Source organism: Pelobates fuscus, chromosome 5 (assembly GCF_036172605.1).
Source record: "Pelobates fuscus isolate aPelFus1 chromosome 5, aPelFus1.pri, whole genome shotgun sequence".
NCBI lineage: Eukaryota > Metazoa > Chordata > Amphibia > Anura > Pelobatidae > Pelobates > Pelobates fuscus.
In genome coordinates this window covers 230464518-230608696 of record NC_086321.1, presented here as the reverse complement: position 1 = coordinate 230608696, position 144179 = coordinate 230464518, and the positions used below count along the sequence as shown (strand labels likewise).

At 42.2% G+C, this 144179-nt stretch overlaps 2 protein-coding genes across 2 annotated transcripts; one reads left to right on the top strand and one right to left on the bottom strand.

Annotated features, from left to right (window-relative positions):
• The first annotated feature begins 40677 nt into the window (after positions 1-40677).
• BRD10 (bromodomain containing 10) lies at positions 40678-109482 on the top strand. The gene is made up of 8 exons (XM_063455110.1): positions 40678-40759; positions 52112-52303; positions 57035-58428; positions 59536-59618; positions 66216-66305; positions 101385-101500; positions 103745-103911; positions 104879-109482. Exons 1-8 carry the CDS (start codon positions 40746-40748, stop codon positions 108226-108228), a joined length of 5406 nt encoding a protein of 1801 aa, XP_063311180.1. The 5' UTR covers positions 40678-40745; the 3' UTR covers positions 108229-109482.
• A 13223-nt stretch (positions 109483-122705) lies between these two features.
• Positions 122706-124793, bottom strand: MLANA (melan-A). The gene is made up of 4 exons (XM_063457218.1): positions 124680-124793; positions 123759-123855; positions 123112-123204; positions 122706-122952 (listed from the first exon to the last, which is right to left on the bottom strand). Exons 1-4 carry the CDS (start codon positions 124763-124765, stop codon positions 122884-122886), a joined length of 345 nt encoding a protein of 114 aa, XP_063313288.1. The 5' UTR covers positions 124766-124793; the 3' UTR covers positions 122706-122883.
• Positions 124794-144179: the final 19386 nt, after the last annotated feature.

Sequence of the window (144179 nt, the reverse complement as noted above, 5' to 3'; positions counted from 1 at the left end):
TTCCAATGGACGTTCTGCATGTTGAATGACATTTCACATTCGGCGTCGCAGAAGCGCCTCTAGTGGCTGTCAGGAAGACAGCCACTAGAGGCTGGATTAACCCTGCAATGTAAACATAGCAGTTTCTCTGAAACTGCTATGTTTACATCTGAAGGGGTAAAACCTGGGGGACCTGGCACCCAGACCCCTTCATTGAGCTGAAGTGGTCTGGGTGACTATAGCGGTCCTTTAATAATAGTCTCAAAAAATAACAGATGGATTCCTAACAGAGAAATCAAGTAAATAAAACTTTTAGAAAACAATGTCAAAATATTAGACAAATTGAGATCTAAGTTCTATAGTAAAGGTAGCCGAGCAGATAAGTTACTATCAAAAAAATTTAGATTTAAGGTCACCTCAAGTAAGATCACGAGGCTGGTGGATGAGAAAGGGGAACACCTTAACCCCAAACAGATAGGTTTCAATGTATATTATAGTGATTTATATAATTTCCTTACAAATAGTAATAACCTGATTGACTATCTCGAGAATAATAACTCTCCAACGATTTCAGACAGACAATCAATTAGCTTGAATTGTCCAATAGCCACCGAGGAGGTAGACAAAGCAATTTCTAATCTTAAGTCTAAGAAAACCCCGGGTCCAGATGATTTTTCAAATTTGTTTTACAAAGCTTTCGCAGACATAATTAGTACTCACTTGGCAGGTACTTTTAACTTTAATAGTTACAGAGAGCGGCTTTCCCAGAGAAATGCTTAGAGCTAACATTCTCCCAATTTTATAGCAGGATACAGAGGCGTATGGTAGACATAATAGACACCGCAGCTAAGAAAAAAGTTCCACTGCTGTTACTGGTAGTTGACGCGGAGAAGGCATTCGACAGGGTGGGTTGGGAGTTCCTGAGTAAGACGTTGGAGAAATTCGGTATTCTGAGTTGGATGTACAAACAATCCTGTCACTATACAGCAAGAACAGTGGGTCACAATATTTGTGCGGATTGGTTCACACTGCACATCGGACCTAGACTGGGTTGTCTCCAACCCTGTATATCATGACAATGGAAATACTAGTGGATAATATTAGAAATAACCCATTAATAAAAGGTTTCTCCACCAAACAGAAAGATCTCAAGCTGAATCTTTACGCAGACGACTTGATCATAACCCTAACCGACCCTGTTGAATCGCTAGAAGCCCTAATGAAGGAGGTGGAAGAGTATAGTTTAATTTCTAACTATAAAGTTAACATGCATAAATCAATAGTGATGACTATTAGCATGGATAGAAGTAGTAGGTCACATGTGAAAGATAGTTATAATTGCAAGTGAACTAATGACAGCTTACCATATTTGGGGATAATAATAAGTAAAGACATAGCGGACTTGATGCAGACAAAGTTTTTTTTTTTTTGTTTTTTTTAATTCTTTATTTTTGCAGTGCATTCGATAACAGTAATGCAATTTGGCCAAGCAAAGGTGTACATAAATAATTGTAAAGCATTAGGTTACAGGTGCTTGGCTTTTGCGATCAGCACACTTTTTTTTTTGGTAAAACAATCATAACAGACAGTTACATGTCAGTGGTGCGTGTTTGTGGGCATACATGTGAGGGTTGTAGGATTTGACATGTGGCTTGGAGTAATGTGCTTAGTGCAGCAGGAGGTTGGGGGGCCTGTGTGACCCGAATATGTCAGGAGGGTTTGTGTCGGTCATCCCGGTTTCTTTATGACACCGGTTATTGTGGGCGTCGTGCCCGTCTAACACAGGTGTCTAAGCTTGTGCCGGGGCTTAATTTGTGTGCTAGTTACGTGTGATATATACAGATAGTGGGTACCCCTAACCAAGGGGGCTGCGGGGGGAGGGGGGATGAGTGGACTTATGGCGTACCGTCACTCTGGCTTGCTGTTGTAGCTGTGTAAGAGCTGGTGTGCCATCTCCCAGGGGAGCTGCCTTCTGTTGGGCTTACCCATTAGTGTGCCGCAATGTCTATGGGCCTTTGTGCGCAGTGTTTAAAAATAGGAGGAGAAACTATAACGATAACTTATTGGGGAGGAAAATAAAACATTTGTTGCATAGGACGAACTTAGTGTGGGAACAGTATTAGGGAACGTAAGAGCCTCTGTCAGCTGTTACAGTTCAGGTCGCGTGAGAGTTCGAGGTGCCTGCTCTTGGGGCGAATGGTGTAACCATCGCCGGGTCCCAAGTTGTCATGCCGGTTGCGGCTGGTTGAGCTGGTGTCTGCGATGTGAGGCCCATGGTTGTCAATATTGCAGGGATTTCTTCTTGGGATTGTATTACATGGTTCGTTCCGTTCCTGGTTACCTGCAGGGTGCCCAGGGGTCCCCATCTATAGGGTATTCCGGCAGTTCGTAGTTGAGTTGTAAGGGGAGTCATGGTCTTGCGCCACTGCAGTGTAGCTTTAGATAAATCTTGGTAAAACGAGAGGTGGGAGTTCTCAAATTGTACCGGAGCTTTTCCCCGCAGGGTTGACAGAATGCGGTTTCAGTCTGCGTATGATATGCATTTCACGATGACATCCCGTGGCGTCACATTGGTACTTTGTGGGCTCCTGGCGATTCAGTAGACCCCATCTAGAGTCATCTTCTTGGCGGTCCCGGGTGGCAGTATGGTTGCCAATAGCCTCCGTATATAATGGGGCAATTCCTCCGCAGTTATCTCCGCGGGTACTCCGCGGACTTTAACGTGGTGCGGCAGTGGCGGTCCTCCAGTGCTGTCAGTTGCATAAGCATAGAGTGCTGAGTACTTTGGAGCTGGTGGACCGCGTCTCCAAGCGTAGTGACCGCTGCTTGTACCTCACGTATAGTGCCTTCTGTGGCCTGTACCCTGGTGGCGACTGACTGGATCTCCCTTTGTGCTAGGGCCCTATCAGCTGCAATCATGCTGTGCAGGTCTGTTAATAAAGCCTTTAGGTCGTCCTTTGTGGCTGGTTTTGATCCCCCTGTGAGCACCTGGGAAGGCTGTGTCATAGCCTCAGGTGTCTGGTTGGGCTCTGTTCCCTGGGCCTCCTGTGATTGCTGGAATGAGGCTGCGTCTGGATTTTCCCCTCTCTGGCCTGCTTTGCCTTGTTGGGGTTTTTGGAGCATAGTTCCGATGTCCCTACCTTCAGGCTTCTGGGAAAGTCGGCCCATGATGTATTCTGAAGGTGAAGGAGGTGAGTATTGAGTATTCTCGGGTGTTCTGTATGCTAGTGGGCTGCCCAGGAGCGTCTCCAGGGAGAAGCGTGGTGGCTGAAGGTAGGCCGCGGCCTTGCGTTTCGGCGTGGGTCACCCTGTGGGATACCGGAACGGCATCAATCGGTGCAGCGTTTCACCCTGGGTAGGATGGTGAGGTGCTCGTTATTGTGCGGCGTCGGTTTTGTACGGTATGTGACGTTTAAGTTATTAGATGTCGGGAGCTGACAGATATGGCGTCCATCTCGTCCCGCTAGCAAGCTCCGCCCCCCCAAACAAAGTTTTTAAGTGTTTTCAGATTTACTCACAATTCTCTGAAAAAAATGGAGAAATGTTGAGTTAACATGGTGGAGGAGAATTAACTTAATTAATGCAGGCGTGTTACCCTAATGGTCTTATATGTTTCGTCTGCTCCTTATAAGAATGACCCAACCTTGGTTGGATTTGGTCCAACGAGACTTTGTTAATTTTATTTGGAAAGGGAAACGACCCAGAATTAATAAAAAACAAAATTGACCCAGAAAACCAGAGATGGTGGGATTGATTTTCCCAATATAAAACAAACCTATCTTTTAGGTATTATTTTTCATTTATTTTGGACACAATTGTATAGTGCTAAGCAAGAGGGTTGGTACGAGTGGAGTAGAGTTCATAGTCATCTTGAACCAAAACCATCACCTATGACATGGCTACAAGAAACAAAGGGAATTTTTAGATGTGGGAAGAGTAAGGCATGTAGGTTTATTAAACCATCAAAATCAGTCTTATGTACCAATACGCAGAAAACACATCTGATTAATGATTTTGTCAATTGCAGTACTACAAAAGTAGTTTACATCATCACTTGTAGTTGTAAACTACAATATATAGGAAAAACCTTCCAAGAGCTGAGAAGGAGAATCCTACAACATGTGAATTCAGTCTCTAACTTAAACATTTCCACTCCTGTCTCTAACCATATAAGGAATTTCCATAACTCAGATGCTCCTCATCTTATGTTTCAGGCTTTAGAACGTATCCACCTGAATACTAGAAAGGGGAATTTTAATCTTACCCTATTAAGAAAAGAATCTAGATGGATACATGAATGCAAGACCCTATCCCCTAGTGGACTAAATGAAGAGTTCAACTTTACCCCCTTCATTCACAAATAAGTGTATAATTAGTCATTATAATAATTACCAATATTCTCCTCTGTCTCAAAAACTTTCATTAATGTTACACTTTAATGTTAATAATAGTTAATGTATAAATTTTGGAATCCATTAATATATCTGTACTAATCAGTAAATTGTGTAGCAGATAAATGTTGCTACATTCGTTCCACTAATTATGTTACCGTTGTTATTTACATATAAGTTATAATAATGACTTTATTGTCATCTTATAATCATTGTTACTTATATATTTATTTATTAATGTTTTTCCCTTACTTTTTTACATTTATTCAGCGACAAACCAGAAAATTCAGGAAAAACATAGGGTTAATTGACCAAATTTTTTTGTAAGGGTTGAGATTCCTTCCCCAAGCTACCATTGGTCAGAATCCTGAAAAGCTTCCAATCAAATAAGAGCTTATGATTTAAATACTCGTATACTTACCTGCATCTGGTTCCCTTCTGATAAACCTCACTGGCGAAACGCGCGCGCCAACTTCTTACACTGTATATCTGCACTCTGTGTATATACTTTATTTCTCTTTCTTTTACACTTTATGGGGGGAAATTGAATAGACCAGGCATTTGATTAAGGGGTGCCCTTGAAGGCACAAGACTCAGGAATTTTATTCTATACGCCTTCCTTTGTCACTTACTATATTATTATAGTTTTTCTATCACTCAGGCAGCCTGTTTGTAAACGGTCTATAAATCTTCTTGGATTTATCATCTTAATGCAGTTATCATTTAGACAACATTTGTGACTATCAACGGGTTAACTGCTGCTTGTCAGCAGCTCTGCATAGCTGAACTACAAATTTTATTAAAGACACGGAGGCTCCTATTATGCATAACTCTTTCTTTATTTCCTCAGCATCAAAGATAGAGGAATATGAATATTGTAAAAAATGACAGAAAAAAAACAGTATAGATACACAGGCAACCAATCACACAACAGAGGAAGTGAGTATATAAGGCCTGTGTTTCCCACAATCCCCCTCTTTCTTTGCTGCTTCCTCAGATCAGCTAAGTATTTTATCTTGCTCTACATGTTCTCAGCATTTATTGATTTTATTGAATTTTACTGCTGTTTACACTTTGCTCGTTTGATTGTGTATTTTATTTTTACTCTCCTGGTGTGCCTAGTGGGTTTCCCATCCCTCTATTACTATTTTTTCTCCGCGGAGGAGATTTTCCCCTTGCCTCCCCTGCGGCTTGTTCTTTCCCCGCTGGGTGCTCGCTCGCAATCTTTCCGTGGGCGGCTGTTTGCCGCGGTCTGTTTGTTCCGACCGCGGCTGCATGTCTCTCGCCCTCTCGGCATACGTGCCGCGGGGATAAGGTGCACGCGCCCCTTCCCCCAGTAGGTCCGGACCGCAGGAGCTATCCGCCGGCCTCCTCGTGCGGCGGCCATTTTGGAGGCGGAGCTTACTCGCGGCCGGTTCCACTGTCTTTCTGCGGCTCGCGGTCCGCCTGCTGTCCGCCTCTGCTGTTCCCTGGGTCCCCTGGCACACCTGACTGCATCTTTTTTCCCTGTTCTCGTGGGTTAATCAACCCTGTTGCTCTACATACCCTTTTCAACGTAATCTGTGAGTAATTGTCCCTTCCATTATGCAAGACAAGGATGAAGGGCAGGAAGGCCCTACTGGCACCTTTTCTCAGGATGCTCCAGAGGGTAATATAGCTTCTCAGGAATTCCATGCCCTCTTGGACGCCACTATGGCTTCATCCTTGCAGAAGGCCTTTGCCTCTGCCATGGGAGCGGTGTCCACATCGTTTTCCCAATCTCTGCAGAATATGCTTTTGCCCTCGTTGGCGGCTCCCTCCCCCCTGGGTGATGGGACCCCCCCGCCGGCCCCCGCCATGCCTGGGGCCCGTAAGGCAAGGGCTAAGGCAAAACACGTCAGCTCCCACTCCCCGATGCGGGCTATGCCTGCCATGATGGACTCGCTTGACGCGGTCACAGACAGCGCGCATCCCACGCGCAAAAGAGCCCCTGGCCGGGCTAAAAAGGCTAGATTATGGAAACGGGCTAGAGCCCTCAATGATGTGTCGGATTCCGACCGGAGTGTGGAGAATGAGTCTGACGCTATGGAGTATGACTCCTATGACGAGGATGGTTCGGACGAGGATTTGCCCCCTACGGGTGTAACCCCCTCGGGTTCCTCTGCCGTTACCAAGGGCCTCGTTCAGGACCCCGCTGGGGATAGTAAAGTGTTATTTGACCCTCAGGGTAACCCCCTGTTTGACCCTGACGACCTCCGCCATCCCCGGTCAGCTGAATGGGTTCCCCCAGAACACATAGCCCAATATGTGGCCAGACGCATGCGTACCCCCCTGTCCAAGGAAGGTCGCAATAAGCTGCGGGCGGAGTGCCCCAGGCCTTCCCTCCCGGGCTCGGCCTGCAAGACTCCTGATATTGACCCCCAAATTGCCCAGTTCCTGAATAAATCTGGCTGGAAGTCCAAAAAGGGCCTAGACTACTCCCTTAAGGGCTGTCAGGACAAGATCTTGGATACCCTGGGCCCACTTTCGAAGCTCTACGAGCTGCTTGACGCCACTAGAACTGGCGATTCGAATTTGGACATCGATGTAGCCATCGGTTGGGTACAAAGGGCTATATGCCTAGTGGGGAACGCAAATACCGCCATGTCTTCTGAGAGGCGCAAGGCAATTCTCCTCAAAATTGACCCAAAATTGGCTGCCATGACGGTAGCGGAGCCGGGCCCTTCCGAAGAAGGAGTCCTGTTCGGTAATTCTTTCGTTAAGGACCTGGGGTCTTACGTTAAAACCTTTACGGCCATAGACAAGGCTCAGGCGAACATGAAGCGCATGTTCGCGCCCAAGGTTTTTGGAGGGGCCGGGCATAGCAGGAACCGTCCACCCGGCCGTGGTTTCCGAGGCTCATTCCGTGCCTCCAGAGGTTCCTTTTTCCCGTCCCGGGGATTTCAGGACTCAAAGACGCCTCCTTTCTTCCCGGCCAGAGGGAGATCTTGGGGCTCCAGATACCCCCGCGGTGCCGCTTCGGGCAGACGCCCTTATGGTGAGTACCCCTTCTTCCCCTGTCGCTCACGGGCGGGTAGCGGGGAGGCTGGCTCTGTTCCACCAAGGGTGGGCATGTATTACTTCGGACGCTTGGGTCCTCCAATGTGTGAAAGGTTATCACCTAGATTTTGTCTCTCTGCCTGTCCAATCTTATGTCCCCAGAGAACTGTCTCTTCCCCCAGATCAGGACAGGATGATCTCCGCGGAGGTCGAGGAGATGTGGTCCAAAGGCGCCATAGAAGAATTGCCGTTCGCCGCTCCGGGCTTTACGAGCAATCTCTTCCTGGTACCGAAAAAAGGGGGCGGAGTCCGTCCAGTGATAAATCTCCGCCCTCTCAACGCGTTCCTCCGCTACCAACATTTTCAGATGGAAGGTATCCACTGCCTCAGGGACCTCCTTCGGCAGTCAGACTGGCTAGCCAAGTTGGACCTGAAAGACGCATATTTCACGGTCCCGATAGCGGTGGCCTACAGAGACTACTTACACTTCACCTGGCACGGAAGGCGTTGGCGCTTTACCTGCCTACCATTCGGCCTTTCCTCGGCTCCTTGGTGTTTCACCAAGATCATGAAACCTGTAATGGAGTTCCTCCGCACCCGTGGAGTGCGGTTGATCATTTACCTGGACGACATTCTAATCATGTCCCAGTCCAGAGACCACCTCCTAGTACATTTGAGGTGGACGATCGATCTGCTTCAGAACCTGGGTTTCATGGTCAACTGGGACAAATCGGTCCTGGAACCCGCTCAGTCGATGGAATTCTTGGGTTTCAAGGTGGACTCCGTCCGCCAGTTTCTATACCTACCGGACTCAAAGGTGAAGGCCATCAGGAAGGAATTGCGAAGGGCTCTTCGCGTATCAGACCTGTCCATCAGACAATTGGCACGAATTATTGGCCTCCTTGCGGCCTCCATACAAGCGATATTCCCGGGCCCGCTGCACTATCGTGCCCTCCAGAGGCTCAAAGGTTCACACCTCCGGTCGGGTCATTCATACGAATCCCGAGTACGACTGGACGAGGAATCCAGGGACGAGCTGGCGTGGTGGCTGGCACACATGGAAGCCTGGAACGGAAGGGCCATCTTTGGTTCTGTACCGGACGTGGTGATCGAATCCGATGCCAGCTTACACGGCTGGGGTGCTCGCTGTGGCGACGTTTCCACCGGAGGCAGATGGTCCAAGATCGAGAAGTCCCTACACATCAATTGCCTGGAACTCTTAGCTGGGGCATTCGCGATTCGCAGCCTCACCCCAAGACGAGCGAACTGCTGCGTTCTCCTCAAGATGGACAACGTTTCGGCGGTACGCTATATAAACCATCTCGGGGGCACCAAGTCCAGGTTGTTAGCCCTGTTAGCAAAGGATTTTTGGCAGTTCTGCCTTTCCAACAATGTCTCAGTGACGGCGGAACACATTCCGGGCCTAGACAATTCGGACGCGGATTGGAACTCCAGACATTTGAGAGACTCGGGAGACTGGCACTTGCACGTTTCGGTATTCAAAAGCCTAGACAGGCTATGGGGACGGTTCAGGATGGACTTGTTCGCGTCCCGTCTGAACACTCAACTACCGGAGTTTTACAGTTGGAGGCCGGACCCGGCGGCTGTGGCGACAGACGCATTTCTCCAGGAATGGCCATCAGGATGCCTGTATGCGTTTCCCCCATTCAACATGATCGCCCGAACGATCTCGAAGTTGGTTCGTCACGATTGTTGCCTGACGTTGGTCACTCCCCTGTGGAGATCCCGGCCTTGGTTCCCACGCCTGTTGGAGTTGTCAATAGACTACCCCCGATCGATCCCGAGCTTCCCGGACCTTCTTCTGGATCCGGACGGATACTCGCACGGTCTAGTGCTCCTGCAGCAACTGCCTCTGGTAGCGTGGCTCCTTTCAGGGGAACCTGGTCTGTCCCAGATGTTCCGAGGTCAACTCTCCTGCTCCTCGATAACGCCTGGGCTCCCGGTACAAGATCAGCCTACCGGGCCTCATGGAGATCTTGGTCTAATTGGTGCATGGAACGGGCAGTGGATCCCATATCTGCACCTCTCCATTTGATCCTGGAGTTCCTCACTTTGTTATTTGATGCGGGCAAGGCATACCGCACGATCAACCTTTTCCGCTCGGCGATTTCGGCCGGGCATAGTGGTCTGGATGGTTCACCAGTCGGCAGACCCCCTTTTGTATGTCGTCTTCTCAAGGGTAACCGTCTCGCTCGCCCTCCTAGATCCCGTTTCTCTGTCTTCTGGGACGTCAACATCATGTTACAGTTCCTATCTTCATGGTACCCTAATCATGAACTGAGTCTCAAGCAATTGTCCTCCAAACTGGTGATGCTTCTTTGTTTGGTTTCGTGTAAAAGAGTGTCTGATGTTAGGGCCCTTGATTGGGACGCTATTGCTTTTACCCCGGAGGGTGTCGCTTTCAACATATCCAGAAGGACAAAATCGGCATCCAAATCGTTTGTGTATCCTAGGTTCCCAGAATGTCCGGCTCTATGTCCGGTTGACTGCTTGAAGGCTTATCTGGACGCTACTCAATCTATCCGCTTCTTGGACCTACATCCTTTATTCGTGTCTTTTAAAGCGCCTCACCGCCCTGTGTCAACTCCGACTCTGGCGCGTTGGGTACGCTGGCTTTTGTCTTCAGCAGGTATTGACACTTCGGTTTTTACTCCTCACTCTGTTCGGGGCGCCATGGCTTCAAAAGCGTCCGCGGTCGGCTGTCGACTGGAGGACATCATGCGTGCAGCGGACTGGTCTAGGGAATCGACCTTCCGCGACTTCTATTTCAGACCTATTGAACATATCGCATCTCAGGTGATAGCGCAGCTTTAAACTTGCATAATAGGAGCCTCCGTGTCTTTAATAAAATTCCCAGATTTTACTATTAACATGACGTAAAGTCATGATTTTATTAAAGACACGGAGGCGAGTATTATTCCCTCCCACCCTCCCGAGGTGGATTTTTTTGGGATGAGATGCTATTGGATTCTTCGGGTAAGTTCAATTCGGTCTGTCTTTTGTTATGGTTTACGCATGTCATTTATATGTTATATTAATGATTTTCGTTATGTTTTTCAGATTCCAGTTTTTCTATGATTGGAGCTATCGACATTATGTTTTGATTACAGTTCTCTCATTGAATTGCCTACAGTTTGTTTTGGTAAGTTTACAGTTTGAAGTCTGGATATTACCATATTTCTCTCTCTCTTTTAGCTTGATGTTATCGGTTGGTTGCCGTTTACTGTTCTGGACAAGTTGGATTTCGTTCTTCTTACCTGATCTTCGGTTTTCGCAAGAAAGAGGGGGATTGTGGGAAACACAGGCCTTATATACTCACTTCCTCTGTTGTGTGATTGGTTGCCTGTGTATCTATACTGTTTTTTCTGTCATTTTTTACAATATTCATATTCCTCTATCTTTGCTGCTGAGGAAATAAAGAAAGAGTTATGCATAATACTCGCCTCCGTGTCTTTAATAAAATCATGACTTTACGTCATGTTAATAGTAAAATCTGGGAATTTTCTTCCCCTGTAGTCAATATAATATTATCTAGTACAGACAGCTGTTGCTATACTATCGGCAACCCCTTATCTCACAATTTACTGCCTGATAGCAACCTTTAATTTTATTTATCATCCATGAGCTGCTAAGTTCTAGGCAACTTTCGTTACATTTAACTAGCTAATTGCCGTCTGTCAGCAGCATATCTCAGCTGAACACTAATGACAGCATTGTTTTAGCAGTCTTTGATTCTCCCCCCTTTGCTACAGCTATTAGTGATACATTACAAAGTATCCCTTGTATAAGTTGTATGTTTTTTGCATTATAACTCTTACAGTTCATATTAGTAGCCACTGAGCTTTACTCGCTGGATTGTCTCCACTCACTCCAGTTGCTTTTATAATTCTTTTTTCGCATTTATTTTAGATTTATTTATTAAAAGTTACTTTTTGAAGCTTACAATTCTTTCAGCAAACTATACACGGGTAGAATGGCACTTTTTTTCTTTTTTCGTTTATTTCTTACGAGTGGAGTAGAGGACTTGAGTAGTTGTGTTGAATGGGAAAAAAAAATGCCCGGGTTAAATCAGCTAGAATCTCTAACTCCTGTTTGGGCTCAATAATAAGAGTGGAAAAAATTGAAACGGATGAGTGGTTTAGAAAATAAAGTGCCGAGAAGCCTCAAACGAACTAATATTTCAATATTTGTTAGGGATTTATAAGTCGAGGGATGGACTCTAAATGGTATAATGCAGATCAACCAATTATTACTAAATGATAATATCAAACCATTCTCTACAATCATTCAAGAGTTTCAAATATCACCTTGTCAGGCTTACCTTGCTGGGAGTCCAACATGCAGAGATAAATGCTCACCCTTGCAATTAGACACAGGCCGAGGTGGTCAAGGTAGAACTCACCTGGCCTGTGAATCTGTGCACGGGGGCTGTGCAGGTGAATGCTTGAAGTCGCAGTACCAAAAAGGGAATCCAGGAGAATAGTCGTAGGTAAGCCAATGGTCAGAGGGTGCCAGAAATCAGGAGATACGAGTAACAAGCCGAGGTCAGGGTCAGGGTACAAAACGAGTAGCAATCCAAGGTCAGGACAATACTGGAACGTGGAGTAGCAATTCTCTAACCAGAGTCATTGAACTGACACTGCCCTTAGGGAGGGGCAGTGTCTTATACCTTGTTGATTAGTGTATCAGATTCAGCTGGAGAGTGATTGACAGGTCTGAGCCAGGTGAAGTCCAGCCCCCTAGTGCTGTAGGCAATTCAGACATAACCGGGATTTATCCAAAGTCCTGAAATGGCTCAGAGGCAACAGAGCAGGTTCAGAACTGCCAAGGACACAGGTTCAAATCCCTCTTCGGGCAACAAAGGGGCGACCCCGTCTGGCAGTCTGGAGGTCACGGTGTTAATCCTGACACACCTGAAGAATGGTATTATTATTTTAGGATCAAAAACTTTATAAAACATAATATTCTTTTTAGCTCCGATGTTCTAAGTTCACTACTTTATAATGAGGTGGTACAAAAAGTAGTTTCTAAAGCCAGAAGAGGTTTGCTAGAAATAGAAGCCCCGACTACTAATCGGGCAACTCAAAAATGGGAGATCTTAAAATCCAAATTTCAAAAGAAAATGGTGTTGGCTGTTATCTCAAACAACTAAACATATTCACTATTTAAACATGATAGCAGTGGTATTTAAGATAATGAACAGTTGGTATATGGTACCATCTAAGATGGCTAAAACGTGTAATTCAAGCTCCCCAATGTGTTGGAGATGTAGCAAATATTTTGGCTCCTTTTTACATATATGGTGGGAGAGTGAGTTGGTGAAGGAGTTATGGTTAAAGGTTTTCTCTGAGATAGAAAGACTAATATGAAAACGAATTCCCAGAGCCCCAGAAAATGCTCTGCTACAACTTAATATTCATAATCTACAATCCAAATAAGTTTATATTTATGTACACTATATGGCGGCAGCAAAACTAATTGTGGCATGTAATTGGAAGAATCCTGTACATTTTAATTTGGATCATTGTTACCAATTAAGGACGGAAGCCTTAATAGGCAGGTCTCAGGATACGAATACAAACAAACATGATATATGCGAGCATTGGCTCAAATTAATGGAGAGAGATGGGATTTAAACCTGAATATAAACATACATTAATATCAAAAGGGTAGCAAGCGGTAAAGGAAGGAGGCCCTCCTAACAGTGGCGTACATACCGCGGTTGCAGCTGCGACCGGGCCCGTCACTCCAGGGGGCCTGGCCGCCCTGCGGACCCCTGTGACCGGGTACCATCTGCCACATTTTGCGGCCCCGGCCCGCACAGCAAACCACCTGGGCCGCATGTTAAGAGGTCCATCGGGTGGCCCATGCTGTCAGGGCCACCTGATGGACATTGATTGTCAGGGGGCTCGTTCAGCGCTGGGCGATTTAACAGCACGACCGGGCCCCCTGTGATGACATCACTGCTGGGAGGAAGTGACTCCCCGGTCGTATCCTCCCAGCATACAGAGAGCGGGAGGAAGCAGGAAGGAGGGAGTCAGAGTGGGAACTCTGACTCCCATCAGGCTGAGCCACCACTGGACCCCAGGGAAATTCACAAAAGGTAGGAAACATTTTGTGTATGTGTGTCTGTATGAGTGTATGTATGTGTCTGTGTCTCTGTATGTGTGTGACTGTGTCTCTACATGTGTGTGTGTATCTGTATGTGTGTGTCTGTGTCTCTGTATGTGTGTGTCTGTGTGTGTGTGTGTGTGTATCTGTATGTATGTGTGCATATCTGTATGTATGTGTGTGTCTGTGTCTCTGTGTGTGTATGTATGTGTGTGTCTTTGTCTCTATATGTGTGTGTGTGTATCTGTATGTATGTGTGTGTCTGTGTCTCTGCATGTGTGTGTATCTATATGTGTGTCTATATGTTTGTGTGTGTGTCTCTGTATGTGTGTATGTCTGTGTCTCTGTATGTGTGTGTGTCTGTGTCTCTGCATGTGTGTGTGTGTGTATCTGTATGTCTGTCTGTATGTTTGTGTGTGTGTGTCTGTATGTGTGTGTGTATTTATGTGTGTGTGTGTGTGTGTCTCTGTCTCTGTATGTGTGTGTCCGTGTCTCTGTATGTGTGTATGTATGTGTGTCTGTGTCTCTGTATGTGTGTGCGTCTGTATGTGTGTATGTATGTGTGTGTCTATGTGTGTATGTATATCTGTATGTATGATGTGTGTGTGTCTGTTTTGTATGTTTTTAATTGTCCCTATTTTATGACTAACTGTGCAGGGCCTGTGAAATGGCTATATGTTTTTTGTATGAAAAAAATAATAAAGAAGTTGAAAAAAAAAAATAATGTTTACTGTATGTGTATTCAGGCGAAAAATGCAATAACAGTAGTAGAAGATTACAATGCTAACATCAATATGTGAATATCTAATCAAGCTATATTCCACTCCTGTACACACCTTTGGCATTTCCTCTATTTACCAATACTGCATTTAACAATAATAAACCCTCTGAACAAATTCAAAATAAACTGTGAATTTTCTGAACTTCACCATATTTGTGGAGGAGGCAGATTTGGCAAGTATTTCCACTTTACTTTGTCTAACAATGGATGAAGATCTATGTTGTACGTTCATTTGCAAGAACCTGCTAAGACACGATTACATGACTAAGCTACAAGAATTGGGAAATCGTGTTCCGGATTTTGAGTTCAGAGGCAAAGTTCAACATCACTGTTAAATAGAAACATAGAATCTCTTATGTCTAAGTCACCCTGTGCTTATTAGAGGCACAGGGTGACCGAGAAGCCCAGTCTGGCCTGCCCAAACCAGACTTCCACAGACTGATCGGCTATGAGGGCTCTATGCTCCCGACCGGGACAAACTTACAAACTATGTGGAACTTTGTCGAGAAGTCTGCCAGGATGGATGGACTTTTTGGGACTTATTACCCGACTAACTCAGGCACAGACCGATTGGAGGTCTGGTACCTGGTTAGTCTACCTTTGGGGGGAAAGATATGTGACGGTAGTCGCCATTACTGGGGATGGAAGACAGACACTATGGGTGGGCTCCCAAATTCCTTTTGCGTTTTGTCACATTGTGCCCATTATTTGTGCAGGGTATGTTGAATGTATTGCTGGTCTGTGCATCTACCCTCCCCCTTTTTCCTGTCCTATTGTTTCCCCAGCAGGGTGTTGTCCCAGGGACACTGCCAGACCAGTTTAATCTAGTTGCTCTGTCCCTCCTCAATCTCCCATCAGCCCTTGTTATTGTCTAACCCCACCCTTCCTTGTACTATAGTAATCTATGTAACCTATTGTATGTAAATGAGGCTGTTGGGGGCTTTAATTATGTGTGCTGTATTCATAAAAGAGTTGCTGTTTAACCTTCACCATGTGTCGTCTGGTGTTTGGTCCAGGATGGAAAAGGCCCTAAGTGATCCCAGTCAAGCCTCGGCATCTGGGTATGAAGTGTTTCAGGGTCCCTGATAGCTACAAGGAAGCAGACTTGGCGGAGGTACTCGGTCGGAGTACTGGAGCTCCGTTACACTCACTCACTGACTGATGATCACTGGATCCTAAAATTTCACCTACAGTAATATCTGATACCAAATCTCTATTTGTTAACACTAAATCTAGTATGGCCTCTTTACGAGTTGGCTCCTCAACGACTTATTTTAGAGACAATCCCAGTAGGGAGTTTAGAATATGTGTGCTCCTGGCACAAGCAGCTATTTTGGATTTCCAGTTCACATCAGGAAGATTAAAGTCACCCATGATGATAACTTCCCCCTTTATTGTCATTTTAGCTATTTCCTCAAATAGTAGATTATCTAACTCTTCCATTTTTCCTGGGGGGCCTATAAATCACACCTACAAGAGTTACTGTGTTATTAGCCAAATTCAAACCATCTTTTTTTGTACAGTTTATTTCCATTCCAAACAGAGCTACCATGAGAAATGCTCCCGACACCATTCACCAAGCCACAAGTTGAATTCCCTAATACGCATCCGCCTTTCGTTCTGAGTGTTATGCACAGGCAGATCTTCAGAGAATGACATTGTGGAAGCAACCTGCCGTATATCATTGGCAAAAACACAAAGAACTTCCTTTACCTGTGAAACCTCTGAAACCTCATTGCAAGCCAAGATGGACATGTACATCCAATTCCCCTTCCTGCTTTGCTCACTTGACAATATTATAAATACGTCTCCTGTCTCTGTGAGCAGTAGCTCCGGGAAGACATCTCACAAGACCACTATTGTCCAGCTCCACACTTCTTATGATAGAATCCCCCAACAACACCTGCTTTCTATTAGGCCTTACCATAGCCTCCAAGCCTGTCTCCATAATACCACTACACTCGGTGCCTGAGCCTGTCTCCATAACACCACTACACTCAGTGCCTGAGCCTGTCTCCATAATACCACTACACTCAGTGCCTGAGCCTGTCTCCATAATACCATTACACTCAGTGCCTGAGCCTGTCTCCATAACACCACTACACTCAGTGCCTGAGCCTGTCTCCGTAACATCACTTCACTCAGTGCCTGAGCTTGTCTCCATAACACCACTACACTCGGTTCCTGAGCTTGTCTCCATAACACCACTACACTCAGTACCTGAGCCTGTCTCCTTAACACCACTACACTCAGTGCCTGAGCCTGTCTCCATAACACCACTAAACTTGGTGCATGAGCCTGTCTCCATAACACCATTACACTCTGAAAGGGCTGAAAATAAATTATGTATAGTAACAGACTGTGCAATATGCCTTTTATCCACAACTCTAAGTCTACCAGATCCTACAGTAATACATCTACCATTCCTAGTATATCTCTGCGGCCAGGGCCGTCTTTAACATTGATTGGACTCTGGGCAAGCATTTGTTTGGGGCCCCTGCATCCTGCCATCCCTCGCCCTCCCCCGAAACTTTCACTCTCTGGCATGCAATCACGCCCTCCACCCCAACACAGTGGCAGAACTAATGTAGACAGGGCCCTGGTGCAAGACATTGTTTTGAGCCACCCCTCTAGCGCAAGAGCAGAGAAAAGATAGATCCTCATCTGTTGTACAATTCCCACGATGCTATGCCAGCTGGGGATCTACCATTTGACCATTCTTGCAGGGCTGTATTTGTGAGCAGTGTTTGTGCATTTGAATGTGAGCATGTTGTTGTATACAGTATGTGTGTGCACGTAGGGTGTAGTATTGGTGTTTAAGTGTAGGGATGTGTTTCTATATACTTTTTGAGTTTGAATTCAGGGGTGTGTTTGTATGTAATGTTTGCAGGGGTGTGGTTGCATGTTGTGTTTGATTGCCTTGATGAATGATATACATTGACAGATATACATACACATCAGCACACTGATACATGCAAACATCTGGACACATGCACACACTGACAAAGACTGGCGTATAGACACACAGCCACATACATAAATACACGTGCACACACAGAGATAAAGACACTGGCACATCCACACACAGAGATACACACTTACACACCGACACAGATATATACACAAATACATGTGTATTTGTGTGCAGTGTTGGTGTAGGAATGCTGAGATGTATGCATTGTCACACAGATGCACTCTCACACAAACAGTGATACACACAGGAACACAGATACACATGCAGTGGTGTATTTGTGTGCATTGTTAATGTTGGAATGCAGGGTTGTATTTGTGTGCAATGTTAGATGGGATGTATGCATTGCCACACGCACAGATACACACTTACACACACAGCGTCAGATACACACACACACACAGTGTCAGATACACACTTACACACACAGTGTCAGATACACACTTACACACACAGTGTCAGATACACACTTACACACACAGTGTCAGATACACACACACACACACACAGTCAGATACAAACACTGGCACAAACACAGCCAGATACACACACACAGTGCGATACACACATACACACACACACAGTGAGATACACACTCAGATACACACACAGTCAGATACACACACACACATACAGTCAGATATACACACACAGATACACATACATACACACACACAATGAGATACACACACACACACACACAGTCAGATGTACACACACACACAGATACACATACAGTCAGATAAACATACATACACACACAGAGTCGGATACACACACAGCCAGCCAGATACACATACAGCCAGATACACATACACACACACAGTCATATGAATTCACATAGTTTAGTCACCCTCCTTACCTTTACAGAAGTGTGGCTTCCCTGTAGTCCAGTGGGAGCATGATGGCTGAGATTGATGGGAGTCTTCTTCTTGGTCTGTACCTCCTCCTTCTCTCCATGTATGTCTAATCCTCCCCAGCGGCACTCTGTTAAATGGGAGGAAGTGACCTCACAACACTTCCTCCCAGCAGGCCGGAAGACAGGGGCTCGGTCAGGAGCTCTCTTAAAGGGCCAGGGGCCCTGATTACATCACCTGCTGCAGCCCACTGGGATATTTCTCAGTATCCCGGTGGGCTGTTCAGACCTGGCTGCGGACAGGGGGCCCACAGGGCAGCTGCTTTGGGCCCCCCAGGAGCAACTGGGCCCTGGGCAGCTGCCCTGTTTGCCCCTTGTTAAAGACGGCCCTGTCTGCGGCAGTGGCTTTGCAGCAGTTCCAGCCTGAGTTTGTTTACCAGATAATTTACAAATCTCAGATTTCAAAAATTCTATCTCCTGCCGCAATATAGAGAACTGTCTACAGATTAGACAGCATCCTTATCTCCAAAAAGTGGAACGTGAAACAAATGCATAACAACTATTACACTGAACTAAGTCTGCCATTTTAATGAGGTGAATAATTTAAATCAAACAAATTTTTTTTTTTGCCCTCCTGTATACCTCAGATTACCTCCAGTTTATCTCCAATCACCCTTTGAAGCAGCACTTAGATTTATAAACCAAGCTATATTGATAAGCTACTGTTGATATGTTGAAGAGGATTTCATCATCACTGTTGAGATGCCATAGGTAAGTTTGAGTCATCATGTCATGTATTACATTTGAACAGTGGATAAAATATATTTTATTAGAATTAAGGAAAATGGCAGTCTTTTTGAGAATAAAGAAATTGAAAATTGAAGCAATATGTAAAAGTTTTAGTCATAAAATATTCTATGAAAAAATATAATTTGTAAAAAGACAGTTTTTGTGATCAATCTCTTTTGAAAAAAGTGTGAGTTTTGAGTAATCAACTCCAATAAAGATCAGCAATGTTAGTTAGTAGTTCTAGTAACTTGCTTCTTAAAGGTTCCAGTAAAAGGTTAACACGTTTAGAATCTACAAATAGTTACTATTGCAGCCTCACAGTGGGCAAGGGACATCAAAGAGTTAACACAAAAAACAAATCATTTGAGCTAAAATAATGGAACATTTAGGAAGTCACCTGGCCTACAACATCTAATTTTGTTTGAGAGCAGAACTGGTGTAGACAAAATTAAATTGGCAAAAGTTGTTTGAGAAAAGTTCGCAAAATCACAATAAAGGTTCCTTTTATAATTTGAGTACTTTTGGAGGAAAACGTGTTAAAAGGATTTTATTGTATTAGAAATACAAATCTGTATACCTAACACTATAGTTCCCTCTGGTCCCGCCTCCATCGCGACCCACCTCCGTCAGATAAAGAGTTAAAAAAAGCATTTATTTACTCACCAGATTCCAGCGCCGATGTCTCTTGGCAATGGGTCAGCACTCCACCTCCTCCAACGTCATCCAAAGGTGTGATGAAAGACATTCGCAAATTTTAGAGGATAAAATGTTAATTCATTATTCATAATTAGTTCATCCAAGTCATGTTCAGTATTATACTCAATCATTTAATCAGACCTTTTTATCACAGAGTTAGAACCAGAATTGGAATGGGGAGTTTCTCCTATATGGAGTATGGACAGTCTCTAATTCAAATTTTTGCCACAATTGGATCTAATATAAGTTCCATATTCTGTGATTGGGTCTCCTATAGAGCAATAAAGTTTGGTAGGAAAAATGAAGATTGTTTTTCTAAATGAATATTAATGTATTTTAAGGCATCTAGTTTTAGCAATAGTAAAATCTATGTGGACAAATGTATTTAAGGGGCTTTTCAAGAGTTATTAAATGAACGCTCCCCTAAAGTTTTTTCTATTGCTTAAGTGTTTTAGGTGAAGACCGTTACTTTTGTTTTAAAAAAGTGCAGATTTCAATACATATTAACACATTTATAAATTAACATTGTTACCCCCACCCCCCTCTGTCCAACAGATGACCAGTACTATTACTTCCTTAGCTAAACTCCAGAGTCATCAAAGGAAAAAAAAAATCATAATTAAATGCCAATATGTTTTCATTTGTGGTATATATACAAAATGGTAGAAAATTTGCATTTGGACAGTGGAGTGCCAGTTTTAGTCAGATAATGATCCTCATTTTGTAGGTAAGATCATGAGAGAATTTTGTAATAAGGTTAGGATATAACAGTGGTTTCATATTCTCTACCACGTTCGTCCAACAGGGATGATGCAGTGTATGAGCGAATGCTGAAAAAGCATTAGACTGCTCACCACCGCTGGGTTATATTATATGTAAAAATTGTTCTCTGATGCACAAACCCATGTGTTGTATTCTGAAATGATGATAGGAAGAGGTTTATTTATAAAATTTTAAGGGAACTATATCTCCCTTACTTTGTCAAGTTTGATGAAGAACATAAAGAGAATGTTCAGAACATTGCAAAAGAATGTATGCAAGCTATGTTAAAATGTATAGTTGAACAAATTTATGGTGAATGTAATACAAATCCTGCACACAAATTTCTGCCAGCAAAAGGGGACACAGAGTCTACAGCTTTATTTAAATGTGAATATTTTATGTTATTCAAATCAGAATGTAAAACATTATTTTGAAGTTAAAGTGTGTAAAGGGGAAATGAAAAAGAATGTTTGGAACCAAACTGATGCAAACTGATAAAAGGGAAATTAATAAATGAACATGATCACTTGCACCTGTTTCCCGTGTTTCAGATTTAGAATAATAGTGGCCTAAAGAGGACTTTGGACTATAAGTACTTTGGACTTTCAAAATTGGACTCAAATCCATCAAAACAAACTACAAATAATGAAGGAAGAATTGCCTAGAGCAAAGGGGCACTAAAAGATTTAAAGAACTATGGGTTTGGTTAACTGATTATTTTTTATGTGGTCTGTTCTTACCATTTGCCAAAGGGTAATAAATATTTGTATCTATAAAGTTGTCAATGGTGAAAAGTAGCAATGACATTATGTTTGCATAAGAATTAATGATACAGAAACCATGATTTGGTTTAAGAGGGGAGTTAAGAGTTAAAATGCAGTTTGATTCTTAGGGTCTAGAAAGTGATGGGTGTTGTCTGCATAGTTTAGGAAGTGATGAAGTTGTGGTTAAATTACAGTCCCTACTTATTGGAATGTATGGAATGGTATATACATAGTGAGGCTAGTTCATTTTAAACATGGAAACATAGATTGTGACGGCAGAAAAGAACCATTCGGCCCATCTAGTCTGCCCAGTTTTCTAAATACTTTCATTAGTCCCTGGCCTTATCTTATAGTTAGGATAGCCGTATGCCTATCCCACGCCTGCATAAACTCCTTTACTGTGTTAACCTCTACCACTTTCATGGTTAAAGAGATCCTACAGTGCCAGGAAAACAAATACGATTTCCTGGCACTATGGTTTTAAAAGGTGCCCCCTCCCCTTCAGCCACTTACCTGAATCCAGCGCCGATGTCCCACAACGCCGAGTCAGGCTCTGCCCACGCTCCTCTCCTGCCGCATTATTCAGTGCTTTCCTATGGGGAAAATCTGATGCTGTACGTCCTCATGCAGAGCGTGAGGATGTCCAGCGTCAGAAAACGGAGCAAAGGTCTGTTTTGATTCTGGTAGCGGCCCCAGTGGCTGTCTAGTAGACAGCCACTGAGGGCAGACTTAAAGCTGCAATGTAAACATTGCAGTTCTCTGGAACTGCCATGTATTACATTGCCTCAATAAAGGAAATAAGGACACAGCACCAAGACCAGTTCAATGAGCTGAAGTGGTCTGGATGCCTACATTAGTGTCCCTTTAATCACTTGATTATATATCCCAGCAACACTGTTGCCAGTTGTTGGTTAGAATAAGGTGACAGTGAGAAAAAGTGTACCACCCCACTCCGTTAAAATTTGCAAAGGTATATATATGCCAAGTTCCCCAATAAATCAAATAAAACTTATTTACTACATTTTGTTAAGGAGTGAGTAAGTATGAGTGAAACGTGAATATAAGAATAACTCTCTGTTTGCTAGTTTTAATAATGACAGTTGTAAAATGTTTTATGACACCTCTGGATTAATTAAGGTTTTGGGAACTGCACAATATTGAGTGTAAAATACTTCAATAACATGCCTACACCTTTACTCTCGATCTACTGGGATGGTTGGAGAGAAGTCCTAGTGACTATTGTGCCTGACTAGCGCTGCCCTCTAGTGCTTTTTCTTTGTAAGTGCATTATGTATATATATTTTTTTGTGTGTAAATCTTTCTTTTATTGAGGCACTTGTGAGGGGTACAGAATAGAAAAAAGGGGGAAATGCATGGGTAGTCATCAAAGTGGATTAGTACAGCAAAAACAGTGTGCATTACATTTCCAGTGTGGTATTGCCTCATTTTTTATGTTTTTATGAGTCGGTAAACGGGAACACAATTTAAACAGGTTTACAGTAAATGCTATAAGACAGGTGTGACCTTATCAACATGAGCAGTTATACAGGAACGTACAGGCTGAATGACATGAGCTAGGGCTGATCCGTTAGAGCTGCATAAAAACCCATCGGCACGAGGCCTAGTGCTGGTGCTGGTTGCTTGGCATGCAGATTAGGTTACCTTGCTGGTCTGCCTGGGCCCAACGATCTAAACATCTCAATGGTGCTTAATGTGTGACTGATAGGGTGGTGCGTTTTACAAGATACAGTTTAGTGCCTCCTGGTGCCAATCAAGTGTATTTCGAGTAATATCAGCATTTAATGAGAGGCAGACGTGTTAAACAGGACATAGCATAGCAAAGCTCTACCAGAGAGGGTATTCGCAAAATGTGAGTTAAGTTATCTGTGATTAAGTAAGGAGCTTGGTGTGTTACGATAGGCAAGTTTATCTCGCACCAGTGGAATGGTTTATGTTAGAACAGTAGTACGTGTTACGGCAAACGCTTAACTACAGGCATATAGCGGGTTCCATTAGTACTGTTATGACAGGCTAGACAAGCTAATCAAGCTAAACATTGAAGGCATGTTGGACTAAGGTGGATACAACCCTGCCGGGATATCAATCCTGCCATCTCAAGCAGGATCGGTGCCAGCAGTTTTATATCCACATATTAACATATTAAGAAAGCTAATTTGTGCTCAGGTACAATTAAAATTGCTAAGGCAGGCTGGTGGCATAGCTTATAACTATCTGTGAGGTTGCAGTCATAAAGTGTTAACTGTGAAAAGAAAAAGTTAAACATCACGGAGTATGTAAACAGAGTCCTCATGGGTATAACCCTCAGGGTAATACAAGGTGACTCTTTCGGTTGCTTGGATCAGTCCAAGGCCTCAAATGTAGCAAGTGTCCATGCTGTTGTTCAGCCCACCCCACTTGGAGGAGTTGTGTTGTATTTTGCGCAGTCTAGTCCACTCAGTTGTGGGGGGCTGCCTTCTTGATCCGTCGCTCCATTGAGGCCGGGATCAGCTTCTCCATAGTGGGCATTTTGACCTGCTTGGTGCTTGGCCCCCTGAGTCATGGTGCCCCCGGTGTTTCTCCTAGTGCGTTGCCGCTTAAGTGTCCCGTGTCTTCGGCCCGAGGCCTTAGCGGGGGCTCTTGCCACAGTTCCATTGACCCCATCTCCAGGGTCGTGGGCCCAAGGTTTTGCCGGAGTCCGGTTGTTCCCCTGGGTGAATGGGTGGCGAAGAGGAGTAATCCTCAGGTGGGCTCCCTGCTCGGAAGAAGAGTGGGGAAAACTCTTGGGTGCACGGGGGGTCCCATGTGTTCTGCTGTCGCGCTCCGATGTTTGTTTTCTCCTTATGAGTATGCCTGCGGGCAGAGGATCACTCCTCCTGCGGCGCCATCTTGGGGCTCCACGCCGCCTAGGAGTGAGGCGTCGGCGGATATGTTGCTGGAGTTGCCCTTGGTTCTGGTGAGTGCTCTGTTTGTGCAGCCACACCCGGCGCTCCAACTGTGCCCAAAATGCATCGAAGAGAGCGGTGAGTCTGGCTTTGTAGTTTGGTATTACTGTATGGCGTTCATGTATTTCGCTCGGTGCTTGATCTGTCGCCATTTTAGTTGCGCCTCGTGTTTGCCTATCCTGTTGTTGCTTTGCCCCATATTGTGGGCTCTGTTTGTTGCCGCTTTTCCAGTCGCTTGTTGCGGACCGAGATGACCCCCATCGGTCCAGAGGGGGGGGGTAGGAGGTGGTGCCCCCGAGGTATGTCCGACCAGGTCAGTCAGCGCGGGAAGCGGCCGTCTCCCCAGCGCTCGATCTCCGGTAGGCCTCAGGACTCTTTTATGGGTTCCCGGGGTGGTAGAGTCTTGCATTTGGTGTCTGTCGATTCCCCCGGGTGTCCCCAACATGTTTTCTCACCTCAGGTGGGCGACTGTGCCGTGTTTTTTGGGGTTTACCCCCTCGAAGTACAGTAGTTAGCAGGAGCTGAAGTGAAACACAGCCGTTCAGCCTGAGTGCCAGGCTCCGCCCCATGTATATATATTTTTTAAAGTACATTATTTATTATTATTATTATTTTATTATTTATATAGTGCCATCAGATTCCGTAGCGCTGTACAATGGGTGGACTGACAGACATTTAATTGTAACCAGACAACTGGACGTACAGGAACAGAGGGGGTGGAGGGCCCTGCTCAATGAGCTTACATTCAAGAGGGAGTGGGGTATAGTGACACAAAGGGTAAAAGTAGGGGTACGAAGTATGTTGTTAGAAAAGTTTTCACTGAGGGCTTAGTTGGTAATTTTTGACAGTTGCAGGAGAGGAGTCATGGGGGGTGGGGGATAAAAACCTGCTAACAGTTTAATTGATATGCTTTTTTTTGAAGAAGTGAGTTTTCAAAGATTTTTCTGGGTGATAGTCTTACGGAGAAGGGAAGGGATTTCCACAGAAGAGATGCAGCCCTGGAGAAATCTTGGAGGCGAGCATCAGAGGTGGGAGTACGGACAGAGGATAGACGTAGGTCTTTGGAAGCATGCAGGGGCCTCGACGGGACATACTTGTGTATTGTCAGGGGTGGCAGTCCGGTGACCGCGACCCAGTATGCCTGATCTTGATAGTAGGAGTCACTGAGTGGAAATGGACTATCAGGGCCTGGTGCTGTGTGACCCCACGGCCACCGGTGTTGAGCACCAGCATTTGTGCGGCCACAAACCAGGGCCCTGATGCAGCTTCTGCAGATGACAATATGCAGACCTCCCAGGATCTGGATAGGGAGGCTCTACAGCAGATATGTATCTAGTACTAGAAAAAAGGCAAGACTAGAACAGGCACCAAAGAAGATAGCAAGACAAGACTAGAAGAACCCAGAACCGGAGAAGGACAGAAAGCAGAACCCAGAACATGTACACAATACATAAGGAAGACATGGACAGGGCAGGACAGGACTGTACATGAACTGGGACTACAAGACAAAATAAAACAAGACAAGAAATACAAGGCAAAACAAGATGAGACATAACTAAGTACTAATATGTGCAATAAACATTGGAGATTTAGACATACATAAATGGTCAAGATGCATGGAGCCCACCACTGCGCCAAAGTACTCCAAGTACGGTGGGTCCTAACTGCCTAGATATGTATGACTAAATAAACAATAATAAAACACACACAGTACTTACCTGCAAAGAAATTGGCAGAGGACATGAAACCACTGCCTGCAGGAAACAACTGAAACAAAAGGATTAATGGCAAAGAAACAGATGTAGCAACAAAAAAACTAACATTTAAAGAAATCCAAGAGACTGGGAATTCAAGGAACATAATAAAGGAATGAACCCAGAAAACCCAGCATAAAGAAAACCAGACATACAATAGAAAACCAGAAAAAACTATAAAAACTAAACAACAATTGTAAAAAGAGTACTGGATACCAGAAGCCATTGCCTGAAATGATCCGCAGCCAGGAACAGGATGTGACATGTATTAGGGAGGATAGGTAGGTTGGAGCAGCATTATGTAGGTACTTTTAAGCAAGCACCAGAATTTTAAATTAAGCCCTATATCTAACTGGAAGGCAATGCAGAGAATGACACAGCAAGGAGGCGTGTGAGGTGCGAGCGGACAGGAAAATGAGCCTCCGTGCCGCATTCATTATAGATTGCAGCGGTGCAATCTGGGAACACATAAGACCACTGAGAAGGGGATTGCAGTAGTCAAGGCGTGAGGGAACAATAGCATGGACCAGCACCTTAGCGGCATCCGGCGTAAAATAGGGGCGGATGCGCGCTATGTTTTTTGAGATTAAAGAGACAGGATTTGGCGATTGATTGGACATGAGGGGTGAAGGAGAGGTTGGAGTCAAAAAGAACACCCAGGCAGCGAGCCTGCGAGGTAGAGGTGATGGTAGCACCGTTGACTTAGAGGGAGGGAGACACGGGAGTAGCAACGCTTGAGGAAGGAAAGACAGAAAGTTCTGTTTTGGTCAGGTTGAGTTTAAGGAAGTGAACAGCCATCCAGTTGTTCTTTTTTTCTAAAATCTTCTTTTATCAGCCCCAGAAAAGGTCAAATAAAAAACCATAATATCCGTTGCACTAGAAAAAAAAAAAAAATCCAAGCGCAAAAAAAAATCAGACGGAAAAAACCCAGCCGACGCTGAAAAAATAATCCATGTTCACCCATGGAGGGCACCGCGCAGACTAAGCTCTGCAGGGTGGGGAAGGCTTGTAAAGCCTTGCCCCACCCTGCAATTAGGCTCAAAGCACTCTGGTTGATTTAAGCCATCCAATCAGAGTGCTCTGACAGGTAAATGAAGAGACTGACAGGTAAGTCTCTACATTTACCTGTCACAGCACTCTGATTGGTTAGCTTGAAATCCAGCCAGAGTGCTCTGTGTCATTTTACACAGCGTGGGAAAGTTCTTTGGAATTTTCCCACACTGTGTAATTTGACTCATAACTCTGGTTACTTTCAATCAACCAATCAGGGTGTTGTTATGAGTCAAATTACACAGCGTGGGAAAATTCCAAAGAACTAACACAGAACCATGGGAATTAGGGAGTTATCTACTAAGCGGCTGCAAGAGAACATCTGAAGTGCTGAACCGAACCGAAGTGCCGAAGTCCCAAATTTCGGAATGCCAAACCAAACCAAATTTTTTTCCCCATGCACATCCCTAGAGTACACCAATCACCATGCTGAGAGCACCAAGCAGCTTCCTGTCAGACCGGGTAGAGGAAACAGAAGATCCTCAACAGGAGGAGCAAATTTAAATTTGGTCGGGTTTCAACGCTTTAATTGTTTGGACCTGTGAACTTACAACTTGCATGAAAGGGTTTCTAATATTTTTGTATAATAAAATGCATGAATTGTATAATTCTATTAGAGTCTCTGTGAGTTCTCTTTATTTATTGTTCAACTGATACAGATCAACCCATGAAATAGAAGCAGAATAATATAACCCTCAGAGATTTTAAGCTGATACAACCACCCAGAGCTGGTTTGAAGAGGCTCTGAGATCTGTGAATGTGTTTGCTTTGGGGAATTTTTAAAGAGGATTAAAATTAAATTAGACATGCATTCTACACTATCAACTGGTATTTTTTTTTTTTACAGGTTTTAACCAAACCCTTTTTTTTAATAATATATAATTGCATGTATATGAGTTTTAAAATAAGTAGCATAACATTATTTCAGGGTTATTAGCACTTTTAATCAAATAATTGTAAAACGCCATAGCACTTTTCTGGATTTTACCAAATTTAATTAAACCTACCCTTTTTCCATGTTGCATTATTGCCTGCAGTTAATATTTAAAAGCCTTCTTATGGGAATTAAGTTTATAGACAGCACAAACTATGGATGGATATTACTTTGCTGGCCTTCTTGATCATAATCTGATGACCATAATTCTGCTTATTTTTCCCCATACAATTAAGTGCTTTATAGTATTATATAGAAATATTAAATGTGATACCTTAATAGGTATCACATGGGGAAATGATTCAGCATGATAACTGGTATAGAATGGGTTAAAATGTATTTGTTGTGTTTTTGCTTAAGGAGCAGAGATCTGTTAATTATCCATGGTCGTTGAAATAAGAAAATACTTAATAGGCCACAAAGTCTATTTTGCCTTGAAGAAATAACACTGCACAGTCCTCTCTTTTTTTCACTGTATATAGGCTTTTAGACATGGCTAACCAGGTCACTAAAAAAAGTTTACTGTACGCGTATTCAGACAAGAAATGCAAAAATAAGATACAGCTAGAAGAATGCGTCACCTGCGATGACTATAATGATCAGGCTTGTCCAGAAAAGGGACAGGCCCTACCACTGAAAAACAGTGATGAGCTGATGATGAGTTCACATTGTGCTTCCCGGAAGGACACCAGGGAAAAGCGAGACCCCTAAATCGTGACTGTCCCGGCAAAGGAAAGACTGCTTGAAGACCTGAATATGGCACGTGGGCATAATAAAATGGACGCAATCTGAAAAAGATGTAGGAAATGTGGCATGATGTGGACAGAATAAAATAGAGGCTAACTCAATGCAGGCAATGTGGCATGTGGGCATAATAATATAGATTGCAATCATATTTGTATTATTTAAAACATTGGCAATAATATTGTGCAATAAAGTATATTTAAACATGTTATCTCTAACATGAAGTGTTAAGAAAGACAGTGCAAGTCACATGCAGGGAGGAGAACTTTATTACATGACAGGGGGCTTCAAATTTTGCAATAACTTCTTTTTCTACTCCATAGCAGCAAAGAACACAAAAAGAGGGAATCTATCAGAGATAAGCAGAGTATATAACATGCACCTCCCTCTGAGGCACTTCCTCTTTCTTTGCTGCTCCATCACAAGTCAGGTATTGTGTGTCTACACTTTTAATTGGCTTGTCTTATTTTAGTGTTCATGATGTTAGATTTTAGTCTCTGTCTGTTTTTGATTACTTGACGTTTTTATATGTGGGAATTTTGGGGTGTTAGTCCAAATGGTTAACCTTCTATCAGGGTCCTCACTGTCTTTTACTCTCTGGGCTAGTCTGTATCCCACCCCTTTCCCCTTCTTTCTCCTTTGTTTCTCCTCCCTTCCTCGTGTTTTTTTTTTTTTTTAACGTTTACTTTCAGGTCCCTGGCGACCTTGCTCGTCAGTGTAACCGCTCCTTGCTTTTGTCGCTACACTCACCACTCGTGGGAGTGTTTTTGCAACGTTGCACGTTCTCTCTACAAGGAGCATTAGGCGCCATTGAGGCTCTCCAGCCCATCACAAATTTGCGTGTTGCAACAGCGTTTGCCTGTTTTCAGAGCATTTGTTTACCGAACGCATAAAACACGCATTCTGTAGATTTTTTTATCCTTGTTCACCTGTTCTTCATGAATGCCCATCTTTTGCGGATTTCAGCATTCACCCTTCCGGGCCGTTCACCAACCAAACGCGATTGAGTCCATTTGCATTCAATTGTTACTTTTTCCCCTTGTGTTTGTGTGTTTGCTGTGAAAGGCTAAACGTTTGTGATTTTTTTCCATTGTTCATGTTTCTCTGATGTTAGTACTGATTAACATTATTTGCCTGTTTCTTGGCGAATGTTCGTTGATTTTTCGTGCGAATTGCATTTCACAGGCTTTTTTGCTGCCATTTTGCATCTCTCATCCTGAGATCTGTGGCGGCCATTTGAAACTCTGAGTATAATTAGGCATTTGATCAGTGTAGTTGTTTTTTTGTGTGTTGGAAAAATGTTTGTCAATTTGGTGCAAAATTCACCTGCTTGTTTTCTGTTCAACCTGCCTGCTACAGAGACTTGTTACAGGTTAGTGCCAATCTTGTGGTGGGTAAGCCGGTCTTGACCTATCTGGTTTGGGGTGAGCCCCCACATTTCGTGTTGCCGAGTGAAGCTGTGCACGGAGTCTCCTTATTACCTGGGTGAGCCTCAGCGTTTCCCTAGTCTGCCTTCACGTGGGCTATATGTATATTCATACAAATTTCATGTCATTTGGATGCTTACGAATGTCCGAAGTGCCAAAGTCCCAAAGCGCCGAAGTTCCAAAGTGACAAAGTACGGTAGTTCGGAAGTGCCGAAGCTCCGAAGTGATTCGGATTTCTGAAAAGTCGCAAAACAACAGAGAGGGAGGGAAAATTACGTGAATGATTACAGGAATCTTGACCAATAAGCTAATTCCTTTTGTGCAATGTAATGCTTGCTTACCCAATCGAGTTTCACTATTCCCTGTCCAAAGAAATAAAAATGTTGTAATTGATATTTATTATTATTATTATTGCCATTTATATAGCGCCAACAAATTCCATAGCGTTTTACAATATTGGTGATTTTGTCACTTACAATTGGCCAGTGGAGGCACACATAATCATTGAGGTGGGATAGTATATAAATCAGGCTGTCAGGGTGTTGGCTTGCATTCACGTGACCATAGACATGTGCTATTCGTTTAGTTCCGAAAGTACATTTGTACGAATTTCATGCCATTCGGATGCTTGCGAATGTCCAAAGTGCTAAAGTTCTGAAGTTCAGGGGGCGGAGCCTAACTGCCGAGCCGAGAGGACGCAACTCGCCAGAGCTCCGGCAAAAAAGCGACAAAAAAGCAGTTGAGGTCAGAGAACAGGCTCGGGACACTCAACTCAAGACAACTGCACAACAGGTGGATGGTCTCGCCTCACAGGTCAAGCAACTACAAAAAATGGTGACCACACTGGAGTCCCGGCACCGGCGACGAAATGTACGCCTGAGAGGCATACCTGAACAGGTAGAGGGGGGGGACATACTGCCATATGTCCACAAGCTGATTACCTCACTGGGAGTTCAAAAGGCTACAGACACACCATGCATCCTGGCTGCTTTTCGGGTGCGCAAAGCTGCAGCGGCACCAGCAGACGCACCGACAGACGTTATTGTAACAACCAGAGACATTGCAGTGCGGTCCGCCACCCTGAACAAATCCAGAACAATGGGTCAAGTACATTTTGAGGGTCATACCCTATCCATCTACAGTGACCTCCCATTCCCAGACCTAGCAGAAAGAAGGCAGCTGGCACTGGTGGCTAAGAAGCTGCGAAACTGCTCAGTCAAGTACCGCTGGAATGCAGAAGGCTCCCTGGCCATCGAGCAAGGCACGGAAATACTCACCCTGACATCCTTGGATAACCCAGAGACACTCTATCATAAACTAGGCCTATCAGCCACCAGCGCATCGGAGGAGGCAAACGGGGCAGATACACCACATGAGAAAAGAGCCTCAGGAGGAGCGAACCAGTGGAGCAGCCTGACTAAAAGACACATACCTACCGTCAGAGACAGTTCGGACACTCCATAGCGGTTACTAATGGACTGACTATATGCTTTTCCTGCTGCCCTGGTGCGTTATAAACGCAGTTGCCGTTTACCTATATGGTCAATCACTACACCTAACCTCTAGACAAATACTATCGTTTTTGACTGATGCCTTCCATTTGTCTTTTGTCCCTATTCTTCATCTTTTGCTGGTATAACTGTGTTTGCTGGACCATATTTAGCCTTACAATACTCTCTAATTGTTTATTCCTCGCATATAATGGCACAGATTTATACATGCGTATAACTCTAATAAAATATAAATTTAAAAAAAAAATAATTCTGAAGTTCAGAAGTGCCGAACCGTACCGAATGCCATTTTTCCGAATTGCCGAAGCAGACAAATGTTTTTACTTACCCGAATTCCCGAACCAAATTTTTTGCCCATGCACATCCCCAGCCACTATACCACCCCTGGTAGTCCTTGCAACCAAATTTGCCACACAGTGCCTATACATCTCACTGTTTATACCTTTGAGTGAGCACCAAGTGTCTTCACATATCATGGAAGATTCACAAATGCCCTCAGATCTGCAGGCATTATTCAAGCGGTGGTGGCCTAATCAGTGCGTTACCTGTGATTCATGAGCCAGCCAAATTTCCAGCCAAACACTCTCAAACTAGAGAAGTGTTGGACAATTCAGACTCCTCCTTCAAGGAGCAAGGCCACCTGGTAAAGCAGCACTGGAAGGGCGAAGGACGAAGTCTATGCCTACCAAGGGTAAGGCGCCCGTAAAGAAGGGAAAATATGCACGATGGGACATGGAATCCCAATTCCTTTGTAAAGGAAACATTCCTGGGTGAGCCCCATATGATGGAAGATATGGACTAGGCGATAGCTTTGGAGAACCCAGAAAGGGAGCTCTTATTTGCTTCCACAGGTCAACGGATGTTCAAACCGAGGAATATCCACCATACTTGCTCAGGGGATTGGACGCCGCCTGCCCACCTAATGAAGTTCATGCACTACTAGCTGTGCATTGCAAGATGTCAGCAAATGATTATGGTCAGAATGCCCCAGACTAATCACTGCATACACTTTGGAGTGCAACCAACTTCGGGGGGAGAACAATAGGTCCCCCACCCCATCATTTTACTTTAGGGCCCCCACTCAGGAGTGGGGGCCAAGGGGGGGGACATTAGGTCCCCCTCTTATTCTAATTTAGGGCCCCCTACCCACCGCTCAGGGGTGGGGGCCAGGGGGGAGGACATTAGGTCCCCCCAATTGGTATTTAGGGCCCCCACCCACCGCTCAGGGGTGGGGACCGGGGGTAGGACAATAGGTCCCCCCCATTATTTTACTTTAGGGCCTCCCACCCGCCACTCAGGCTGCTCACTGTTTAATAGACATGCCCCTACTCGCGGTATAGCGAGTAGGGGCAAAATGTACTAATACTAAGTAATTTTTACTTAGTATTAATAAATTTGGCTGAAAGACCAATTTAGGACTTTCAGCCTTTTGGTAGATAACTCCCTAATACCATGGGAATTAGGGAGTTATCTACTAAATGGCTGCAAGAGAAGTCCTGAAGTGTCGAAGTTCCGAAGTGTTAAAGTGCCGAAGTGTTGAAGTGCCGTACCGAACCAAACTGCCGAAGTCCCGAATTTTGGAATGCCGAACCGAGCCGAAAATTTTCCCCATGCACATGCCTTATCCCTAGTAGTCAGGTGGATTAACGCTCCATTCTGGTATGGTAATGCTCTGGGAGCTCGCAACACCTCTTTTACATGCTCTGCAGCTCTGCACCCGGTGGAGCTGCAGACCAGAGGTGCTGGGCTCTTTCTCAGGCCGACTGATTGGAGGGGCAAGGCGGCATACATGGCAAGCTGCAAGTCCCTCTCCTTGTGTCAGGTCCGCGGTCACAGACCGAGGGCCCGACTAGTAAGTCTGCCTGACTGTGTCCCGAGTCCCGGCAGCACTGGATGCGCGGGTCAGCACGACCCACCGGAAATCAGCCCGCGACCCACACTTTGGGAAAGCCTGCTTTAGAGCATTTTAACAGGTTGCTTATTCAAACAACCCCATAAAGGCATACCATATCCTTAAAAAGACACCGATGGGTACTTCAAAAGGTATATTTTGAACCGTAATGTGGGATATTTTTTCTCTTTTTTGCTAGCCTGTACCAAGTATAGTGGTAATAAGCATTTTTCATCTACCCTTTTCACACACACAGTGAATTTTTATTGTATATTTTGCAAACCTTATGTGTGCTACGGCAGTATAATACTTCATATGCTGCTCAGCTATGCCGTCTGAGTACTGGAACGCCCTCATATGTATCTTTGCAAGGTATATGTGGACGTTGAAGGCAAAAGGGGTAACTAGAAACCACGGGGCCCTGGTGAAAAAATTGCCCTGGGCCCCTCCCATACGTTACCCCCACACACATACAGACACACACATAGACACACACATACAAACACATACATACATACAAACACACATACATACAGACACACACACAGGGACACATATATTCAGACACACACATATATACAAACACAACAGACAGACATACACACACACATACATACAGACAGGCAGAGGCGTAACTAGAAACCACAGGGCCACGGTGCAAAAATTGCCCTGAAACCCCCATATGTCTACCTCCACCATCCCCCCATATGTCTACCCTCCCATACGTTGCCCCCACACACATGCAGACGCACACACACTTACACACAGAGACACATATATACAGACACAAACATACATACAAACACACACAGACAGGCATACATACAGACATACACACACACACACACAGATATACAGACACATGGCTGTATGAGGATTCTAGGAGCTGTAGTGGGGGACAGAGGCTGTAGTGGAGGTTATGAGCTGTAATTGGGGGGTTAGGAAATGTAGTGGGGGGTAGGGGCAGAAGTAGGTTGATGGCTACAATTTCAGAAAGAGGCTGTGGTGTGGGTGATATGGGTTGCAATTGGGGGAGAGGAGATGTAGTGGGGATGTTATGGGGTCTTTGGTGGGGGGGCATTGGGCTGAGGAAGGGGGGACAGGAGCTGAGGAGGGGGCAGTGGCTGAGTGCAGATGGGACAAGGGCTGAGGAAGGGGACAGGGATGAGGAAAGGAGCAGGGACTGAGCAAGGGCACAGGGGCTGAGGAGGGGTATAAAAAAAAAATACCTAAAATGTATTCCCCCTCCCTCCCTGAGTCTTACCTTAGGCCAGGGAGGTGTGGGCAGCAGCCAGCATACAGCAGCCAGTGAAGTCGGCCTCTCCTGATGATGTCAGGAGGAGGGGGAGTGACTTCCTCTGCTCTTCACCTAGACTCCCGAGCGGCCAGCCGACTCCACTGGCTGCTGGGAGACAGATGAGTTGAAAAATCCGAGTCCACAGCCAGAGGCAGGGGATTCGGATTTTTATTTTTCTTGCTGGATGCGGGCGGCCCTGGAGCTGTAATATGGTCTGGATTTCTGTCGGACCTAACTCTGCTGGATGGCTAAGTCAAAAAACTCTAAATCCATCTAAAAAATCTTAACTATTTGCCAGTTGGCAGTATTAATAAGAAATTGTTTTTAAAAATCCATATACACTGAACAGAATTATAAACGCAACATTCAGGTTTTTGCCCCCATTTTTGATGAGCTGAACTCAAAGACTTTTTCTATGTACACAAAAGGCCTATTTCTCTCAAATTTTCTTCACAAATCTGTCTAAATCTGTGTTAGTGAGCACTTCTCCTTTGCCAAAATAATCCATTAGCCTCACAGGTGTGGCATGTCAAGATGCTGATTCAACAGCATGATTATTGCAAAGGTGTACCTTAGACTGGCCACTATAAAAGGCCACTCTAAAATGTGCAGTTTTACTGTATGGGGGAGGTCCGGGTGCGTCCAAAATCCAGTCAGTATCTGGGGTGATTACCATTTGCCTCACGCAGTGCAACACATCTCCTTCGCATAGAGTTGATCAGGTTGTTGGTTGTGGCGTGTGGAATGTTGGTCCACTCCTCTTCAATGGCTGTGCGAAGTTGCTGGTTATTGTCTGCACCTGGAACACGCTGTCGCATACACCAATCCAGAGCATCCCAAACATGCTCATTGGGTGACATGTCCAGTTAGTATGCTGGCCATACAAGCACTGGGATTTTATTCAGCTTCCAGGAATTGTGTACAGATCCTTGCAACATGCGGCCGTGCATTATCATGCTGCAACATGAGGTGATATTCGTGGATGAATGGCACAATGGGCCTCAGGATCTCCTCACAGTATCTCTGTGCATTCAAAATGCCATCAATAAAACGTACCTGTGTTCGTGGTTCATAACATACGCCTGACCATAACCCCACCCCCACCATGGGCCACTCGATCCACAACGTTGACATCAGCAAACCACTCACCCACACAATGCCATACACGCTGTCTGCCATCTGCCCTGTACAGTAGAAACCGGGATTCATCGGTGAAGAGAACACTTCTCCAAAGTGCCAGATGGCATCGAATGTGAGCATTTGCCCACTCAAGTCGGCTACGATGAACTGCAGTCAGGTTGAGAACCCAATGAGGACGACCAGCATGCATAGGAGCTTCCCTGAGTCGGTTTCTGACAGTTTTTGCAGAAATTCTTTGGTTATGCAAACCGATTGTTGCAGCAGCTGTCCGGGTGGCTGGTCTCAGACAATCTTGGAGGTGAAGATGCTGGATGTGGAGGTCCTGGGCTGGTGTGGTTACACGTGGTCTGCGGTTGTGAGGCCAAATTTTCTTAAAGCCTTTGGAGATGGCTTATGGTAGAGAAATTAACATTCAATTCACAGGGAACAGCTCTGGTGTACATTCCTGCAGTCAGCATGCCAATTGCATGCTCCTTCAAAACTTGCATTATCTGTGGCATTGTGCTGTGTGATAAACCTGCACATTTTAGAGTGGCCTTTTATTGTGGCCAGCCTAAGGCACACCAGTGCAATAATCATGCTGTCTAATTAGCATCTTGATATGCCACACCTGTGAGGTGGATGGATAGGAGAAGTGCTCACTAACACAGATTTAGACAGATTTGTGAACACGAGAAATAAGCCTTTTGTATACATAGAAAAAAAGTCTTAGATCTTTGAGTTCAGCTCATGAAAAATTGGGGCAAAAACAAAAGTGTTGCAGTTGTAATTTTGTTCAGTGTAAATACTCTAACTATCCCCCTCACCCATTGATGCTAATGAGACTTTCCTGTAAGAACACTCTGATTAATTGGCTTACGAGCTAACCAATCAGAACACAGTAATAAGAATTCAAGCCTTTTCCAACCTTGCGACTCATTCTGTGCAGAGCCCTCAAGGGGATCACTTAGATTTATTTTTTTTGTTGGGGTGCACTTTTTATTTTGTAGTTTTTTTTTTTACGAATCTGGTGTTTGTTTTTAATTTTAATAGTAAGGTCTGGATGCAATGGATTTTTTGGGGCTGTCTTGGGGTATTATTATTATTATTAGCATTTATATAGCTCCATCTTATTCCACAATGCTTTACAATGCTATAGAGGGAGACATTTAACAAGAAATAAGACAATCACAAAAATGTTCCAATAAAAATAGGTTGATAAGGACCCTCCTTAAACAAGCTTATAATCTAGCAGTTACAATAAAGTGATAGTTGGTTCAATAAAGTGATAGTAGGTAAAATAAAGTGAACTATAAAATGTAGCTTTTTTTTATTCTTTATTGTTGATGTGGATTATGTCCACACATTTTGGTAATGCAGGAGTATATGTCATTACACAAAGTAGTACAGATGACACAACAAAAACATATACATGTCACATAGAAACAATATTCAAGAAAGAAAAAAACAAAACTCTTTAGGGTGATCGGCAGGAACCCCTCTGACTCGTCTCCATTCACCATTCATTTCCCCCCACCTGTCCGCGCAGGTGTCTCTCTATTGGTTAAGCACTGTGCGCCTCCGGTGGCAGGGGGACTCCACGGAAGGTAGGTTATAATTCCAGGTGCAGAGTTACCTGCCTCTGGTGTCTGTTGCGGAGGTTATTACAGCAGTCAGTGGGCATGGGCCTGGGTTTGTCATTCACTCTTCCCTGTTAGACTGAAGACTCGCTGGACTTATGCCAACACATCCAAATCCTTATTCTCATGCGCCCTCGCATTCCCCATGAAAATGTAGCTTATTTTTAAATGCAATATACAACAAAATCTATAGTTAGCTCTCTTTTCTATTTTTCCATATCTGGCACACATGTGTGTATTTCGGCAGTAATATTCGTATTGCAAATAAACTTTATTGCATCTCAGTTACATCACTTTTCACACACAACCTTCCTGTATAACACTCACATTAGTATATCATTTGCCGCAGTGCACCAATGTAAGAAAAAAAATAATACAACACAATTATAATACCATATACAGTTGTGCTTAAATGTTTGCATACCCTAGCAGAAATTGTGAAATTTTGGCATTGATTTTGAAAATATGACTGATCATACCAAATACATTTTTTTTATTGAAGGATAGTGATCATATGAAGCCATTTATGATCACATAGTTGTTTGGCTCCTTTATAAATCATAATGATAACAGAATAACCCAAATGGCCCGGATCAAAAGTTTACATATCCTTGAATGTTTGGCCTTGTAACAGACACACAAAGATTAAAATGGCAAATAAAGGTTAATTTCCCACACCTGTGGCTTTTTAAATTGCAATTAGTGTCTGTGTATAAATAGTCAATGAGTTTGTTAGCTCTCACGTGGATGCACTGAGCAGACTAGATACTGAGCCATGGGAAGCAGAAAAGAACGGTCAAAAGACTTGCATAACAAAGTAATGGAACTTTATAAAGATAGAAAAAGATATAAAAAGATATCCAAAGCCTTGAAAATGCCATTCAGTACTGTACAGTTCCTTATTGAGAAGTGGAAATTCGGGGATCTCTTGTTACCAAGTAGACCATAAAGATTTTTAGCCACAACTGTCAGAAGAATTGTTCAGGATATAAAGAAAACTCCACAAATAACCTCAAGAGAAATACAGGATGCTATGGAAAACTATGGTGTGGTTGTTTCCAGGAGCACAATACTTCAACAAAAATGAGCTGCATGGTCAAGTTGCCAGAAAGAAGCCTTTACTGCACCAATACCACACATTCATTTTGCCAAAACAAATGGGCAGCTATAACACCTGCAAGAATTAGTGGCCTCATCTTTATTGTCATGTTTTGTTTTATTAGTTTGCCATTCTGTTATGAATCTTATAAGAAATAAAATAAATATGTTTTGCCTGCTCACTCACGTTTTCTTTAAAAATGGTACATATATTACCAATTCTCCAATGGTGTGTGTGAAGAACTCCCCAATATAACTTCCAATTTTCGTTTAGCTGAACTATGCCTTCCTTGGTTCAGTACTTAATTTCTGCCGAACACTCTCTCACTGATATTTGGCGCACATTTTGTTACTGTCGAATGCTACCAGCCTCATGTAGCCACAAAACCTCCGGAAATCTTTTCGGCCACTCCACCATCTTTTTCCCAGTCTCCGTCACCCCGTTTTCTCCCCTTTCCCGGCCTGCCAAGAGAGCGGCATTTGGAAAGAAGGCACCCCGGACTATGGCGACCATTTGTTCCCTGAGAGCCCAGAGAGGCACGTATTGTTTTATCCTCAGGAACTCCTGATAAATTGACCGACCACAAGAAAAATCTCCCTGGAACTATTTTGGGCTTTGGCCTTGTGTGTGGTCGATCAAAACCTTACCCCAGTGGCGATACAGCTACAGCACATGGATCTGAGCACTATTTGGACAACTTGTGTGCTCAAGTACGGGCTGTCCGGGGGTTATAAAATATGCAGGGGTTCTTGTCTGTTTTGGAGGCTCTACTTGTTGTACCTCATGTGTCTGGGAGATAATTAGTTTAAGCCAAAGCAAACTCACTTATCTTCAAAATACGGAAACGCCTGGGTGGTTTTCACTGTTTTCAATTTGGCCATAATAAAATCAGTTATTTTGCACCCTTCATCAAGTCTTGACTGATATTTGGGTATGCGAAAGAGGGAGCGCTATATTCACTGTATATCTACAGGGATTCGGGAGATCTTGAGACGAACGTACCGTCACAGTGTCAGGATCGGGACAGGGATCCAACACGCAGAGTACAAAGTGTAGTAGGTACGTATACCGGACCTTAGAATGGCCGGACTTAACGTAAGGAGTAAGTAGAGAATGGTCAGAGACAAGCCGAGGTGGAGGGAACGAGAAGACAGGTAAGCGAGAGACAAGTCGGGTCAAAGGATAACAGAGATAAGCAGAGTAATACAAACAAGCCGGGTCAGAACCAAAGAGACAATAGACATACAAGAGCACTGAGTGACTAGACTGGCTAGAACCACGACAGGGCAATGAGCAAATGCGGGAAGCTCTATTAAATACCCCGGTTCTAGGAGGTAATCACACCCCCGACGAGTCCTGGTTCGTGTTCAGGGTTTGAGTGACAGGTCGAGCAGGCCTGGCGTCATGACGTCGGCTACTGAGCGTCACGTCATAAAAGGGCGTGGATCCCTCGCGGCCGGCGTGTAACCGACCGGAGGAACCGCGAGGAACGGAGGAAACAGCCCTTCTGAACGGGAAAACGTCTAAGTCTCTCCTCTTATCAGAGGTAGAGACTACAGGTACCCTGACACACAGTATGCAAACTTTTGAGCTCAACTGTAATGTAATGCAATACAGTAGAATACAATATAATATATTACTCTACAATAAAATTAAATACAATTCAATATTATATAATGCAATACAATACAACACAATATAATTAAATAATAATAAAATATATGCAATACAATGTAATAAGATACAATATGATATAATGCAACACAAAACAATAAATATAATACAATATAATATAAAACAATACAGTATAATACAATATCATATTACACAACACATGCAATGAGATACAGTAGAACACAGTATAATACAACACAATACACTACAATACAATAGCATAGGAGTGGCCTTGCATTGTCACAATAGCACAGCGCTGCGCGGGAAGAGCCAGCCGGTTGAAACTGCGCAGGCGCACCCCCTCTCCCCCTGCTCGGCTTAGAGCGTGTGCACATGCGCGTCTGCTGTTTGACCCGCGCCTGCGCGACGACAGCTTGACCCGAGTGTGTGCGTACGCGCCGCGGCTCTCAGTGCTCTGCGCATGCGTGAAGATTTAAAGCCTCTCCCCCCCCCCCTCCTTTACATATCGGGGGGAGCGCCGGGACACGGAGCGACTGGGAGTGTGTCCGGTCATATCGTGGCAGATGGCAAGTATGATGTATGTACTTCGCCTTTTGAATTGCCATTGGCTAGTTAGTGCACTCCCTGCATCCTCCATTATGTGCCATCCCCGGTGTGCTGTGCTCATAGCAATGGGTTAAAGGGGGATGGATGGTGCCTGGTGTAATGGAGAGTGGTACCTGTCATGCCATCCAGGGGGGCTGCCAGCAGGAGACAGGGCAGCCTGCCAAGTAACCCAGCCTGGGAGACACAGTACTAACCACACAAAGCAGGAGAAAGAAGGGGAAACAACATGGAGCTCAGGAAATGTCTCTAGCACACACGAAAGGCAGGGGTTTGGTTCTCAGTAAAAGTTGTTTTGTGAAAGCTTCAGAGGGAAAGTGATATATTAATGCTAAAGTAAACAAATAACTTACAGTGAATGCAAAGCGCTGGGGAGAACAGTTTGTGCCAGTGCACTGTTTACCACATTGTGTTTTATTTAGGAATTTAGCCACTTTCACACTAAAATGTAGTCAATTTAAAAAAACAAAAAAAACAAATTGCAACTTTTTGTCAGAAAGTGTTGACCCCGGAAAAATTCTCCCAAGTCCATTGTAGTCACACCGCGGCTATTTTAGCCAGGATTTTGCTATTTGATTTACTGTTCATTGCGATTCATTGCTTAAAGGAAAACAAAAGAGGTTTATTTAATGCCTACATTGCACCAAATTGTTATTTCTGGCTCTAGTACCTCCAGCAGGCCATCCCATGATTTATTTTTCACTGAGATATGAGAAAAGTAGAAGCTGTCACGGGAGGCAATCACAATATTTCCAGGTTCAATCATTACTGGTTATCAAGTCCAGTGGAATAAGTGCATCTGCCGTTAAGAAAAATTAAACTGGCATGATAAGTCCACGTTACCTGAAATCACCCCCCACCACGTAGGCAATGAATATATAATTTATCTAATTTTTAGATATTAACACTACTTACCATCAGTCAAGCGCCACCATGTCCACAGATGAATGTCATGCAATGTAAAATTTTCCTTCCATCCAAGACCTGATTTGATCTTGCCCAGCTTGGAGAAGTGTCCCCAAGCATGGCAAATTAAAAAGAATATTCTTCCATGAGCAAATTCCACGAAGCAAATGTCATTATTAAATGTCTGAAATGCGTAAAATCAGCCACCCCATTCATATTCTATTCTAATCAGATCTAGAAATAATGGCAAGGTAATAACCATAGCTACACAGCACGTGCATTGTGGTTTCTTTGCTGGACAGCAGTAAAATGGCCTGTAGGAGGAGGGTTCTTAAGGATAGAGGCCAATGCCGAAGATTTGATTGACAGGTGGGAGACAAAGTTTTTTGTTTTTTTTTCCAATAAATCTTTACTTCTAAATTAAGTGCATGTGCATCTATCATAACAGGTACACTTTAAGCAATGTTTTAAAAATGTGCTTTATTTAATTAACTTTTTTACCCTTTCAGCACTACAGAAGAGAGGATTACACTGTTGTGGCATAGATTATAGATAGAACCTACTAGCCAAAAATGTAATGTTTTTCTTTTTTATTTTTTTTAACCTCCTACCTAGAACATTGAAAGGCCATCTACTGGATAATGCCTTACTGCTTGCTTGCTTTAATGATTTCCCATGGAGGGGATATTTTCCTGCAATATGTTATTTTTTTCTGTTGAGGTAATTAATTCGATCAAACACCAAAGGTAGTCATTGTTTTTCAGGCCGCACACAATATGCGGTTTTATAGTAGCTTTTTAGCTAGGGTTGCTAAAGCCTCCCTCTCTAGCCCTCACATGTCACTTGTAAACACTCATGTGCAGCACATGAAAGTTGATGCCCTGTAATACATTTTCACATAGTTAAGGAATTGAATCAGTGAGAATTTTGATGGAACTGCTTTGATGAAAGGGGCATCATAAGCAACATAACAACTACAGTCCACTTCACATTGTTAATGTGAAAGTGTAAGATCCACAATAGCAATATGCCAAATAAGTCAGTGTTCCCAAACCCCCGGGCCGCGGACCGGTACCGGTCCGTGGATCAAACGGTACCGGGCCGCCCAGGGGTGTGCGAGCCTGCCGGCTAATGCAGGGCTGGCATTGCCCAAGTGCCAGCCCTGCAATGTGCCTGCGGACCGGAGGGGAGATCAGAGATCTCCCTCCCCGGTCCGCAGGCACTGTGCTGACAGCCGGCAGCGGAGGGAATGAGAGAGGACCCGGGAGCTCTTACCTGCAGCTCCTCCGGGTCCTCCTCTCGCGAGATTTGGAGCGTTGCCACGGTAACCACGGCAACGCTCCAAATCTCGCGAGAGTGAACTCTAGCCCTGTAACTGGGCTAGAGTTCATCTCACCACCACTGGGACCACCAGGGATTTCCCACCGGACCACCAGGGACTAAGAAATGTCTCCCCTCCTCCCAGTAAAGGTAAGAGGGGGGAAAGGAGGGAGGGGGGACATGAATATATTAAGTTTAATTAAATAAATTAAAAAAAGCCTCCATACCCTCCTTACCCCCCATACACACACTGCCCCACAAACACTGCCCCATACACACACTACACACACTGCCCCACAAACACTGCCCCACACACACACTACACACACTGCCCCATACACACACTGCCCCATACACACACTACACACACTGCCCCCATGCACACACTACACACACTGCCCCACAAACACTGCCCCCATGCACACACTACACACACTGCCCCACAAACACTGCCCCCATGCACACACTACACACATTGCCCCACAAACACTGCCCCCATACACACACTACACACACTGCCCCACAAACACACATTACAAACACTGCCCCATACACACACTACACACACTGCCCCACAAACACACACTACACACACTGCCCCCATACACACACTGCCCCACACATACACTGCCCCCTAACACACACACACTGCAACCCTGACATACACTGCCGCCCTCACACACTCGCACTTCACCACTCACACACACACTGCACCTTTCACACACTTCACCCCTAACACATACCACTGCTCCTATGCCCAATATCCCAGCAGACCCCAGGTAAGTTGTCAACAGTTTGACTACTTACTCTGGGATGGGATTCTGGCACTACTGGCGCCATAACTACTACACTGTGCTGTAGTGGTTATTGTGCCTGGATTATTTCTTAAAATAATCTACAAGTGCCCCTCCCGAGATCAGGTTCTGGATCCGCCACTGGTGCGAGCTGTGCGGTCGCACAGGGCGCCATAACACAAGGGGCGCCCTGGTAGCCGACACGGCTCGCAAGCTGAATCCCTGATGGTCCAGTGGTGCACCTAGCAGGAGCTGCAGCTAGATCATCATAACTTCTCCCTTGCGGTTCTGGCGCTCACTTAGTGAGTCAGAGGCAGCCTCAGAGATTCCCAGCCTGCGCTCTGACTCCACACAGCGCCAGAACCTCGAGGGAGAAGTTATGATCAGCACTCCCTGCTATTCACCTCTAGCCCACCAGAGGCCGGCACTGGAGACCAGGGACAGAGGAGACTTATGATCGGGCACCAGAGAGAAGGGGCACTGCATGGAAGCAGAGGCAGCATGGGACAAGGTAGGTAGGAGACTGAAATACAGCCTTGAGTTCCCAGCCACAGAAACTCCCCCAGTCTGTGACTGGGAAAGAAGCTGTTGAGTATAGGTGGTGTTACATCAGCATTAGTCTGCTGGTGTAACACTACCTACCTATCCTGTCTGTCACATACCCTCATCTGTACCCCATTTTTATTAACTCTCACATGAACATGCTATATACATTCAGTCTGCGTATGTGTGGGACCCTGAACCAACAATTTTGAGTCTATGTCTTTATGTGACTGTGTTTGTGATTTTCTGACTATGTATGTGTCTGCGTGTTTTTTTAATATATGTGACTGTTTTTTTTTTGTCCTATTAAATCAAAACAAGCGGGCCACGGAAAAATTATCAAACGTTTACCGGTCCGCGGCGATAAAAAGGTTGGGGAGCACTGAAATAAGTGACAGCCCATGGACACCCTGGAAGCCCACAATTTGTGTTAATGGTTTGACACAGAGCCTGTATTGCATTGGAGCATTAAAGCGGCACTGTCATGCCGAACTTAACTTTCCACAATCGCTTCCTCTTCTCTCCCTCTCTCGGGATCTGTTTTTCTTTTCTTCATATCTGCTCTAGTTTTCCTTAAAACACAAGACAAAGTAGGGACTACTTTGTCTTATGGAGGTTTCCTACGCTTGACCAGCATTGACCCACTTCTCGCGGTCAAAGGAATTTTCCCACAATTCTCACCTGATCTCGCAATGCTTCCTTTCACTATTTCCCAGCATCCTGTCATATGGATAGGACGTCGGAGAAACTACCGAATTCTGTCCTAGCAGGATGAACAGTTTGTTCATTCGGTAGAATTCCCAAGCCCCTAGTCACCCACCGTCCCCCCAAAAAAGTACATTTCTACCTACCCCCCTCACCTTAAAAATAGTGAAGGGGGACAATAAAACTAAGTCCCTGTAAATAAAAATAAATTCTTACCATTAGAAGTCTTTTTTTTTTTTCAGACCCCAAAAATGCCAAATTAAAAACCCGTTGAATTTATAAAATAAAAAAAGACCTGAGCGCAAAAAAAATCAGACGCAAAAAACAAAAAAAATCCATGTTCACCCAGCGAGGACACCGCGCAGACTGAGCTCCGCAGGGCCTTCCCACGCCCTGCAATTTGACTCAAAGGGCTCTGATTGGTTGATATAAGCCAACCAATAACAGCGCTCTGATAGGCAAATAGTGAGCCTTACCTGATTGGCTCACTATTTACCTATCAGAGTACTCTTATTAGTTGGCTTGGAATCCAACCAATCAGAGTGCTCTGAGTCATTTTACACAGTGTGGGAAAATTCCAAAGGACTTTCCCATGATGTGCAAAATTACTCAGAGCCCTAGACACCCCCCCCCCTCCTCCCAGGTTTTGTAGGGCCCCTACCCGCCAGTCATTGGTGGGGGCCAGGGGGGGACAATAAGTCCTATTTTCATGTGTGGGAGCAGGGGGGGGAGGGTAATAGGCCCCCCCCTTGCCATCTAGGGCCTCCACCCACCGCTCATGGGTGGGGGCTGGGGTGGGAACAATAGGAACAATCCCCCCCCACCCCCCCATTTACATGTAGGGCCCCTACCTGCCGCTCATTGGTAGGGGCAGGGGGGGACAATAGGTCCCCCCCTATTTTCATGTAGGGCCCCAACCCGCCGCCTATGAGTGGGGGCAGGGGGGCCCTCATCCGCCGCTCATGGGTGGGGGCCGGGGCAGGAACAATAGGTTCCCCCTCGTATTTTCATGTAGGGCCCCCACCCGCCGCCTATGGGTGGGGGCCAGGGGAGCAATAGGCCCCACCCTTGCCATTTGCCACAATAGGTCACCCGTCATTGTCACTTAGGGTCCCCACGGGCTCGGGGAGGACACTATGTCCCCTCCGCTAGTTAATAGATAGGTGGAGGGGGGCTTTTTTTAATAGATGCTGGGGGGACTAGTTAATAGATGGGGGGGAGATTCACAACATTGAGCAGCCATTGGCTGATTACTGTTTAGGTGACATGCCCCTACTCGTGGCATAGCGAGTAGGGGCATTCGGGAGTTTTTAATCTCCCTTGTGCTATTATGGGGGTCATATTGAACGATATTGAGTGAGGAAGGACATGTGGGAAGTTAGGAAGTGGCGGAGAGCACAGGTCCCTGACACTTCAATTTTTACATATTACAAGTAGGGAGCTGCAAGCTGGCAGCTCCCTCCTTGTAATAAATGAACGAATACCGGTCTTTGTTTGTTCGTTTGAAATTTGTATTAATTTATCTTTCTGACGAATGAATAGTCAAAATTCCCGTCCAAATGCCAAACTGGGCATGTGCGGGAATTTCACAGTGCTCTCTAGGATGGGCAGACGACGTGTCCCACAGGGACTTCATCTACCCACACAAAGATGGCAGGACCAGCACCTAGGTCCGGGCAGAAAATAAACATTAAATATAGGTAATATGGGGGGCGACCAGGGGGCTATTAGATGTATTAGAGAATGTATTTTTTTAAAACGGAATGCGGCCATGACAGTGCGTCTTTAATGATTTTGGTGGTTAGAGTGTCCATTTTACCCCTTCACTGCCAACTTTTTTTTGTGTGAAAATTATTAACAAAACATTTGTTTGAAACAACAGATAAATACTTGGCACATAACCATACACTGATCAGCCACAACATTAAAACCACCTGCCTAATATTGTGTTGGTCCTCCTTGTGCTGCTGCCAAGACAGCTGTGGACTCCACAAGATCTAGACCTTTGTCATGTCCTGTGGTATCTGGCACCAAGACATTAGCAGAAGATCCGTTAACTCCTGCAAGTTGCGTTGTGGGGAATCCATTTATCTGATTTGTTGTTCCAGCAAATCCCACAAATTGAGATCTGGGTAATTCGAAAGGCCAAGGCAACACCTTGGACTCTTTGTCATGTTCCTCAAATCATTCTTGACCAATGTTTGCAGTGTAGCAGGGTGCATTATCCTGCTGAAAGAGAAGACTGCCATTAGAGAACATCATTGCCATGAAGGGTGGTGGTCTGCAACACTCTCTAGGTAGGTGATACATGTCAAAATAACATCCACATGAAGGCCAGAACATAAAGTTTCCTAGCAAAACGTTGCCCAGAGCAGAAAACTGCTTTCACTGGCCTGCCTTATTCCCATAGTGCATCTTGCTGCCATCTCTTCCCCAGGTAAACAAAGCACGTGGACCCGATCAGCCACCTGACCTAAAAGAAAAAATTATTCATCAGACCAGGCATTTTTCCATTGAGATGTCTTCAGCTGTATGTAATATTAAAGAGTGGACAATAGTAGAGGTTGATAATGTGTATGTTATGAGTGTATATAGGATACTTTGTTTTATACTGTTTTATTACCGTATATACTCGAGTATAAGCCGAGTTTTTTAGCACATTTTTTGTGCTAAAAAACCCCAACTCGGCTTATACTCGAGTCAATAGTCTGTATTATGGCAATTTGCATTGCCATAATACAGACTGGGGCTGTGGGGGCTGTAAGAGAGTTTACTTACCTCTCCTGCAGCTCCTGTCAGCTTCCTCCTCCTCCGCGCCGTCCGTTCAGCACCTCGGTCAGCTCCCAGTGGAAGTCTCGCGAGAGCCGCGGCTCTCGCGAGACTTACACTGGGAGCTGACAGAGGGAGCTGCATGGACGGCGCGGAGGAGGAGAGAGCTGACAGGAGCTGCAGGAGAGGTAAGTAAACTCTCTTACAGCCCCCCACTGAACTGCCAATGCTGGACCACCAGGGAAGGAGAGCCCCCCTCCCTGCCATGTATCAAGCAGGGAGGGGGGACGAAAAAAAAAAAATAGTAATAATAAAAAAAAAAAAATTAAATAATACAAAAATAATAAAAAATTAAAAAAATAATAAATAATAATAAATAATAATAAAAAAAAATATTAAAATAAGAATAAAAAACAAAATTGCCCATCCCCCACCAAGGCTCTGCAACACACACACACACACACACCACTCATACACACACACCACTCATACACACACACTGCACTCATACACACACACTGCATTCATACACACACACACACACTGCACTCATACGCACACACACACTGCACTCATACGCTCACACACTGCACTCATACACACACGCTGCACTCATACACTCACGCTGCACTCATACACTCATGCTGCACTCATACACACACGCTGCACTCATACACACACGTTGCACTCATACACACACGCTGCACTCATACACACACGCTGCACTCATACACTCACGCTGCACTCATACACTCACGCTGCACTCATACACACACGCTGCACTCATACACACACGCTGCACTCATACACACACGCTGCACTCATACACACACGCTGCACTCATACACACGCTGCACTCATACACTCACACTGCACTCATACACTCACACTGCATTCATTATACACACACTGCATTCATTATACACACACTGCATTCATTATACACACACTGTAAATAAATATTCAATTCATATATTTTTTTTAGGATCTAATTTTATTTAGAAATTTACCAGTAGCTGCTGCATTTCTCACCCTAGTCTTATACTCAAGTCAATAAGTTTTCCCAGTTTTTGGGGGTAAAATTAGGGGCCTCGGCTTATATTCGGGTCGGCTTATACTCGAGTATATACAGTAATTGTAATAAAGTTAGTATATATATTTTAATCTCCTGGACGCTCTTGTTGCTTCTTATTTGCCTTCTGAATAACCTTCCCTTGGTGGGGAAAAAATATTTGTACTTATTAATACCTACCTAATATACAGTGCACTTTTTTGCATCTTTTTCACACTACTACAGAAAATACCAAATAGATCCACCTAACCGCTCAAGTGCTAAAAATAGAGCTGTTTTAGAGCTCTATATAATGTAAGTGAATCTCTCTGTTTCTACTTCCTGGTTCCATAATGTACGATACTATCAACCTCTACTATCTTCTACCCTTATCATTTCATATTAGATATATCTCAAGGCGCTACTCCAACTTCTTCCTTATATTGACATTTATCTGCTGGAATGGAGAGACTCCGGATTGAGTTGTCGAGCTGCTTACTTCAATTTCACCAGTATTCCTTAGCACTAGCTAAGCCATCTTGTATCTTAACCTTCTTCTAATGCTCCAGGATCCAGTTCTGATGCTCATGTCCTTATTTAAGACTGTAAACTTGTCTGCGGCCATGCAGCAAGCTGCAATGCATTGTGTGTTCTGAAACCTTTCTTTCATGGCTAGCATTAAAGAGACACTATGGGCACCAAAACAACTTTAGATGAATTAAGCCATTTTAATGTATAGATCGTGCCCCTGCAGTCTCACAGCTAAATTCTCTGTCAGTTATCAGTTTAATCACTTTTTGTTTTTGCACAGTCTGTTTAATTTAGAACTTCTTATCTCCTGTTCTGTTAAAAGACTTGTAAAGTTAAATGTACAGAGCAGGACATGGCTTGTAATGTAAGTGAACATCCGATTGAAAATAAAAAACATTTTATTTCATGCTAGCTGACAATCAACTGAGAGCATCAATACCACTGACAATTGTTAGCCTTCTAATAGACATAAGCAAATTAACCTAAACATGCCAGCCTTTCTTTCAGCGTTAAACAGAAAACAAAAGCTTTTATTTAACAATTTTCCCCCATAAGAATATTTAGTAATTTTGTATGCTAGCCAGCCTAACATTTTTCACATGTTATGTCGTACAAATACCCATTATCCCTTTACAGGGTTTCTACGAGACCCTGTTCTGCATCATGGCGTAAAATAAACCACGCTGCAGTTTCTATTGACTTGTTCTATAGCCCTATTCAAGTATTTTCTGAATGGAACTACTGCTGAACTGAATTCTTCTCCTTAAAGTAATGGGTGATGGGTGGGCTAAGTTTGAATATAAAAACAGGTACACTAACGATGCTTCAGAATGGCGGACAATAATATAAATTTTGAGGTATGTAAGATTTGTTTCTTTACTTTTATTTTTTTTTCCCTTTAAGTACGACAATGTAAAATGTGAAAAGACAATAGGGACAACAATCACATACGAGTCCCACTTCGGAGAACAGGGATTCAACAAACGTGGTATGCATCCATGGTATCATAGAAAAATACATAGAAACTAGGGTCTTGACCTAAGAGCCCGAAAGGAAGAAAAATGGAACAAGAATGAACATATTGGGAGTAGTATGTGTAGATCACCTGGTCAGGGAAGAGTCAAGCTGATGCAGGTAGAATCAAGGATTCTCTGGTTAAGATTGTGAACAATGAAGTATCAAGAATTCCTCTCCATGAAACCTGGCAGGATTGAACCATGCTCTTCAAAGTTCTGTATTTTTATCGACCACTCCATGGATGATTGGGGCATAGATGAGACAAATGCATTGATATCGGTGCTTTTGTTGAGTGTAGCTATGGATTTTCTTTTTAAGTCTTGAGAGGACAATGGAAGCTGAAAACAACATACTAAATATTTAAACTAAAACCCGTAGAAAATCTTAAAGAAATGGTTGTAGATTAAGCCACTTTAGTTAGTTGAGAAATATATCCCACTCAGTGTTGAAACTTCAAAAATAGCTGGCACATAAGGAAAAATAAAATGGTGTGCTTGAGGAGAGGCCTAACAGGTAGATAAAAGAACCATCAAATTGAGGATTTCAGACTTTGTGAAATGAGAGATGGGGCTCTAAAGTTCCTATTTCTGAAGTAAGTGAGGCAGCAGAATATCAGCAAAAAAGAGTAATTCTTTAGCAAAGGCTGCAATTTTATTTGTAATACTTACAATAGTGAGAGCATCAACCTGCTAGTTTTTACAGAAAATGTCAGCAAGAGGTTCTAGTACTATGACAAAGAGCAGTTGGATAGAGGAGAGCCTTACTATATTCAATTAAGAGAAAATAAGTTGTAATACTAGTTATTAACTCTTGCTCTAGAGGGGGAAATAGTGAGAAGAGGATCGGGTAATTGTCCTTAAGGCTAAAAGGTGAGTTCAAACAGTCCTAGTCTATACAGCTGAATGCCTTTTGCGCTTCAGCTGATGATAAACACAGTGAAATATGTTTTATTTATAATAATGCATTATCTCTTTGTAAAGATTATGGTGCAAGGAGTCTTTGGGTGTCATACACTCCCACATCTTGGTATGCGTTAAACCATTTTTGAACAGTTAAACAAAATCTGAGATTATGTTGAAGTGAATTTATGCAATACCCGAAATTGTACATGTGTACCATATGCCTGTTAGCATTTATTCTGTCTGTACTTACTTGCTGTTGTATATCCCTGTTGTATAATTGTAAAACCCTGCTAAATAAGTTGGTGATATATAAATGCTAATAATAACACAATTCATTCAACCTTGGACAGCAGTTATCTGCAAGCACATGAAGCAGCATAGTTCACATCTGCAATATTAAACCCGCACAGGAGGTCTCAGGCTTTTGAGAAGTTATTTAAGCAGACAATTCAATGGCTACTCAGGCTATGCATGTTCACACCATACATATACTTCTGTAGTTGAATGGGAAAGTTAGACTTCTATATGATATCAGTGGCAAGGTTATCCAGGAGAAAATCTTGAGTTTTTAGGGATATTTTACAAGTCACATAACCACTAAAAATATGCTGTTCTTATGGTGCTTGGAATGACCATTTGAACGAACATCTAGCGAGTAAAGTTAAATTCGTTCCATGTTGGGGTTTGGTTTTTTTTGGAATGAAGAAAAATGGTTGCATTTGATTTACTTATTTTGCTGGGGTATTTTTCTGGTCTAATTTTTACATATAATATTTTTTTCAATTTAGCAACTTAAGAGAGAAAAATTCTCTGGTTTCGACATCTAAAGGTAACTTTGAGGATGACAAAGGATCTACAGGCACATCCATTCGATTGCGATCCGTAACAAGGAGTTTGGCTAATGCAAACACGACAGGCAATTCTTTAATTGTACAAGTCATCAAACAGGAAGAGCTTCCAAAAACAAAGGAAGAAAAAAGGTACAAAAAAAACATATGTCTGTTTTCTTTTATATCTTATCCATTCAATGAAAAATATTAAAATGTTGATGCATTTCAAACATAAGCATACCCTTTGTTCTTTACCCAGTAAAATATGCTGCTCTTTATAACCCCTTAATAAAACAAAAAAACTAATGGAAGTCTTTTCCACCATAATAATCAGTTCTTTAAGGATTTTGTTTTAAAATAAAGACATTTCAGTTACTGTATGGCTGTACAGAGCTGACAAAGCTAAATAAGTGGAATTTTCCATTTTGGCATAGGGTATTCCAGGATAAGATTATGATGACCACGTCCTTCAAATGGTTAATAAAATACATTATTTGTAGTTACGGTTTGTCTCCAAGGGTATTGCAGAGTAAAGTAAATTGGGCCCTCCACTCAGCATCTCCTCTTTCGCAAAAGTAGAAAATATATTTTGCTAATTAACTGCTCAGCCCCTGTAGCCAGTCACCCTGCACATTCATATACCATAGTCTCTAAATTCGTTAATTCTGATCTCCTTTTTTCATTCATTCATTCCAACTCTATTCATAACAGCTTGGCTTGCACTAAATTATAGTTGTTTGACGGACTACACTTGTGTAAGTCATAAATTACAGGGAGCGCAGAATTATTAGGCAAATTAGTATTTTGACCACATCATCCTCTTTATGCATGTTGTCTTACTCCAAGCTGTATAGGCTCGAAAGCCTACTACCAATTAAGCATATTAGGTGATGTGCATCTCTGTAATGAGAAGGGGTGTGGTCTAATGACATCAACACCCTATATCAGGTGTGCATAATTATTAGGCAACTTCCTTTCCTTTGGCAAAATGGGTCAAAAGAAGGACTTGACAGGCTCAGAAAAGTCAAAAATAGTGAGATATCTTGCAGAGGGATGCAGCACTCTTAAAATTGCAAAGCTTCTGAAGCGTGATTATCGAACAATCAAGCGTTTCATTCAAAATAGTCAACAGGGTCGCAAGAAGCGTGTGGAGAAACCAAGGCGCAAAATAACTGCCCATGAACTGAGAAAAGTCAAGCGTGCAGCTGCCAAGATGCCACTTGCCACCAGTTTGGCCATATTTCAGAGCTGCAACATCACTGGAGTGCCCAAAAGGTGTGCAATACTCAGAGACATGGCCAAGGTAAGAGAGGCTGAAAGACGACCACCACTGAACAAGACACACAAGCTGAAACGTCAAGACTGGGCCAAAAAATATCTCAGGACTGATTTTTCTAAGGTTTTATGGACTGATGAAATGAGAGTGAGTCTTGATGGGCCAGATGGATGGGCCCGTGGCTGGATTGGTAAAGGGCAGAGAGCTCCAGTCCGACTCAGACGCCAGCAAGGTGGAGGTGGAGTACTGGTTTGGGCTGGTATCATCAAAGATGAGCTTGTGGGGCCTTTTCGGGTTGAGGATGGAGTCAAGCTCAACTCCCAGTCCTACTGCCAGTTTCTGGAAGACACCTTCTTCAAGCAGTGGTACAGGAAGAAGTCTGCATCCTTCAAGAAAAACATGATTTTCATGCAGGACAATGCTCCATCACACGCGTCCAAGTACTCCACAGCGTGGCTGGCAAGAAAGGGTATAAAAGAAAAAAATCTAATGACATGGCCTCCTTGTTCACCTGATCTGAACCCCATTGAGAACCTGTGGTCCATCATCAAATGTGAGATTTACAAGGAGGGAAAACAGTACACCTCTCTGAACAGTGTCTGGGAGGCTGTGGTTGCTGCTGCACGCAATGTTGATGGTGAACAGATCAAAACACTGACAGAATCCATGGATGGCGGGCTTTTGAGTGTCCTTGCAAAGAAAGGTGGCTATATTGGTCACTGATTTGTTTTTGTTATGTTTTTGAATGTCAGAAATGTATATTTGTGAATGTTGAGATGTTATATTGGTTTCACTGGTAAAAATAAATAATTGAAATGGGTATATATTTGTTTTTTGTTAAGTTGCCTAATAATTATGCACAGTAATAGTCACCTGCACACACAGATATCCCCCTAAAATAGCTAAAACTAAAAACTACTTCCAAAAATATTCAGCTTTGATATTAATGAGTTTTTTGGGTTCATTGAGAACATGGTTGTTGTTCAATAATAAAATTAATCCTCAAAAATACAACTTGCCTAATAATTCTGCACTCCCTGTATAATTTGCTTCGCTGTGAATGATTTATTGTTTATAGGACAACTTTAGCAATGGGTGCGGCTATGCAAATGTTGCTCAGCGTGATGAAACATCCTTAATAAATGTACTTTATGAGTGAGAGTCTTCACTGTACTTCAATATATATTTTTTTCTGTTAAAATTCAGGGGATGTTACCGTCTCTTTTCTATAATCTTTTAAATTTTGTTGCAATAAAGCTGCCCTTTTTTTATGACCATGGAATAGGACTCTTTCGGGGAAACACAGCTTCCACCTTCTTATATACTGGACACATATGGAATATTACAATGAGCCAAAAAGCTACTTTACCCTTTGAGTGGAAGGTTTTTATTATTCACACATTTTGTTTTAAATAAAAGAAAAGAATATGATGGGTGTCGAATTACATCTACGAGCACAGTAACAAAACTTAAAATATAAAATTAAATGTATTAAGAAAGCTTAAAACAATATTTACATTAAATGGTTGGTTCGAAATAAAAAAATACAGAAGAAAATTTATAATGTACTGATAAATACATATATTTAAGAACATGCATAATATGCTACTATAAAAAGTTAAACCCTCTACAGCCCAAACATTTATATTTGTACAGGGGGGGTTGTTCTCCTTTGCTGCCACACACAAACCATTATATGTTAATAAATGGACACTCTAGATCCCTAAAGCACTTCTGCTTGCTGAAGTGCTTTATGTGTGAAGTGTCCCATTTCTCATTTTACAAAATATTAGAAATTCGCACTAAATGAGGTTACTAGTTAAATTAACTAGTTACAATCCCCTTGCTGTCAGACATCCAGTTCCGTTACTTCTTGGTTGTTTAACACAGTGGAGCTAAACTCAAGGCTTCTTGATATTCCCTTTAGTAGATGGGGACGAGTCTTCTTCCAACTCAGAGGTGTGGGGGGTCTCCCCATGTGTGGATGAGGGGATCGATTCGTCTCCCACCTGGGAGTCTTCGGAGGTCTCGGAGTCTGTATGGGTCTCGGGCGCCATCTTTGACTGTGGCCGCGGTGCAGGCCTGCTGAAGGATAGCCTGATATCTTGCATGCTGTTTGTGTTTGTTTTTGCACCCCATTTCATTATCTGTAGGGTGGTGGGTCTTGTGCGGTTTTGTTATCTCTTTTTTTTGCGGCTTTTTGCACTTTTTTTGTGGGGCTTTGCCGGAGCTCCACAGAAAGATGTCTGGTTTAATGCTCTGCTGGCCACCAACTCAAGACTTCTCATTGAGCTGCATTAGGAAGTCTGATTGGACAGCCCCAAAAAGTATGGACTTGGATAGTATAAGAGGATTTGCAGAGGCAGCAGACAAGAGAACTGCAAGCAATGTTTCGATTTACCCCCAATGAAAAAAAATGCACCATTAAATGCTTGTATCTTTTTATTTGGGGTAAATCTTCAAAACTGATCTATTTCTGTTTGTGAGTGGAGTATCCCTTTTAAGTAGTGATTTAGCATAAACTTGTAAGACTTTGGAACTATTACACACAATCTATCCAGTTCAAAAGCTCTACTGGAGATTAAATTGGGCATTTCAGAATGAGCATGTCTGAGCTACTCAGACTACATTGTGCACATGCATAACTGATTTCAACAGCTTATTCACACAGCCACCATTCACTATCAGTGAGTCAGCTGGTCCTTTTGTGGAAGAGGAGATTTTAGTACTACAGTACTGTACGTTAACCCTTTCACCAGGAAAGCAATATCAGTAGTTTACCGTTTATCGCTGATTGTTTTTTTTTTTCTTTTTCTTTTTATCTGGTGATGCCACAAGATTTACGTCTTCCATTAGATCCATTTTTTAACACATATGGAATCATCCTAGGTGATTGGATATTTATATGCAAATAACTAAAGGAAATTAGAGATTGGTTGGACTTCTTGTATCTTTCTAATGCATTTTGCACCTGTCCCTTTTTATCAATTGAAGCTCAAATCTTCAACCCTTTGTTACTTTTTTAATGTGACTTATGATCCCTTCAATACTGCCATCTGTCTTATCTTACTATTTTTCTCCCTTCTTAGCCATAGTGACACTACATATACTCTTTGTATACTACGTATACTCTTTTGGATTATCCCTGACTCACATATACCTCAATGATATACCCAGATTTGTATGCTGCTCTGCCCTGTCCACTGTTTCCCTCAAGCTTTCATGTTACCTTTGCTAACCACATCCTATTCTCCTTTCTAATCCGTTACTCTATTCAATCTCCTAACACAATTTAACCCCTTAAGGACCAAACTTCTGGAATAAAAGGGAATCATGACGTGTCAGACACGTCATGTGTCCTTAAGGGGTTAAAGGGACACTATAGCCCCCAGAATAAATAAAGCTTATTGTGTTTGTTCTGGTGAGTATAATCATTCCCTTAAGGCTTTTTGCTCTTTTTTTTTTTTCACTTCTTTTCATTTTTATCAATGATCATGATACTCATGAGCATGATTGACAAAGCTCAACCCAACATTTAGTTATAACCTTTTTTAATTATAGTCTTTAAAATTATACTATTTATTGTTCCTTTTATTTTTCATCAGGCTTAAGGAACAGGAGCGTAAAGAAGCTGAAGAAGCTAGCCAGAAAGAAGTAGCAGAATGGGACAGAAATTTGCTATCTCTTGCTGAGCCAACTTGCATGCAGACCATGTGGGAAATACCAGCCATTGGACATTTTCTTTGCTTAGCCCAGCAAATTTTAAATCTTCCTGAAATCGTTTATTATGAACTAGAACGTTGTTTATTGATGCCTCAATGCAGTGTATTTCTTTCAAAAATAATGACTTCTTTATTAAGCCCTCCACATCGGAGAATGACTTTACACCGCAGACCTAACCTTCCCTATCGAGCATGGGAAGCAACACTTAGGCAGAAGGTGCAACAATGGTATACAGTTGTTGGTCAGGCTGAAAACCCTGATCGATGTGCTGAGAAAATTGGACTCTGCTCTCAGTTTTTTAAGGTTCTTGGTGAAGTGAATCCCCTTGAACAAAAAGTATTTCACGAGTTGCCTTTCTATCAAAAGGTTTGGTTGTTGAAGGGTTTGTGTGACTTTGTATACGAAACTCAGAATGAGGTTCAAGATGCTGTTCTCGGACAACCTATCCATGAATGTAGAGAGGTCATTTTGGGTTATGATACACAGGAAAATGCATATATTCACTTTCCTCAGTTTTGTGGAGCCGATGTCAGAGTTTACAGACAGAAGCCGTTACAGGCCCCAGAATTTCCAATCCCTCCCATTCGAATTAAAAGAACAAGAAAAATCAAACCTGATAGACGTAAATGTAAGTACTCTAATAAAAACAATGGGGAGATGTCACCAAGCCCTGTTGCCGAGCTTGAGAAATGTTCTCAGTGTCTTGAGGTCTGTTCAACAACTTGTCACTGTGACAACTGCAGCAGCCATTCAGAGCAGAGGATAATGTCAAGTTGTGAGAATAAAGACCAGCAACCATTTGACACTGTGAAAGTTGGATTTTGCAAAGAAAATGTAGAGAGTTCTTTTACTCCAGGAGAGATTGACAGTTGTGGAGAACCTCTAAGCCCAGGAGAAGTTCTTGAAAATCTAGATAAATATGGAGAAGCAACCATTCTAAAACGTGACACCATCCCTCTTAAAGAAAATGCACTTAAAACATGTCAGGTTCACATAAATGTGAATAGTCCTGAGAGCCCCGACTTCCTTTGCCATCGAGTGGCAATGGATATTATTGTAGATCACCCTATTCTGAACCACAAGAAGCTGAAACTCAGCAAGATGAGGGTGAAGAAGAAGAAGAAAAAAAAGAAGAAATTGAAAGACTTTCTAAATGCAAACAAGCATGGTAAATGTGAAAACATTCAGTTGCATACATTCAAATCGTTTAAGACTGACTTCCAAAATAAGTTGTATCTTACCAAAAAAAGAGTAAAGCACAAGAAACACAAGTCTGGTGAGTATGTTTGCAGACTGAGATTAGAAAGTGTGTGTGAGTCAATTAGTTTCTTTTCTAGAAATTATCCATATTTCCGTGTTTCCTGTGCTTTTTTTCCTTCACTATTAAATAGAAAATACCACTTTCAAAATAATTTAGCATTTGCTGCTCATTTGTGAATTTGCAGACTTCTGATTTGTTTGAATACAATGGAAAAGAAAACAAACAGTTGAAATAGAAGCCAAGTAGTTTTGTTTGAAAACATTATATTGAAGTGTTGTATACATAAGTACCGGTGGAGTTGCCTAAGGAAGCCATATACGTTTTTCAATGGATTATTATATTTTGGGGAGGGGTGAGGTGTTCTCAAACAGTCCCGTAGATATTTTCATTAATTGGATTATAATTTTACTTATTGTCACCACAGATGTTTAACTTTAAAGGGACACTATAGTCAGCAGAACCACTACAGAGCTGTCTCCGCTCTATTATGAAGGCCTGGACGGAATAATCCGTGTCTATGGATATAATTGGAGGGTCTTTGGAGCTTGCATACAAATGTGTATTCCTGACACTGTAGTACTGGAATAGATGTTTAGCTCCCCAGCCCCCCTTTCCATGGAGATTAAAGGTATAAAACTTACCTTTAATCTTCACGGAGAGGGGGGCTGGGGAGCTAAACATAGATTCCAGTACTATTGTGTAAGGAATACACATTTGTATTCCTGTCACTATAGTGTTCCTTTAACAATGTAATATATTTTGTTCAAGGCTGTGCTAAATCAAACTGACTCTTGCCTATCAGAAGTTTCAATGGGACTTCAGATATCTTCTAGGGCAAACTGAGTGGTGATTATAGGTGGTGAGGGGCAATCCTCAATTTACACATTGCAGCACTCATAGGAAGTGATCTCGTTTTTCGTTATTATACTTTTAAACTGCCACCTCTGGTTTGAGGAAATAACAATAACCAGGACTATATCTGTCATAATTTCAGTAAAGAAAATAATAAAACTCAAAGGTACTTAAAATTACACATGTAATAGGTAAAAATGTCAATATGCATGATTTATAACAAATATGAAAAGTAATAGTTAACCTTTTTAATTTCTTTTTTAACAAAAGCTAAAAAAGCTGTGTCTAAGAAAGCAATTTCAAAGAAGAGGAAAGCTACTACGGGTTGTTCCCCCAGTGGACCAGAATTTGAGGTAAGTTTTATATTTTTTTTCTTAACATAATACATTCTAACTTTATGTATTAATTTGACTTTTATAACAGATTTTTAATGATAAATATCAATATATATTTGAACAAGTTTTCTTTAAGATAGTTTATGTTGCTACATGAATGTTGAATACAAAGGACTGGACTGCAAATGCAAAGTAGGATATTTCTATGGTATTATTACAAATTCTATTCATATAATATATTGTAGGCAGATTTGCTTTCTTAAAGGAATGCTCCAATCAGAAGTGCTCTGGCGTGCACCTAGACTAAGTAGTCAAACCGTTTTAAGAAAAGTTTGATAAATTACCTGGGGTCCTCCAGGTGCTAGTCACTGCCTCCACTGTATTCGGTTAGTTCTTCTAAGCAAAGACATGTGGTGCAGGGCCTGATTATTGACAGAGAGCTTCAGCTGAGTTGTAGTGGTTGTGACTCTTGTAGCGTTCTTTAATTTCAAAATGTGCAAGCATGCACTATATATAAGACATGAAAAACAGGTGATACTTCTCCCTAAAGTCCCTAAAAATAAAATGGACCTATGCAAAGGGTGCTGTAAAGGTACAAAAGTATATCTATTCCAAACACAGTTTTATTCTAATACCACAGTGGTACACTTCCACCCTCTAGGACCCGAAGTGATTAATCAAATAAATTCCTCAGTACAAGTAAGTGACTCGAGCATATTTAAAAAAAATGTTGACAGAACTGGGTTCCTGTCTAGAATGAAAAGGATTTGCACAGGTGACAGTCTTCCGCTGTTATTTTTGTGCACATAATGACATGACATGTTTTTAAATCCTTACGTTAAAGGGACACTCTACTGCCCAAATAAATATTAAATAAAAATCACGGTTTATTTGATATACGCAAAATGAACACTTGCATGCCTTTATTTATTTTTTTCATTGGGGTTACATCTAAAACTGCTTGCAAAAGCTGCAGATCTCTTGTCTGCTGCCTTTGCAAGCCCACCTCCCCTCCCTACTAATCCTGCCCAGACCTACTGTGGCTGTCCAATCACAAACTTCCTAACACTGCTCAATGAGAAGTCTTTGCATGGCAGGTGCTCTGGGCAATTGCTGCTTCTTGAGTTCAGTGTAACTAGGATAAACAAACCAGGAAGTAACAGGACCGGTTGTTTGCTTGAAAAGCCAGTGGGTATAACCAGGTTAATTTATAAAAGTGTCAACTATAATCTGCACTATTTCCAAAAGGAAAAAAAAGAGGGTACACTCTTCACACATAAAGCATTACAGCGAGCTAAAGTGACTTCATACCATACTAGTGCACACAGTAGATATTATGGATTTGTTTAGATCCTGGGTACATTCTGTAAATAATTTGTGAATGCTGTTTTGGGGTTGTGGCTTTCTTTATCCTTTTCTTATTCTTATGACTCAATGTCTTCATGCGAAGAATTAATATAACTCTAATGTAAGTGCTAATCATATTTTTTTAAAGCACATAGAGTAAAAGATGCATAATGGTGACGTTTGTATTGGGGTAAAATCCCAATCCCATTTTGGAGTTCTGGAGTTCATAAACCAAGAGACCGATGGACAGAAGGACAAATTATTATTATTATTATGATGATATTTATAGAGCGCCGTCAAATTCCGCAGCGCTTTACAATGGATAAATAAATGTTGGTGACTACAAACAGAAACTGTCAGGCAGGTTGAAACATAAATACCTTGCCACTGCACTGACATTAAGTGTCAGTCACTGGACTTGAGCACACATTTGTATTCTTAGTACAAGTTTGGCACTGGGACATACAAAATAGTCTTCCCATAACTGTGCAGGTCTGTGTCTCCAGCCCCATGGGTTTGAAAAGTGAATATTACTTATTTTCTCCCTTGTTTTGGCCACTTTGCTTCCTTGGCTGAGATCATCAAGATTGATCATCTCAGACAATCCACTACATCTCTATCGAGATGCATTGGGAGGCTAATGCGCATGCGTGGCAAATCATCATGCTGTACCAATCAAATACTGCTCAAGGAGCAGAATTTCATTGAGAAGCAAGCTGATCTGGTTCTCACAGTGAAGCACCTCTCATGGTCCGTTTTAACCTTGCAATGGAATTATTGTAGTTTTTACAAACATTCAATATTTTAAATTGCAGGGTCAAAACTAAGGGACCGCTGCGTCCACACGACATTGAGATGAAGTAGACTGGGTACTTTTAACACAGCACAGACACACTTGTATTATTGGGGAAATAATGCCAGGGTTCCTTTAATACTAAGGCAATATTAGGACATGTCGAGGGTCTTGTCAAGATTGGTGGGAGCAGCTGTAGTTTTTGGCAAAAAAACTTCCTTAGCCATACAATCACATTCCAGAAAAATTCTTCCTTATCAGTTATATCACAAAGCAAGTGATATATATCACTACATGTCTGCCTGCATCTTGGTTGTGGATTAAATGTAGCATTTTCCATCTACATTATAAGTGAGCAGGGGAAAGCAGCCTTATGGAACATTACACCCCAAGGATGGTTACCTGCATGGAACACAGACTGTGAGGGAATCATAGGGTTAAATTGTGCATTGACAAAACATGCACAAAATATGTATTCTAAATATGTTTTTGTTGGTTTTTTTAATTTTATTTTATTCAAATATCGGCACTTCTGCAGCTAATCCAGACAATGCCAAAAACTCAGAACACTCCAGCAGTGAACAGAACAGTCAGCAGTTACTGTAGAATTCCCTCTCACTCTCTTACATTCAGTTAATTATCCATGCGGTTGTAATTTATTAGTTGATACTTTCCACTGCTTACTTATAATATATAAGGAAAAACAAGTAAGTGATACGTCACTCCAAGAAATGAATGCTCAAAATATAAGGGAATTGTAATTCATATTTATATATAAGATCTGAGGCAATTCATGGTGCATCACTTCATACACTCATGGAATAGAAAAGGCCTGAATTCATATTAAGTACAAAATCAAAGGCATAATCCATATTATATACAACAATTAAAAAAATAATTCATCATTAGACTAAATGGAAAAACAAAGTCCTGAATCCTGACCACATCAAAGGTAGATACTGTAATAGTGTTAAGAGATACCTCCTACAGCAATTTTCTTTTGGTGATTCCAAGGTCTTAAATAAGATAAAAACAACTGAAAAAAGAAAATTAAAAAATCAATAAAAACTCAGGAAAAAATATGCACACAACAGGCTTGCAGCCTTAAAAAAAACAGACAAAATATATACAAAAATAAAGTCGCTCTTTAAATGCTCTTCTGAGTACTCAAAACAGAAAAAAGGTTAGATCACACCCAAAAAATAAAGTAACATAAAGGATGGATCCTTGTAGAAATAGTAGGTGGTTGTCCAAGATCAGTTCGTGTCAGCAAACTTGTTAGGTTGCCTTTATAGGAGTAGGGCTTCTTTGCTGTGTGTTTGCAAGTGATGTCACCGTATTCCAGACTTAATTCAGTTTGGACAGATTGAATTAAGCTGCTTCATTCAATCCAAAACCAAAGCATCAGACACGCTTTTCTTTTGTGTTTCTATCTTTGTGTTTTTTTGAGAATGTTTCTATTATTCCATTATTTTATCACAAAATAAGGTGTAAGTGCACAGTGTGACACCGTGTACTTATATATAATTCAGAAATGTATTTCCATTGAATTACTGAGATTATACATCTTAGGTTTCTGTGGTGATAATAAATAAGAACACAATTTTAGTGTAACATGTTAAATTAGTATAACACACTCTCACTTCTATGAACCACTCACATAAATCTTTGTCATATGGGTACCTCTTTACAGACTCCTGATAATGCGCTTCCTTCTCCTTCAATAAGTAGCACATCAAGATAGAGGATAGTTATCTAAAATCCAATTTATTATGGTAAACATGACACACAAAAAAGAAACGGCCAAATAAAGCAGTACAAAAACTCCAATATTGGATAGTCCTATCACTGCTGGCCCTGCATAACACATTTTGACTAAAGAGTTTTGCCCTTGAGGAACAGTTTCTTCCTCCTTCTAAATAGCGTCTCAATCATCCGGTTTTCTGCATCTCCATTTAGACCACCAGAAACATTTGAATGAACACTGTTGGGTCAGGAACACAAACAAACATGTAATTCTGACCCTATAGTGTTCTAAACACAATCTCGCCCCCGTCCCCCTTCGCTAAATATAGTAAAATCTTACCTTTTATTCCAGTCTGCTGGTGCTGATTCTGCCCCTGATCTGCATTTTTGGCTGACATCATCAGAAGTGATGATTTCAGCCACTCCTATGAGAAAGCATTGAATTGGCTGAGATTGTCAATTCTGATAATCTCAGTCAAGGAGGTGTCCCGGGAGCGGAGCCAAACGCCACCCTGGCCAATCAACATCTACTCATAGAAATGCATTGAATCAATGCATCTCTATGAGCAAAGGTCAATGTCTCCAAGCAGATCAGAATTAATTGGACATTGAATTTAGCAGCTTATGTGCCTGTATGTTGCATGATGATAAAAACTAGTACCTGGCTGCACACAAAGTAATATAGTGATTGATTACATGCATGACTCTTATTGCATAAATGAAAAGGAACATGTTGAACCACAAATTTGATGTTTACAGGTGAACTATAAAGAAACACATTGACCAAAAGACCTTTAAACTTTCCCATAAAAGTAATTGGGGATTTATTTGAAAACACGACAGAACAGTCTCCTATTAGCAAAGTGCAGCACATCCTTAAGACATGTTCATGCAATGCAAAGTACTTGGGCATTCAGCTCCTTTAGAAGCACTCTGCGCACATTTTTCGTTCCCTTTCTCACTTTCAGGACAGACAACACGACTCTACATCCTAACACTGCCCCCTTTTGGCCTGGGGTTTCCAATCCTAGAGATATTTTAATTCAATTTGGACCGTGCTCGCTGAGAGTGAAAGCACTAAAATTGGTGAATGAAAGAGCCTATATTTAACATCATAAAACTACAACATTGCGAATCATCTGTCAGTATGTCATATAGGACACAGAAAAATCTAAAACACTCTGCCTTTGTGGAGACGTTTTGACTGTTAAAATAACAAATTTTAATAAATAAAAATCACTCACACTACATGTGTGACATCAAGGCTGATGTTCTGGTGGCCAGGGGTTCAGGTAAAGGTGAGATTTACTTACCTAAACCTGTTCCTTGCGGGCGCAGCCATCTTATTCTAGTGAGTTATTTGCTGTACTCTCGCACATGGGCCAGAGTACAGCATTGAGGTCATTGGAGGATCCTCCATTGACAGACCATTTCACATTGGCATTGACACTTTAGCTCGGCCCAGAGTCTAAAAAAAGTCAGGCGGAGGAAATATACTGAGACAAAGTAGTCCCTCTAGTAGTGCTGCTTTTAGAAAAAATTGCTTTATATCGCATTTCATGCACTTAGTTAAGTCAAATGTCTCACGGACATCTTACTGGAAAAAATCTAGAACCTATTTAAATAAAAAATACTATTTTCTAGCAGTTTCTTCAACTTGTAATGGGAAGGAAAAAAAAGGAATGTATTAATTCTTCTGTGTGCAATTTGAATTACCCCTTATACATGCTGATTTATAGGGACACTGTAATCACCCAGACCACTTCAACTCATTGAAGTAGTCTGGGTGCTGTGTCCCTTTTGCACCTAGTGCTGCAATGTAAAACATTCAATGTTTAAATTGCAGCTCTAAGTCTGCCCTCAGTGCATGTCTACCAGACAGCCACGGGGGGGGCGCTTTCCGAAATCCAAATGGACTTTTGGTCCGTTATCTGACGCTGGATGTCCTCACGTTTTGCATGAGGACCTCCAGCGTCAGATTTTCCCCATAGGAAAGCATTGAATAATGCTTTCCTATGGGGAGGTCTGATGCGCACGCGTCCATTGTCGCAAATGTGCATTAGGTCTCCCCCGCTGGCTGACATCGGTGGAGGAGCATGGATGGAGTGTCCCATCGCCGAGGGACATTGGCGCTGGATTCAAGTAAGTGGCTGATGGGTTTTTAACTCCTTCAGCCCTGTGGGAGAGGGAAGAGGGGGTGCGCAAGGGGGGAACCTATTAACCCTATATTGCCAGGAAACCGGCTTTGTTTTCCTGGCACTATAGGATCCCTTTCAGGCAGACAGTCATAGTCAGGTTGTAACTTGTGGGGGGGTGCAACTACATATAAATATACCTCACTGCGCTTTGCAACAAACAGTCCGTTTTGATTCCAATTAATGGAATTTTCCACGTGTACAAAATAGTATTTAAAGATAGTGAAATCTAAGGATGTAATGAACTGAAGAGACTATTAATATTTATTTAATCTACCAAGAAAAATGGCGGGTATTATTTACTGGTCAACTTTTACCCAATGCCATGTATTATCATTTGAAGAAAAACTGGGACAATTTGAGCATTTTTGCCTTGTTTCCTACAGCTAGCAATGCATTGAGTGCTTGTAATAGGATCTGACAAAGATGCATATTGTGCCATAATACTTCAAATTTTAGTGATCCTATCTTGTCTAATACTGACTGACCTGATATTTTCTTTTCTTGAACACCCAAATGTCTTTCTGTTTTCAGCTTGTGTGTACCAATCTTGATGAACTCAGGGAATTGATCAAGAAAATAGATGGAGAACTTAAGGGCTTGGAAAACAACAAAAAGAAATCTGTAAGGATTGTCACACTTATTTTGTTTTGCACATCATAATCTTTGTAACCACTAAAGCGTAGGAAGGGGCTGTGGGACAATAATTATTGTGTAGAGAAATGATAGTTGGCAATTGTGAGTACAAGTATAAATGTCCTTCACAAAACAAAAGTATGAGTTAAAATCGAATGTGAAAATCAACTGAAATAATGTAGATATTATACTGACCCAAACTATCTGATCTCTCTTCAAATAATCTGGAATCAGAATAGTGATTTAAAAACCATGTGCTTCTTAATTTATATTTAAAAATTGCAGCAATTTTTAAATCTCACTGCAGCTCTAGTACAACCTCTCAGACCTGCTAGTCAAGTAATTGGAATGCTGCTTTCAAGATGCCTTATATAAATTTTATTCAACTTGTGCTTGCTGCAGGCACACATTAGACCACACATGTTGCTCTGTCAATTGGTGCTCATAACCCAATTAACTAGAAAGTAAACCATGCTGTTTCTAAACTGATAGCAGACAAAAATTGCTTACTATCACTTTCAAGAGCAGTTTTACTAATACAAAGTGATGAGTGGTACTGTTCTTGGGAGATAAACTACATATCTCACAAACTCCTGGTTAGGATTGGTCTGCATGTGGCATCAAGCAGACATTCTAAACCAGGCTTCCCCAAACTCCGACCCTCCAGATGTTACTGAACTACAACTCCCATGATTCTATGAATGAAATAGGCTGAGAATCATGGGAGTTGTAGTCAGGGCCGGCGTTAGGTGCCCTTTGCGAAAAATCTTCACAGTTATTACTTTTAAAGTAATAAACAGGCTGATACAAGATTGCCAAACCTTTCTGCAGGTGAGGGTACCACCAGTCCCAAGTGCCTGTGCGCTCTTGTTCTTCGCCGACCACAAAGCCACTTAGTCCAGTAATTGGATCATGGCTTTAAGGCCGTCTCAGTGCCCTTGATTTGTGTTGCCAGGTGTGAACCCTCCGGAGCGGCATGCAAGCGTAGATTTGGCTCCCTCATGAGTGCCCTGCAGGGTAGCAGTGACGGTATGGTAAGGTGAGTGTTTAGTGGTGTCGTGCTGCTGTGCGGTTTGGTGCCTTGAAATTCCGCTGGCAGGACTGTCGGCAAGATGGACGCGTCTCCATGTGGGCGCTGGATCGGTAAACTGCTGCTTCAGCCTCATTCGCCTTTGTGGCAGGTAGATCAGGGCGGGTGGCTCTATGCTCCATTCGCCATCAGAAGCGGTCAAACTGAGCCTCAAAGCGCTCTCTCCAGGCCTGGATCTCTGTGCTCTCTTGAGACTGCAGGGGTTGTTGTTCGGCGGCCATCTTGGGCCCGACATGTGGTCTTCGTTCATGTCGTCCATCTTGGTGTAAGTGTGATAAAACTACCTATTTTGTTTCCCCAGAGTTATTTTTCTGCATTCGGTAGATAAATCTACCGAACAACCGACCACTCCCTGGCTCATTAAGTTCAAAGCAAACCACAGGATTAAGTGCTCTCCCTGTGTGGCCGCCATTCATTTAACCGAACAACACATGCTGGAGAAAAAGGGGCAGCGAGACTTGGCCGTCGAGTGTCTGGAACTCCAAGTCGGACTGTATTCGTGGGATTTGAGCACTATTTGGACAACTTGGGCGCTCAGATCCAAGCTATCCGGGGATATGATATTTATTGGGGTTCCTCTGTTTTACGTGTATTCTTATGTCATTTTGATATTTTGTGTTTTATGCAGAGTCATTGTGACTCAGAAATTCATGGGCGTGTTGTGGGAGTTTTTATGGGCGTGTATACTGTATTCCTGAATTGTATAAAAGCCGACCGTCTGGTCTGAATAAAATTATTCCTGTTGTACCCTTCATCTAGTCTCGACTGATGTTTGGATATGTGACTGACGAACCGCTGTATTTACTTTCATGCTGCACTTTGATTCTTGGGAACGTACGAATAATCGCTCCGGGCTGCGAGCTATAATAACTAAGTCCGTAGCTTTTCCGGAGCAAACGAATGAACGGGTATACGAAATACCAGCGGTTCGTAAGTTTCCCTAGCCATGACTGGGATAACACCCCCCCCCCCCCCCCCCCCCCCCCGGTCTGGGGGAGGTGGGGGGGTGCGGGCGGCCAGGAATCCACGAGTCTCCACTCGGTTCAGCACTGCGTTATTGTTGAGCTTGGCTGTTTAATCAAGATTGTGGCCAATGATAGCCAAGAATATGCTGTGCTTGTGCCAGAGCTCTCTGCAAACACGTCTGGCTAGCTTGGCTGTCAGGCCCCGGCCCTCTAGGAGTAAGTTTTAATTGCTTAAAAAGGTATATTCTAAATAAATATAGTGAAAGTGAACAAAAACTATTTTTTTTCCTATATCTAATCTTTATTTCAGAAAGTATTTTATATAAATACACAATCATAAGACCATACAATACAACATGGACACCGTGATGTGTTTTTTATATGTAGCATAGTGTTACATCTTCTTCTATACCCATTATTTTGACACATTGCTCATATTCAAAATTTTAATATTACAACACATAACAGTCACATCAACACAAAACATCATTTAATTATATAAAGCTCTACTTATTTGTTCCTGCGAGAGGGACCAGGATAGCTAGGACTTCAATATGTCATGTTGCCAATCTGTTCTTGTTAGGCTATATTATACTTTATATTGTGTTCAGGGGGTTAGATTTTAAAAAATACATCTGTTGTATCTTACACAGCCATTCCTTCATCTTTTTCCTATCTGTTCATGTTTTTCCCATTTCCATCTTTAAAGGACCACTGTAGCGCCAGGAAAACATACTCTTTTTCTTGGCACTATAGTGCCCTGAGGGTGCCCCCACACTCAGGGTCCCACTCCCGTGGCGCTGAAGGGGGAGGAAGGGGTTCATCCCTTACTTTTTTTCCAGCGCCGGGCTCCCTGTGCGCTGAGGACTCTCCTCCTCCTTTCCCTGTCATCGGCTGAATGCACATGCGCGGCAAGAGCCGCGCGTGCATTCAGCCAGTCTCATAGGAAAGCATTCTCAATGCTTCCCTATGGACGCTGGCGTCTTCTCACAGTGAGAAGCGCGGAAGCGCCTTCAGAATGGTTTCAGCTGAAGAATGAAACTGCTATGTTTACTGCAAAAAGGGTTAAACCTAGCTGCACCTGGCATCCAGACCACTTCATTAAGCTGAAGTGGTCTGGGTGCCTATAGTGGTCCTTTAACTGATATACCAGTTGTTCTTTAACTAAGTCCCAACATGGAACCTTAGTAAATCTCCAGTTTCTTGCCACCAATATTTTTGCAGCCATCAATATATTTATAACTAGTACAGAGAATTGCCCAAAGATTTGATACATATTTAGATGCAGTAAAAAGATGCCCGGGAGTAGATCAATCTTGATATTAGTCAGCTTCTTTATTTTAATGGCAATCATACTCCAGAAAATAAATATTGACCCACACCCCCACTAAATATGCATCATCCCTCCATTATGAGAATCACATCTCCAACATCTGTTGGAAATATTTAAATGCATTTTTGCTAGTCTACTTGGAGTTAAGTACCATCTATTTATGATCTTGTACTGTTCCTCGGATAAATTGAGACAATGTATATTCTTTGAAACAATAGTTTTGGATCTTTTCCAATCATCGTAACTTATATTCGCATGTACAGTATGTCTTTTTCCCATTTATTAATTGTGAAACAGATGAGATTTTCAGGATCTCTTTCATATAGATCAAGACATCTTGACACCATTTTCTTTATAGTATTTCTATTTTTTATTATTTTTCAAGTTTTACTTGTTTATTTGATTTATCTTTAAGTTAATGATTGTTAAGATAACACTTTACCCTTATGTATGTAAAAATCGCTTTACTATCAATATTATATTCCATATTTAAAGAATTAAAGGGACACTATAGTCACCTGAACAACTTTAGCTTAATGAAGCAGTTTCGGTGTATAGAACATGCCCCTGCAGCCTCACTGCTCAATCATCTGCCATTTAGGAGTTAAATCCCTTTGTTTATGAACCCTAGTCACACCTCCCTGCATGTGACTTGCACAGCCTTCCATAAACACTTCCTGTAAAGAGAGCCCTATTTAGGCTTTCTTTATTGCAAGTTCTGTTTAATTAAGCAGAAAAAAGTGATTTGCACTACAAAATGCAAAAAAACCCTCTGTGGCTATTACAAAGGCAAAATATAAAATTTATATAAATACCTAGAAATAGGAAGTGCGAAGACTCCTCAATGTCTTCAATATCATAAACATAAAACCATAAATAGCAAATAAAAGGAGTTAAAAGGCTCATCAATATATACATCCGCTGTCTGCCACCAGGTACAGATGAAACCCTTGGTGGCAAGCTTTATTTCACTTTTGAAAATTGTTTTACTGTGGACTCTTTTCATCCACTTTTGTCTCCTTATCCTGGCGGTTTCATCTGTACCTGGTGGCAGACAGCAGATGTATATATTGATGAGCCTTTTAACTCCTTTTATTTTGTAAGTGTATACAATAAAGCATTTTTTAGAATACCGTACAGTTATACACTGTTTTTTTTCTGTGCTTTGTTTTAAGTACTTATCTTCATACACAAGAACAAAAGAAGCACTTGAAGAAGACTGGTTATACCCTGCCTTTTTTACTTCTATGTTTGTGAGTGTTTTATAGTTCCCCTTTTTTATGTTTTTAGCTCTTTTTTGTCTGCACTATTGGTCTCCCTTTGTACTTTTAGGTCGTGCTATTTATGGCTTTCTGTTTAATTAAGATTTTCTTATCCCCTACTATGTTAATAGCTTGCTAGACCCTTCTAAATTGAACTTTAATCACATACAGGAGGCTCTATGTGATTAAAGTTCAATTTAGAGATTGAGATACAATTATTTAAGGTAAATTACATCGGTTTGAAAGTTAAACCAGTTTTTTTTTCATGCAGGCTCTGTCAGTCATAGCCAGGGGAGGTGTGGCTAGGGCTGCATAAACAGAAACAAAGTGATTTAACTCCTAAATGACAGTGAATTGAGCAATGAAATTGCAGGGGAATGATCTATACACTAAAACTGCTTTATTTAGCTAAAGTAATTTAGGTGACTATAGTGTTCCTTTAAAGTCTTTAATTTTACAATTTTTTACTATATCGTAGATTTCCTTAACACCAAGTCTATTTCTGTATATTTAGGTCCATCATGTTACAATTTAATTGACATATAGGAAGACATATAGGAAGATTATTTTATTTTGCACATCTAGATCCTTTCTAAGCTTGTTCCATATAGTTAATATATAATTTAAAATTAGACTATTATAGTTAAAGCTATAGCTAGATTTCTATTTAACTCTATTCATCCAGAATAAGATACTTAATTCCTCGTTCTGCTTCCCTTTGTTCTATAGAAATCGTTCCATTTTAAACCATATTTGGTTCTTTGCAATGTCAGACTGAGTGATAATTGCTTGTGCAATATTACACGCCTTCCATGTTTGTTATAACTGTGGAATTCCCAAGCCCCCTTGGTTGATCTTTAGCGCTAATCGATTTAAGTTTATACGTGGGCATTTCCCGGCCCAAATGAACTTAATAAAAATCGATCAGACCAGGGACAACCAACTTTCTGGACAGTGTAGAGGTACCATGCAGAAGAGAGAGACTTTGGATGTATGTATGCTTTTATCATATTAATTCTCCCCCATCATGATACCTCCACACTCTTCCATATTTTGAGTGTTTTACTTGTATATTTCAACAAGTTTAACAAGTTGTGTTCCATCATTCTAGTTGGCTCGTTAGTAATTTCTATACCCAAGCACTCAAGAGAATTTCTAGTGCAGTCAAAACCAAATATTTCAGATAATTTATTTTTTACTGTTTGTGATAAGTTAAACGGGAGTGCTGCAGATTTATTTAAATTCATTTTATATCCTGAGTATAATGAAAACTCACTTATGATATCAATCAACTCTTCCAAGGATATCAGAGGGTCACTCAACGTGAGTATCACTTCATCTGCATACATTGTACGTTTTATTGACTCTCCTAAAACCTCTAATTCTTTAATAGAATCTTTCTCTCTCTTATTATACTCGTCAATGGTTCTATTGTCATTAAGTATAGTAGTGGAAAGACTGGGCACCCCTGCCTTGTGCCATTCTTCAGCTGAAATCATTCTGAAGAAAAGCCACTCCCTACCACTCTAGCAGTTGGATATGTGTAAAGGGCCGTTATAGATCTAACAATATTAAAGTCCCACCTGACTCTGTCAACAGTCTTCTTCCCATCTAATGACAGAGCCAGGAGAGACAGACTTTATTTTGACGCCATATCTGCCACATCTATAAGACTCTTTATATTAAATGTTGGAGACCTACTTGCTACAAACCCAACTTGATCTTAATGAATAATTGTGGGTATTTTATTGACTATCCTTGATGCCATGACCGACAAGTACAATTTAATATCACTGTTTAACAGAAAAATAGGTCTATAATTTGCTATCATTTAAGGTTTTTTTGAGGGGCTTTGGTATTGGCACCATGTGGCCTTTTAACATCTTTCGCAATGTCTCCAGAATTCATAAAATAATTAAGTCTGTAAGAAGTTCTACTATATATTTTTTTCAAATATTTGAAATAAGCACTTACTGAAGCCATCTGGCCCAGGTGCCTTTTTTGTTAACTTTTTAAGGGCTACACTTACTTCTCTTTGAGAGATTGGTTACATAATTTAATTGTATCAATTGACCCTCTGATATCCTAGGAAGCTAAAGTTGTGAAAAAGAAAATCAGACATCCTAACCACTTTATCTCTTTCTTGCATGTTATAAAGTTCTAAATAAAACTCTTGAAATTACTTGCCAATTTTATCAGGCAAAAGAATAGTTTCCTCTCCCTTAACAATTTTAAAAATTATTTTATTTGTCTTCTCCTTTTGTAATCTGTTTGTGAGTAGTGTATCAACTTTATCACCTTTTAATAACATGTTCTTCTTAACCGTTCTAGGGCAACATTATGTTTTTGAATTAAGAGTGTTAATCTTTTCTCTAATAATTTTTAATTCTTCGTTTACTTCTTTCATGGGAATAGTTTTATTCCTTTTTTCCAAGACATTGTATTTGATATAAAGTTCTGCTATGTTCTGTATGTTTCTTTTTTTCCCCTCAGTTCTCAATTTTATTAGATGACCCCTAATTATGCATTTTGCACACCATAACGTTGATGCTGATATTTCTATATTACTATTTTCCCTAAAATATAAATCTATTGCCTTCCCTATGGTTTCCAGCAATTGTTTGTTTAATCTCCAAACAGATCTTGTTTTAACAAAGTCATCCTTAATGACCCAAATTATTGTGTTATGGTCCGACCACAGAATGTTAGTGATTATTTTATTTTTTTAACCAATCTTGTTGTATCTATCTCTGTCAATATAAAATCTATCCTGGAGTAAACCTGATGTGGATGGGAAAAACACGTAAAATCTTTTTCTCTAGCATGCTATATACGCCAAAGATCTATTAAATCTGATTTTCTCAATATCTAGCTGAACCTTAAGGAGGACTGTTTTAGATATCTTTTATTCTCTGTTTTACCCGAACTGTTTCTATCCATACTAGGATCCAATATACAGTTGAAATCTCCGAGCTATATCGTTTTCCCTTGTTTAACCCCTTAAGGACCAAACTTCTGGAATAAAAGGGAATTATGACATGTCATATGTCCTTAAGAGGTTAATCCTATCTAATTTGAAAAACATTTTATTTGTACATTTTGTGGGTGCTCTATTTGGGGCATATATATTTACTATAGTGTATTTTTGATTGTTGAATTCACATATTAAAACATGAAATCTTCCTTCAATATCAACTTCTTGATGTATTAATTTAAAGGCTACTTTTGTCAATATTATAGTTGCAACCCTTCTTTTTTTCCTATTTGACATGGAAGATTTATATTTATAAGGGAAATCTTTAGGACTAAATCTATGCTTCTCATTCGCCAACCAATGAGTCTCTTGGATTCCACATATGTGTATTGTTCCTCTTTTTAAGAAGTCTGCAAAAATAAATATTTTTTTGTGATGAATTTAGCCCCCTTACGTTTAAAGATGCTATTATAAGCATAACCTTTCTCTATCCTTCTCGAGTTTCCCTCTTGCAGGAATTTTGCCAAACATAAACAACCCAACAAATAAGACATTACAATACACACCAACACTTAACATTTAAATACCCCACTCTTTTTCTCTTCAAAGAAGAAGAATAAAGAGCAATCCCTAGCTAATATTGCTTCACCCTATGTCAGGTTAGTTAATATACAAAAGTAAACCGTCCTAAACGGTTTTGGTATAGAAATATCAAAATCATTTATACAAAATGCCTCTGTTATTTCATATTAATGAACCTTAGGAACACTGAGAAAAGGGGCTGAGGGAAACACAATTAATATTTTTCAACCTTTATATTTATAGGCATGTATAACCTGTTGTTCTAGGCAGAAACTATGAATAAAACTCTCTTATAATTACCCCACGTGAGCTTGCCTTATTTTACTTACATTGTGTACCCCTTTAAATATATTAATTTTGTGTATTAGATATATTTCTCAAATTACTTTAATCTATTACTAAGTGCGTCAAAATTTTTTTTCCTACCATAAGGAAATATGTGCGTGTACAACCTTATATGCAGATATTATATTTTTTTTTTCCTTCTGAGTGGCAGGCAGCCATATTTGCCGTTTACTTACTTTCTCAGGCAATTTTCATTAATGTAATGCAATGTATAAAATAAAATGGTGATTTGTGGTAACCTGGTGCATTTTTTTTTTTTTTTTTTATGGTTTGTGAATCAAGATGTGTTTAAGTAAATACACTCCATACCATTCTTTGTTTTTGTATGTTGGAAGTTTTCCCCTTCGGTTAGCTTGCCCATGCTATTGCATCTTGCCCAAGGGTGCGTGTGGGATCCCCCCTCATGGGGAATGCTGAAGATACGTGCACCACCAGGACCAGATAGATGTGTAAGAGTGGTATCTGTCTGAGAGGGAGTAGCAAATTCCTCCATATTCCTAGTGGTTTCCACTCTTTGGATCCAATCTCTTATGGGCGGCGGGTTTGGTTTTTTCCAGTATGTAGGGATAAGTTGGTTTGCCGCTGTTGTGTTTTTTTCTTTGGGAAAGTTTGGTGGTGGGAGAAGGAAGATGAAAGAATCTGGGGTTGGGGTCAGGTTTTTCCCCCAGTATCGTCTGTATGAGGCTAGAAATGCGCCTCCAGTAGGTTTGTATTTCTGGGCAGGGCCACCAGATGTGTGATGCTGTGCCTGAGGGGTGCCATTTTGGATGGTTCTGCCGAATAAGCATTCTAAAAATGAATGTGCTACCCCGCATCCTTTATTTACTGCAAGTCCTACCCATCTCCCTGCCCAAACACTTTTTCAATACCCTCCACAAGTTATTCACCACCTACATATGGGCCGATTATCCTTTTCACTTCTTAAACAATCAAAAGATGAGGGGGTGCTGGGCCTCCCGGATGTGGAATTATATCACAAAGCAACTCTGCTCACTAGAGTATACGAATGGTGCAACCCACACTCAGATAAGCAATGGGTGAAACTGGAAGCCGCCTATTTCAGAACCCCGATCTACACAATCCGTGGCACAAGGTAGGATCTTTCCTACTACACCATGGCACACATCCTACCATCACCCCCACGCTCAGACTATGGGCGCACATACGCTCACATCAGGACATATCCCCCTATCCCTCACCTCTGTTCCCTCCTGGAGCAGATGGGAAAATATATAAGCAATATAACTCACAATACTTGTCTGTGGAGGCAGTAATTGAAGGGAATGAAATCAAACCTTTACACAAATTGTTACCGGAGACTGATATCACAGCAATGCAAATGTTTTCATATATTCAAATGGTTTTTAAAGAAAGGACACTTGGCTCAGAGGGCACTCCGAGAACTAACACCCTTTGAAAAGTACTGCAAGGGGCACATATTAAAAAAGAAGCTTATCTCTGTCATGCACACTCTTCCTCTCTCCATACAGCCCAAACATCATCAGGCCTTCACTTCTGCATGGGAATTGGAGCTCAATATCACCATACCACCTGATAGGTGGTGCAAAATCTTTAGAAATATTCACAAAACATCTAGAAACACAGAGACCCAAGAGTAACTATAAAAGAATAGTTAAAAATGATATTATACACCAGCGAGACTAAGAGCAGATATTATTTTATTCTGTCAAAGGGTGCTTACCACTGTTCTCATGTATGTTAAAATTTGGGTTTGTACCGCTGTCGTGGCGCCACAAACTCGTTATGTTCATAATTTGCACAATAAAAATAAAGAATGACAAAGGGTGCTTACCTTTTATAGACATACTCCTTTAACTTGTTTTTTTTTAACTTAAACTTATATATCCCCTTCCCTTTTTATTCTACTATATTTACAAGTGACTTTTCCTTAGTTTAAGCTATTTTGCCCTTCTGACAGTTTATTATATATGCCCTTTTAAATATAAAAAAATAAAAAATAAACTTAAAGGAACACTATAGTCACCTAAATTACTTTAGCTAAATAAAGCAGTTTTAGTGTATAGACCATTCCCCTGCAATTTCACTGCTCAATTCACTGTCATTTAGGAGTTAAATCACTTTGTTTCTGTTTATGCAGCCCTAGCCACACCCCCCTGGCTATGATTGACAGAGCCTGCATGAAAAAAAAAACTGGTTTCACTTTCAAACAGATGTAATTTACCTTAAATAATTGTATCTCAATCTCTAAATTGAACTTTAATCACATACAGGAGGCTCTTGCAGGGTCTAGCAAGCTATTAACATAGCAGGGGATAAGAAAATCTTAATTAAACAGAACTTGCAATAAAGAAAGCCTAAATAGGGCTCTCTTTACAGGAAGTGTTTATGGAAAGCTGTGCAAGTCACATGCAGGGAGGTGTGACTAGGGTTCATAAACAAAGGGATTTAACTACTAAATGGCAGAGGATTGAGCAGTGAGGCTGCAGGGGCATGTTCTATACACCAAAACTGCTTCATTAAGCTAAAGTTGTTCAGGTGACTATAGTGTCCCTTTAATTTTTCAGCCTTTATTTTTAGAGGCATTTATAATCTGTTATTCTAGGTGCTGACTAGCCATAAAGCTCTCTTATACTTTCTCCACGTGAGCTATCCTTCTTTTATTTAGATTGTGTACCCCTTTAAAAATGTTCGTTTCATGTATTGAGTGTGTTTCTCTTATTACATATTAATCTATTATTTTTTTTTTTTAAATTCTTTATTTTTGCGTGCACAAGACTTATACATGGTGCAACATATGCATCGTTTGAGAGGGTAACAGGCTTTAACATTGGGTAAATAATGCATTTGATAAGTTTTAGCACAATTTTTTTTTTTGTTTAGTATAACATGCGTAAGATCCTAGGTCGAGGTTGGGGTCGTATAGGGGTTTAGTCGTGCAATTCGTCTGCGGGTGCGGTACCTAGGTCATGGGTCAGTGTCGGAGGCGTGACCCTATAAGTGTTAGAAAGTAGTTGCGTGGAGGTGCGTAGTGGTGCTAGGGCCCATGTGGGTGCACTGGGTGTCGTTTTGTCGGTCAGGTAGTCTGGTGAGTGGTACAGGTGCTCATTTCTACTTTCTGAAGTGGCCTGGTCGTCTAGTTCCACTGGAAACCACTAGTGAGAGGTGGTGGCCCTAACCTAGGGGCTGTCGGGGGGGGGGGGGTAGGTTTTGGCTTAGGCTATGGCTTGTGGTCTGGTAATGAGGCATCGCGCCAGCGTCACCGGCTATCTCCTCTAACTTGCGTTAAACGGGTAGTAACGTAAACTTCAGCATTGTATTGCGGGGAAGGTGGGGAGAATACAGGTTGTGTTAGGCAAGGCATATGGGTATTGCCGTTGAGCGGGCATGGGTAAGAGACCTCTCTCCCCCTGTCCGTCAGGTGGCTTGCGTGTCCATTCTCTGCCCTCTTGGCACAAACGTTTCCGAGACATCTGGATTCCAGACGTGGGGAGTGCCCGGGTTGGGCAAGTTTTGTAGGCCCAATTTTGCAAGCAGTGTAGGGGCCTCAGTCCCTGAGGTGAGTTTATGGGTGGTCCCCTGGTGGGTGATGAGCAAGGAGCGCGGGCTTCCCCATCTATATGGTATCCCCGCTGTGCGTAGGTGGCCGGTTAGTTCTGTCAGCGACTTTCTCCACTGGAGGGTGGCCTTGGATAAGTCCTGATAAAAAGTTAATTGGGCTTCCTCGAAGTCAAGCGGGGTCTTACCCCTGATTGCGCTCATGATGTGCCCCTTGTCTTGGGGTAGGATGCAACGGACGATGACGTCTCCGGCTAGCGTTGCTGCGGCTCTGGGAGGCGTGGGTAGGCGGTAAATCCCTGCAAAGGCGAGTTTCTTTGTTACTGCAGTAGGGAGTAATGATTGTGTGAGTCGCCTCACGTAATGCGGTAGATCCTCTTTGCTCACTGATGCCGGGATGCCTCTAATTTTGATGTGGTTGCGCCGGTTTTTATCCTCCTGCGCCGCCACTTGTATTGCTAAGTGTTGCTGGTCGTGTTGTAGTTGGTGGAACGAGTCTTGTAGCGTAGAGATTTCTCCCTGTATTGTTTTGACTTGGTTTTCAGTGGTTGTCACTTTTTCTGTGATCTGTTGCATGCTAATTTTGAGCGCAGGTAGGTCTGCTGCCAGCAGGCGTTGTATATCCTGCAGCATAGTTTGCATCTGCTGCAGGTCCTGCTTGGTGGCTGGGTCTGCTGTTCCCTGTGGGGGTATGGGTTTAGGGGTTGTGATCTGTATGGGCTGTGGGGTTCTCTGAGTGTCCCCCTGAGTGGTTTGTGCAGGTGAGGTGTCTGCCTGTGGGGGGTCTGAGCCCTGGTCGGGCGCCATTTTGGCTGGGGTTTGTTTCTGTAGCAGTGCCCCTATATCAGGCTGTGCTGTGGCAGTACCTTGGTGTGGTCTTTGTGATCTGCGCCCCATCTCCTCATGGGATTGGTCAGGGTCCTGTGGATGATCGTTGCTTGGGTCTCCCAGGCTCTCTCCGCCCCACAAGTACTCCAGGCCGCGGTAGTTTGGCGTGTAGTAGGCCCGGATTTTCGTTTTGGGCTTTGCCTGCCTCGGATTGTACTTAAATGGCATCGGGCGATGCAGAATGATCTCCCCCGGGCAATGCAGGTATTTATTTGCGTGGATGGCATGTAGTTTCGGTGATGTTTGACGGATTCAGTTTGAGTCGCCCAGAGCTGCTAGAAATGGCGTCCGTCTCGCTCCGCCGGTAAGCCCCGCCCCCCATATTAATCTATTATTAAGTACATCTAAACTTTCTTTCCTACCAAAAAGAGATATATGCATGTTCAACCTAGTATACAGATATTCTCTTATTCTATTATTAAATATCTCCGATTTCAAATTTTCTTTCCTAACATAAAAATATATGTGCCGGAGGCGGCGCTTAGCTACGGAGGAGAAACGGTCGCATGCCGGCTGAGCTCCGAGCAAAATATCGAGAAAACCCGCTAATTACCTCCTCTCCAGGGTTGCCATCACCCGTGGGGGACTACCACAGTACCATAAGCCCAATGGGGAGAAAAAGCAAAAAGCTCCGACCCGAAAAGCCCTCGATGGGCATGAACATCGACGAAATGTGGCGGCGGGCCCGAGGAGCCTCGAGCACCAACATGGCGTCTTTACACGGAGGGTGCTCGGACTTCTATGCCGAGACGTCGGACGAAGAGGAGGAATGCCCTTACCCGGCAAGACATAACCCACCGCCAGCACAATCCCAACAGCCACCGCCGCCTGCAGCCCCCACGCCGGTGAGCATGGAGGCCATCAGAGAACTCATGGCGGAACACCACAATAAGATCTCGGCTGAGGTGGCTTCAATTAAAGACACGCTGCAGGGCCTAACAGGGTGTCTGGGAGCGGTGGAAGTAACCTCCAACACAAATACCAGCCAAATCCAAAGACTGCAAACTGAGATCCAAGAGGTAAAACAGCGACTCCTTCAAAGCGACCTAAAAATGGCTGACTTTGAAGACAAACGCCGCCTCACACACCTCAAGGTAAGAGGCATTAAAGACGATCTGCCTGACACTGAGCTACCGCATCTCGCAAGGCGGCTCCTCACGGCCCTCTTGACTCCCAAGACAGCCAAAGCCATGACCCTAGACGGCATTTTCCGGGTACCAAAGCCCCTATCGCAGCTACAAGGGACGTGATTATACAATTCCAGACAGATCAGCGGTCCTAGCGGCGGCTAGAAACCACCCGAATTATCTCTTTGAGGAGATGTCTATCTCATTCTATGCAGACCTCTCTGGGGCGACACTAGCATGGAGACGCTCCCTGCACCCATTAACATCCCTCCTGCGGGCTCAACACATCCAGTACCGCTGGGCCTCTGCTCATACCTTGCTAATCACTAAAGGCGACACAACGATTACAGCGCGACACATGCAAGAGGCACCGGAGATACTAGGAAAGCTAGGTCTCCCCACGACCTCGTTCACACAGCAAGGAACATCACAAGCTACCGGCAACCCACCGAACTGGGACACAGCCAGCGCAGCGGAATTTATCCCCAGAAGATTGCTTGGAACAGCCGGTGGCACAGGGGACCCCTGAATGATCCCCCTGAGGTGCTTCTTCCAGCTCATCCATTGACACACCGCCCCCCACCCACGAAGCCCACTTCGCCCCCACACTGTTCCAGACCGGGACTTTCTCTAACCACATCGACAAGGCTCACCCCTACGCTGGTTGGGCCTCCCCGCCTGATGGGCAGAAGCTGCTAGAGCCGACGAGACAAATACACAGCGCAGGGCTCCTACCCACGCATTGTGCACCAGCCAGGACATTGTCACCACTGAACGCAACCCACAGCCCAGAACAGTGGCAGTGACATTAGGTACCCTATAGGTACCCAACAACGCAACATTACACAGACTACTGTAGGGGTACTATGACTCAAAATGTTCAGTTATGTGCATGTTCTTTTCTTTTCTTTTTCAGTTATTTTCCTTTATTTTTATTTTTTATTTTCCATACTCTCTTGCTCCTTCAATTTGGTCTTCAGCGGCATTATTGGTGGGCATTACAGCTCGGAGTCAGTATGCTCCCACTTTCTATTGGCGCAAGGCCTCCCCATACACTACTCAGGCGACAAAATACACACAAAGCGAAATCCCGCACCCACCTCATAGGTGCAAGATACACGCCTCTCACAGTGCATAGAAACAGAGGGACGCATGGCGCAACCCTACACTTAAACCTAATCTACACTATGTAAATTAATTGTCCTACATCACTATCGACAAAGCTATGCCTCTCACAAACACCGCGTTAATCTACAGGTTAGCCTATAGTTGGAAGTGTGCCTAACATGCCTACTTGTATATTATCTTCTTGTATTGCCAACCTCGGCTTTATAGCGCAATGTCTTAACGACAGATAGTTCTGCGAATCGATACAACACATTTTACTGCTCTGTCACGAGAGCAACAAATTTTGAGATTGCCTAACGTAACCTGTTTAAACTAATGTACCATTGTTCGAATTCAGATTGTTTTTTTTTTTTTCTATGCTTTTCTTGAAGAAAAAAAAAATAGTGCTGTTTATTCTGCCACATTTTCAAATGCTAAACTGTTATATTAAAGCTTGCAGTTGCTGTTGTGGCCCTGCATGCCTACTGTCCCTTCATGCACAATAAAATAAAGAATTTAAAATATAAAAAAAAAAAATAAAAAAAAAATATATGTGCCTTTTGTAAAAAATGCTCCTTTAACTCATTATGTGCTCAAATATTTCTTCCCTTATCCCTCTTTCCTCTACTATATTTACAAGTGACTTTTCCTTACTTCAAACTATTTTACCCATATGATAGTTTGATATATACGGTATGCCCATTTAATATATGTACCATCAGTACAGAAAAATAGCGATAAGGAAGGCTTAGAGTTGTCAATAATGGAATCACAATTTATTAAAAAAAGAATACTTAAATGTGTGCTTGCAATTACAATCAGAAAAAAATAAGAAAGAAATGCATTTAACCCCTTAACGACGAGTGACGGACAAGGTCTGTCACTCAGGGGATTGCCTTAACGACGAGTGACGGACCTCGTCCGTCACCCGTTAAAATTAACCCCAGATCGCCGCAATTGCAGCGATCGCGGGGTTAATGGTGCTCACTGTGGTTCACTGTGAAGTGCAGGGAGACGGATCATCAGTGATCCTGCCCCCTGTCAAAAATAAAATAAAGTTTAATTAAAATCCCACCCCCTTTACCCATTTTATTAAAAGCAAATTAACCCCTTCCCTGCCTATTGATCACTGACTACAGTGATCAATTGGCAGGGATTACATTTTACTATGATCTGATTTTTTTTTTTTAACCCCTGAGGGATAATTTTTTTTTTTTTTTTTTAACCCTCAGGGGTTAAATTTATTTTATTAATTAATTTAAATATTTTAAAATTATAAATTTAGCTAGCTGGGGAGGGTGGAAGTTAGTGGGGAATTGGGGGATTTAGTGTTACGCTAACTAGCATTAAAAAAAGTTTTAAAATAAGCTTTAAAAAGTAAAAAAAAGTTTTAATAACGTTTAAGTAAAAAATAAAAAAAAATAAACCCTTTACCCAGTCCAAATAAAAATTAACCCCTTCCCTGCTAGTCGATCACTGCCTACAGTGATCAAAATACAGATCACAGTATAATACTAATTCTTTTTAACCCCTGACGAATAACTTTTATTTATTTTTTTAACCCTCAGGGGTTAAATTTATTTAATTAACTAATTTAAATATTGTATAATTAAATATTTTACTAGCTGGGGTGGGTGGGAGTTATGGGAAAATGGGGAATTTACTGTTAGTGCTGCTTACTGCTAGTTAGGGGTTAACGGTAAAAAAAAAGCTTAGAAAAATGTTAAATCTGTAAAAAAAAGTTTTACGAAAGTTTAGGAAACTTCAAAAGAATTAATAAGCAAAACAAAAGTTTAAAAAATAGTTTTTAAAAAGTTAAAAAATACATTTAATAACGCTCATTACCTCAATACCTTAATAACGCTCACCTGGTACAAGCTAGCGGAAAAATGATCCCACGCTAAGGTTTAAAATATGCCTTTTGAAATACCCTGGGATGTCTTCTTTAAGAAATGGTATGGCTTTATGGGGTATTTGGATTATATAGCCTGGTAAAATACTCTAAAATGGTACATGGGCACAGCGTAAAAATTTAAAGTTTGAAACAAAATGGAATGGCTGTGTCCCAAATGTGCCCCTCCGATGTCCACATATACCTGGCAAAGGTACATACGGGGTATTTTTGTACTCAGCAGACATAGCTGAGCAACATATGAAGTATTATACAGTGGTAGTACACATAAGGTTTGCAAAATATACTGTGCAAACTCACTTTGTGTGTCAAAAAGGCAGAAAAAAAACGCTTATTACCACTACACTTGGTACACGCTAGCGGAAAAATGACCCCCCCCCCCATTAAGGTTCAAAATATGCCTTTTGAAATACCCTGGGGTGTCTACTTTAAGAAATGGTAGGCCTTTGTGGGGTAGTTTGAATTTAAAACCTGCGAAGATGCTTGGAAATTGCACAGCGTCAAAATTCAAAGTTCGGTAAAAACTGATATGGCTTGGTCTCCTATATGGCACTGTAGCTTCACGAAATAGTGCCAAAGACATTCATTGGGGGTGTCTTTTTACTCAGAAGACTTAGCTGAGCATAATTAGGGGGTTTTGAACTTAGTGGCACATATGAAATATACAAAATGCCCAGCAAAAATGCAATCCGTATGTAAAAAAATGCCGAAAATAATTATTTACCACATACTTTGGCATATATTGGTGGAAAAATGGGGGCATGCTAAGGCACAATATGCACCTTATGAGATACCCTGGAGTGTCTACTTTTACAAATGGTAGGCCTTTGTGGGGTTTTTATGATCAGTCAAACTGTTATAATACCCCAAATGGAAGCATAGGCTCATTAGATCCGTCTCTCAAAACTCTACTGTGAATACTGAAAAGGGGCAGGTCTCCTGTATGGCACTGTAGCTTCACGAAATAGTGCCAAAGACATACAATGGGGGTGTCCTTTTACTCAGAAGACTTAGCTGAGCATAATTTGGGGGGTTTGAACTTAGTGGCACATATGAAATATACAAAATGCCCAGCAAAAATGCAATCCGTATGTAAAAAATGCACAAAATTATTTTTTACCACATACTTTGTCATATATTGGTGAAATAGTGGGGGCATGTTAAGGCACAATATGCACCTTATGAGATACCCTGGAGTGTCTACTTTTACAAATGGTAGGCCTTTGTGGAGTTTTTTTGAACAGTCAAACTACTATAATACCCCAAATGGAAGCATAGGCTCATTAAATCCGTCTCTCAAAATTCGACTGTGAATACTGAAAAGGACAGGTCTCCTAAATGGCACTGTAGCTTCACAAAATCGTGCCAAAGACATACAATAGGGGTGTCATTTTACTCAGCAGATGTAACTGAATACAAAATAAAACTTTGTACAGGAATAGCACACACCAACTTTACAAAATACACTTGAGAAGTTCTTTGTTATAAGTTTGTGTGCCAAAACCCCCCAAAAAATAAAATTTTACTCCAATATTTAGCAGAGGTTGGCGGTGAAATGGCTACGTAGAAAGTGTCAAAACAACCTTAGGTAAATAGCCTGTGGTGTCTACTTTATATAAATATATACCGTATATACTCGAGTATAAGCCGACCCGAATATAAGCCGAGGCCCCTAATTTTACCCCAAAAAACTGGGAAAACTTATTGACTCGAGTATAAGACTAGGGTGGGAAATGCAGCAGCTACTGGTAAATTTCTAAATAAAATTAGATCCTAAAAAAATTATATTAATTGAATATTTATTTACAGTGTGTGTATATAATGAGTGCAGTGCGTGTATGAATGCAGTATGTGTATATGAGTGCAGTGTGTGTGTATGAGTGCAGTGTGAGTACAGTGTGTGTGCGTATGAGTGCAGTGTGTGTGTATATATTAATTGAATATTTATTTCCAGTGTGTGTATATAATGAATGCAGTGTGTGTGTATGAGTGCAGTGTGTGTATATGAATGAAGTGTGAGTGTGTGTGATGCAGTGTGTGTTTGTGTATGTGTTGGTGGGGATGGGCATTTTGATATATTATTAATTTTATTTTTTAATATTATTATATATTTTTTATTTATTTAATGGAATTATTATAAATTTATTTTTTTTTTATTATATTTTTTTTCGTCCCCCCTCCCTGCTTGATACATAGCAGGGAGGGGGGCTCCTTCCCTGGTGGTCCAGTGTCATTGGTAGTTAAGTGGGGGGAGAGGGGGGGCTGGCAGAGCTGTACTTACCTTTCCTGCAGCTCCTGTCAGCTCTCTCCTCCTCCGCGCGGTCTGTGCAGCTCCCTCTGTCAGCTCCCAGTGGCTCTCGCGAGACTTACACTGGGAGCTGACCGAGGTGCTGAACGGACGGCGCGGAGGAGGAGAGAGCTGACAGGAGCTGCAGGAAAGGTAAGTACAGCTCTGCCAGCCCCCCTCTCCCCCTGTCTGTATTATGGCAATGCAAATTGCCATAATACAGACTCTGACTCGAGTATAAGCCGAGTTGGGGTTTTTCAGCACAAAAAATGTGCTGAAAAACTCTGCTTATACTCGAGTATATACGGTACTTTTGTGTGGCAATTTTGTTTTATTTTATGGCTATTAAGCTTACAAGACAAACATACCAAATTCTAAAATCGCTCCACATTAAAAGTTTATTTTACTCCTTGTGGAACAAAATACAAATCCAATAGGGTAAATAGCACGATCAGCAATATAATCCACAGATATCCCAACACCTTTCCCAATAACTGGACGACACACAGTATCAGGAGTAGAACTGAAACCTTTAATTACACAGCTTACTTATAAAGGGTTCTCCCTTGCAAGGGAGGGATTTACAGTAATTAGTACATTAGCCAATAGTACAGTAGTTACCTCTCATACATCTCCTCCCCTCAGTGTGACACATAATCCACTTATAACGTATACACTTTTACCCCGATTCTGGATGTACCCCAAAATAGCCTGGTACAGTTATCTAAATGGTACCCCCTGGTAGCCCTGATCTGGGTGACTAACATATCCAAAATTCACCCAGATCGGACCAGGGGTTCGGGAGTTAGGTGGAGGGTGTAATTTGACCGACCGCACACGAGGTGGTATCCGAAAAGGGTTCCATGCATTTTGGCCCTGCGGTCGGTCTTTGTTCGGGAGATAAAATACATAGAAAATACTGCCATCCACGATTAACTTTCCCTTCATACGAATCCCCTAGTTCGGTACTTTAAAGCTACCGAACGGGGGTTTGATCCACCTTCCCGTTCGGGAGTTATGGAGCTCTGGAGGTCTCAGCGGTGTTCGGGTAATCGAGTGTCCGATTTGAGTTCCAGACACTCGACGACCAAACACCGCTGAGATTTTCGTGCGTAAGATGGCCGCCGCCACATGTTCGTATACCGAACGGCGGCCACCCAGATATCTCCATAAAGTGCCTATTAACTTGCGGTCAGAGAAGTGTGAGCGCTTAATAGGCGACACACTTCTCTCTGGGATGGTCCATTCTACATATAATACAGAAGATCAATAGCTAAAATCTATTCAAAATCATTTCACCTCATAGCTTGTAGAAGCTAACTGCAGCTTCAAGTAGCCCTATCCATCAGCAGGAAGAGGCTATCAGTCCAGAGCCTCTGATTCTGGTTACAAGAGTTTACCAGAATCATTACAGACTTTCTATATGGACAGTGGTTTATTGGATATCAGACATACTGTGGCTGCTGACAGTTTATACTCTACTTTTTTTTACACTTTTGTATACCATACTACATGTAGTAATTGGCAGAAATGCTGAATATGTACATCCAAGGGTCAGCTCTCCTCCTGCTGTGCTGTGTTTATAGAGAGAGATCAGTAATGCAGCATGCACATGCACGTGGACACAACTATAATTTTATGTCAAGACATGGAGGCTCATATTGCTTAACCCTTTCTTTACTGTCCACCAATAGCAGCAAAGAATACAAACAGTAAGAAAACATGGTAGCCATAGTGATAGACCACTCCTATACCAAGTCCCAGTATAATAGTCAGCACCTCCCCACACACTTCCTCTTTCTTTGCTGCTACCAAACAGATAAGTACATGACTAATTTATTCCATATTATCATTGCCTTATTGTTATGTATACTATTTATTTGCATTATTGATGTTACTCCCATTATTGCTCTGTTGCTACCTGTCCCATTTATTTGCTTTTTTTGCATGTAGTTTAATTATTTACTTATTTGTTTTCCATATGTTTTATGTTTCCATGTTTTATCCTATTGTGGCTTTTATATTGTGTTATCCTTTGAGCCCAGGTTTCCAAAGGAGAGAGCTTCCCCTGTTGCTCTTATCTTTTTTTCTCCGTTTGCCTTATCTTTCTCAGGCTGTCTGTGACTCCATTGCTCCTTCTTCCTGTCTGACTGTCTGGGCCCTGGTGAGCTCCCTATCTCTACCCTCTATTAAGGTGTAGCTAGTCTGGGGTGATTAACTCCTGCTAGCTTGTTCTCTCCCTGTCATTTTCATTTTAGCTTTCAACTCCCTGCAGCATATATTACTATTTTATATTTGGTGTCATTGGGATATCTCACAGCAATTTTATTATGCCCCAGTCCAAAGTGCCTTCCACCCCCCTTCCCCTTGGGGAAATGGATATACCCTATGCTTTGGTTAACCCCTCTGCCAGCTCTATCCCTCTTTCCTCCACAGGTGACCCTATGCCAGTACCTGACGATGCCCAATCCCTAGCTCTACAGCGCTCCGTTACGGATGCCATTATGGCCGCCATGGGCTCCATGTCCTCGGCTCTTTCCCAGATTATTTCACAAGCCTTGCTGGCACGCCCTTTGGCCGCAGAAGGCTCGGCCACACCGACGCGCTTACCGCGTTCTGCTTTAAGCCCTATAGGGGATGTTCCAAAAAAGGCTACGGCCAAATTCAGGCACTTAAGTCCCCCTGCCTCCAGAAACAATATGACTGGTGTGACTATATCCACCCATGACAGCGTGCCTATGTCACGCAAGAGAGCCTTTCCGCGCCAGGCAGAACGGGCGCGGCAGTGGAAATGTGCTAGAGCACAAAAAGAGAGTGACTACGACTCAGAAATCGGGTCTTGTATGTGACTCCAATGACGACATTGGCGGGCAGAACACCGACCCCTTTGCCCCTGCTCTATCGGGGCTGGTAATGAGTGGCTCGCGCAGCGACTCCCCCGCTATCGCGGGTTCCGCCCTCATGGATCCGTCTGGGGAACCTATGTTTGACCCGGATGCTCTCCATCCCCCGAGGTCGGCATAATGGCTCCCAGTGGACCATGTGGCTAAGTACCTAGAGAACTGGGTACGGCGCCTCCTTAGCAAGGCGATGGGCAACAAACTCAGGGCAGAATGTCCTAGACCCCTGATTCCTAGTAAAGTCTGTGAGACCTCTATTGTTGACTCAAAAATGTCAAAATTTCTTTCAAAAATGGGATGGAATCCCCGCAAGGGATTGGATTCCGCTTTAAAATCATGCCAGGACAAACACCTGGACATTTTTGACCTGGCTGAACAAGCCAGAGCCGAAAACAGGCAGGTTGACCCAGAAGAACTCCGTGGCTGGGTGCAGAGGGAGATCTGCATAGCAGGCAGTGTGAACACTTCCCTGTCTATTGAGCAGTATAAAGCCATTCTCTTTAAAATTGAGCCCAAATTTGCTAACCTCGCTCTCACTGAGGCGGGCAAAGACGCCCAGGGCCTGTTGTTTGGAGAATCCTTTATAAAGGATCTGGGACGCTTTGTGGGTGCTTTTACAGCCCTGGACAAGGCTCAATCCTCTATGAAGAGGGTATTTCAGGGACGCGTCTCTACCAGGGACGGCAGATTCAGGGGCCGTCTGTCTGGCCGGTATAATTACCACACCCATGGATCGGGATGAGGCTTCTACAACCAGAGACCATCCTACCAGGAGACGAGACAACAGTCCCCTCTCGTGGGAGGCCATGGCGCTCCAGAGGTTTCAGAGGGAACCCCAGTTTCATTCGCCCTTACGGTAAACTTACATTTACCTCATGTTTTTTCCAAAATCTGTGTAGGGGGCAGACTCCGTCATTTTCTCCAAGCCTGGTTAGACATCACCTCAGATGCCTGGGTTCTGACCACAGTGAGGGGGTTTAACATAGAGTTGGTCGACATCCCGTGTCATATTTGTCACCCTATTGTACTTTCATGAACAGACCGCACCCTAATAGACGAGGAGCTATCGGCTCGCCACACGAAGGGGGCGATAGAACGGGCCCCAATGTCCCCCACAGGGGTTCACAGCAACATCTTCCATGTAGAAAAGAAAGGCGGGCAGATGCACCCAGTTATCAACCTCTGGGCCCTAAACACTCTAGTGCGCTACCGTCACTTCAAGATGGAGGGCATTCATCTCCTGCGGGACTTATTCCTTCAGGGCGTCTGGATGGCAAAATTAGACCTCAAGGACGCATACTTGACGGTCCCAGTAACCGAAGCATCCAGGGACTTACTACGCTTCCTCTGGAAAGGCGACACTTGGCGCTTCACATGCCTCCCTTTCGGGCTCTCATCAGCTCCGTGGTGCTTCACCAAATTGATGCGCCCTGCCATGGCTTGGTTGCGCAGTCGAGTAGTAAGACTGATAGTCTATTTGGACGACATCCTCCTCATGGCACAGGAACGCTCGGTCCTCCTGAAACACCTACAGGGGACGATGGATCTTCTATCTCGCCTGGGTTTCCTCCTCAATTGGGAAAAATCCTGCCTGACCCCTTCCCGACGCATGGAGTTCCTCGGGTTCACAGTAGACTCAGAAGCGGAATCTCTCAGCCTCCCTCCGGCCAAAATACGCTCCATCTGCAAAGAACTACGCCGCGCCCTAGCGCGCCCCCAGCTGTCACTGCGTCATCTGGCACGGATAATTGGCCTACTGACCTCCTCAATCCAGGCGGTGTTTTTTCTGCCCCTCTCCATTATCGTGCCCTCCAGCGTCTGAAGATCGCACATCTTATGCAGACATGGTTTCCCTGGATTCGGAAACCCGAGACGAGCTGACCTGGTGGATCCACAACCTATCTGCTTGGAATGGCAAGGCCATCTTCGTGTGGATTCAGATGCAAGTCTCCACGGTTGGGGTGCCCACTGCAACGGTGTGACTACCGGGGACTGCTAGTCGGAGGACGAATCCTATCTCCACATCAATGCCCTGGAGCTCCTGGCCGGCTCCTTTGCGATCCGGAGCTTTGCAAACGGGACCGCCAGTGCGTGCATCCGATTGCGCATGGACAACATCTCAGCAGTTCGCTATGTCAATCATATGAGCGGCACGCATTCAGCTATTCTGGCCCGCTTGGCCGAAGGACTTCCGAAGGACTTCTGGGTCTATTGTTTGGCCAGGAATCTGATCATCCAGGCGGAATACCTTCCCGGTCTCCACAACACCCATGCGGATTGGAGCTCACGCGATCGGTCAGACAGCAGCAATTGGATGTTGAGGTGTTCTCCACTATCTTGTCTCTCTGGGGACCTTTTGCCATCGACCTCTTCGCTTCCCGGCTCAACGCCTAACTACCTCAGTTCTACAGCTGACACCCAGACCCAGCCGCGGAGGCAGTGGACGCCTTCCTACAAGACTGGACCGTCTCACCCCTTTACGCCTTCCCTCCATTTTCCATGATTCCTCAGGTACTACTCCAAGTACGACACCAGATGGCCGACTTGGTCCTACTGACCCCATTCTGGGGGACCCAGTCGTGGTTCCCACAGCTCCTGGAACTGGCGATAGATGTACCCAGACTTCTGCCATCCTGCCATGATCTTCTGCTGGACCCATTGGGCCAACGACACCCTATCCTACTGGACTGGTCGTTGCTGCTACTCGCATGGAAGATTTCCGTGGTCCCTGGGATACCCAAAGAGTGTCGGATGCAACTCGACGCCTCCTGGCTGACGCATGGACCCCCGGCACTAGACGATCATATGGGACTGCTTGGAGAGCTTGGACTGGCAGCCTCGTTATTCGAGGCTGGTCGGGCGTATCGCACGATTAACCTGTATAGATCAGCCATCTCTTCAGCTCACCAGGGTTTCGACGGCTGTCCGGCGGGCCAACACCCCTTGGTGTGCCGCTTACTTCGGGGTTCACGCCTGCCGCATCCCCCCCAGATCTCGATATTCGGCTACATGGGACGTTTCCTGTGTCTTGTCACTGTTTACTTCCTGGCCTCACCCTGCGACAACTGTCGGCCAAATTGGTTTCCCTGTTCTACCTCATTTCGTGCAAACGGGTCTCGGATGTACAGGCCCTGGACTACGATGCTAGGTCCTTCAGTCCGGATGGAGTGACATTTAACATCTCCAGGCGCACTAAGACGGCTATTCGTTCAGTCTCATATCCGAGTTTTCCAACTACCCCGGCACTATGTCCTGTGACCTGTTTGAGGGAGTATGAACTTCGGACGAGTGCCCATCATTCGGCCGCGTCCCCTCAGCTCTTTCACACGATTCGTCAACCCTTCGCCCCGGTGTCTAGCACTACCTTGGCTCGTTGGGTGAAATGGGTGATGTCACTGGCCGGTGTGGATACATCCATCTTTAGCGCTCACGTGGCATCAGCCTTGTCTATGGTGTCTTCGGGAGCACGCCTGGAAGACCTGATGAGGATGGCGGACTTGTCCCGGGAATCCACCTTCAGAGAATTTTACTTTCGGCCTTCAACACATGTTTTCTCTTCAGTTATTGATCAGCTTTAAACTTGCAATATGAGCCTCCGTTTCTTGACATAAAATTACATGATTTTGCTATTTCATGACGAAAAGTCATGATTTTATGAAAGACACGGGGGGGGGGAGTATTGTCCCACCCTTTTATTTTTCTATCATTGTGTTTTCCCCCCCTGTTGTGTTGTAGCTCAGGTTGGTAAGTATTGCACTGAGTTCAACATGGTATTGTGCATCCTTACTGTTAATGTTATGTTGGCCTCGTGGTGGTTCTCTTGTCTTACATTAGGGGCACTATGTGGTTTCAGTATATCAATATATTATGGCTTGGCATGAGCAATTGGTTTTAGTACCGATTTAACGGTTGAACTCCTGTTTTTTATGTTTTCACAGGTTGATTCTGCGCTGTTGGTGCTGTATAAAGATCCTCACTTCTTCCCAAGACTTCACCACGTTGGCTGGAGATTTATGGATGGTGCTGTGACGGACTCCCTGTTGTTGACGCTTAATCATTTGTTGATGGTTTAGTCCCAGTTCACAGATGGTTCCTGATGAGCATCCGGCTGGATTTCGGGATGGTTTGGTCTGCTGAGTTCTGGACTGTTCATCGGTTCCTGTTTGCTGGTTTGGTGTCTCCAAAGAAAGAGGACGTGTGTGTGGAGGTGCTGACTATTATACTGGGACTTGGTATGGGAGTGGTCTATCACTATGGTTACCATTTTTTCTTACTGTTTGTATTCTTTGCTGCTATTGGTGGACAGTGAAGAAAGGGTTAAGCAATACTCGCCTCCGTGTCTTTCATAAAATCATGACTTTTCATCATAAAATAGCAAAATTATGTAATTTACTTTTAGTTTTAAATACTGCATTTATTATACACTGTCAGAGTTGCAGGTTATTTTCTGCAACATAAACTTTGTGATAATGCAAATGTGTTCTAATGTTTAAGGTGACCCTTTAAAATACCCCAAAAGCAACGCCTTGTGTGTTGTTCCTTGCTGTTAAGAACATGAAGTATTATGCTTTGTTTTACTGACTGGAATTGTGCTATCATAATATTATGTTGTGTAAAATGCATGTCTGCTTGTACTCAAATAATAATAAAAAATACCTTAAACACTATCTGATGGACAGTGTCTAAGATCATGTACCTTAGGGTCAAAAGGAAATACAGTGATGTATTGATCAACTTATGGCAGTCATGTGGCAGAAAGTAGACACTATCTCGGTTATTCACATAAGTTAGAACTGACCTTTAAATTGCAAAGTTCAATGAAAATTCCCATTTTTCACCAATAATTGCAGTTTTACTTGGAGCAATTAGGTACCAGATTTAAAAAAAATTGCAGCAACTATTCTGTTTTCTATTGTTTGCAAAATACTGCAATGCCGTCAAATACTTTTGCTTTCAAAAGAGCAGAAATTTACAATCTTTGCACAACCAAATGGCAAGTAAATGGCAAAAAAAATAAAATAGTAGCAAGTAGTACCCAGACATTCTTTTAACTAACACGGATCTCTTATGAATACCTGCCATTGGTGTTGGTGTGAGGATTAACAGAACAGTTAAAAAAACTGTGGTTTCCATGTAGACTGGTTGCCATGACTCTAACCAGTGTTTTTCCCAGGGAAGCCCCCGATACCTGGGGTTGTGTGTTCCGCTCTCCCTTTCCCATACTGCTTCCTACGTTCTCTCCCTCTTTAATGCTGCTTGCTTTTTTTAGTGGTGTGCTAAGGAAGTGCCATCTTTGTCTGAATAGGCCTATGGCTTATGTGTGCCCTTCTAGTGACAATCTAGGGTAGTAGGATGCTTGTGGTCATGCTTAGTGATCGTATGGTGTTGGATTTCTGACTGATGACCTCATAGACGGTGGGTGTACTGTGGGTTCGCTGTCGCGGGCCCTGGGTAGTGTTGGTTGGGCGTTTGTTGGACTTTCTTCATTTTTCTGCGTTAGGTCTAGCTATCAAATAGTTCCCACAGCTTTTACACTTTCTGAAAGGTGTTGGTAGTGTTTCTGACCTGTACTGTCTGTCCATTAGGTAGTTATCTCTTAGTTTATTTAGTATCAGTGCATTTGATGGTAGTTCCGGGTTGGCCCAGTGTGGCGCTAAGGCTCTGCGTACTGCCATGTAAATTATGTTGAGCAACTTCTGTTCATGTTTGTGTAGGCCATCGGTTGGTCTAGATAGGAGGCATGCCCACGGATCCAGGGTCATTCGTCTTTGTAGGATATTGGAGCTTAGGTCTATTACCTTTTGCCAGAACTCCTGAACCCTAGGGCATTGCCACCACATGTGGATATAGCTTCCCCTTTGCACGCATGACCTCCAGCACAAATCTGTAGTGCTCAATTTCATATGGCATTGTTTGGCCGGTGTCATGTACCATCAGAATAATGTCTTGTAAGATTGCTCTTGTAGGGTGACACAGATGGATATTTTGGCTCTTGCTTCCCAGATGTCTTGCCAATCAATACCCTCAAGCTCCTCTCCCAGGTGAGCTTCCAATAAATCTGTGTATCTCAGTTGTCCTTTCTCTCCTTTTTTCGTGCTTAGATGTTGGTATAGAAGTGTGATAGCTTTTCAAAGAAAGTAATTGGCATCTTTGCTGCGGACCTGACTTCTTTGGTGTTTGCAGAGTCTTTAACTTTGATGTATCGGAAGTAATCCCGTTTTGTCAGTGTTGCTAGTGTTTATAGGTGCTCATGTGTGACAATGTCATTGTTTTCGTAGAGATGTATGAGGCGTTGGAGTCCTGTGTGTTCTAACCCCCTGAAATCATGCGCTCTCATTCCTGGGGGGAAATGTCTATTCCTGAGCACTGGGTGATAGGGGGTTCCCTAGATTGTATCTCATTGCTGTTTGATCCCGTATTTGGATTGAATTTAGTATAGACGGGCCTTAGGAGAGTGCGATGTTGTTTGGGCACCCATATGTAAAATTGGGGCATGTCTGCTCCTGTGAGTAGTGATTCGATCTCTACCCATTGTCTTTGCTCAGGTGGAGAGTGCCAGTGGATTATTTGAGTTAATTACGCTGCTAAATAATATTGGTGTAAATGTTAGGGAGGTATAATAAGCTTCGGGCCAGTCTTGGGCATTTTTTCTGGCAGATAAACATGTGTATGGCTTTTTGTATATTAGTGAGGTCTCCTTTGGTGACTTTCCATGGGAGGGCCTGGAAGAGAAACAATAATCAGGGCAACACATTCATTTTAACTGTATGTAGTCGGCCAAGCCATGAGATTGGTTTACCCATCCAGTGTTCTAGTTCCCCTATGCGTGTGTGGAATAGTGGTGTGTAGTTTCGGTTGAATAATTTAGCGGGGTCTGCTGTAAGTTGAATGCCAAGCTATGTGAAGGCATCTGTTGTCATTTTGATGTTATTGGTGTGGCGAATGTGTTGTGTGTCTGGGTATGTCATGTGGAAGGGCATGGCCACCGACTTAGGTTTATTTTGTATCCTGAGATACTCCTGTATCTCTCCAAGAGCGGGGTTAATGCGGCCAGGGAGTGCGTTGGGTTTGTGAGGGTGAGCAACACGTCATCGGTGTATGCCGACACCTTGGATTGTTTATTTGCTATTGTCACTCCCTGTATCTGTCGGTTTGGCCTGATTGTGTGTAACTGTCACGTTAATGGTTAGATCTGAAGTGGAACACAACTGCAGAATGATTAAAACAATGGATTTCCTTAACTGAAGGAACATAAATATATATTTGGATAAATTTAGCTTTAAGGAATTCCACTTAGAGAAATAATAGCTGGAATATTCAAGCAGAGTAATAGTTGCAGCAGTTAATTTAAGCGGTTTAAGACCAGAACACTCCAATATATTAGTTAACTCTAAATAGATATTTAGTTGCTGAAAGCAGATAGTGTAGCAGAAATGTAGCAACAAGTAATGGAATTCCAAGGAAGGTTGACACAATCCTATTAACCACTGCTCAATGGGAAGTAACGTAATACTTCAGGTTTGTTGGGGAATGAATTCCAATTCCCCTTGCAGTTTCCAATAATGTGGCTTATAGTAACTTATGTCATAGCCATCTGGGCCTGGTGCCCTATTGCCGTGGAGCACTGAAATGGCACTCTCTACCTCATAATGTGAGAGAGGCTCTTGGAGGATCCCTATTTCTTCTCTTGGTACTGTTGGGATACCTGAGCCTCAGAGAAAGTCTTCTATCTGTGTCATGTATTCTGCATTGGTTTCAGAGTGTTGTGGGGAGTGATTGTAGAGAGCAGTGAAGTATTTTGTGAATGCCTCGTTTATTGCTTTTAGTGTGGCTGCTATCTCGTTTGCCATGCCTCTAATCTTTATCGGTTTACTCTCCTGTCTTGGTCTCAGGGTCCTAGCCAGCAGCGGGTCCATTTTGTTGGCTTTCTCGTAATATAGTCGCCTCGACCATATTATGGAGCGAGCTACGTCCTCTAGTGCCAGTTCCTTTATGGAGTGTCATAGTGCTGTGAGTTTAGCTTCAGTGGGATTTGTTTTGTGTTGTTGTTCTAATTTCCTAAGCTGTGATTGTAGTTCTAGTAATAGTTTGGTTTTGTGTTGTTTTTTGTGTGTGGCTGCTTTGATAAAGTGTCCTCGAAGGACCGCTTTGTGGGCTGCCCATATTGCTGTTGGATTTGTCTCCCCGTTTGCATTGAGGGCAAACTAGTCCTTTAGTACTACCTTGGTGGATGTGACTAGGGTTTAATCTTTTAGTAGGTTAGTATTTAGTCGCCATTTCCAATTGTAGTTGTATTTTAGTTTATGTAGTATTATTGTCACGTCGGCGTGGTCAGACCAGGTCATGGTGTTGATGTCGGTGTGTAAAACCTTAGTCATTCCTGTTTTGAGTAGGAGATTACCTATCCTAGAGCATGTGTTGTGGGGAGCGGAATAGAATGTGTAGTCTCGTACGTCCGGGTGTTGTAGTCTCCATGCATCTAACAGTCCCGTGTGGGTTAGGAATAAGTGCATAAGTTTATCTTGCCCCCCTCTTCATGTGATCTGAGTGTTCCTGGCTTTGAGCTTCGGTCAGTTGCCAGGCATGGCACTGCGTTGAAATCTCCCCCTACCAGTAGTACCTCTCCGCCCACAGTGGTGGCTAGGGTTTCTATTGATGACCAGAAGGGTGCGTCTGGTTCGTTTGGAGCGTAAACGTTTATGATGCAGATTTTTATGTTGTGGATTGTACCTGTGAGTGCTATGTATCTGCAATGTATCTGCCCTCAGGGTCTATCTGGGTGTGGGTGACCACTATGGGGCATCTTTAATGAATAAGTATGGCAACGCCTGCTTTCTTTTGTAGGGCTCTGGCTTCATATGCTATGATGAACCCCGTTTCAGTGAGTCTGGGGAGGTGTGTCTCTTGGATAAGGGCTATATCTGCTTTTTTTGTTTTGAGGTCTTTGAGGAGAAGCTTTTTGGGGGGGGGGGGGTGTTGAGCCCCTTAACGTTAAAGGAGATTATTTTAAGGGCCATGGTATGTCCCAGTGGTCTACTGCTGTCCAATGTGTGTGTATACTTGTGGGTATGGTAGCTTGATGGGTAGGTTTGGGTTTCTGCACGGGGGTGAGATGGGCATGTGTTCGTCCTGCGTTTCCCTCTCTTGGCAGATGGTGCGTCAGTAGTAGCTGGAATTATAACAGAAAGCAACAAAAAAGAAACAAAGTATATACAAACAGTTTAACTTCAATAGTCTGGTCTTACTCGTTGCCAGAGCAACTGGGGGTGTGCACACGGCCCGTAGGGCGTGAAAGTGGTACCCTGTCAGGGAAGGCGCGCCACCGCCCCAGTCCACTGTGCGTCAACGTGTAAACCTCTCAATATATCGTACTTGGTCTGAGTGCTTGCTGAGTGCCACCCCTTTTAAGTCCCTCTTGGGGGGAGAAGGAGGGGAGGGCAAGGGGCCCGGGTGCCCAGCGCCCCACCCGACAGTGGTCTAATGTGTTACAGGGAGGCAGCCCGGGCACAGGTTTCAGATATACCCCAAACAGGGTCCCACGAGGGGGCCACTTCTGAAGTATCCCCTTCTTAATTCCAAATTGGTCTCTGCTTAGTTATGTTTTACATTTACATTGGGGGACCGTATCGGTCAGCTCTCTAATTTACTATGTAGTCTGGGAACCTGTAACCTGTCTTGGTAACTGAGTTTGTGGTCTCTGCTGTATTTCATGATTGCCTCTTTAGTCGAGTAGAAATGGAAGCGGATAATTATGTCTCTGGGTGTTGAGCCTGATCGTTGGGAGCGCAGTGCTCTGTGGGCCCTGTCAATTACCCATCTATCTTCTGGAATGTTAGGTAGAAAGTGTTTGAAGTAGTGTTCCATCATGGCTATCAGTGGGCCTTCGTTTGGCCTTTCTGGTAGGCCGCGGACCTGGAGGTTGTTGCGCCTGGATCTGTTTGCTAAGTCCTCCACCATTAGCTCCATGTTGCTCACCTGCTGGTCTAGAGTGCTTGATTGTGTGGCTACAGTGTTGTGAGCTTTTGCAATCCGCACAACTTTGGTCTCTAGGGTGGACATACGGGCCCCCAGCGCCTGTATTTCAGCCCTTACCTCCCTGGAGCTTCAGGTGATCTCTCCGGCCTGGTATCTACGGACCTTCGCTAGTTTGGCTAGGATTTGGCTCGTGTCTCCCTGTGGGCTTGCTGGTGCTTCCCTCTCTGTGGTCGAGGCTGAGGGTTGAGAGCTGCTCAGGTCCGCTCGGATGGCCATCTTGCAGCCTTCCCGCGTTGAATAGGTCGCGGTAAATAGGTCCGCCACTGATACCTGTGATTCTCTTCTTTCTCCCCGTTTCTTACGAGGTGGTTTTGCTCCAGCTCCATTGTCAGACATTATCTGCTGTGTGTGGGGCCGTTTGTGAGGTTCGATGCTGTTGGCAAGTGCTAGATTCTAGGTGGATGGTGCGGGAGCTCTCAGTCTAAGCAGCCATTCAAGTCGGCGGTCAAACTACGCCCCCCGTTTTGATGGGCTTTTGTTCTGAGAAAGGATCCAATGAGGCCTAAAATGTTAAAGGACCACTCTAGGTACCCAGACCACTTCAGCTTAATGAAGTGGTCTGGGTGCCAGGTCCAGCTAGGGTTAACCCATTTTTTTATAAACATAGCAGTTTCAGAGAAAATTGGTTAAGCCTTCCCCCAAATCCTCTAGTGGCTGTCTCATTGACAGCCGCTAGAGGCGCTTGCGTGATTCTCACTGAAAATCACAGCGAGAGCACGCAAGCGTCCATAGGAAAGCATTGTAAATGCTTTCCTATGCGACCGGCTGAATGCGCGCGCAGCTCTTGCCGCGCGTGCGCATTCAGCCGACGAGGCGGAGAGGAGGAGGAGAGCTCCCCGCCCAGCGCTCTAAAAAGGTAAGTTTTACCCCTTTTCCCCTTTCCAGAGCCGGGCGGGTGGGGGCACCCTCAGGGCACTCTAGTGCCAGGAAAACGAGTATGTTTTCCTGGCACTAGAGTGGTCCTTTAACTAACCTGCTACTGTTCATAATGGAATATACACATTGTTCACTTTTTTAAGGGAAAGTCTGACCCTGGCTACTGTGTCTATGTTTTAGTAACATTGTTCCTTTTACATTTATTTGGTGTTCTCTATGTTAGAGGTGTAATCTCATGCCATCGACTACCCTCTGTGTTTGTTTATATATAAAATATTTAGGCTGCCTGTACTTTAACTGCAGACTCCGTTATCCTGCTTAATTTTGCTTTGTGTTCAAGTGTTTGGTTGTTGTCTTGTTTTTTTTATATATATAGTTCTTTATTTTGTTGTGCATCTGTACAAGTCAGAAATTTCATTTGTATAAAATATACAATAAGAGGTACAATAATATCTGCATAACAATACGTGTAACAGCACATTGTTGTTATAAAATTCAAGAAGACAAAACAATGCTATAGTTGTGGCCATAGTTAAAGAAGGTTGGCATTTGCCTTGGGAGTGTGTTTATCATTAACTATTCATGCTGCAGGTAGTATTAATAGTTAGGTGGTCCAACTTAAGAGAAGTAAGCTCCATAACCCCGGGGCTCCGTGACTGTTATTCTGCCAGATAGTGTGTTCAGGTCTGCTTTCTGCACTGCCATTTCGGAGGGAGGAGGAGGAGAAAGGGGCTTTTATATCCGTGGTCATCGTGATAATATCCATTTTTGTGGCCCACTGAGGCTCTGCCTGTCGTTTAAGTAGGGCTTTGCTGCCTCAAGGCTGTGAGGGAGCTCTGTAGGTTCCACTGCTTTCTCATCTGAAAATGATGAGGAGCCATGAGGTGAGTCAGTCATCAGGTCGGCCATTTTGGGCCTGCTTGGTTGTGAGAGTAGAAGGCCAATATCTCGGGCATACTCTCTTCCCGAGCCTTGGGATTTTCGGGAATGTTTCCCCATAGTCTCCTGCAGCAAGCTGTATTGTGGTGGGGACAAATTCAGCACTAATGTGGGTTGGATTAGCAGACATAACCTCCGTCGTACCGGAGCTCGGAAGACATGCAACCGCGCATTTTAGTGGTTGGCTCCCCGATTGTTGTCTTTTTTTTTTTTGTGGCTGTAAATAAATCAATAGAGGACCACATGCTCATCATCATCAGCCCTTACATTGAAACTGACAGGTGAAGTAAATAACAATGATTATACTGTTACAATGGAACCTGTCAAGGGGTGGGATATATGAGACAAGTGAACAGTCAGTTCTTGAATTTAACGTGATAGAAGCTTGAAAAATGAGTGTGCAAAAAGATCTGAGGGATTTTGACAAGAGCCAAATAATGATGGCTAGACGACGTGGTCATAGCATCTCCAAAAAATGTAGTGTGGTGTTTCCAGTATTCAGTGGTTAGTACCAACCAAAATTGGTGCAAGGGAGGACAAGCATTGAACAGGTGTCAGGATCATGAGTGCCCAAGACTCATTGATGCACATTGAGAGCAAAGGCTAGCCTTTCTGGTTCGATCACACAGAAGAGCTATTGTAGCTCAAATTTCAGAAAAACTTAATGCTGTCTGTTTATATAAAGGTGTCAGAACACACAGTGCAACGCAGTAGCCGTGGACCAGACAGGGAGCCCATGATGACCCCTGTCCACCGCTGAAGGTGCTTGCTTACAAGCGCCCATTTTTTCTTCCCATTTCAGTTTTTTTTTTATATATGTATATATATTTAGATGCACCTTATGTGGTATTTGTTAACAAATGATTACTTATTTATTTGTTTACTCTAGAATTTCTTCTTATTTGCAGGAAAAATGGTACTTAAGGAAACAAGGTGTAAAGGAATTGCGGAGCACTTTGAATCGTCTACTAAATGAGTTGCTGCCTTGGGAACCAAAACTACTTAAAGCATTTCAAAGGAACAGGTATTTGCACTATGTCATCACCATTATAAACAAACATACCTCAAGGGGTAACTCCAACCTCCATGATCACATCCTGCTTTTAGAAGTGGTCATGGAGCAAAAAATATGTATGTGCCTAATTTCTGTTTGAAATACTGTACATACAAAGATATTTGCACTTTTGTGTTTGGGTCTAGTTGCACTCTGTTCCAAGCTGTCTAATGTCAGTTCTGCGCAAAAATAACATCTCTAGTCTGTATTCACTGCTCGCTGGCAAAATGCATAATTACAAACCAATAAAGTGCTCAGGCACTTCTTTTTATTTGGTATAATTAGCTAATTCACTTGCAGTGCCTCAATTCACCTCCCTGCAATATGACTGCCCTCTCCTTCCTCCCACTGCTATGACAGGCCTCTCCTCTCTACTTCCCCTCCCTTGCCCACTTAATCCCCCTATCTTCACCCTTCTGGCAGCTAATTGACACAAGCTTTTGATTGGACCTCAACCAGGAGGATGATGATGCTTCGTGATGACAACAGAGGAGGTGCAGAACAGATGAAGAAGAATTGTCCCTACGCTGGATTTAAGGTAAGTTTTTGGGTTTTTTTTTTAAAGCTATTTTACAACTTTAAAAAAGGGGAAGTAGTACAAGTAAGTAGTGCACTAGAATACTATATAAGTCAATAACCCAACAATAAAGATACATTTGAGTCATCATTTAAAGGAGCACACTAAGCAACATTACAGCTGTGTGTGGTGTTTATGTTGCCGAGAACTCTTCCCAGCATCTCCCCCCTCTCCCCGTCCCAACCACATCGACCATTTTTAATTTTTACTTCTGCATTATCAATGTCAATTTTTTTCAGCCTGTGTAGTGGTGATAGGCTAAAAGTTTAGTGGGCAGGTTAATGGCACAGAACCCTCCGTTTTCTGCCCTGGTTGCCTGTAAAATTCTACTATGTTACAGAGTTGACTTGCTAATTTTTAATGCTTACTCCAGTGACTTGAAATATGTGTGATTCCCTGCTAATTTTATGCTCAATATTTTAGCAATTCTTCTATGGAACTCTCCTTCTCATTTAGTGGACAGTATTTAAAAAGATTTTAGAGTCCTCTCTTTACTTAACTCCTTAAGGACCAAACTTCTGGAATAATAGGGAATCATGACATGTCACACATATCATGTGTCCTTAAGGGGTTAAAGCAGAACTATCCTTTCTCAAGAAGTGTCAGTTCCTAATTCCTTCAACCCAATAAATGCTACTTTAGCATTTACTGAGGGGCATAATGCAGTTTAGTTAAATAAAATTGTTATTATTATTATTAGCATTTATAGAGTGCCAACATATTCCACCACACTTTACAAATATAGAAAAGGGATATTTGAAGGTGAAGAAGGGCTTGCCAAAACAAGCTTATAATCTATGAATTTTTACTTTAGCTGCACTTTTGCATTGGGCCTTTGCCAACCCACTTTTAGTTAATGTTTGGTGCGCTACAATTGGCGAAGAGTTAGTACATAATACGATATATTGTGATCCTGTTGGGCAGCTAGAAGAAAATCAGTTGTCCTTAGGAGGGTTATCTGAGTGACGAGACACTATAGAAGAAAAAGAACAAGCTAGACAATTTTTGTACTGAGATCAGAAGCTGGTAGGTATACATGAATTCGTCTCCAAGAATAAAAACAAAAGAAAACTACCATCAAATTAAAGTGGTACTGTAATTTGTGTGATCTTTGCATTCTTTGAAAATACACTGATGGTGACATTCCCATTTATATGGTGGTGACTAGGGGAAGTGGGGGACAGTGCAGTTATATATATATATATATATATATATATATATATATATAAAACTAATGTTCTGCTTCCTTGCTATACCATCTTCCTGCCACCATGCTCCTGATGACGTCCCCTGTCAGTGCTTCTTTCAGTAGTGTTCTCTTGTGCAGGTTTGATTGTGCAAACCTGGGCATATAGAAGAGACAGCGGGATTTTTCATTTTGTGCTGTTTAATAAGGTGGCATAAGCATCTGTTGTGCATCATGTGAGATGAAGTCTGTTCTCATAAACCATTGCAACCAACTTCACATCATTCTTGTTAAATTGATACTGATTCATGTGCATTGGAAACGTTCTGGGGTTTGTCTGTGGTAGTATTTTACTGATGGATCATTTAAGCTATTTTTAAAAGTAAACGTACAACGAAACAGAGTCTTATTCATAAATTGTAATATTATATGATTTTACTTTGCTTTTCAGAGCCAGACTTAAAAAGGACTATGATGATTTTAAAAAGCTACCAGATTCAGAACATTTTACAAGGGAATCATGTTTTCAGGAAGAATGTGAAACAAACAAATCCCAAAAACCTGTAACAAACACAATTGAATTACATCACCAGGAGCTAACGAAACAAGAGCATTTTGGTAATACTTTTTGTTTATGAATACAATTTTTTTATTATTATGTTTCTTTGTTTAGAGCATCAGTGAATTGAAGCTACATTTACAGGTTTTTCACTAAAGTCCAAATTTGTAGCAAAAGGAAAGGAACCACACTCAATGCCACTTGACAATATTTGTATAACAGTAGGAAAGAGAATGTCTACAGGCACTCACAGTGCTCAAGCCACAGGCAGATTTATTGGCTCAAAATGTCAGAGCAATGTTCAGCCTGCTATGAGAGCACCAGTAATATCCAATTAAACACTTACAAAGCACCAATAATATCCAATTAAACACTTACCTTGTTTACTCCTTGTTTGATGATAGCCGATTAGGGGAACCTAATGGGCATGCACGGCAATGATCATTAGCCCTTTCCCATAGGAAAGCATTGAGTCTTGCAGGGTCTAAAAAGCTATTAACAGAGCAGAGATAAGACATTCTAAATTAATAGAATATACAAAAAAGGATGTTTAAACATTAGATCTCTCTTTACAGGAAGTGTTTAGGAAGGCTGTGCAAGTCACATGCAGGGAGGTGTGGAGGGCTGTATAAACAAAGTAATTTAATTCCTAAATGGCAGAGAATTTAGTAGTGAGATTACATGGGTATGATCTATATACCAAAACTACTTAATTAGGCTAACGTTGATTTGGTGCCTATTGTGTCCCTTTAACAACCAAAATCTAGAGAATTGAGCCAAATGAAACCAAACTAATTGCAAAAGTAAATTTTGCATGTAGTCAGTAGACCATTGTATATCCATATTTGAATAGTGCCTTGTGTTGCAAATAGAGAATACTTTCTAACTTATATCAGTTAATAGTTAATATTTCAACGCAGTAATTTCATAATATACCTAAGGTTGCTGAATAGCTAATTCTGACATATTTCTTATTGGCAATAAATTTATTATATGAAAATGAATCCTTATTTCTTTGTGTTACAGAGAAATTGCAGACAACAGAGGTTGACATGTGTGGAAAGGGCAGGTTACTCAAGAATGAATCATTCCCAAGGTACTTGCTGAAATCCCCAACTAAAACTTGTAAACGTCAATTCAAACAACATTTTTGCACAGATGATGAACAGAAAGAAGTTTTTCCAAGTAAGCGGAGCAAGTTAAGCACACCTGAGGCTCCACCCCAGTGCATGGAAATAGACCATTCAAGTCACCATTCAAAAGATGAAAAGTATACTGCATCTGAAGCCTCATACACAATAAAAGACTTTCTTCCTGTATCTGCAGATTTGGGAAAAGGGACCAAACCTATTCAAGCTTTGCTTGTGAAAACTATTGGGAACAAAGTGGCCTTGACAACTCAAAATGCATTGTCTTCTGAAAGTTCTCTCATGTCAGCTACAGAGACTAAACAAGTAAACCCTGTGTTATCTTGTGAAACTTCTTCAGCAACTCCACTACAAATGATTTACAAGATGCCAGATGGACATTGCGTCCCTACTGATCAGCAAAATTCCTCAGTAAAGATTCAGATGCAACCTGTGTTTGACTCGAAAACAGGAGAAAAACTAGTGCAACAGGTTCTTTTTTTGCCAAAAGATTTTTTCATCCAACAGAAAGAAGGAAAAGATGTGATGGAACAGGGGCAGAATTCAGGGGAAAACCAGCCGATGCCATCTAATGCCGGGGGACAAGTGTGTGTAAATGTTTCACCATCAGTTTCTATTTCTGATTTTATTACTACAGATCTAACTGCACAAGGTGCACCTTCACTTGGTACTAAGAGTGTGGTTCCAAACTCTCCAAGCCTTGCTGTGCCACAATCAGGCAGTTTACGAGTATCTTCAATTGAATCAAGCAAAAATATTGCTCCTGTTTTGACAGCTAATGTTACACCCACATTAGTGCCATCTCTTATGTCCTTTCCTGTTCAGGCTGATCTTGGGAGAATGTCACTAGGGAGAATGAATACATTAACCCGTAACCCACCAAATACCTCTCCACTAATATCCAGGGACATTTCTGAGCCAAGACAAGAACTAAAAACGGTGTGCATCAGAGACTCTCAGTCAATTCTTGTGCGAACACGAGGTGGCAACACTGGTGTTGTGAAAGTGCAAACAAGCCAAGAGCAGAGTTCTTCTGTCATTAGTCCAAACTCAATTTTTACTTTCACTCCACAACTTCAGTCATTTTTGGTGTCGAAATCTAAAACCTCAGCTTCCTCCACTTTTACTTCCCCATCCACAGCTACACCTCTTTTGCTACCTTGTTTAAAATCTCCTCCTGGACTATCACTGTCCTCATCTGCTGCATCTGTTTCTTGTAGCCTAATGCAGGAAACTGAATCAAACAAGAAGTCTCCTCAAAGTCATCCTACGAGTAGCAGTGTCATTAGCCAAGGAGCAGATAAGACTCTGAACCCTTCCAACAATTTGTCCTCTGCATCTGCCATAAACTCTTGGCTTCCATCAAATTTGCATGGTAAAATGGAGAGCACATCTGGACTTGCAACTACGTTGGCATGCAATAATATAGGACACGGTAGCAGTGTCATTACACAATCATCATCGGATATGAGACATACCAAACCAAAGTCTAGCAGCATAGTACAGCCTGACAGTACCACCCCATCAAAGACGGAGGTAGCAAGTGGACTCTCTCTCCAAAAGGTTATGTTAGTTTCGTCTCCCCCTATTCTCTCAGCTGGCACTTCCACCAACATTAACTTATTGCCTAGTTCAACACCATCAGCTGTATCTCAAAAGCTTCTTTTCATTAATGCTCAAGTTCCAACTGCATCATCTAGTTCTGGCATAGCACTACAAGCTATAAAACAAGGTCCGTCTCCTTTACTTGAGAGAACTTTTGTTAAACCCACAGAACAGCCGCAGATAATTTTACTTCCTTCTACCATTGCCCAGCCAGTAAAAATTAGTTCTGCACCAGTCGTTTCTCAAGTTAAAGATGTTAAAATTGGACTAACAATAGGACAGACTATTGTTAATAGCAGCAGCACTAAACAAAATATTCTACCAGTTAATATTCTTCAGAATACAACAGTCAAAGGAGGGGAGAACAATCAAAAGAGTTTAGGTGTGTCAAAAGCTTTGGTTCAGGTAGTTCAAAATACAAGCTCAAATATTGGATGTGGTGATGGCACATCATCTGGAACAAAAGATGTTATAGCTTGCTCAGATATATCATCGACGAGCTCTGCTGTAGCCCAGAGTAGTAATTTATTTGACAGGAATGGTAATTATATACCAAGACCAGTACCTCAGTTGCCTAAGACATGGAGTACCACAACTGTAGGAAATACTGTAGCTAAATCTACTGTAAAAACAGGGCATCTTTCATCATCTGTCCTGCTGTCAACTACCCAAGTGACTAGGCATGTGAAAAATGTATTATCCACAGTGGTAACACCACACACTTCCAGTATGGTTTCTTCACAAGTAACTACAATACCTGCAGCTACTACATACCAACCAGCATCAAAAGACACAATGGAAACAGTGCCGTTTCCATCATTGAGGTTGCCAAAACTACTGGCGACAAATGTCATAAACTCACATGCTGTAGTGACTCCTCTTTCAGCATGTTCGGTATGTAAATCAGGGCCTGCTTATAGTGTACCTCAAGGACCCAGTCATATTTTGCAAACATCCCCAGTACCCACTGTTAACCATCCAAGGGCACCTTTAAATGACTCTTGCACTCATCAGAAAATTGTTCTCAGTATCAACACGCCATTGGCGCCAGGAACTCAAATCACAATTAATGGTACTCGCTTTATTGTTCCACCTCAAGGTCTTGGAGTTGGAAGTCATGTGCTTCTCATATCTGCTAATGCAAAGCAAGGACTTCATGGTTCTAGTAATTGTATACCACTACCATGTCACAACAATAACACAGAGCAACAAACACCATTAAAGCATACTAGTTCAATAATACAGCCTTCCAACACATCGTTTAGTGCATCTAAAATAAATAATTCCATGAGCACAAATCCCTTTGTGCACGCTGTGCCGCACATCACAAACACAGCAATTAAAGGTATCTCTTTACAGCCAGTGGAAAGATTACCATTTACATGTCCACAGCCATCAACTGGACTCAAACCACTTATTGTACCAGCCATACTAAGAGGTAGCATTCTCCAGCCAAATAGGATTTTGGAGTCTCTCAGTGGTGCACCAGTCAAAGATGGATCAGTTTTAAATCCTACGAACTGTTCAGTAAAAACAGCTCTTCCAAGTCCAATCATTTTAGAGAAAAATAATGCAGATACTGTCTCGCCAGCATGTAAGTCTTCAGTGCAACATTTACAGTAGCATCTTAAATCGGAATCCAGTTAACATATCTATCTAGATATATGATCTATAAATAAATATACAGTCATGGGAAAAGGAAAGTACACCCTCTTTGAATTCTATGGTTTTACATAACAAGACATAACAATCATCTGTTTCTTAGTAGGTCTTAAAATTAGGTAAGTACAACCTCAGATTAACAACAACAGATGACCTATAACGCAGTGTCATGATTTATTTAACACAAATAAAGCCAAAATGGAGTAGTCATGTGTGAGAAATGAATTCAATAGCTTGTAGAACCAACTTTAGCAGCAGTAACGTGGCATAATTCTTTTCTGTATAACTTCATCAGTCTGTCACGATTGTTGAGGAATTTTGGCCCACTCTTCTTTGCAACATTGCTTCAGTTCCTTGAAGGTTGCTAGCATTTATTTATGCACCGCTCTCTTAAGGTCCTGCCACAGTCTTTCTATTGGGTTGAGGTCTGAACTTTGACTGGGCCATTGCAACACATTAATTATTTTCAGCCATTCTGCTGTTTATTTACTGGTGTGCTTTGAATCATTGTCCTATTACCTGGCCCAATTTGGGACAAGCTTTAGCTGTCTGACAGATGGCCTGACATTTAACTCTAGAATACTGTGGTATACAGAGGAGTTCCTGATCGACTCAATGGCTGCAAGGTTCCCAGGTCCGTGGCTGCAAAACAAGTCCAAATCACTGCCGTGCTGACAGTTGGTTTGAGATGTTTGTGCTGGTATGCTGTGTTTGGTTTTCACCAGTCACGTCGCTGTGCATTATAGCCAAACATCTCCACTTTGGATATTTTTCCAAAAGTCTTGTGGCTTGTTCAGATGTAACTTTGCAAACCTAACCTGTGCTGCCATGTTCTTTTAAGAGAGGAGAGGCTTTTTCCTGGCAATGCTTCCAAACAAACCATACTGTTCATCATTTTTCTAATTGTAATGGCATGAACTTTACCATGCTAACTGAGGCCTGTAGAGTCTGAGATGTAACTCTGGAAATGGCTTTATAACCCTTCCCAGTTTAATGAGCAGCAACAATTGCTTCTCTAAGATCATTGCTGATGTCTTTCCTCCTTGGCATTGTGTTAACACACACCTAAATACTCCAGATCAGCAAACTGCTAAAATATTTTTGTTAAATCATGACACTGTGTAATATGTCATGTGTTGTTCATCTGAGGTTGTATTTACCTAACCTGCTAAAGAACAGATGATTATGTTTTTTATGTAAAACAATAGAATTCAAAGAGAGTGTACTTTTGTTTCCCATGACTGTAGTTATATATAAAATTAACAAGTTCCTTTTAAACTGTTTTTTACAGTTTGTTTCAGATACTCTAGATTGAGTATAGTTTACAGAATTGTCTTCGTTATAAGTTTGTGTTTGTATGACTGTACACGTGTGTTGATATATATAAGTAGAAGTATGCACACACATTTTCTCTGAGAGAATGTTACATTTATTTGCATATTTAAAGCACTTAATGGTTAAGTGAGCAACCAGATTGTATGTCAAGTTGATGTTTGGATATTTCTATTTAAACATTTTGCATTTGTCTAGAACAGTATTTGTTTTTTCCACATTTTGTAAAATCTTATTTGACTTTCTGTAAAATGCATATTTATGCAACATAAACATGTTAGTCTGTAATGTAAAAATTGTACATATTCTCTACACTTAAGTTTATTTCCTAGATCATCTGTACAGAATGTTGTTTTATTTATGATTTGTTTATATAATGTATAGTTCAAGTATTTTAGAAATTTTCAGAAGTGTACTGTTTAGCATAATGCAGATCAGTCTGCATGGAATTAATAAACAATGTTAACAGAGTGATCCTCTTGGTCATGTTATTTAAACTAAACAATTAAAAGAAAATATAAATGTTGCAGTCACCTCAAAACAATTATTTGTAACAATTAAGGCATTCTTCTATCAGGGCAACGCATTCATATATATACATCTTTATTTACTAAAGTGAAAATTCAAAGTGAATTTCAAATTTAAAACCATAGTAATCAAACTGAAAGCATAGATAAATTAACAGATTTTTTTCCAATTTTTCCTTAAATTTTAAATTCACTTTGAATTCTCACTTTAGTAAATAACCATGTTAGGGTCTATTGCCCTCAAATTGTATTTATAATAATGTGGAAAAAAAAAATAATAATCATTTTCTCCTAATTTACTACCCTTTAAGTATCGGTGTCACATTGTCTTTTATTTCTTTACTGAGCCCAAATTTTGTAGGATGTCTACCTATTTAATGAGCAAACTAAATTTTTTTCTTCTTGATTGAGGGTGTTTTGTTTTAACATAGACTTAAAGGGAAAGTAAAGGAACCAAGACAACGTTATCCCAATGAAATGGTGTAAGTGCAGTGCCCTGTAGTTTTAACCCTGCAATGTAAAACATTTCCAATCTCTCAGAATGTTTTTATGCATGGTTAAACACAATTCTAGCTGCAGTCTTCCTGGTAGCCAATAGTCGCTTTCCCTTTGAGAAAAGAGTCAGGCGTGGTTCTCAATCTAGTGCTGCTCATAGAGAGTATTTGATGGGACAGCACAGCAATTTGCCACGCATGCTCACTAGTCTCCCAATGCTTCCCTATGGGGAAGCCTTGGATGGCTAAGATCATCAGCATTGATGAACTCAGCCAAGGATGTGGACGACAATGAAAAAACAAAACAACATACTGCTTAATATAAAGTAAATAAAACAGAAAATATTTAAGAACTTACAGTAATGTCCATGAGGCAGCATGTTTGGGATCAGGGGAATTTATCGTGGGATAATTAGAGAAGTAGCGGGAACCATGGTCGTCTGGGCCAGTATGGCAATGACCATCACTCGTTCCTTCCAGATTTTCCTGAGAATCCTTGGGATTAAATCGAAAGGAGGAGAAATGTAACTACGTTTTAAGTTCCATTTGGTGAAATTGCATATAGCCCCATTGCCCTTGGATCGAATCTCCTGGAAAAGAAGATAGGAAGTTGCTAGTTTTTGAAAGGTCTGTAACCATCTTTCCCCATTTCTTGCAAATATCAAGAAATATTTTTGCATCCAGTTTCCATTCTCCCTGGTCTATAGAGTTCCTGCTAAAATAGTCTTCCACTTCGTTTCTCTTCCTGGAAGGTAGATAGCTGCCAGACGTTCTAAATTTTGCTGAGCCCAGCAGATAATGGGTTTTGATTGTTGAATTAACTTCTTGCTTTTTGTTCTGCCTTGGTGATTTATATCATAGCTTATTTATGTCATAGCTGTTACGTTGTCTATTTGTACTTTCGCCCATTTGTTCTTCTGGCAAGACTTGAAGGAAATTGTGGCTCGAAATACTGCTCTCAATTCCAGGATGTACGATTGTAGATGCCAGTTGTTCAATGGCCATACTCCTTGTGCTAAATGGTGTCTGTAATTAACACCACAACCTTTCCCACTGGCATCCGTTGTCACTATTTCCAATTCTGGGTCCTCCAGTGGGAAACATCTCCTGATATTCTGTTCTTTCGTCCACCATTGAAGAATCTGTCTCTCTTCCTCTCTTAATATAATTGGTTCGTCCAATTTTGATCTTCCTGATTGAATTGTCTTACAAAATTATTTGAATCTTATTAGCCCGATAGTTGACGAGAGAGTTCCTAGAAGACTCATATACTCTGAGGCTGACATTTTCAGGCGTGTAATAGTTCCCTCTACTTTGTTTAGTAATCGTGATATTTTGTCTTCTGATAATGATACCCAATTTGTTCTCGTGTTGATCCTTGCTCCTAGGAAGTTTATATGTTGGGATAGATCCAACTGGCTTTTGTTAACGTTCAGGATCCGTCCAAATTCCTTTTAAGGTCTCTATCGCCATGTTTTTGTTTTGTAATAAAGAAGTGGGGCATTTCTTTACTACCAAAATGTAATTCTTATAATAATAATTATTCATTATTATCATTATGAGTAATGGAATATTTTTACTCCATTTTCTCTCAGGATTGCTATTATACTAATCAGAATTTTTGAAAATGTCCTGGGTGCTGAGGTAAGATCCAGTGGCATACCTGAAAACTGATAATGGTTGTTGAATATGCAGAACCTTAGATAATTTCTGTGATAGGGTGCTTTTGGTATATAGTAATCGGCATCCTGTAGGTCCATTGATATTAACCATTCAGATGCATGCAGTTGTGGAATTATTGATGGCTTTCCACCTTGAATATTCTCTTCTTTAGGAAAGTATTTAGTTTGCTTATATCCAAAATCATTCTCCATTTTTCTTAGCTACCTTGATTATAGCCACATCTATCTTGGATGCTGAATTCCAGATTTTAACCTCAGTAGTCTGGAACGGATATAATCTGCTAAACTTGCCTTGAGTAGGGATGTGCATGGGCAAAATAATTGGTTTGGCGGTTCGGGACTTTGGCAATTCTGCCACTTCAGTTTGGTTCGGCACTTCCGGAATTCGAGAATTCGGGACTTAGGGTTGGGTTAGGAGTAGGGTTAGGGTTAGGAATAGGCTTAGGATTGGGTGAGGAGTAGGAGTGAGGAGTAGGGTTATGGTTAGGAGTAGGGTTATGGTTAGGAGTAGGGTTAGGGTTGGGGTAGGAGTAGGGTTAAGGGTAGGGTTGGGTTAGGGTAGGTTTAGAAGTAGGTTTAGGAGTAGTGTGGGGTTAGGAGTAGGGTTAGGGGTAGAGGTACCCTAACCGTACTCCTAACACTACCATAACCCCTACCCTACTCCTAACCCTACCCCAATCCTACCCCTGCCCGTTTTGCCACTTTTCAGAAGTCCGAAGCACTTAGTCAATTCGGTTTGGCTCTTCGGACATTCGGAAGCATCCGAATGTCCAAAATTTGTCCGAATTTTCATTCGGACCAAACCGGATTGCAAATGTCTAGCCTGTAGTTGACAGATGTTTCTCGGGTCTATTCCATTAGTTTTCTACTAGTTCTTTAACAGTAGAGTGAATAGCAAAAGTAGCTATTTTCCTGTGCAGATCTTCTGAATATACATCAGACTCTTTAAGATCAGCATGCGTAAAGCTGGGATGCGTAAAGTGTCTCTAATAAGAGAGATAAGGGAATCTACTGATTTTCCATTCAGGCTGTAGGAATATTGCAATGTTTCTTCAGATGAATCAGATTGTTTGGGTAGCTCCCCTTCTGATTGGGAATCTTCTCTTGCTCTTTTACTTTTATTTGAAGAATGACTTTTTGTCGCCTCTTTGATACCTGCAACGACAGCCTTAGCTATAATGCCCACTAATTCTACATTAGGCCCTAATTCTATCGGAAAAGCTAAATATAATTAAATAAAATAATTAAAAACTCTGAACGTCCACCATCTTAGTACACCTTTTTAGGCAATCCAGGGGTATACCTATATGGGGAAAGTAAAGGATAGATATTTGATATAGAGGGGGCTTCCTAACCTCCGCAAGCTTTAATCCATATAATAAAATCCATAAGTAATAATGATTTGATTATTGATTTATTCTTCAATTACTATTTACTAAAATAGTGATTATAACCCAGGGAGTCCCAAACAGCTTGGGCTGTATCTAGGTTCTTCCTTAGGGAGAGAGCCTGAATTCCCTAGGAGGTCATATTGAAAAACTTATGGTAGGCGAGCTTGAAATAATTTTTTGGGCTGCCTAACAGCTGGAGGACAAGAAAAAAGACTGCTTGCATGGGGGAGGAGATTCCTTGTGTATGTTAAAGGACCACTATAGTGCCAGGAAAACATACTCGTTTTCCTGGCTCTATAAGGTCCTTGGGTCCCCCTCACCCTCTGGGCCCCACTCCCGCCAGGCTGTAGGGTGAGGAAGGGGTTAATCCCTTACCTTTTTTCCAGCGTCGGGCTCCCTCGGCGATGGGGACTCTCCTCCTCCTTTCCCGTCATCGACTTAATGCGCATGCCCGGCAAGAGCCGCTGGCGTCTTCTCACTGTGAAAATCACAGTGAGAAGCGCGGAAGCGCCTCTAGCGGCTGTCAATGAGACAGCCACTAGAGGCTGGATTAACCCATTTGTAAACATAGCAGTTTCTCTGAAACTGCTATGTTTACAGCAGAAAGGTTTAATCCTAGATGGACCTGGCACCCAGACCACTTAATTGAGCTGAAGTGGTCTGGGTGCCTATAGTGGTCCTTCAATTCAAAATGTATTATTCCTGTCCTATCAGCTGAGAGGGAGGAGCTTTACCCATTAGTGATGCTGGCATGGACTAGCCAGGACATTTTTGTTTAACCCTTGCAGAGGGGGGCAATAATACTAGTGATGAGAACATTACAGCATTAGAAATACATTTGTATTCGTAACACTATAATGTTCCTTTTAAGCAAAACTTTAACAACTAGCAGTGATTTAGTTTAAGAATTTCTCTCATAGAGAATAAAGGAGCACTCTAAGCCCCAGGAAGACTACAGGTTAATGTGGTTTTATTGTGAAGATCCTTTCTCTACGGTCTGAGAAATGCAAATACAAATTTTCTGAAGAGGCAGTGTTTAAATATGTCCTTAGTGACAGGCACTAAAGGTGCTCTGTTTTATGGTCAACACGCTGTGTATGAAGACACTGAATGCTTCCCATAGAGCAGTGGTTCCCAAACTTTTTAGGTTCAAGGCACCGTTAATATTTGAATATTCTTTTTAAGGCACCCCAAGTCAAAATTTCTAGGTTGAATATCTGTACAGCGCTGCAACATTTACAGCGCTGTAGTGTGATGTATAGTGTTACTCAGGGCCGCCATCAGGGGGTGACAACCATAACGGTTGTCACGGGCCCGGCGGCCCTGGGGGGCCCGGCCGCCCGGGCCCCACGTGTAGCGCATGCTGATGGGGCCCATCGGGTGGCCCACTCACTTAGGGCCACCCCATGGGCCCTGTATCTTCAGGGGCCCGGTCAGCGCTGCGGCCGTGCAATAGCGCGACCGGGCCCCTTAAAAAAAAATCCCAACCGCAAAGTACTGCTGGGAGGAAGTGGCCGTCACTTCCTCCCAGCTCCCTCCCCTCAGCACCGCGCGGGAGGCAAGAAGGACAGGCCTGCAGCCCGCAGGAGCCACGCCGACTCCCATCAGCCACAGCCTTCCACCTGCAAAAAAAGGTAAGAAAAATTAGCTGTATTTGTGTATGTATGTCTGTGTGTATGTCAGAATGTCTGTATGTATGTTAGAATGTCTGTGTGTATGTTAGAATGTCTGTGTGTATGTTAAAATGTCTGTGTGTATGTTAGAATGTCTGTATGTATGTTAGAATGTCTGTGTGTATGTTAGAATGTCTGTGTGTATGTTAGAATGTCTGTATGTATGTTAGAATGTCTGTGTGTATGTTAGAATGTCTGTATGTATGTTAGAATGTCTGTATGTATGTTAGAATGTCTGTGTGTATGTTAGAATGTCTGTGTGTATGTTAGAATGTCTGTATGTATGTTAGAATGTCTGTGTGTATGTTAGAATGTCTGTGTGTATGTTAGAATGTCTGTATGTATGTTAGAATGTCTGTGTGTATGTTAGAATGTCTGTGTGTATGTTAGAATGTCTGTATGTATGTTAGAATGTCTGTGTGTATGTTAGAATGTCTGTATGTATGTTAGAATGTCTGTATGTATGTTAGAATGTCTGTGTGTATGTTAGAATGTCTGTGTGTATGTTAGAATGTCTGTACGTATGTCAGTATGTCTGTGTGTATGTTAGAATGTCTGTATGTATGTTAGAATGTCTGTGTATATGTTAGGATGTCTGTATGTATGTTAGAATGTCTGTGTGTATGTTAGAATGTCTGTGTGTATGTTAGAATGTCTGTATGTATGTTAGAATGTCTGTGTGTATGTTAGAATGTCTGTGTGTATGTTAGAATGTCTGTATGTATGTTAGAATGTCTGTGTGTATGTTAGAATGTCTGTGTGTATGTTAGAATGTCTGTATGTATGTTAGAATGTCTGTGTGTATGTTAGAATGTCTGTGTGTATGTTAGAATGTCTGTACGTATGTCAGTATGTCTGTGTGTATGTTAGAATGTCTGTATGTATGTTAGAATGTCTGTGTATATGTTAGGATGTCTGTATGTATGTTAGAATGTCTGTGTGTATGTTAGAATGTCTGTATGTATGTTAGAATGTCTGTATGTATGTTAGAATGTCTGTGTGTATGTTAGAATGTCTGTACGTATGTCAGTATGTCTGTGTGTATGTTAGTATGTCTGTGTGTATGTTAGTATGTATGTGTGTATGTCAGAATGTCTGTATGTATGTTAGAATGTCTGTGTGTATGTTAGAATGTCTGTGTGTATGTTAGAATGTCTGTATGTATGTTAGAATGTCTGTATGTATGTTAGAATGTCTGTGTGTATGCCAGAATGTCTGTATGTATGTCAGTAAGTCTGTGTGTATGTCAGAATGTCTGTGTGTATGTCAGAATGTCTGTGTGTATGTCAGAATGTCTGTGTGTATGTCAGTATGTCTGTACGTATGTCAGTATGTCTGTACGTATGTCAGTATGTCTGTACGTATGTCAGTATGTATGTAAGAATGTCTGTATGTCAGTATGTCTGTACGTATGTCAGTATGTCTGTGTGTATGTCAGAATGTCTGTGTGTATGTCAGAATGTCTGTGACTGTCTGTGTGTGTATGTCAGTATGTCTATATGTATGTATGCCAGTATGAATTAATGTATGTCTGTGTGTACGTATGTGATGTCGGTGTATGTGTGTGTAAGTCCTCATGCATGTGTGTCTGTATGTATGTTAGTATGTGTCTATCTGTCACTATGTATGCCTGTGTGTCTGTATATGTGTGTATGTCTCAGTATGTGTGTGTCAGTACGTATGCCTATATGCGTGTATTTCTGTTTCAGTATGTGTGTCTGTTAGTATGTATTTGTGTGTGTGTGTGTGTGTGTCTGTGTCCTTTTGTATCAGTGTGTGTTTTTGTGTCTGTGTGTATTCCTGTGGGCGGGATTTGGAGGCGGACCCTGTGGGCGGGATTGGAGGCGGGCCCCAGGGGGCCCAGACCCTGAGCTGAGTTAGGGGCCCCAAAATTTCTGGTGGCGGCCCTGGTGTTACTGTTTAAAGGTGTGCTTGTATATAGTTTGTTCTAATACAGGGGTTGTTTGTATCTAATGTTTGCATTTGATTGCAGAGGTGTGTCTGAATGTAATGTTCACTTTTAAATGTACATTTGTGTGAAGTATTTGTGAAGGGGTGTGTTTGTATATCCTTTTGGAGTTTGGATGCAGGGGTGTGTTTGTATGTAATATTTATGCTACATAGCATACAGTAGCTGTATACTGGCAGTGTTTTCAAGCTGTTTTAACCTGTGTTTGTGTGGGTATTTTGCTGGCATGCCCACCAATTAATAAGTAAGCATTTTTAATCTTTTATAATAATAAAAGCATTCAGATACTATCCAATTGGAGGTCTTTGCTTCTCTTCTTATCTCCTACTCCTGTAGAATACCTGTATATGCATTACCTGGAATTATCAACCTGAATACCACGTTGTGGGAAATATCCCTCTCCACAGGTGCACTCCAAACCCAGAGCCAGGGGTGATATGGCTCTGGTACATGTGAGTTCTCTACTATATACTCTAATATAATATTGTACTATTCCAACAGATGGTCTGCACTATGTTTTTTTTTCTGCTATTATTTTATAGGACATATAAGGCAAGACATCATCCAGTTTAAGCGCGCTACATATATTCTTCCTAAGCATAAAACTGCCTCTTCGCAGGCTTCATTTCAGCATTTTAATCCCTGCTCCAATTATGAGCAGGTAGTCACTCACATAGCCTTACTTTGCTTAATCCTGAGACACCTTGGCTGGTGTGTAAACCAACACTAGAGCTTACTACTACCCATTTAAAGAGACACTTTTCTGGGTATAGTTCACTATACAGCCTATGAGAGTCTTCCTCATGGACACAGATTTAGAAAAGCTTCATCCTGCCTTTCTTCTCCTTGCCCAGTTGCAGTCATGACTGGCAGATTGTATAGAGAAGCTGGACATCACAGTAGTGTCCTTGGATGTGGTAACATTTGTCATGTTTTGCCTTTGGCAGCTGCAACCAATCTTCTTTTCTAGGCCTATGACATGATAAATGCCAGCACCTTGAGCTGCAGTGTGGGGATTATTCTTGGCTCTGAAACAATTGTTTTCTCTGGGGCAGGAAGCAACTCACTACTAGAGCCTCCATTCAGACTTATTCACCTCTTTGGTAAATAAGCAGTCATGGAGATAGATGAAATAGCTCCATACCTCATTATGAAGCTCATGAGCCCATTGGAATTGCAATCTGATTTACTAATTTCTCCCCATCCTCAATGATCCCAAAAACTGAAGAAAGAATACACCAGGATTCTATACAAGTGATTCTCAGCCCCAATGTGGTTTTCTAGAATGTAGTCTCATGCTTTAGTAAAGAAGTCTTGAAAATGTGCTCTATGCCCAAATTTTTTATTCAGGGCCTGTAAAGACACATTAACCTTGACCACATGCCATTTGAACAACTATGGTGAAGAGATTATGAAGGAGTCACTAACACCCTTAAGCAGGCCCAGAAAACTGTTTTGATTTACATCTAGAGTAAGGTTTGGCCTGGTGCTTTTTCCATGGCTTTAAATCCTGCTTATCCATTATGCAGAATTTCCTTCAAGCGGCCTAGAAAATGTTAAATCTTTGGACTTTCAGTTGTGTTTCATTAGTGCCTGACCCATTTACCAATGTCCATCCAGTGGTTTGTCCTACAGCCCCCGTAGTGGAAGTTGGAATCTCAGTAAATGACATTATGTTATTATTTATGTAGCACCAACAAATTCCACAGCGCTTTACAGTGGGTGGATGAACAAACATGTAGTTGTAACCAGACAAGTTGGACACACAGGAACAGACGGGATGAGGGCCCTGCTCAATGAGCTTACATGCTAGAGGGAGTGGGGTAAAGTGACACAAAAGATAAGGATAGTATTAGACTAATGACAGTTGCAAGAGAGGAATCAGTCGGGCGCTATTAACAGTTTAATTTATACACTTATGAAGAAGTGGGTTTTTAAAGATTTTTTGAAGGAGTGGAGACTGGGTGAGCATCTAATGGAGGAGGGAAGAGAGTTCCACAGGAACGGTGCAGCCCTCGAGAAGTCTTGAAGGCGAGCATCAGAGGTGGGAGTACGGACTGAAGATAGACAAAAGTCTTCAGTAGAGCGTAAGGGCCTAGACGGGATATACTTGTGTATTAGAGAGGCTAGATAGGTGGGAGCAGCATTATGTAGAGATTTGAAAGCAAGAACCAGAATTTTAAATTGAACCAATGTACCAATGTAGGGACTGACAGAAGGGTGAGACGTGGGTGGTCAGGAAGATGAGCCTTGCCACCGCATTCATTATGGACTGTAACGGTGCAAGTTGGGAGCACGTAAGACCACTGAGAAGCGGATTACAGTAGTCAAGGTGGGAAAGAACAGTGGACTAGACCAGCACCTTAGTCGCATCTGGCATTAAGTAGGGTCGGATGCACACACTGTTTTTGAGATGGAAGCGGCAGGATTTGGACATGGACATTTTGCTTTTTTTTAGGGCTTTTTCTTTGGCTAGTAGCTTGTCCAGCCTATCAGTTCTGTATGCTTCCCCATCTCTGATTTCATCAGGGCTATAGTAGCTGTTCATACCTCATTTCTACAAAAGCATTGACTACCTCCTGAGTCAGTTGATGTGGCTTGCTAGGCAGATTTGCAAGGAAACAACTTGCATTTGTTGACCTGTAATTTAGCAGGAAAACATTATTATTTAGTCTCCTGCAACCTTTTAAGTCTTTCAAAAACATTTTTGTGGCTGGTTCTGTGCTGCTTGGGTATACTTTATCCCGTCTGTTATCTCATGGTCCATGATCACATTCTTAAAGACAATTAACAGGTATTAAACAAGCTTATTTACACAATAACGATGTCACAAACACAGGCACATGACACGGGAGGTGAGACCGGTGCTTGAGAAAAGGTTAGTGTAGATCAGGGCTGCCCAAGCGGTAGATCCCCAGATGTTGTAAAACTACAACTCCCATGATGCTTTGCATGCCTTTAGAATGACAAATCATCATGGGAGTTTTAGTTCTACAACATCTGGGGATCTACTTGTTTGGCAACCCCGGTATAGATTAAGTCACAAGGAAGAGGGCTATAGCATCCAAACCTAGCGGGCTAATAATTCCTCAGGGGTTTCTTTGTTTTGCAGAATTTGTATGCATTATCTACAGCGCAAGATCCTTAAAATGGGGACTTCTTTCAATAGGTTTACCATCTGTATGGCCTTCACTCTCAACCCAACACTGCCATCCAAGTTGGATGCATTCACACATGATAATGCTAAAGTTTAGTTACCACATCACTGCAGTTGAAGAGAGGGCAGGCTATAGGCACCGGTTAGAGACCACTCCAATACTTGAAATTTAGTTTGTGATAACTAGCTATGGAGTGCACAGCTATTTGCAGCAAAGTCCACATCACATGGTTCGGGCAACCATATTTGCTTATGAGAGCAAGGTTTAAAAAGTGACGTTTCTATGAATCTTACCAGATGACAGATTCATGCTACATCCGTTTGGAGTTCTAGTCTCAGTTTGGAAACATTTAAAGACGTTTTGTGTTAGACCACTATCTTTTCACTACTTTGACATATTAGACCTATAACAAAACCAAATCAAAGAACCTATGAAAGTCCCACAATGGCACAGTATCAACTGCTGTTAATATTGCTTCTTAAGCCAGTTTTGATTGACGAGAGTGGCCATTTACAGGCAGATTTATAAAAAAAAAAAAAAATTATTATATATCACAAGCACAACACACTTGACAAGCTATAGTATATCCAGTAAACCATATATAATTTCCATTAACAGGGTAGTAGTTGGCTCACTGAGTTGGAATGAATGGAAAGTTTGTCATTAATAGCCTTCTCACTCAAGAATTATTTATACTGCTGCTTGTGGGTATATCACTTCTTGAGATGTAGCATTCCAATTCCAAAAAGATGTTTTGCAATAGGGAAGCTCCTGCAAGGAGACTCCATTAGGTCTTCCTAGCTAAGCTCGGCAGTGCAGGACTGGCTCACTGACAGAGCATCAGTTTGACTTTCTCAACCAAGGAGCTGAACCCAGCATCAACAGCTAAAGGCTGAGATGATCAGTGCCTATCCATTTGACTGCATACCTCGGGAGGGTGCCAGAGCAGTCTCAGAGCCATAGCTTTTCCTCTAGCCCAAGTCACAGTGCAGAACAACTGCAGCTTAAATGTAGTTGTTATGCGGTCTGTAGCATGTCCCTGCAGGCTTTTCAAATAAAAATTTTAAAAAAGTTTACATTGCTGCCATGGGACACCTCTAGTTGCAGTCACTCAGACAGCCACTAGAGCCGATTCCTAGATGCTGAACCTATGCTCAACGTCTCCACGCTCTGCATTGAGCTTCTGAATGTTCCCCATAGAGATGCATTGATTCAATGCATCTCTATGATGAGATTCGGATTGTCGCAGCACAGCATTTTGCTGCACATGCGCAATATTCCCTAAAGCTTTCCTATGAGAAAGCATTGACTTAGCTGAGATCATAAAGATTGATCTCAGCCATGAGAACCTGTATTGTGAGAGATAAAAAAAAAAAAAAAAAACCTTTCCTGTGTGATCGTAGGGGGACAGGTACACTTTCACATAAATTCAAGTTTTTAATTTTCATTTATGTCCACCCAGGCTCCCTAGCTTTAAGAGAGCCAAGTGGATCTTTCACAGTGGTCCAGCTCACTTATCTACCTGCAGTTCCTCTCTGCTCCCTGTAGTGATGCGGGAGTTATGTCATTTCGGCTCCCGGCATCACTAAACAGTACGAGGGAGCAGAGAGGACCTATAGTAGGATTACTGCTCCCTCACACACTACCTGCGGGCAAGCGGCCAGCCTTCCCTAAAGGCCTGCCAGGATCTAGTCGCCATGGTAACCTGGGATTTGTCGAGCCCTGCATTAGATATTCACTTATTTGGCCTCAAGCTGAGCTACCTCTGGCAGTTTGTAATGGCCTTGCATATATTTCAATATGTAACCTTTGAGACATCTTTTTCTAGTGTAAGCTAATACACCTTCACTATGCTTTTAAACTTAAGTTCCCTTATTAGCTTTTGTAGTATTCTTGAAGACCATTGTGAAAATTGCAGTGCATAAGCACTTACAATTTATAACAGATACAAATTTATATTTTAACTAAATTAGATAATACCTTTTTATGCATGACTGTACTTTAACAGTTTTTTTGCAGGCATGGGTTGTGGTCTAGAAAGCTATCCAATAGAGAATGTTGCATTTTACATTTATTGCAGCTTTCGCATGTTTGGCCAGTCCATTATTTATCCAAAAATGAAACTGAAGTACCACTACTCACGGTATTAATAAAAAACTACCCAAGTCCAGTAACCGAGATCTAGATGAAAAGGGGTTGAGCAACAAGGAAATATTATATGCACCTTTTAATCCACCATACTAGCTACTCCGGTCCAGTATTTCCAAAAGAGTACAGAAACAGAACATTTGATGTAAATTCAGTAATGTATTGTGACAATGCCAGTAGGTAGATTACATTATTTGTCAAGTCAATTTAGTTGTGTTGATAACATGCAGGATGCAAATGGTTTATGGTGTATACGGTGGTGGTTGTGACACTGTAGCAATCTTCTCATAGGCAGGAGGAGCACAAGGCACCTGCAAATCAAACAGAAAAAGTGGATACATTGAAAAAGTCATTTAATTGCCACAATTTTTTTTATTAACCCACACAAACAATTGTATACACCTATTTATTAAGGGTATTCAAAACTATGTATTTCTTGCATATAATTAATATGAATCATGTGCACCTACCACAGTGGTCAAAGTGCTGTAGTCCTTCAATGGTACCTTGCACTCTGCATTGTCATGTGACCCTCTCATTAACAATCTTATTGCAGCTTGGCTCTAAAAATAAAATAAAAATATATATACACCAAGTAAATTAATTTTTCTGTAATAGAAGAGGGTCATCCTGGTAAATATAGCAAGAAACTGCACTCAATCTACAAACCAAGTCTAATAATTGATAAACAAACAGACCAATATTAAAGAGATATTGTTCATTCATTTGGTTGTATTTGTATTAAATTATTAAAAAGTTACTGTGCTATGGTAGGTTAACTTAGTCTGATTTTTGGAATGTGTAAGCATTGATTTAGAACGGTGAAAGTAAACAAAAAAACAAGCATTTGTTAAAGAAGTTATGATAGTTAGAATAGTAGTTCTAGTGTTATGGTGATACCAGATGGCTTTAACACTAGCAAATTCTCACTTGTTTCAGAAATGGACAATTGCCTCGTTCGTTTCAAATTTCCCCCCAAAATAAAAAAATGCACCAATTAAATGCATGCAAGTTTTCATTAAGGGTATCTGCTAAGCAGGGATTTTTTTTTTTATTATTATTTTTTTTATTTTGCAGTAAGAGGTACCCCTTCATAAATACACAAAAATGTTTTTACCCCAAGTATTTTGTAGCCATTCCGCCTTTTAAAGTACCAGCATCCAGCAATGAAAACAACAGCAGCTATAATAGCAAGTATAGCTATGCCAGCAATCCTAAAAAAAAAAAAAAAAAAAAAAAAAACAAGACATTTACACAAGAATCCAAAGTATCAAATAGTAGGTTTTACTATATTTTGGTTTCCATTGTATTATTTAGAATAAAGGTTCTCCATCAGCTTGAAGGTCATAATTACTAGAGTAAAATACCAAAGGGGAATATTCACAAGCAGTTGTAATCAAATGGACAGGTGTACTTCATTTAAAAGACGACAACCTGGCATATGCTCCTAAAGTATATTTACATATTAAACATATTACTATCCAAATATGGATTATAGGTCTCAGAAGTGTGTAAAAAATAAATTCAAAAAGCCACAACCACAGTTTTAGATTGGAATTAGTGGCATTGTAGTTGAATTTGCAGCCTTCTGCTGCAGGAAAGCCAAATGTACGCCAACTCTCAAAAATAAAAATCATGGACTTGTAAAAGCAATATTTTGGAGCTAAAATTAAACAGGATGGAAGAGAGGTAGCAGACCATGTTAGCTTATGGAGCAAACTTGTACATAATTATTGGTATAAAATAAAAATAAAAAAGCCAGAGTGCAAAATCAGAAATAATGTTAGAAAAAGTATCAGACCAAAATAAGTGTTTGTATAAATCTTTAAAGTAACCACTTACTATATGTGTATAAACACACTTGAGTAAGCGTGTATTTATGCACAAACATTTATATTGAAAGCAATTTGAGCTTTTAATTTACAATACATGATATGTTTATAAACACATTAATAGCTTTAACCTATTAATACCAAAAAGTCCTTCAATACACAGATGTTAAGTCAGACATACAGAATAAGATTATATTGATACTCACTCTTCTGAGCTAAGACCGGAGTAGCCATGGCCTCTTCCAGCACTGCTGTATGCTCCCATCACACGAGAGGAGTCAGGACGGGGCATTACAAAGGTTCTATGATTCAGAGTTCTACTAAAAGGCCAAAAAAAAAAATCTACCTTACTATAACACAAAAACCTCTGCCTCTCAATTCACCCTTAAAGCTGCACATAAATACACCACACCCATTATAATTGGTTCAGGAAAAGCCCATTAACACTTTCATTCCAAGGGAAGGACACAGGAGATCCAGATTAAGGGTTGGATTGAGTTACCCCTTCAGTGTAATATCTTTGAGTATCAAAAGTCATTTGTTTGGTTAGGATATAAATTAAAATAAAAACATTATTTGTTTGAATTGTTATTAAAACTCAATTATGATTCCATTCAGCGTTATTCACTTAAGTGAACAATGTCAGGAATTAAAAGTGAATTTCATATGTATTGCCAAAATAGCCAGACAGGAAAAATCTCCAAGTCAGATGTGCTTCCAGTTTGGACATTTTGACATTAGATTTGAAATTCACCTTAAATTCCAGACAATTCTCATTTTAGTAGATAACCCTGATTGAGCCCTAACAAGCGTGCATGTTAACAACTACTATTGCATCTTTCACATATAGGGTTACTAATTTAACTGTGGGAAGACAGTAAATAAGTATTGACCTTTTCTTTAAATAGAGAATGCTTATGAAAGCTCTAGCATATATCTTCCATAAATGTTGCAAGAAATAGTGTTATGAGTGAAATACATATCATGGATGCGGACTAGTAAATGTCTGCAGACATGACACTGCAACTCAAGGGGTTTATTATTATTATTATTATTATTGCCATTTATGTAGCCCCAACAGATTCCGTAGCGCTTTACAATATTATGAGAGGAGGGATTTAACTATAAATAGGACAATTACAAAAAACTTACAGGAACGAAAGGTTGGAGAGGACCCTGCTAAAACAAGCTTACATTCTATAGAAGGTGGGGTGTAAAACACAATAGGACAGGCAATATCAATCAAATTAGGTGGGAGTTTATACACCAAGCTTCAAATTGAGAGGAATCTTGAAACTGCAGTTCCAGGGTAAATTGGGGGGAATCATTCCAAAAGCATTCTTTACTTCAGAGCAAATCTTTTTCTGCTAAACTATTCCTTAAACTAGCATGCCCACATTACTCCAGCAGCCATACAATGCTCACTCTATCAACCTCAGCCAGCAAATGGATTGCCACTGAAAGGTCTTCAGTTTTCTGAGATAGGCAGATATACCTATAGAAGATGTCTGCATAGTAAAGGTGTATGTATTCAGTTTGTGGAGACAGACGGTCACGGTAGAGATAATGTGGGTTATGTATTAAAATGATCTCGTTCACTTTCAATTTGTGCCAGTTTTGTGCACGTTTCATTTTTCTATGAATAAAGCTGTTATTCCTCCTTTATGAATTGCTCTCTTCTCCCTCTCCCCCCCCCCATATTTTCTGTAAAGCACCAAAATAATATCTTAACAAGACAAATGAGTAATTTAACTAGGGAAAATAGATGCATTTGCAATTTGAAGATGTCTTTTATTCCTTAACACTTTCACTACTAAGCTGTTTGACAAATAATCTAAGTATTTAGAGTGTCCCATAAAGTAATGTTTAAAAGTATTTTTTGTTTCAGTATGCCTAAATAGCATGTTCTTTAATGGAATTAAAACAAATAATTTTGGTTGGACATAAAAACTTTTAAAATAATTTATTATATGAAAACAGTGCTGTAAAGATATATAATTTATCATTTGCTGAAGTTTCCCCCCACATATTTTGTAATCCTCCTTTTACATACACATTATCCCGTAGATAGTTATATTGTATGTGTATATATAAAAAAACTATTTCATTCTGTGAGCTTTGAAGTTGCTGTTTATTGAATGTTTGCACTGGATCCTGTATGATATATATCAGTGGCACACAGAGGGGCTGAGGAAGGGGACGATAATACACACAGACGAGCTGGGGAAGGGGACAGTGACACACATTTAATGATGCTATATATTGTTATTCACAATGCAGACAGACATACCCTTTGTCTTTTTCATTCAGTTTGTATCTTTTATTTTGGTAATGTACTTTATATGACTTGGTATTGTTTAACTGTTTTTCCTGATGCAATAAAATAAAAAAATATGTGTTAGAAGAACACATTTGTGAACTGAAATAAAACACCAAAATGGAACCAAAAAAATAGGCAAATAATTGAATAAAATTGTTACAAATAGGAAAGTAGGAAAGGTGGCAATAAACCAGCCTAACAGGTGAGCATGCAGTGTTTAGACCCAATTTCCACTTTTTCATTCAGACAAATTTTTCAACGCCTGTAATAGTGGTAGTGGTAGGTTTTCTGACAAAGATCGTAAACGTTCACATTTCTGCTTTTTGTTTAATGTTCCAATACAATCTTTTGCAAATAAACCTTTTATTTCCTAGTAATATTACTCATTTGTCCTATTCTTTTCAATGTAATCAATGGTAAAATCATCAGAAAAAAACAAACATAAAATAAAAACGAAATATAGAAATGCATAAGTGTCAGAACTGATTAATATGACTAACTGAAGAAAACGTGGAAAACTGCACAGTTATATAATGGAAGGAATAACAGTTTTACACATACAATCAAATTTCCAGTTTGCACAAAATTGGTGCAAATATGGAGTTGATGAATGTGACGGTTTTTACATAGAAACCCTAATATGCCTGTTCCCATCAATGAGGATTCACATCGCTGTCAAAAAGTATACCTGTGCAAATAAATAAATAAAATTAACTATTTCATTTGCCAAATTGTGAGTAAAGCCATTGTCTGTTGCTAAATTGATCTAACTGCTGTAGTGTATAATTTTACCCACCGTGAAAGCAAAATTAAACAGTCAGATCTTTTAAATGGGAAAACAGAATTATTCAACGTACCTACCTCTCAGTCAGTGGAGAATTTCTTCTATACTGGACACAAACACTACTTTACTCCCTTAATCCTTTTTGTCTCAATCTCATGACTATCACATGCTGAATTCCAAAGAAACCCCTTGACTTATTTTAATTAGCATGACAGCAGAGGCAAGACATTTCTCTCCACTGAACCAAACTCTAAATGAACACAAGTTATTTCTTTTAGTACTATTCGCTAACAGGGTTAATCACAAAAGGGTTTATTCACTGAAGCCATAATTTTACTCAAGTTGGAAACATTTGTGAAAAAATTACTGAATTTCAACTGATTTAGCAAAGCCAGAAGTAATTTGGTTATGTAGGCAAAGCCAGAAGTAATTTGGTTATGTAGGCAAAGCCAGAAGTAATTTGGTTATGTAGGCAAAGCCAGAAGTAATGTAAGTCAAATGAGAACATCTAACTCAGAACCACCCAGCGATTGCTTATTAATCTGTCATTTATCTGTGCTTTTCCTATATAATATGTAGGATTTTAATATTTATCAAACACCGAATTTCAGTCAGATTCACTAAAAACAAATCAGGTAATTTTACCTCAATTTTGAAGGTGGCTCTATTTAAATCTCTCTACTACCTGCCCTCTAGCAGCGACAGTAACCATTTGGCAAATACAGTGCTAGGATTAAAGGATATAGTGGTTATGGTGCCAAGACTGCCTTGTTTATACCCCCACCCACCTCTGGCTCACGCCCAGGTTTAACATCTTGCCTGATATCTGTTACACCCTGCCTCTCTGGGAGACCACAAGGGCACTTTTGGCACCATAACACTACAGCACAAATTATGATGCTTTTAGTGTTTATTTAAGGAAAAGAAAAACAAATAAAAAATATTAGGAGATGGTGAGTAGAGAGGAACACATTCATTATAAAACTAAACTTATTGATTATTGACTGCAGTTGAAATCTGGTTTATGAAATTTCCCCAAATCTGTATTGTTATATTAAACCTTAGACAATTAGGAGGCACACACTCTAGAAAGGTCTAATTAATAATCACAGCTTTCCGAGTTAACATTTCATACTAATTAATCCAACATTATATTCCCTGAGTCAAAGACATGCTGTTGACATTATACCTTCTTGTTCATTCTTATGACCGTCATGAGTTTCAAAAATGTCTTCAACATTTTGTAGCTGGAGGGTAACTGTAATAAAGTTCTTAATGTTGCCAGGCAGAGCATTTCCGTGCCCAAGTTCTAAGGCCTGTTCTAGGTTGGAATTCACAGTGAATGTTTTACAGTGAATGTGGTAATCATGGCTTACGATTTCCATTTGCCAATGGCGATTGGCGAGTGAAAATGTAGTTAATATAAGTAGGGGCATCCAGTGTAGTACAGCATACATTAATGTTAAAGCAGGGTGCATAGGTTTGGAAAAGCCACTCCCCTATGTGGCCAAATATTGGAGCTAAGATATATACAAATCAACTGCACATGTAATAATAAATAAAAGTAAACTTTATTTCATTACGATAAGTAAAATAACCACATTTGATATATGAATAGAGTACAACGGTGGTTAGGAATTAGGTAAACACTCTGCCAGAGTCATAGTGGTTGTAGGATACAACAGGGCATGAACCCCAAAGCGAGATGAGAAGAAAAAAAGGGACTAGAAGGTTGTAGGTAAGACCCGCCCCCTAATAGACCTAGTATCTTTGAAAGGAGGGTAGCTCTTAGAGTAACTGGACAAGTGCCTAATTATAGAGCAAAAAAGTAAGAACTATTTGAACTTTAATTGTCCCTCATAAGGAACAGAAATAGAAAATAATAAATAAAAGTTAAAAGAATGTGTACTAACTAAATAGATAATAAATAACAAGACTTAAAAAGACCAAACATATTTACATTGTTATAGATCCGATGTGTCAAGTATCTAGCTCCACATAGTATGTTGCAAAGTGTTGCAAAAAAGTGGAGAATCTAAATAAATCAATAGTAGGATTTTAAACAGAGGGGTATATAAATCGGCTACGTTACAGTTAGGAAATTTAGCCGTTATTGACCCTCAAGGATATACAAAGACAGTGTTAGCTGAACGGGTATTTGTGGCAGTATGTGGTGATAGTCCCTGAATTCTATCGAGAATATTAGAGAAAAGACCTGTAAGCCACAGTTGTAATACCCAGTAACATAGTAGATAGATACACCAGTCTGAAAGAGGGTAGAGTGTCAGTGGATAAACCGCTACAAATATGAGCGGATAGTGACCCAGTTGGTAGCCGAGGTGATTATCTGAGGGTGTAGTAACTTAGTAGTACAACCATAGATTAGATCACCCCAATTCCACAATTAAATAGAGACAGGTACACCTCAAGCAGGCAAGTTGCAAGAATATAATTTAGTAGGCAAAAGCTGCTAAAAGTATATGGACTTTGTAGACAACGAATCCTGCTTGGGACCGAGACATATATCTAAGTGTCTCGGATAGTGAAGCGGTACATGCCGCCAGAACCCCCAAATCCCACCATACAGAAGCCAATGTACGTCAGGTATAACTGAATAGAAAGTGGCTTAAAGCCTTCATAAGTAGCTCCTTGTAGTACTGTGGGGAATTGAGAGGGGAAGAATATCCCTAACAGCAGGTTGCAAAGTAAAGACTAGCAGTGGCTTTTCAGCCATAAAATCCTTCTTAAGATCTAGATGTATATCTGAAGATCTCGGATACGTGCAGCTAAACCCCAGAGCACCCAAATCCCACCATATAGAAGCCGATATGCGTCTGAAGACAGGTATGACTAGTACTATAGGGAATTTGGGGGAAGGGTGTCCCTAAAGGTACGTAGCAGAGAAAAGGCTAACACTGTCTAAATCCTTATAGAGGTCCTCTCAAATAGATAGAGAGAGGAGAGACTCTAATGGTCTAAATGTAAAATAATAAATCATCCGCAGTACAGGAAGAACTGGCTCAACGCGTGTTTCGGGAACCCTTTTGCCTTTGTCAAGAGGGATATTCTTCCCCCCTCAATTCCCCACAGTACTACAGGGAGCTACTTATGAAGGCGTTAAGCCACTTTCTATTCAGTTATACCTGTCTCTAGACGTACATTGGCTTCTGTATAGTGGGATTTGGGGGTTCTGGCGGCATGTACTGTTTCACTATCCGAGACACTTAGATATATGTCTTGGTCCCAAGCAGGATTCGTTGTCTACAAAGTCCATATATTTTTAGCAGCTTTTGCCTACTAAATTATAATCTTGCAACTTGTCTGCTTGAGGTGTACCTGCCTCTAGACGAATACCAGCTATTTAATGGTGGAATTGGGATGATCTAATCTATGGTTGTACTACTAAGTTACTAAACCCTCAGATAATCACCTCAGCTACCAACTGGGTCACTATCCGCTCATATTTGTAGCGGTTTATCCACTGACCCTCTACCCTCTTTCAGACTGGTGTATCTATCTACTATGTTACTGGGTATTACAACTGTGGCTTACAGGTCTTTTCTCTAATATTCTCGATAGAATTCAGGGACTATCACCACATACTGCCACAAATAACCGTTCAGCTAACACTGTCTTTGTATATCCTTAAGGGTTAATAACGGCTAAATTTCCTCACTCTAACGTAGCTGATTTATATACCCCTCTGTTTAAGATCCTACTAACGATTTATTTAGATTCTCTACTTTTTTGCAACACTTTGCAACATACTATGTAGAGCTAGATACTTGACACATCGGATCTATAACAATGTAAATATGTTTGGTCTTTTTTAAGTCTTGTTATTTATTATCTATTTAGTTAGTACATATTCTTTTCACTTTTATTTATTATTTTCTATTTCTGAGGGACAATTAAAGTTCAAATAGTTCTTACTTTTTTGCTCTATAATTAGGCACTTGTCCAGTTACTCTAAGAGCTACCCTCCTTTCAAGGATACTAGGTCTATTAGGGGGCGGGTCTTACCTACCACCTTCTAGTCCCTTTTTTCTTCACATTTGATATATATCTATACACTTATGTACAAGTTATAAAAAAAAAAAAGGCTAATTTTATCAGTATAGTTTATCCATACAGTTGTGCTCCTAAGTTTGCATACCCTGGCAGAAATTGTGAAATTTTAACATTGCTTTTGAAACTATGACTGATCATGCAAAAACATGCCTTTTATTGAAGGATAGTAATCATATGAAGTCATTTATTATCAAATAGTTATTGGCTCCTTTTAAAATCATAATGATAACAGAAATCACCCAAATGGCTTTGATCAAACGTTTACATACCATTGAATGTTTGGCCTTGTTACAGAGACACACACATTAAAATGGCAATTAAAGGCTAATTTCCCACACCTGTGGCCTTTTAAATTGCAATAAGTGTCTGTGTATAAATAGTTAATGTGTTTGTTAGCTCTCACATGGATGCACTGAGCAGGCTGGATACTGAGCCATGGGGAGCAGAAGAGCACTGTCAAAATACTTGTGTAACAAGATAATGGAACTTTATAAAGATGGAAAAGGATGTAAAAAGATATCCAAAGCCTTAGAAATGCCAGTTAGGGGGGCGTGGTTTGCAGCCGGCCGAGCTGGACGTGTTCGGCTAGAGCTCCGCTGTAACCACGGTGCCAATCGCTAACATTTGCACGGACAGACCATATAAAAAATATATATTCCGGTAAGGGAGCTAGGATGGACAAGAGGGCCCCGAGGAAGCAGACCAAGAAGGGGACCGACTCGGCTACTACAGTCTCCGAGTTATTTGCGGCCTCTCGAGCTATGCGCCTGAGCTCACAAGATGGCGGCCGGGACGGCCAAGGTACGCCACGATCACCTTCGAGCCCAGGCGGCAACGTGGCAATGGGGGGAACAGAACCCGAGGCCAGCCAGATACTGGCTAAGCTGGCTGAAGTGCGAACTTACCTGGCTGCCGAAATGGTCCGCAACACCGCTGAGGTCAAAGCAGAAATTCAGGCCTTGGGTGCTCGGACGACGACGCTGGAACACAGGATGGAATCCACTGTGATCGCCCACAACGAAGCAGCTGCTCAAATTAATAGCCTAAAAACTCAGCTTCATGCGGCTACATCGGCGATTGAGGATTTAGGTAACAGGTCGCGGCGCAATAATGTTCGCCTTCGCGGCCTACCTGAACAAGATGGAGAGGGCTCCCTCGCCGACACTGTTTTGGCTATATTCCGCCCGCTTCTCCCTGAAATACCGGACCACCTATGGCATATCGAAAGGGCACACCGAGCTCTCCGGGCCAGGAGAGCTGATGACAGACGGCCTCGGGATGTAATTGTAAAGTTTCTTTCATTCCAAACTAAAGAGGCCGTAATGAAGTGTGGAAGGGGCCGCCCGATAACGCATAACGGGGTGAAAATAGCCTTATTCCAAGATCTCACCCCTACTACCCTACAGCGTCGGCGGGAATGGCGCCCACTTACCGAAATATTGCAGAAACACTCCATTCGGTACGCCTGGGGCCATCCATTCCGCCTATTGGCATTCAAAGACGGCCGCACTAGAGTCCTTGCTCCTGATGGCGACCCGACTGCCTTCCTAACAGGCTTGGGGATCGATGTTCCTCTTGGCTTTGCGGTTCCGGTGGCGGCGACGGAGGCCCTTGCACTTCTTCCACACGACTGGCTTTCGGCGGGCGAGTGAGGAGGTCGGATTCATGGCGGCGGCGGGAGTCCTGCTATACGAGTCCCCGAATGGTGAGCTGGTCCGGGAGGGTTTTTGCAGTTTGGGAGGGTGGCATTGGTCCCCCCCCCCCTTTATAATGTTTTTATAATGTTTTAATACCCCCCCCCTTTTTCTGGGGGTCCCCACGGATCGACCGTAGTCCCCTTTGCGGGTGGGTTCTTTTTCTGGGGTGGGCTAGGGCTGTGAGGCTTCCCATCGTCTCCCCACCCCACTAACTAACGAAATCGCTTCTCCCCGGCCCTCTCGCATTCTTGACATGCAGTAGTGGGATGCAAATGATTAATTTTTTGGACTCGAGCCGGCCCGTTTTCACTCCCCTTGCGAACTCAGCAAGACTTATAGCGGCAAAATGTTCCCCTTGTTCATTGTTCATTTTTTCCCCGGTACCTACATGTTACATTGTTCCAGCCCGGGCGAGGGGGCGGCGGGTGGCGGGAGACGTGCCCGGTTACTTGCTGGGGGCCCTTGCTACCTCCTGCCATATATTAAAATGTGCCTGTTCCCCGTTACGGATGCTGCTACTGGGAATGCTAGCGTTTAAAATGGGGGATGTGTTATAGCGGTCCACTTATTGCCTAGGTCGCATCTATGCTTAACGGTACTCATGGGACGCAATTTATGTGTTTTACTGATTTTATGCTATGTGCTGCCTTATTTTTGTTTCTCTCCATCCCCCTCCCCCCCCCTCGACTGGGTGGGCAGGGTGGGTACGACACTTCTTACACGCCCTCTTAATCCGGCCCGCCGACTACATACTGAGGGTCACCAATGGGTAATACTGCCACTGGGTCTGGAGCTTTCTCCTGGACCTGGACCGCTTGAATGTATCTATTTCCCACGTGCATTATTACTTTCGGTTGTTTTTAGCTGCACCTGGGCGTATCCGTTCCCCTGCCTGTTTAAGGGGGATTATGTTTCGAAGTTTACATATTCGCCCCGTGGGGCGCCCCCAGATAGGACCTTCGACTACTACTTGGGGAGAGGGGTCGGTTCAGCGGAGATATGCCCACTACCCGTACTCTATCTCTATCCCTCCCCCCCTATGGGTGAAAACCTCCGATGCTGGGATTTGTTCTGGGGAAGAGGAGCTCCGCTCCCCCCGGATTGTTTAAATAAAGTGTTTGTCCACAATACGTTAATTTGGGCACCTTATGGTGCCTACTACAGTTGGTCTATGCTTGGGCTACTCTGGTGGCATTTTTTGTGCTCTGGGGTCGCCTCAGTATACACCCCAAGTTGTCCTGGCAATGGGTAAGCCCAGGCGAAAGTTCTCTCACTTGTTCTTCTTTCTTCTACCTTCTCCTTTCTCTGCTTCTACGCTTTCTTACCCCTCCCCCCCCCCTCCCCTCTCGCCCTCCCTTATGCCCTCAAGGGGGACGCAGGTACCCGTAAATGCTACATACCACACGGACACAATGGGCGAGACCCGTACTGCCACTCTATATTGTTGATAACCTCATCGCAATATACGCAGGGTCCCTTGGTGGGCCCGGCACGTAGAATACGCGTTACCCTTTACCCACCACGATGCCATTGAAATTAATATCTTTGAATGTCAAGGGCCTTAATGCTCCGAACAAGCGTCGCCTTATGTTCAGAGATCTTAAACGGTTAAACACGGACATTGCGTTCCTGCAGGAGACACATATTCCAGCGTCAGCGAAATTCGCCCTAAAAGATCATGTGTTCAGAACAGTCCATGAGGCCAGGGCTTTGAACAAACGTAATGGTGTAGCGGTACTTGTACACCACAGATGCCCTTTTAAAGTTGGGAAAGTAGTGGCGGACCCAAAAGGCCGCTTTGTACTGGTGTCAGGAACTTTATACTCCCATACGACTCACTTTCTGAATATCTACGCCCCTAACAACCCCTCTACTGAATTCTGGGATGCTATGGCCCGGATGGTGCAGGATCTACCGCACGGAATGGTGATTGTGGGTGGCGACCTTAACGCCGCCCCGTGCCCGGCCGCAGACCGGAGCCGGGGCTGCGGCCTCCCGCGATCACATGGGAGAGGGAGACAAGATAGGATTCTCCATTCCTTTATCCTCCGGACGGGCCTCTAAGACATCTGGAGGGCACATCATCCTGCAGACCGCGATTACACTTTCTATTCAACACCCCACGACACCTATTCTAGGATCGATATGTTTTTAGTGAACTCTCACTCGGCGTCAAAGGTTACGGGCGCTACGATCGGCTCTATCACCTGGTCCGACCACGCTGAGGTCACACTGACCTTGGACAACTTATGCGTAGCGTCCCCATGGTCCTGGAAGTTAAATACTTCTTTGCTACAAGATCTGGCGGTGGTGGACGTAGTTCGGAAGGAAATGTCGGAATATTTTGCTAGGGAAACAGAGTCGGGCCTCCGCCCGGCCACGGTGTGGGCCGCCCACAAGGCGGTTATCCGCGGTATTTTGATTCGCGAAGCCACGCTGAAGAAAAAGCGCAAATCGCAACTACTATCGTCTCTCTTAGAAGCTTTGGGAAAGGCCGAGGAAAAACACAAAGCTACCCCGTCGCCTACTACACTAGCGGGCGTACAGGACCTGCGGGCTTCGGTCCGCGAGGCACTCCTGGACGACACGGCCAGAGCTCTAATATGGTCCAAGAGGACCTATTATGAAAAATCTAACAAGATGGACACATTGCTAGCCAGAACTCTTCGCCCAAGACAGGGCCACTCACATATAACGAGTATTAAAAACAGTTTGGGTGGGAACTGTACAGATCCCACCGACATAGCTCAGGTCTTTACAAATTACTTTTCCAATCTCTACAACCATTCGAACGGCGACGAGGCGACGCGTCAACGCGACACCGAGGAAACTAAGCATTTCTTGTCTCGACTGACTCTTCCGCGATTAGGGAGGGAAGAATCCGCTATCCTCGGCACACGGATCAAGGCCGAAGAAATTGACGCAGCAATAACCGCTCTGAAGGGTAACAAAGCTCCGGGCCCGGATGGCTTTGAAGGTAGCTACTATAAAATCTTTCGCGATGAAATCACACCCCACTTAGAGACCTTATTTAACGACCTTATGGAGGGTGGCACTCCGGACAGGGATATGTCTCTGGCCGATATGGTGTTACTACCCAAGCCTGGCAAAGATGACTCAGTTCCGGAGAACTTTCGCCCAATCTCATTAATCAATCACGACTCCAAACTCCTGGCTAAGATCCTGGCTACCCGATTGAACCCTTTCCTCACAAAACTAATCCACCCAGACCAGGTGGGATTTATTCCGAATAGGCAACTATTCGAAAATACTAGACGTAACATTGACCTCATTTGGAGACAGGTGGATAAAGGGATCCCAACGCTGCTCTTGTCGCTAGACGCCGAAAAGGCCTTTGACAGAGTCAAATGGCCTTACTTATTTGAAGTCCTTCAGCACTTTGGCCTTCCGGCCACCTACCTGACTGCAATTAGGGCAATGTATACCGACGTGCAGGCGCGGGTTCGGATAGCAGGATCAAAAACTATACCATTTAGCTTAAGCAACAGAACGAGGCAGGGCTGCCCGTTGTCCCCACTGCTGTTCGCTCTGTCGCTGGAGCCCCTATTGCAAACAATACGTGACACTCAGGAAATTCGAGGAATTCAGATCGGAGGCCAGCGATACGTGGTCTCCGGCTTTGCTGACGACGTCTTGCTGACCTTGACTGAACCAGGGGCTTCGATGGCAGCTTTGATGGAAGTGTTGGACTCCTATAGCAGGCTTGCCGGCTATAGGGTGAACCTCACCAAATCAAGCGCTCTCCCGATCCGTATGCGCGACTCTGACATAGACCACATAAGGGAGACATATAAGATTCCTATAGCCAGAGACAATATCAAATACCTAGGGGTTCGGCTGACAGCGGACCCGACCCACCTACACCAACAGAATTATACATCCTTAATCCGCACCTTAATAGCGGATATGGACAGATGGCAGGATAAACCGATCTCTTGGATAGGTAGGATCCACACGGTGAAGATGAATGTGCTCCCGCGGATCCTTTTCCTATTTCAGGCTCTGCCGCTCAAACTGACTAAGTCCGACCTGGGTACGCTCCAGCAAGCCATAGGGAAGTTTATTTGGCAAAACAAGAAACACAGAGTATCTCGAAATATTCTATACAGGGCAAGATCTAGAGGCGGACTAGGCTTACCGAACCTATACTATTATTACTTGGCAGCCCAACTTACGCAAATAGCGTTATGGCACTCTCCTCCGAACGAAAGGAGGTGGGTAGATCTGGAATCATCCCTCATGGGACCCGACATCCCCCAATTCTTTATGTGGGTCCCCAAGGCCAACAGACCACTCCCACACATCAACTGCCCGGCCATTGCGAACTCTATGAAACTCTGGGATGCTACATCGCTTAAATACGGGTTCTCCACGCAGTCCTCTCCGTTAACTCCTTACCTACGGAATACGGCCTTTAGCCCGGGGCTGTCAGCTAGGGACTTTAGGGGCATAGAAAGCACGGGACTCAAACGTCTATGTCATCTATACGAAGGTGGCTCGATAATTCAGTTTGAGGTACTAAAGACTAGGGCGACTCTGCGCCCCTCTGACTTCTTTCGGTACCTGCAACTTAGAGACTTCGCTCAAACACCAGCGATCCGGGCTATAGCATTAACACCGCCTACGTTCTTCGAGAACATATGCCTGAAGGAGCAATTCCCGAAAGGCCTTATCACTGCCTTATACGCTCACTTAAGTACCTCCACATCGGAGTGGGGAGCACTCACCTATATAGCACAGTGGGAGGCCGATCTGGGCGAAGAGCTTGAAGGGGTGGACTGGCAGGATATCTGGGAGGCCGCTGCGACTTGTCGGTATGTGTCTCCATGCAGGAACAAGCCTACAAGACTATGTTTAGGTGGTACACCACTCCGGTTAAACTTCATAGGATGCATAGGACTCCCACAGACTTATGCTGGAAAGGTTGTGGCAATAAGGGAACCTACATGCATATGTGGTGGGAATGCCCGATGATTCAGCAGTTCTGGAAACAGATAGCAGAGTTACTGAAGACTATATTTGATAGAGAGATCACCCTGGACCCTTGGGTCTTCCTCCTGGCCAGGCCTATAGAAGGCTGGTCCAGAACGGAACAGCTACTAATTCATAAAATTAATTTGGCCGCTAGACGAACCCTAGCACAAATGTGGCTACAAAACACTACCCCCCCACTAAGCATAGTCCTACACAAGATTAAAGATACATTCCTAATGGACAAGCTGACGGCCAAGGTCAGAGGCACGCATGCGAAGTTTGAGAGGGTTTGGGCTCCGTGGATAGATAGCGGGGTGGGCGGTTGAGAGGGGGGGAGTGGGCTTGTCCCCCATCGCCCCACCCCTCCCGACGTGTCTGCACCGGTTGATACTCCTGAATTTTCTCTCCTGTACGGGATTATAGGGTCCCAACCGGGAAATTAGCAAGCTATACGATACCCCACCGATGTCACTCACCTTTCAACCGTCAAAATATGGTTCATCCAATACCCCCGTGTACTGATACTTAAATGTTCAAAGGAGCTGACGGGTCCCGGCACCCCCCTTTCCCTTCCCCTCCCCCCCCTAAAACCCTTTCCTGATCCCCCTTACCATCCCCCCCCTTCCTCTTTCTTTCTTTCTATCGCTACCATATCGCTACATATGGTCCCTATATCCCCCACTATCTGACGGCACAATCCTCACACTACCTTCACGGAGCTACTACTGCCGGAGATTAAAAAGGTTAAACCGCACCCTTACTGAGGCTGCCTTTCACTTAAGGTGGGAGTGGGGAAATATACTTGAATACCACAAAACCCGTCATCACGTCATCCTGGTTACCTCGTATCAGGCGTTCGGACCAACCGAGTCTATTTCTTTTCTCTTTTCTCGTTTTACACTTAAAAAAATTTTTTAAGGTGGAGCACCTTGAACCTGGGTGGCACATCGGGGCGGTAGCACAATCTGACTCACCTAGCGCAATAGGTTATGTTCTGTTAATATTATACTCGTTTGCAACCTATATGTTTTTATGCCTGCCTTGGCGTGCTCCTAATGGTTTATGTTGAAAATGTTACTGAGATATGTTATATTGTAACCTTATAATAAATAAAGAATTAAAAAAAAAAGAAATGCCAGTTAGTACTGTTCAATCATTTATTAAGAAGTGGAAAATTCACGGATCTCTTGATACCAAGCCAAGGACAGGTAGACCAAGAAAGCCATTTCAGCCAAGAAGAATTGTTTGGGATACAAATTAAAACCCATAGGTAACCTCAGGAGAAATTCAGGCTGCTCTGGAAACATACGGTGTGGTTGTTTCAAGGGGCACAATACGACAATACTTGAACAAAAATTAGCTACATGGTTGAGTTGCCAGAAAGAAGCCTTTACTGTGCCAATGCCACAAAAAAAGCCTGGTTACAATATGCCCGAAAACACCTTGACACGCCTCACATCTTCTGGCACACTGTAATTTGGAGCGACAAGACCAAAATAGAGCTTTATGGTCACAACCATAAGTACTATGTTTGATAAGGGGTCAACAAGGCCTATAGTGAAAAGAATACCATCCCCACTGTTACATAGTTACACAGTTACATAGGTTGAAAAGAGACACGTGTCCATCAACTGTGAAGCATGGTGGTGGCTCACTTATGTTTTTGGGGTGTATGAGCTCTAAAGGCATGGGGAATCTTGTGAAAATTGATGGCAAGATGAATGCAGCATGTTAACAGAAAATACTGGCAGGCAATTTGCATTCTTCTGTATGAAGGCTGCGCATGGGATGCTCTTGGACTTTTCAGCATCACAATGACCCTAAGCAGAAAGCCAAGTTGACCCTCCAGTGGTTACAGCAGAAAAGGGTGAAGGTTCTGGAGTGGCTATCAGTCTCCTGACCATAATATCATCTAGCCACTCTGGTGAGATCTCAAACGTGTGATTCATGCAAGACGACCAAAGAATTTGCATGACCTGGAGGCATTTTGCCAAGATGAATTGGCAGCTATACTACCTGCAAGAATTAGGGGCCTCATAGATAACTATTACAAAAGACTGCACACTGTAATTGATGCTAAAGGGGACAATACACAGTATTAATACACAGAACTAAAGGTATGCATACTTTTGAACAGGGGTCATTTTATGTTTGTTTGTTGTTTTAATGATTGTGCAATTCTGTTATAACTTTCAGTTGAATATGAATCCCATAAGAAATCAAAGAAATATTTTTTGCCTGCTCACCCATGTTTTCTTTAAAAATGGTACATATATTACCAATTGTCCAAGGGTATGCAAACTTTTGAGCATAACTGTATATACAAAGCACAGCGAGATATAATGTCAGTATGCAGACTAAAGCAAATGAATATGTATCAGGCAAAAAAAAGAATAAAGAATAAAGAATAAAAAAATAAAAAAAAATAAAAGAAATGAAAAACTGCTGTACAAAGTGTTTTACCTTGACAAAGGCTACAGGCCGAAACGTTGGGTGTCTTTTGTTGTCCCTCTGTTGCTATAATAAGGTAAAACAATTTGTACAGATTTTGCTTCTTTTTTGTTGTTCTTTATTTTATCTTTTTGTCTGATATGTATTGTATTGTATGCATACTGACATTATATCCTGCTGTGCTTTGTGTTATATGGTTACACTATACTAATGAAATTAGCCTTTTTTCTGTAACATGTACAGAGATGTGTAGATATATATCAAATAGGATTATTTAACTTATTGTCATGAAACAAAGCTTATTTTTATTTATTTATTATTAGGTATGTGGTTGATTTGTATATATCTTTGAGTGAGCATTTAGCCCTGGTGAGTAGAAATTCACCCCCACAAGATATACTCTGGCTTACAGTGGGAAGTAACTTTTAAGTTAGGCTGGCAGCATAGGAACTATACATTTTAAGTCCTGTGGTAATAACCCCATTTATAACATAATTTACTAGAAACATTGTGCTTATTCACTAAATGGTGGTGTGAGAAATATTGGTCAGGTCAGGATTGGAGTTAGAATAAATTCTCCAAAATTGTCTTGCTCATCAAATGTTCATCAGCTACTAAATTTCAGTAGAATCATTCACTAAGACCCCGGTATAATCAGGTGAACCTTGCTTTGGTCTTTTCATAAAAAAAAAAAAAGGAAAACAAACACATGGTCAGGAGTTTGATGAGTAGCGAGGAACAAGACTAAACACACTGATTATTGGCTGCTATTAAAATCTGGTTTATGAAGTTTCTCCAAATCCGCATTGTTACAGCAAACCTTGGAGATTTGGTGGGTAAGCACTTTGAAATGTTCTAATTAAAATTATAGCTTTCTTAGTTAACATTTCTATGTACATCTTTATCCAACACTATATTCCCTGAGTCACACATGCTGTTGACATTGTACTTCCTTGTTCATTCTTATGACCGTCATGAGTTTCATTTGCAAAATTCCTTTATTAGCTGGAGGGTAAGTTTAAAACAGTTCCCACTGCTGCCTCACTGGGTGTTTCCCTGCCCCCTGTTCTAATGCCTGCTGTAGACTGGAATTCACAGTGAAAGTTTGATGCAACTAGTGTGGTAATAATTCTATTTAGAACATAGTTTACTAGAAAAAATATTATGCTTTATTCACTAAATTGTGGTGCGAGGAATTTATAACTTGCAAATTTTTGGTCAAGATGGGAGTTGGGAAAATTTCTTCAGCATTCTTTAGTTCATTAAAATCCCAAAATCTCATATGTGTGGGGCTCCGTTACAGCCCTGTAATTAAGAGCTTACTTCGGTCACAGAAGACACCCAAGAGACAAATCACCCCCGCAGCAGTCATTATGGGGCGTAAGCACAGGCGACACACACGCTCAGAAACAAGCAAACAGCTGGATATCAGGCTCTCTTTTGAGAATCGAATGAGGAGGAAGAGGAATTATTTACCTCACCTCGCACAGGCAGAGTATATACATTTTCAGAGTCAGAGGAGGACTCCTCACCTGCCACTAAATGAGACATAAAGAGATTCCTGGTGGAGCTACGACAGATCTGGTCAGTGTAATCCACAAAAAGATACAGGCAGTGGAGGAAAAGGAGACCTCTAGAGACCAGCAGCTGAGTGCAGCCAAATGCCAACTAGAGAGCCTCACAGACCAGGTCCATCTTCTGCAGATGTCAGTGATGTCTCTAGAGACCAGACATCGTCGACGAAACGTACGCATTAGAGGGGTACCTGAAACGTTGGGAGAGGGTGACATCGTCCCATTTGTGCAAAATACCATAACCTCCATGGGCCTCAGGGGGAGCTCCGAGCCCACATTTATTACCTCTGTGTTCTGGGTAAGAAAGTCCTCTATTGCCCTGTGGCAGCACAAGGGACATTATTGTGGTTACAAGAGACATCTCTGTGAAAACGGTGATTCTGAATCAATCCAGAACAATGGGCAAAGTAAACTGTGATAGACACCAGATTACATTGTAGAGTGACCTCCCATTCTCCGTCCTGGCAGAAAAGAGACATCTGTCTCCAGTAGACAAACGGCTACTTGACCACGCAATGAAATATCGGTGGGGAGCAGAGGGATCTCTGGTGGTCAATGCCGGCACAGAAACATACGCTCTCACATCGGCTGATGATGCAGAGTCATTCTTTCGCAGGCTCAATTTGCCAGCTGAAAAGCAAGCAGTACCCATAGCGTAACTGGCTGCACACTACCAAAGGATTTACGTTCCTCCGAGGTTCCCAGCAGATCACTATACGTTCAATGCTGTTTGTTTTGCTGCCTGTCTTATATACCCATGCCCAATGAAATGTTTTACTATTATTCTTTACAAACTCAGATAATGGAAAAGCTGTACATTTATATACAAATGCTAATAAAATACAAATTGGAAAAAAAAATAAAAAAATATAAAATACAAAAAATATGGTGGAGTATCATGTGTTTTTTTTTTTATAGTGTAGTAAGTGCTTCGATGATGGGTAAACGCATCTATTATGGCACTGACACATTAATATACACAGTTGAGTGCCAGCAACAAAAGTATTGCTTGTCTGAAAATCTTAGTCTGATGGATTTATTATTATTATTAATATCGGCATTTATATAGCCCCAACATATTCCTTAGTGCTTTACAATAATATAAGAGGTGGAGATTTTACAATAAATGAGACAATTTCAAAAACTTACAGGAACAGTAGGATGAAGAGGACACTGCTCAAACGAGCTTACAGTCTAGAACAGCAGTTCCCAAACTGTGTGCCAGGAATGCACCAGGGAAAGATTACTCCTGAACAGAGGCACGGTCGGCTGCCGCGGTCCTTTAAGACCACGACCGGGCCCCTGTAATGTAACAGCCTGTCACTTCCTCCCAGCATCCTGCAGGGAGTCAGCACGGAAGGAGGCAGCTGCAGCATGAGGCAAGAGGAGCATGAAGAGCTCCAGACTCCTTACTCCCACCATCAGCAGGACTCCAAACCACCCTCCTGACACATAAGGTAAGCTAACAGGAGGATGGCTGGATATATTTTTTAAAAATCACTTGTATGCGTGTGTGTGTGTGTGAGTGTGTGTGTATGTGTATAAGTGTGTGTATGGGTTTTAATGTGTGTGTGTATGTGTATGAGTGTATGCAGGGCCGGATTAACATAGGGGCTGATGGAGCTGCAGCTCCAGGCCCAGGCCCATGGAATAGGCCCACCTGTCTTTTATTTTATTGGCAGCCAGTATTTGAGGCTGCCTGGCTGGTTCCAATATTACAATGATACTGGCAATACAAATGCTGGTATTTTTCTCAGTATAAACAAGAGATTACTATGCAATACCAGCACTGGCCAGTAGGGGTCGCTGTATAT

What these genes read in the sequence shown, in the direction of transcription:
- BRD10 (XM_063455110.1), top strand. An exon ending in AAAACAACAAAAAGAAATCT is followed by an intron (nt 66,306 to 101,384) that starts GTAAGGATTGTC and finishes TCTTATTTGCAG; the next exon opens with GAAAAATGGTACTTAAGGAA. An exon ending in AACGAAACAAGAGCATTTTG is followed by an intron (nt 103,912 to 104,878) that starts GTAATACTTTTT and finishes TTTGTGTTACAG; the next exon opens with AGAAATTGCAGACAACAGAG.
- MLANA (XM_063457218.1), bottom strand. Translation starts at nt 124,765, where the DNA reads ATGCCCCGTCCTGACTCCTCTCGTGTGATGGGAGCATACAGCAGTGCT. An exon ending in TCCGGTCTTAGCTCAGAAGA is followed by an intron (nt 123,856 to 124,679) that starts GTGAGTATCAAT and finishes TTTTTTTTTTAG; the next exon opens with GATTGCTGGCATAGCTATAC. An exon ending in ACAGCACTTTGACCACTGTG is followed by an intron (nt 122,953 to 123,111) that starts GTAGGTGCACAT and finishes TTTGATTTGCAG; the next exon opens with GTGCCTTGTGCTCCTCCTGC.